This window comes from Mustelus asterias, chromosome 5 (assembly GCF_964213995.1).
Source record: "Mustelus asterias chromosome 5, sMusAst1.hap1.1, whole genome shotgun sequence".
In the NCBI taxonomy this organism is placed as follows: Eukaryota; Metazoa; Chordata; class Chondrichthyes; order Carcharhiniformes; family Triakidae; genus Mustelus; species Mustelus asterias.
In genome coordinates, this window is record NC_135805.1 from 5,135,808 (window position 1) to 5,279,986 (window position 144,179).

The 144,179-nt window shown below is 41.8% G+C and overlaps 1 protein-coding gene across 3 annotated transcripts; it reads right to left on the reverse strand.

Moving 5' to 3' along the window:
- Positions 1–11,522: 11,522 nt before the first annotated feature.
- On the reverse strand, positions 11,523–96,018 carry znf318 (zinc finger protein 318). 3 transcript variants are annotated; one of them, XM_078212143.1, is made up of 9 exons: positions 95,970–96,018; positions 80,376–81,096; positions 49,592–50,965; positions 22,590–22,689; positions 21,472–21,743; positions 20,789–20,980; positions 19,198–19,297; positions 18,307–18,425; positions 11,523–15,668 (listed from the first exon to the last, which is right to left on the reverse strand). In XM_078212143.1, the coding sequence occupies exons 2-9, from the start codon at positions 81,087–81,089 to the stop codon at positions 12,600–12,602; spliced, it is 5,940 nt and encodes a 1,979-aa protein (XP_078068269.1). In that variant the 5' UTR covers positions 81,090–81,096; positions 95,970–96,018; the 3' UTR covers positions 11,523–12,599. The 3 variants fall into 3 exon arrangements, with proteins under 3 accessions (XP_078068269.1, XP_078068270.1, XP_078068271.1); XM_078212144.1 differs by having other exon boundaries at positions 95,886–95,989; XM_078212145.1 differs by lacking the exon at positions 95,970–96,018 and adding an exon at positions 84,681–84,699.
- Positions 96,019–144,179: the final 48,161 nt, after the last annotated feature.

The window sequence follows — 144,179 nt, forward strand, 5'->3', positions numbered from 1 at the left end:
ATACCCACGCAGACATGGGAAGAACGTGCAGACTCCACACAGTGACCCATGCCAGGAATCGAACCCAGGTCCCTGGCTCTGTGAGACAGCAGTGCTAACCACTGTGCCACCGTAACGTAGAAGATAGGAGCAGGAGGAGGCCATTTGGCCCTTCGAGCCTGCTCCGCCATTCATTACAATCATGGCTGATCGTCCAACTCAATAGCCTAATCCTGCTTTTTCCCCATAACCTTTGATAACATTTGCCCCAAGTGCTATATCCAGCTGCCTCATGAATATATTCAATGTTTTGGCACCAACTACTCCCTGTGGTAATGAATTCCACAGGCTCACCACTCTTTGGGTGAAGAAATGTCTCCTCACCTCAGTCCTAAATAGTCTACCCAGAATCCTCAGATTGTGATCCCTGGTTCTGGACTCTCCCACCATCGGGAACACCCTCCCTGCATCTACTCTGTCTAGTCCTGTTAGAATTTTATAAGTCTCTTTGAAATCCCCCCTCATTCGTCTGAACTCCAGCAAAAACAATTAAGTAAATCTCTCCTCATACATCAGTCCCACCATCCCAAGAATCAGCCGGATAAACCTTCGCTGCACTCCCTCAAGAGCAAGAACATTCTTCCTCAGAAAAGGAGACCAAAACTGCACACAATATTCTAGATGTGGCCTCACCAAGGCCCTGTATAATTGCAACAACACATCCCTGCTCCTGTACTCGAAACCTCTCGCAATAAAGGCCAACAGGCCATTTGCCTTCTTTACCGCCTGCTGCACCTGCATGCTTACCTTCAGTGACTGGTGCACAAGGACACCCAGGTCCCGCTGCACACTCCCCTCTCCCAATTTTCAGCCATTCTGCCTTCTTGTTTCTGCTTCCAAAGTGAATAACCTCACATTTATCCAAATTATACTGCATCTGCCATTGATTTGCCCACTCACCCAACCTGTCCAGACTATTTTGAACTTTCTCTGCATCCTCGTCACAGTTCACCCTCCCACCCAACTTGGTATCATCTGCAAACTTTGAGATGTTTGTTCCCTCATCCAAATCATTAATATATATATTGTGAATAGCTGGGGTCCCAGCACAAATCCCTGTGGCACCCCACCAGTGACTGCCTGCCAATTTGAAAAGCACCCATTAATTCCTACTCTTTGTTTCCTCTCTGCCAACCAGTTTTCTATCCATCTCAATACACTTTCCCCAATCCCATGCACTTTAATTTTGCTCGATAATCTCTTGTGCGGGACTTTCAGAAAACGTTTGACAAAGTCCAAATATACCAAATTAACCGGCTCCCCCTTGTCAGCTCTACTGTTACATCTTCAAAGGATTCCAAAAGATTTGTCAAGCATGATTTCCCCTTCATAAATCCATGCTGACTCTGTCTGATCCTGCCACTGCTTTCTAAATGCTCTGCTATAAAGTCCTTGATAATGGATTCGAGAATTTTCCCCACTACCGACGTTAAGCTTACTGGTCTATAATTCCCTGTTTTCTCTCTACCTTCCTTTTTGAATATTAGAGTGACATTAACTACCCTCCAATCTGCAGGGACTGTTCCAGAGTCTATACAATCCTGGAAGATGACCACCAATGCATCCACTATTTCTAGAGCCATTTCCTTAAGTACTCTGGGATGTAGATTATTAGGCCATTAATCCTATCAATTTTCCCAGCACCATTTCTCTAATATTGATCTCCCTCAGTTCTTCCTTCTCACTAAATCTTGCATTCTCCAACTTTCCTGGCATCTGATTTGTGTCCACTTTTGTGGAGACAGAACCAATATATTCAGTTGCTCGGCCATTTCTTTGTCCCCTATTATACATTCCTCCGTTTGTCTGGAGGGGACCTACATTTGTCTTCACCAACCCTTTTTCTTCATGTATTTATAGAAATTCTTAGTGTCAGTCTTTATGTTCCCTGCAAACTGACTTTCACACTGTATTTTACCCTTCTTAATCAATCCCTTTGTCCTTCTTTGTTGAATTCTAAGCTGCTCTCAATTCTCAGACCTATTATTTTTCTTGGCCAATCTGTATGCTTCTTCCTTAGATCGGATACTCTCTTTAATTTCCTTTCTAAGCCATGGATTGACCCTCTTACCCATTTTGCTTTTAATACTATTCAGTTCTACAGTTTGCAGACGATTAGATTTGCAAGCAACTTTTGATCTCTTCAATTATGCATGTAATAAACTCTGCCTGTCTTTCAATGTTGCCAAACACAAATCAACCCACAACTGCAGACACTCTGGAATATGGTGAGCACTTCCCAAACCTTGGCAGTCACTTCTCTCTCTTTCAAAAGGCCACCATTCATGAGGACATGCAACACTGGATTATCTTCTACAAACCATTCAGCGAGTGTTTGACAACAAATATCTCCACAAGTCAACAAAAGTCAGTGTCAGAGCAATTGTCACCACATTCTGTACCACAGTGAGACTTGAACTGTGCATCGGTGACACTTAAAAATGGTAGAGAAAATCCCATCAACAATGTCTCTGCCACATCCCCCAAATCCAATGGGAGAAACATCGGACAAACACTAATACTTTTCTTGAAACCAGCTCGACAAGCATTCAGACAAAACTCCAGCAAAATCAACTTTGATGAACTGCATACTGTGCCTGGATAGCTCAAAACCATTTCCTCCATCTGCTCCTGTTCTCTCAGCTCTCAATTGGCCAAAGGGGAGGACAAAGAAAATGCTTCAAAGATGCATTGTAGCTTTCATTGAAGTGTGGCAGCAGTGACTAACGATTGGGAGAAGTTTGCTGCCACTCATTCAGAACAGCAACTTATCCATCGAGTTGCATCAGAGTCCCAACATCTTAATCATGAGGCAGAGTGGTTGCCTCCTTCTGAGGTCCCCAGCATCACAGATGTCAGTCTTAAGCCAATTTAATTCACTCCACCTGACATCAAAAAATGGCTAAAGGCACTGGATACAGCAAAGCCTGTGGGCCCTGACAACATTCCGGTAATATAATGGAAGATTTGTGCACGGAAGTTAGTTACACTCCCAACCAACTTGTTCAAGTACAGCATTAACATCTATCCTGGGAAATTTCCCAGGCATGTCCTGTCCATAAAGACACATCCAACCCAGCCAATTACCACTCCATCAGTCTACTCTTGATCAAAGTGATGGAAGGTGTGGTCAACAGTTCTTTCAACGGCATGTACTCTACTCACTGATGCTCAGTTTAGGTGCTGCCAGGGGCACTCAGCTCCTGACCTCATTACATTCCAAACATGGGGAAAAGAGCTGAATTCCAGAGGGGAGGTGAGAGTCACTACCCTCGACTACATGTGACATCAAGGAATTGAGCAAAACAAGAGTCAATGGGAGCAAAACTCTTCATTGTGTGAAGTCATACCTGGCACAAAGGAAGATGGCTGTGGTTGTTGAAGTCAATCACCTCAGTTCCAAGACATCACTGCAGGAGCCCTTAGGGTAGTGTCCTAGGCCCAACAACTTTCAGTTGTTCCATCAACGACCTTCTGTCCAACAGAAGGTCAGAAGTGAGGATGTTCGGTGATGGCTGCATAATCTTCAGCACCATTCACAACTCATTGTATATTGAAGCAGTCTGTGTCCATATGCAAGACCTGGACGCAGACTTAGGAAATGATCATCTCCAACAACAGAGAATCCAACCATCTCCCCTTGATATTCAATGGCATTACCACCATTGAAACTCTTGAACTTGGTGTGTGTGTGTGTGTGTGTGTGTGGGGGGGGGGGGGGTGGTTTCCATTGTCCAGAAAATTAATTGAACCAGCCTTCTAAATACAGTGGCTAGGAAATCAGATGCATGGGAGCACCACCACCTCAATTTTCTCTCCAAGCATCACACCATCCTGTCTTGGAACTGTACCATCATTCTCTATCACTGGACCAAAACTCTACAAACCCCAAACAGAACTGCAGTTGCACCTACACCATATGCACTGCAGCGGTTCAACGAGGCTCATTACCAGTTTCTCAAGGACATTGGGGATGGACAACAGATGCTGGCCAAGCCAGTTTTGCCACATCCTAGGAATAAATACAAGACGGAATGTCTTAATACTGATGTCAAAGATGGTCACTGTGTGGATTTCAATAGGATTGAAGAGAATTACAGAGAGACACATGACATTCACTACTGGCAGACATAAAACTAAATCACAAATGCAGTTGAGTGTTGTATGTAAAATAGCTAATTATTAAATCAATTACTAACAAACTAGACTTTCATTTATTAATAATTACATAAAAACAGAAAATGCTTAATACGCTCAGCAGGTCTGGCAGTATCTGTGGAGAGAGAAACTGAGTTAACATTTCGGGTCCATATGACTGAAACACACAGGCTTGAAACGTTAACTGTTTTTCTCTCCACAGATGCTGCTAAACCTGCCTCTATCTAGTATCTTTTTTATTTCTTATTTCCAGTATTCACAGTGTTTTGTTTTTATTTTAGTTTTGTTTAATTCTTCAGTTCAATAGTTTACATTGCTTTACTCTGAGACATAGCTACACCTAGCATAGGGATATTGAATGCTATTCATCTTGGCAAATCATCGCAGCAGCTTCTCAGGGTTGAGGGTATAGCCTGATCTGGAGGGTATTGGCTACGAGGAGAGGTTGGATGAACTCGATTTGTTCTCACTGGAAAAACGGAGGTTGGGGGTGACCTGATAGAGGTCTTTAAGATTATGAGTGGCATGGACAGAGTGGATAGTCAGATGTAGAAAAGTCAAGTACTAGGGGACATAGGTTTAAGGTGCGTGGGAAAGTTTAGAGATGTGTGAGGCAAGTTTTTTTTTTAAAAGAGGGTGGTGAATGTCTGGAACATGCTGCCCAGGGAGATAGAACAAAGAACAAAGAAAATTACAGCACAGGAACAGGCCCTTCGGCCCTCCAATCCTGCACCAACCATGCTGCCCGACTTAACTAAAACCCCCTACGCTTCCGGGGACCATATCCCTCTATTCCCATCCTATTCATGTACTTGTCAAGATGCCCCTTAAAAGTCACTACCGTATCCGCTTCCACTACCTCCCCCGGCAACGAGTTCCAGGCACCCACCACTCTCTGTGTAAAAAATCTGCCTCGTACATCTCCTTTAAACCTTGCCCCTCACACTTAAACCTATGTCCCCTAGTAATTGACTCTTCCACCCTGGGAAAAAGCTTCTGACTATCCACTCTGTCCATGCCTCTCATAATCTTGGAGACTTCTATCAGGTCTCCCCTCAACTTCCGTCGCTCCAGTGAGAACAAACCAAGTTTCTCCAACCTCTCCTCATAGCTAACGCCCTCCATACCAGGCAACATCCTGGTAAATCTTTTCTGTACCCTCTCCAAAGCCTCCACATCCTTCTGGTAACGTGGCGACCAGAATTGAACACTATATTCCAAGAGTGGCCTCACTAAAGTTCTATAAAGCTGCAACATGACTTGCCAATTTTTAAACTCAATACCCCAGCCGATGAAGACAAGCATGCCGTATGCCTTCTTGATTAACCTCTCCACCTGCATTGCCACATGCAGTGACCTGTGTACCTGTACACCCAGATCCCTTTGTCTATCAATACTCTTCAGGGTTCTGCCATTTACTGTATATTTCCTATCTGTATTAGACCTTCCAAAATGCATTACCTCACATTTGTCCGGATTAAACTCCATCTGCCATCTCTCCGCCCAAGTCTCCAACTGATCTATATCCTGCTGTATCCTCTGATGGTCCTCATCGCTATCCGCAAATCCACCAACCTTTGTGTCATCCGCAAACTTACTAATCAATCCAGTTACATTTTCCTCCAAATTATTTATATATATATTACAAACAGCAAAGGTCCCAGCACTGATCCCTGATGGTGGGAACAAGTACGATAGCAGCATTTAAGGGGCAACTAGACTAATACATGAATAGGATGGGAATGGAAGGATACAGATTCCCTAAGTGCATACAGTTTTAGTTTAGGCAGGCATCATGATTGACGCAGGTTTGGAGGGCTGAAGGGCCTGTTCCTGTGTGTACTGTTCTTTGTCTCTGAGGCCTAATCATTTTCAGCTGCTTCCCTCCATTAATAAGTCAGAAGTGGGATATGTGGAGTTTGCACAGTATTCCGTTCCATTCCTTCAATAATGAAGCAGTCCATGCTCACATACAGCACGACCTGGACAGCTGTATGGAAGCATCTTGCCAAAGTTTCTTCAAGCTCATCAGACCTGCCATTTATCAGGTGCATGGAAATGTCATCGCCTCCAAATCCCCAATATCCAGACTCGGAAATCTGCTTCTTCATGTGCAGAGTTAAAATCCAGGAACTCTTTATCTAACAGTGGTACCATAGATTAACTTCATCACAGGAACTGGTGAGGTTAGGAAGGCAATCGATATTGCCTTTGCCAGTGACACACACATCTCGTAAAAGAATGAAACCTCAAAGTCATATCTCAAATTTTTAATTGATGGAGTCACTGCAGTGGTGCATATGGACATGTACATTGATATACTGGTGCAGCTCCTTATCCTGAAGACATTTGAAATAGCATGCTATTTGAGTTCAGAGTCTTTCAAACAATGAGATAACTGCTAGTGCCTTTTCAGAACAATGGTGACCCTCATCTTTTGTGGAGCACTGTAGATGTTGCCGAATTGCAGTCACTTGGAAATTTCCTTGGAGTGATAAGGGTGCATATGGACCTCTATTATTAGGTTCCACATGATGTGGAGTTGCTGGCATTGGACTGGGGTGGGCACAGTAAGTAGTCTCACAACACCAGGTTAAAGTCACCTGATGAACAAGCGATGCTCCGAAAGCTCGTGCTACCAAATAAACCTGTTGGACTTTAACCTGGTGTTATAGAGTCATAGAGGTTTACAGCATGGAAACAGGCCCTTCGGCCCAACTTGTCCAAGCTGCCCTTTTTTTTGTAAAACCCCTAAGCTAATCCCAATTGCCCGCATTTGGTCGATATCCCTCTATACCCATCTGTTATGGTGAAATTAAAATGATGGACACAAAATGGTTACCTGGCACACAAAATGGACTCTGGGAAGGGACATTAAAAGGCACTGACTTTGGGCACAGACAGTTACAGAGTTAAAACCTGCAGTGTCTGAATTGCTGCAGGAAACTGGTCAGACCTGGGGCACTTTAAGACTTGAGATAAAGAGCAGACCCAGAACAATGAGTTTGATAACAAGGTCAGCCACTGATGGGGCAATAAATGCATAAATGTAACGAGATCAGCCACCGATGGGGACATAAATGTATATACCGAAACCAGTCATTGATAGAGGACATAACTGCATGAATGTATCCATTCTACGTACAATGATGTGTTAACTGTCCATGTCCGTGCCTGTCTGCTTGTAACGATGTGTTAACTGTCCATGTCCGTATCTGTCTACTCAACTTGTAACGATGTGTTAATGGCTAATGTCCTTACTGCCTATTGTCTTAAAAAGTATAAGAGATGCTCAACTACCATTGTGTAGTTGAGAAGGTAGCTGCCAAGTACTGCGGAGTACCAGTGGTTTCTCCCAATGCTTTGTCCGAAATAAAACTGTTTTGTTGAACCTCCAAGTCTGACTCCGAAGTGGTAGATTTCCCACAACACCATCGTACCCATGTAACTATCTAAATGCTTTTTAAAAGATAAAATTGTACCCGCCTCTACTACTACCTCTGGCAGCTTGTTTCAGACACTCACCACCCTTTGTGTGAAACAATTGCCCCTCTGGACACTTTTGTATCTCTCCCCTCTCACCGTAAACCTATCCCTTCTAGTTTTAGACTCCCCTACCTTTGGGAAAAGATATTGACTATCTACCATGTCTATGCCCCTCATTATTTTATCGACCTCTATAAGGTCACCCCTCAGCCTCCTACACTCCAGAGAAAAAAGTCCCAGTCTATTCAGCCTCTCCTTATAACTCAATCCATCAAGTCCTGGTAGCATCCTCCGGGTGCTCCGGTTTCCTCCCACAGTCCAAAGATGTGCGGGTTAGGTTGATTGGCCAGGTTAAAAATTGTCCCTTAGAGCCCTGAGATGAGATGTGTAGGTTAGCGGGATTAGCGGGTAAAATATGTGGGGGGTAGGGCCTGGGTGGGATTGTGGTCGGTGTAGACTCGATGGGCCGAATGGCCTCCTTCTGCACTGTAGGGTTTCTATGATTTCTATGAATAGGGTGACCAGAATTGCACACAGTATTCCAAGTGTGGCCTTACCAATGTCTTGTACAACTTCAACAAGACGTCCCAACTCCTGTATTCAATGTTCTGATCGATGAAACCAAGTATGTCAAATGCCTTCTTCACCACTCTGTCCACCTGTGACTCCACTTTCAAGGAGCTATGATCTCTTTGTTCTGTAACTCTCCCCAACACTCTACCATTAACTGAGCAAGTCCTGCCCTGGTTCAATCTACCAAAATGAGTGTTGAGCGACTACTTACTGTAGGTTCCACATGACCTGGCATTCACCCCAAATTCCAGGTGGTGTTTAGACACCATGTTCTAATATCAAAAGTTTTGCTGTGCATGGGGTGGCACCCCACTGTCGCAATGACACAAGACCAATAGATATAGGTCCACAGGATTAGCAAACTCACAATGGTCTAGCTTGTTACCCAAAAAGTATGAACAAACACACAAGACTGGATCGTGTGAAGCAGTGTGTCCATTTGTGCTCAGTTCCTTCAGCGCTTGCTCCCTTGAAAAGGGTATAATTTATGGACCAAATAGACAGTTCAATGGCTAACCCAGAGTATTTAAATTCTAACTGCTGAGTGACTGCCGTCACTTTTAATATCTCATATTTAAGTTTTATCAGTGGAGCCTGATTGAATAGCTGTATTCAAAATTTAGATGGCACTCACAAGGGGTATACTGATGGGAAGGAAGAGGCTTCAATTCACTTTACTCCAGTCTGGCATTTAATTACTAACTTGATCATGAGGCTTTTAATTGTTATACCCCTTTCACCAATTATAGATCACCCTTATACAAGCGTTTGTGTTCAGCAGCAATTTCCAGCTGGCTATATTACATCCACGTGGATGTTCCTTTTTTCTAAAAGTCCAGTGCTAAGACATCATCCGATGCTTCTCCTTCAAATGAATGGGGAATCAAAGAAAAATTGTAACTAAATTATGGCCAAGTGGGGGGATCTCACTGAAACTTACAGAATACTGAAAAGCCAGGATAGAGTGGACGTGGCGAAGGTGTTCCCATTAATAGGAACTAGGATCCGAGGACACAGCCCTTTAGAATAGGAGATGAGGAGAAATTTCTTCAGAGGGTGATGAATCTATGGAATTCATTGCCACAAAAGGCTGTGGAAGCCAGGTCATTGAGTAGATTTAAGGCAAAGATAGGTTCTTGATTGGTAAGGGAATCAAAGGTTACAGGGAAAAGGCGGGAGAATGGGTTTGAGAAATTCATCAGCTATGATTGAATGGTGAAGCTGACATGATGGCGGAATGACCATAATTCTACTCCTATATCTTATGGTCTAAGAGAGTGGCTGAGAAAATTTAAACAGCTTACAATGGAGAAAGGAACATTTTGCAACAAGTCAAAAATCATTTATGAATAATCTCAAATATCATATAAAATAAATGAAAAATCTTGGCCAATACACAAACCTGTCAAAATAATTTATAGCTTAGAGAGCTGGCTTACCTGAGGAAACTGGCGAGGAATTGAGAGTCCTCACTATTTTCATGGGCTCAACAGTTGCTTTATGTCATTGCCATAATGATGTGACATCTTAAAAGGACTCAGACATTCACATCCTGGGTTGCAGCCATTTACAATTAACAAATAAAAGAAATAACATTTTTAAAAGGAACATTATGATTAAAGTGATAGAAAGCATGAATCTTATGCACATTGTATTGGCAAGCCATAGTTTGAATCTTAGGCAAGGTGAGGGTACAACTTGCAGTCCAGCAGTCAATAATGCCTGTTGTCTAGTAATCTGATTTCATTCAATTGTCTGATTTCACCAAATTATTTTGCATTGTCTCGTGTCCCAGTCTATAATTACATCACATTGGACTACACAATTCAGGAACCCTCTTGGTACAAATGTAACCCTAATTTTACTTTAAAGATTTGTCAGCCGATTACACTGGGGAGACATACCAAGGATGACTTCAGAGACATTTCTGCAGCTTGCTGTGCAAAGAACTCTGAATGACTGTATTAATAATTTGGCTTGTATGTCCCACATTGATCCATGATCCATAGCCAGCCACAAATCCTTAAAGAGCAAGCTATGTCCCTCGTGTGAAATTAACAGTGGGGTATTTTTTCCCAAAGATATCTAATATTTTTCAATTTAGGTGTTTTTAACCTGCAGGATTTCCCCTGCTTCACCCAAGTACATATTTCCTACATGTCAATAAACCTTCCTCAGATGGCATGACCACTCCAAGGACCTTACAGACCTCTTATTCCACTTTGATCTTTACACGCTGACAACCAACAAGCCTTGGAATCACTTATCATTTATCTCTACTGAAGATTTTATGGTTTATTTTCTCCTCAATCAATGCACAATGGGCTTGGACCTTCAAACTGATTTCATAAAATAACTGATAGAAATCAAAATTTGGAGGAAGCAGTATTTTGATCTTTTGCATCCAAATGCTAAGAAAAAGCATTAAAAGTACATTAGATGACATAGCCAAAAGAGCATCTAAAGAAGACACTCTGACAAAACTAGATCTTGAAGAAAGGAAAGCCTTAGTTATTTCAAGATGATTTTAGGACTGGGTTCTAGCACATACATTACTCACGCTGTACCACAAAACCTTTGCACATTACCTTTTCTCAAAGCATTGTTAACAATTTTCCTTGAAAGATCTGATCTTTAAACACAAATCACATCACTATTCAATCAGATAAAATCAAATATTTAACCCTGAATAGCACAACCTCAGGATCAAAGCGGTTTTAATTGATATCTTGCTCTTCACAAAGGCAAGTTATATCTTAAATATCGCTTGCTGAGATTTAGACTGGCAAAGTACAGTAAGATGGTAAAAATAATGAGGATGGATTTACAGACATTCTATGAACAGAGCCAGACAAAACAATGCTGACTGACCCTGAAGAACCAAGAAATTAAAATGTATAAAGGAAGAGAACCAAAATATTAAAAATATAACTATGGTTATCTCTGCTTTTAATATTGGCGTCACACATGCACAGTGATCCAAGCTAATTTAATTTTCATTCTATCGCAAGTTTTCTGAATTCTAAACTTACAATTCTACTTCGACAATATTGTAATGCTCTGCACGGAAGGTGCAAGTAAGAACCCTTTCCTGATTTTTCAAAATTTTCTCCAAAACTCTCAACCTAGTTGCGTTGTCAATGGGAGCAATTAAAGTTGAAAATATTGGTGCTCTGTGGTTCTGAAACATGCCAAACTTCTATCTAGCCATTCCAGAACATTCTGTAGCTGTAAACTGATCAAAGACGAGGCAGATCCTTGTACAATTGAATGGAGTAGTTTTATTTATAACGTTTTAACATAGCAATTATGCAAATAAGTATCATTCAAGCAACTTTTGATTACAGTCCATCAAGTTCACAGGGTGGTTTTTTTTTAACATTACTGTTTCAAACAGAATTGTACAGAAATTGCCAATGCAATGATACTGTGATATTTTGTTCAGAGGGGAAATGAGTTCAGTATCTTCCTTTCTTGGTTTCCGTTTCATCAGTTCTGCATTGCTCTATTGACCGTAACAGAGGAAAGTTACTGCAAACTAGTAAAATTACAAAGCATAGCATTTACAAAAAAAGTGAAAATCGTAATTTGGGTCCATGCTCTTGTCCTGTCTTACCAGCTGACTTCGCACTCAGGATGCTAAGATACACTGGTGAAGTCAATTCATTAGTGGAAACAACATTGCAGAATTGTGAAACAAGAGAACAAAAGACAGACACACAGACTTGACTACACTGTTTAATGCACAATATTGGGAATCAAACAGAATGAACTATAAACTACTTAAAAAACATCTAATGTTTTATCGTAAGTGACAAGATGATTTCTTCTGGCCTGTACAATAACGGCAACCAATTACAGAAGAGCAGTTTGTTTAAAAAAATTGGAAACATATTCCTCCAAGCCAGTTTACAAATGTTGCAACACAAAGCCTTCTATCTTCTTAAGCAGCTTAAGTAGTAGTTTAGAAATGTCCCACACTTAATCAAACATCGATTTTTTTGAAGTGGAATGCTTGTGCCCTAGGTGCCCGTTGCAACATAATGCAGCACCATGCAAAAAGAAAAAAATTACAATGCTACAGAGCACTTAGAAAACGATTGGAAACCTTTGCTGGAACTTTTACAGCTTGCATACCTAAAAAAGAAAAATAACCCCCAACCTCCTCCGCTAAAAGAAAATCACAACCTCTTTAAAAATTAGGAAGGCAGAAAGGAGTAGAAATCAAAGCTCAGGCCCTAGTCTGCAGTTCAGAACAAAGATGGTTTTGTGTGCCTCATTATCTGTCAATGAATACAATATTTGCAGTTATTTTGCTGTTATGTCAGTGCTACTTTCCAATTTTACTTTGCTGACCGAAGGTTTCTTGCACTTCGGCGACGTGGCTGCTTGGCAGATTCATCTGATTCACGTTTTTCTGTTTTTTTACCAGGATTCTGAGAGCCCAAAGCACCCTTTCCAGTTTGTGCTGCTCGTCTGGAGCAGGTCCGTGAACTACCAGTGCTCTTGCATTCCTCTCTAGTACCTGCCTTGCTTCTACCACCAGCTTCTGTTGACTGTGAGCCACTTGGTTTACTTTCCTTCTGTGCCATTTCTGGTGTGCTCACATTAACATTTTGAAGCACTGCAGGTTGCTCTAAGGCCTTTTCTACACCATCTGCTGCCTGCACTTCAGGGTTGAGGGTGCTAATCTGACTATCATTATTATGCCTGGTTTGATCTGAAATACTAACTCTATTACACTCAGACAGATCTTCCGCTTCAGGAAAGCTGCTCCCACCATAATGTTGACCCTGCTCTGTGTCCGGGAAACTCACCTCACTATTATCATGCTGCTGAGCTGGTTGTGAACTGCTCATTTCCCTGCATTGTTCTGCAGGATTCGGAATACTCTGCTCAGCATCAGTACCTGGCTGCTCTGTAAAATGGGTAATCCCTTCACTACCACAAGATTTAATTTGCAAAGTGTCAGTCAGTTTAATTTCTTCCTCAGCTGGGATAGGTGCATTTATCACATGATTATCACACAGATCAGTCTGTAGTGAATTGCTCATTTCATTATCTCCAATTTGATCTACTTTATAGCCATCCATTTCTTCAGCCTTCACTGCATCAAATTGTTGATACTGCATGATGCCATCTAATATTGGGTTATTTACTTCTACATTTCCCATCTCATCCATTGGACTGATGCTGAACCCAACTTCATACTGCTGTTTTGCAATGTTATCAGATATGAAAGCATCCACTTTTATATCCTTAACCTCACCCACTGGTTCAAAGACATTTAATTCAGTATCACACTGTTCTGGCTGATCTACAGCGGCAGCAACATCCACTTCCACATCCTTAACCTCATCCACTGGTTCAGAAGTTAAGTCAGTATCGCACTGTTCTGGCTGATCTAAATTGTCATCTAAGGCAGAGGTATCTACTTCCACATCCTTAACCTCTTCCACTGGTTCAGAGGTTTTTAAGTCAGTATCGCACTGTTCTGGTTGATCTACAGTGCTATCTAAAACATGACCATCTTTTTCCACATCCACAGCTTCTTGTGTTGCAGTAGGAAAAATTAAAACAGCATCGCAATGTTCTAGATGGTGTTCTGCATTACTATTCAATGTATGAACTTCATCTCTAACCTGTTCATCTTGATTGGAGATGTTCAGGTCATCATCCACAGCACTATCTAGTGTGGGAGTATCAACATCTCCGACTTCCATTGCAGTGAGGATGCTTAAATTTGTGTCAACACATACAGGATCAACCCGTTCTACACCCTTAACCTGAAGTGCATTTGAACTACTTAAATCACACTGTTGATGTTCTGAATGTTTATCTGATACCACAGCATCAATTTCCATGTACTGAACTTGTTCAACTGTGTTGAAGATGTCATAATGTTGAGACTGTTCAACACGGTCGTCTAATTTGGAGGTATGCAATTCCACATCCTTAGCATCCTTGTCTGAACTGATGGTTAGATCATCACACTGCTGTGGTTGTCCTACAGTGGATTGTATGACAGAGGCATTCACCTCTTCATCTTCAACTTTTTCTGATGGATTGGTGAAACCTAAGTTGCCATGACCCTCTTCTGGTTGTTCTACAGTGTCAACCATCCATTTTCCAGCTGGGCTCCCTTGTTGAGCAGTTATTTCACTACTTTTATTTTGCAGTTTTGTTATAGAGATGCTTAAACGATCATCTTCACATGGCCCCATATCTTGAGCATTCAGTATATCCATGCTTTTAGACTGTTCACCTGTATCAGTTTCATTGCTCTGACCTGGGACTAGCTCTTCAGAAGATTTTCCATCCCCGCTTTTGACTTGCCCTGCTGCTGGTTTCAGTGTACCAGGCACCAATTTGGCACTTTGAGCATTGCTGCCAAGTCGATCAGCTGGACCCTTGCCTGAGCTACTGTAGTAAATACCATACAAATCTTTAGCATTAGCAGCAGCCAGGCAGCTTTTAGGTTTCTCGGTTTTCTTACTGGAGTCAGAGAGAGATACAAGTGGCGGTGGTGGGCGGACTGGAACAGCCAATATGGTTTGCTCACATGCAGAGACTCCAGGGGCTGGTTCTTCAGCCAAACGATCTGGCTCTCGATGTACATCCAGAACACTTCCCTTCAAAGTTACTTCCTCTCCACCAAAGGCCCTGGAGATCACATCAGGAGGCAACAACACTCCAGCCTTAACTACAGGTAGTGGTTTGTTGGAAGCCCCTGAAGACCGAATGGAGAGGAATGTGTCCAAAGGTGCTGGTTTATTGACAGATGACCCACTAGCCTTCCTCAGTGGCATGTTAGCCACGGGAAGATTGGGGCGGATTTTTGCCTGTGTGGTGGTGCTTACTGAAGTGAATGGTACCCATGGGGTGGTGTGAGCGATAAGAGTTTTTCCTGAGAGTTTAATTTCAATGGTCTTGGAGGCAGATTTTCCTCCCTGTCCCTTGCCATCATCTTTTTCCTTGCTGCCTTCACTATTTTCTTCCTTGACTCCAACTGTGCTGCTTTTCTCCTCCTCTTTGTCAGGTTTCTTCCAGCTAAATTTACCAAAGGATGAACCTTGTTCCTCATCTTTCTTGTCTTCAACCTCATCCTTTTTCAGCATCAGTTTTATGCCTGGCTTGTTATTGAGCTCTATTTTGTGGGAGGATGAACGGTCACTTCTTTCTTCTTCCAGCTCAGTGACACTCTCACGCTCTTCCATATCCAATCGCATTAGCTTTGCCTTCCTCTCATCGCTTTCTTCCAGCCTCTTCTGTTTCTGAACTGCTTTCTCATCATCTATTTTCCTTTTCAAGCTTGCCTGACGTCGACGCTCTGTCTCAGTAATCACTACTAAGCCAGCCTGGCGATCTAAGTTTCTTCGCTGTTCATAGACAGGATTCACATTTAAGTATTCCTATCAAAATAATACAGAAAGAAAAGCTGTAATTCTTGGAAAATATACACCATTTACAGTTTTAAAACAAAGAAAAGTTTACTTACGTCTCAAACAACCCATACTTAAAAACTCAACAAAACGTCAGTTGTTCTGTGCAATAATTCTTCTCCTTGATTAAAGGAAGTAAAATAGTTTATTTTTTGGGGAGTTTTTAACACCCCCCCCCCCCGACCCCAAACAATCTTCCAATATATTGTCTGTGTTTTCTAGAACATCTGAACAACCCTTTCACATTTCAAAACACAACAAATGCATGAGCAAAGATCACAGATCAGTAATATGAAGAGACAATGATGGTGATAGAATGAGTAATTAACTCATTAAAGGAACGCTCAAGAAGATGGTGGTGAGCAATCTTGGTCAAGTGCAGCTTCTGTGCTGTTGGTACTCTTCTAATGCTGTTAAAGGAGGCAGTTCCAGTATTTTGACCCAGCAATGAAGAAGTGATCTATTTCCCAAAGCAGTATGGTACATGATTTGAAAGGGAACTTAAGGTGTTGATTTCTCTCCATTTCCGTTCAAGTGGATTTGGGATGTACAGGCTCACCATGGGAACTGAAAGAACATAGGCAAAGCATGAAGCAATTTGTAAGGATACAGGCTCAGCATAGGTCATTTAAGAATCCAGGTATAGCATCAGGATGGTAAGTAAAAAAGGGGGAGGGAAAAAGAAGGATACATGAAGCAGGAAAGAAGATAGATGCTGAGCATGGGAAAAGCAGAAAGATACCAGGTAGCATTGGATAAGATAGGGTTAAAACTGGTCTTCAGTAAATCAACTTCAAAATCCCCTTTTCCCCTTCATCCCTTTCAAACTAGGACATGGTACGCAGAGACACCTTTTCCTTGGGGAAAAGATGTATTGTGATAGGACTCCATAGGCAACCAAAACCTCCCAGCAAAATACCACTCTTCACTTCAGAGTTGTCGTATGAATATCAGTGGGCCCTGTGAATGGGAACAAAGGGGTCAAAAAGAAAGATCACACCCAAGACAAATCCAGCCCATTTCAACTAAGATCTGAAATATGATAAATACAGCACCCCTTGGTCTGTACAGGTCAGTCTGACACCATAAAGCTTTCAATGATCAGGCCTATACTGAAACTTGAGAGCAGCTTTGTCTTTCTTCTAGAACTGACGAGACCTAGCAGTCATATTTGTGCTTAGTTGAGTGAAAGAAATGCAATTTGACATTAATATGCAAAGTTTCATGGAGCCAGTATCATGGTGCACACACATGTATACACATGTAAACACGCACGCACACACACCACACATACGTGCAGGGTGGATGGCTTTGGGTTACATGGGTAAAACACTTTACATGTTCTTTTTATGAAAAAATACAATTGCACAGTACATTGGACACCAAGCCTCAATGATATCCCATGCTGAAATTAAACATACAATCAAGGCAAACAAAGCACATCCAAAGCACTACACTCTGCTACAATAAGCAGCAACGTCAGGCCTTCTTGAACTTTTGCACATCCAGAAATATTATCTTCAGTAGCTGTATTACTCCATATGGTACCTGAGTCATTAAAAATTACACTAACTGACATGGTAGGAAAGAAACTTCTAACATGCTTATGAATAAAATCAAATTGAAGAATTCAAGTTCCCATCTTACACGATTGTTCTGCACAAAGGGCAGTGGTAGCTTCAGTTACTGCTGACATTACCCAAAGACCATGCTTCAATTATTTTGTCATTTCAGGTTTGCAGCATTGAGTAGGAAGACAGAAAAGTATCACTACTCAAATAGGGTTATGTTACACCATTTTATTTTGCAATTAATTACCATGGGTCATTAATTCATTTCTGGTCCTTTTAAAAACCTACTAAATGGGAACACCACTAAATTTTATTTTGATTTTATTTGTACTCATACTGCAGTAAAGTCAAGAAGAAACACAAAAAGCCCTGTTTAGACATGTGTGAGCTGCAGTTGAATTGTTTTTATATTAGTTGGTCCATAAAGTCAAGACTGGTCAAAAATAGCCATTTTTTCCTTCCATGGAGTTTTATTCCACATAAAAAGTATTATAACAATGATTGAAGAATACTTCACCACTTATTGTTGGATATTGAAACCTGTCCAACACCAAATCCATTTGCATCAGAAAACAGAACAGCTCTGATAGTTGGGAATGGCATCAAAGCTGTTCTCTCCAATCACTGTGTATTTTGAACACAGGTATTGGCATCCCCTGAAAGTTTCATAATTAATTTCCATCAAATGGAAAAGAGATGCTTCATAGAAAATGCAAGTGCCTGTCCTTCTTGCATCATATCTGCAAAAAGACATTTTGAAAAATAAACTCAATTAAAACAAACTTGCATTTTTATAGTACCTTTCACAATCTCAGGATGTCCCAAAGAACTTTAATGTTAATGTATTAGAAGTGTGGCCAGCGTTGTAATGCAGGAATTACAACATGGGAAGTATGAAACATTTGTGTGTGCCATACAGTGCATATATGCCTTAAAGAGTATGTGCTTTAGATAGATAGAACACATAACTAGTGGACTATGTCCCCACGTTGCTATCTCCATTCTGGAAATGCTTTATAATCTGTTTTCTTCCTAACCTTATACTTATCATTGTGACCACGTGATTTGACATGATCTTCAGCACAGATCTGATCTCCATAGAACTCTTCACAGAGCTGGCAGTAAAATCCCGTGACTGGCATCAGAAATTCTGAACCTGAGGCAAGGACAGGTATACAGTCAGAAGATTAGATGAAATACAGAAAATAATTCATATATTGTATGTCACAAGAACACAATCCCCAGATTTTTAATATATTTAGTTGGTGGTACTGTATTCCAAGCTATACATATCTACAAGATGCCACCCTGATTAGAGCCCTTCGGCTGGTTGACAATCCCCTTTTCCCAAATGGCAATGAATTGTTAGACCATGCATTATAGTCATTCATGGTTTGTTGACACCATGGCCAAGTTGAACACCAATGAAGAGGGTTAATTGATCTATTGGGCAACAAACCTAGTCTCATCCTCATTTGTATCTTCAGATGTGCATTATATAGAGATCAGGTCTTTTTCCACCTAGTCAATAGGGTGCTGAAGCCAATTGCAGCAATCTCTGCACGTGTACAGCGTCAATATTTGTAGATCAACTCTGATTATTACCCAAGCTAACCTGCCTTATGAGGTTTTCCCATCTACAGATGGGTCCCTTACATAGAACCATGCAACAACTGGAATTTTGAACAAGAACTGAGGAAGCGATTAAAGGGAAATACTGAAGAATTACATCAGGATCTCATCCCCCACTGGCCAAGCACAAGTACCTATCCTACTTCACTGTATGAAGAACATGCAAAGTAATTAGGCACAAATATGTAGCTGAATTACAAACTGAGTTCAATTCTCCAACTCCTCTTTCCATAAAACAGCTAACTATAGTAAAACAGTCAGGACAGTTGGCAAAAGGAAATAAAACACAAACTCACCTTTTGCTGGCAGTGTTATTTTATCAGTTCGTTTAACAGAAGCATTTTTGTCTTCACTTGACATCTTTGCTGTCCATGGTCGATCATAAGGATCCAGTGTCTAGTTGCACAGTGACAGAGGTACATGGTGGATTTGTACATTAATTTATACAGAGTACAACTGGTACATACCAGGAAATACAATTAGTTGTTACAGCACAACAATACATTACAGATGTGTATCAAATGCATTTTTCACATTGTAGTTTATCGATGCACTTGCTGTGGAAAATATAAAAAACAGATCAGAATGGAAAGGACCAAAGAAAAAATGAACTTTTTTTTGTAAACTGCTTTAAACAGAGAAAGCTGTATTACAGAATTCTATATATTGAATTCTGGGTTTCATACCACCTTCCATTTATTGCATTAGCTACTGGAAAAGGTTTGTAGCTGATATTGCGAGTTTGGAAACGAATTGCAAATTGGTTTGCAATTTTTGAAAATCAAAGAGACATGCCCACTGTTCTAAATACAGGACAAAAGGTTTCTGTGCAGAGACAGCAAATGTGCAGTTTGGCACAAGCTAATTTTGCATATTAAAGATTTTAAATTACACGTCTTAAAAACAGACAAAGGGACAGCAGAGGTACACAACATCTCTTCATAACCTCCAAACAGCAGTTTCAAGACTTAACATTTTTTGAAATTAAACAAATCAAGTTCTCTCTCTTCCCTTGAATACGAAATATAAATTTGATATTTATCTTTCTCCCCCTTCATTTCAATGTGAGAAAAGAAGAACTGAAATATAAAGCTTATTAAATTGGACACCAGTTTTCAAACTTATTGTATAAAATTCAAGTTTAAAAAGCCAGCATACTTGCAGAAATGTAGGTTGAGTTGTAATAAATTCCAGAAGTTATACAACATTTTCAGGATTTTTCATTTATTAAATTCTAATACAGGTTTCCCATTTGATTCTTTAGTTTTGGGAGTTTCATTCTCTGCAAAACTGAAGACTTCCCTTTGCTGATACTTATTCCTTGACATTTCATTCATGTTTTTTTTTGACCCATCCCTCATTACCAAACCAAGAAGTATCGCCTCACACATATTGTTATTTAAAAGCTAAGGCTTTCCTTGGTCTTCAACTTCTCTCATTACTTCAAATGCTATAACTGTAACCAAGTTGATCCCGGGTTTTAAACCATCACTGTCGTTCAAACTTTTTTTGCAGCATCATACCTACATTTTCACAAAGGTTGTATCTCTCTAAATAATCAATAATTTAAAAAGTATTTTGAGAGAAGTTTCTAGGATTGTAATCTTTTTGTTGATTTTTCAGTTTTGGTGGGAAAGTTTAATGATTTGGCATTTGGGATGGGCAGGTCAACTATTTTTACTTCCCAGAGTTTTCCTGATTTGACTCAAATAGAATAAACTCAAAACTTCTCTATTTTAAATTGCTTTACTTTTCCTTTTATTTAATTCAGTTTCCAACAAATTATAGCTTGGCCCATGATACATTTTCCACTGTGTTGCCTACATGAAGTGTGACTTTTCAAATTAAACTTTTGTGCAACTAACAGAAAACAGTGTATATACGCACCTGCCTATGTCGTTTGTTATGCATGTGAGTGAAAAAGTCAAACAGTGTCCCACAAATGGTGTTGCAATTTTTGCACCAGTGGTTCCCTGCATCATAGTATTCGTACACACCCCCAGATTCTGGAAGGTTGGCACGGAGCTTCTTTGTTTTAGCATCCAACTCCTCCAAAGATCCTTTTCTTGTTGAAATCTCCTGTATTAAGACCCACAGAGATAGTCATATTCCAAAGCACAAATCAAATTTCAAACAAGTCCAAATTCACATAGTAACTCCCTTAAAAAGGCCGTCATGATATAATAATAATAATGTGCCATGTGGCCTTCCATCTGAGCTGTTGGAATTGAAGTTGGGTGTTAAATATGTAACAGTTCTGGATCACATTCATGATCTGCAGACAGCTGCTTCAGGAATGGTTGGGTGGGGGAGAAAGAGGAAGCCAGGATGCTTTTTATATTTAGGGTCAAAAGACCTGGGAATTGATGTCCCATCTGAATAAACAGAAATGTTTGCTGCTGCAGGAGGAGATAAAGCCATAAACAAAATAAAAATGGAAACAGAAATGTAATTTTTCCAATTAAAGCAAAATATGGTCAAGATCATATTATGACGTCCTTTATCCGGGTCCAACTTGTTCAGCATATTTTGATGAGTACTTTTTGAATAAGTATTTCAAAAGTCACTACCTTTGAAGATGACAACTTTTCTTCTTTTAGCAGCACTTTTTCCAAGATATCATCTTTCCGTTTGTCAGACGATTTAAAACTTTTATCTTGAATCACCACCCCCAAGATTTGAGCCACTTTCTCCAGCTCAGATAGCTTTTTAACCGTCTCCTCAACCTGCTTGCGAACTAAAGACATCTGGCGCACAATGTCTTCCTGGAGCTTGCCATTTTCAACAAGAAGAGGATCCTTGTGTCCGTCTTTCTCACGACGTTTCTTTCTTAGCAATTCTCCTTTGCACATTTAAAGTGGAAGGGAGAGGTGAAGATTTAGTTTCAAAACTTATCACCTCATTTAATGCACATCCCTTGAGTATATCCCCAGTTTATAACAGTGGATTCACCAAGTTTTTCAGCTTATTCCATTCTCCATTGACCAAGGGGAGTGGAGGTCAATGAAGTTGCTGTACAGTTCAGAGACAATTGGTGTTCTGTGGATAGGTGGTTTGTGGGTTCAAGTTCCACCTGGAGGGGTGGGGCTGAAACACCGATTTGTTAACTACAGCAGAAATTATTACATTAAAGAGGCTCTGTCCTCAGCATTTGAAGAGGTTCCCTTCCACCTCTGTTGATTGGCAGTATAGACTCCACTTAGTCAATACCCCAGCCAGATGTCTTTCGGTTGTTGTTTTCTTCCCCCGTTTCCCCAGTGCTTCAACATAAAAATCTTGGCAGTAAACCAATGTTCGTAGTGATTCTTACCTTGTTACAATGGTGTGTTCATAGTACAGTACGCAACAGTTAGCTCACCTTCCTAAGTACAAAACCCAACACAGTAACCTGCAAAGTGGCTACTACTGGGATTTAAGTATACAAAAATGAAAAAAAGTTTTTTTTAAATACACTACAAAGTAAACAAATCAGTAAAGAAAAAATGATGGCCGAACATAGACAGCAAGGAATAGTACGACTAACCACAATTATTTTATGGAATAAGGATTTAAAGGACAAGGTAGCCTGTTTTAAAGCAGCTGGTCAATAAAAGGATGACAGAAATAAACATTTGTAGCAACTTCTGTATCAAACAAGCAGAACAGTTTAGCACAGAGTCGAAGGAGGCAGGCCCATGCCAATTTCTACCTTGTTGCTTTCGAAGCTTCTGTAGCTCATTTGCAAGATAATCCAGGCGTTTCTGCCGAGCTTCTTTCTCTTTCAGGAGCTTTCCTTTCTCTTCCAGAACCTGGAATTAAACCAATGTGACATTCACTTTACACTATAACCATAACCATATAGAGCATACCAACTAACTCACCAAGCACACGGTCACTAAACTGCAGGCTAAGTAACTATTTACTGAGAGACATGAACTGGGAGAACTCTCACTTTTGGGTCTAGCATTGAAAGCAAGACTAATTGTGCAATAAAGAAGACGAGAAAGAGAGAGCGTGAGAGAAAGAAAGAGGACAGAAAAGATACACACACAAACATTGTCTATGGCAGCACAACATACAAAGTATAGGCCTAATGGCTCAGTCTGTGTCACAAAGTTTATTTTTCAGTGCTGGTCTCACCTGATCCAGTGTGCTCAGAATCATGCTCTGGTCATCACTTTTCTGATATCAATGAGCAATTCACCAGGAAAGCAATCTTCACATTCCAACCACTGTCATCTCGTGTTTTCAACTCGTATGTATGACATATGTTTTCAATCAGTATGTATGAACATACAAGATCGGAGTAGAAGTAGATCATTCAGCCCCTCAAACCTGCTTTGCCATTCAATAAGATCATGGCTGATTGGTTCATGTTTTGAGTTTCACATTCTCCCCTTTCCATGATAACCTTTGATTCCCTTGCCTAACAAGAATCTACGTCCACCTTAAAAATATTGACCCCGTTTCCACCAGCTTCTGAGACAGAGTTCCAAAGTCGCACAACCCTCTGAAAAAAGAGTTCACATTTCTGTCCTATATTACGATCCTAGTTTGCAAGTTTGCATAATACACAGCATCAATGAGCTGATCAGAATATCTTTGATGAGCTTTATTTCGGCATCAAGCCAGCAATGTGAGCAAATAGCTGGGGTACCATTTATGAGATTGCTGATAAAGCTAAGCTTATAGCACATGGAGTTATTTGGCATCCCAAAGTTTATGTTGACAGAAAAAGATCGGTTTGTGGAAAACAGTGGTGGAGAATCCATTCATTGATTTCTTAAAGAAAGAGAGCATGTTAGACTGTTCCATCTCAAAAAATGCCAATCAGAATTATTTCTCTCCTGTAGTATAAATTGTTGTGATGGTTTGGAATTTGGCATTCTTGCATTTGTCTTGATGAGTGAAAGACAAAAAACTTCGACAACATGTCCTTCTATTCAACAATATTTAAGTTCTGTATTATCAAGTAACTGCTAAGTAACTATTTCAATGACAAGATGGTTTAAAAAATTCTGAAACTACAAATTGAAAAATTGAAATATTGGGGAAAATTTAGTTGCTGTAAATTACCAAACTTTCTCATTTCTGTTTGTATTTTCAGCAGGGTCTTCGAACTAAGTTACTTCCTTTTTTGCCAACTTACTGGTGTTCTTTTTTTTTACATTCTTCATATGTTGTGTAAATTTTTACACAAGGCATGCCTCCCTTACTTGAAACACGACCTTTAGAACCAGGTGTGAGCTTTGCTTCATTTATAGTACAATTTGGGCCAAACATTGTCATTTGGGGCACAGTCAATGAGTTAGGATCAGATTACATTGCCACAACAGTACATGTCAGCACAGAAGCAGTATTTATAACCAAGCCTTACCAATTCTGACAAGGGTCGGTTCATGTTTTACAAATGGTTCAGTGAACTGAAACGATATGACAGATTGGCAGAGTTAGTATTTCAGGTCTGCGATCTTTCATCACAGTTTCATCAATGTTTCTCTCTCTCCATAGATGCTGTCAGACCAAAGTGTTTCCAGAATTTTCACATTTCTAGCATCTGTAGGATTTTGCTCTTGTTTGACAGATTGGCAAGTGGTTGAGTAATAAACTAAAACATTTCAGGAAATCTATTAGTTTCAAAGTTTTACCTGAGAATTAGCTCATTTTACATGCAGGGTTTTTTTTAAAGAGGATTTTTAAAAAACTCTTTTATGGGATGTGCTGAACCCCCTCCCATCATTAAGGCTGGGGATGATTGAGGAGCTTCCTCCTGTTGTGAAAGAATACATCTAAAAAATTCTGGCTGGCCTGAAACTCAAGTTGATGGAGGGTAGAACCTGTCTAAAATTCTGGCTGTTTCCCAACTTTCAAGTCTCATTCATCCATCACCCCTCTGCTGACTGACTTACAATGCTGCTCTGTTCAGCCACATCATGATTTTAAAATTCTCAACCTTCTTTACAAATTCCTCCATAGTCTCATTCCAGCCTTCAGGAATCTGTGCTCCTTCAATTCTGGCCTCTTGCACATGTTGATTTTAATTACTTTGCCACTATTGGCTATACCTTCAGTTGCAGAAATTTCTTCTCTAAATCCTCCTCTCTACCATACTTTCCTCCTTTTGACATGCTCCTGAAAACATAAATCGCTGATCAAGTTTCTGGTCATTTGTCTGACTAAGTGATTGTGACTCAGTGTCAACTTTAAGTTAATAAAGGCTAATAAGTTAAGAGTAAAGTACCTTGGGACTTTTTAGTGTTACAGGTACAAAAATGTACTTGTGATAATGGTGGAAACTACACCCTGGGTCACAAATGGAAGAAATACAATTCTAAGTATGTGCTGCACATCACTAAACAGAGGGATAATAAAAGAGAAATTGGTACAATTAGAGAGATGCTCATGTTTATTTATTAGTCACAAGTAGCTTGCGTTAACACTGCAATGAAGTTACTGTGAAAATCCCCTAGTCATCACACTCTGCGCCTGTTCGGGTACACTGAGGGAGAATTTAGCACGGCCAATGCATCTAAACAGCACGTCTTTCGAACTGTGGGAGGAAACCCACGCAGAACATGCAGACTGCAAACTCCAGACAGTGACCCAAGCCGGGAATCCAACCTGGGTCCCTGGCGCTGTAAGGCAGCATTGCTAACCACTCATGACAGCTCAATAATATTGTACGATCTGAAATTTCCTGGAAGGATAAAATAAAGGCTATGCATGCAGTAATGACAACAATACTGTCTCACCAGACTGGTATAACAACCATTGTTTTTGTAAACAAATATAGATTGGCAGTTCTTAATATAATTTCATCTGAATAAAGTTTGTTACAAAAACTTATTGTTTATGATGAGGAGCCCAACATTTATTTCAGTTGCTTTCTTTCACTTAACCAATCCTCTAACAATGCTCATATATTTACCCCAACCCAGTCATCCCTATATCCACTGGTTTCCCTTTATCGACTCTGCTAATCTTATACTCAATAACCTCAAATAGATTCCTCAACCACAATTTTTGTTTCATAAAGACAAAAGACATGGTGACTCAGTCGAATGGATTCCAGCATTAGGGTGTGCAGCAGTTTAAGCAGCTCACCACCACTTTCTCATGGGCAATTAGGGATGGGCAATAAATGCTGCCCTAGCCACATCCCACAAATGAATTTTTAAAAAAGTTCCAGATAACTCCTGTCTTACTGGCCTGTGGTTCCCAGTTTTCTCTATCCCTTCTTTCTTGCAGTATAACATGGTTGTGGGGGAGGCGACGGCCTAGTGGTATTATCATAGACTATTAATCCAGAAACTCAGCTGATGTTCTGGGGACCCGGGTTCAAATCCCGCCACGGCAGATGCTGGAATTTGAATTCAATCAAGAAAAATTATTTGGAATTAAGAATCTACTGATGACCATGAAATTACAGTTGATTATGGTTCACTAATGTCCCTCAGGGAAGGAAATCCGTCATCCTTACCCTGTCTGGCCTACATGTGACTCCAAAGCAACAACAATGTGGTTGACTCTCAAATGCCCTCAGGCAACTAGGGATGCGCAATAAATGCTGATCAGGCAGTGATGCCATGTCCCATGAAAAAATAAAAATAAATGTGAAGTTATCCACTTCAGAAGGAGAAGCAGAACGGCAGAGAATTATTTAAATGGTGATAGATTGGAAAATGTTGACATACAAAGGGACCTGGGTGTCTTAGTACTCCAGTCAATGAAAGTATGCAGATACTGTACAGTAAGGCAAATAGTATGTTGGCCTTCATTGCAAGAGGATCTGAGTACAGGAGCAAAGATGTCTTTCTCCAACTGTGCAGGGCCTCAGCGAGACCACACCTGGAGTATTGTGTGTAGTTTTGGTCTTATCTAAGAAAGCATATACTTGTCATAGAGGGACTGCAGCAAAGATTCACCATACTGATTCTTGAGATGGCCAGTTGCATTTATGAGGAAAGATTGGGTCCACTGGGCCTGTATTCACTGGAATTTAAAAGAATGCAATGGGATCTCATTGAAATGTATAAAATTCTGGCAGGGTTGGACAGACTGGCTGCAGGGATGATGTTTCATCTGCCTGGGTGGTGGTGGGGGGGGGCTGTTCTAGAGAAAGGATCACAGTCTCAGGATATTGGGTAGGCCATTTACAACTGAGATGAGGAGAAATGCCTTCACTCAAAGGGGAGCGAACCTATGGAATTCTCTCCCACAAAAGGCCATGGAGGCCAAATCACTAAATATATTTAAGAAGGAAATAGATACATTTCTGGACTCTAAAGATGTCATAGGGTCAGGGGAGTGTGCTGGAATATGGGATGAGATAGAGGGTCAGCCATGATCATGTTCAATGGCAGAGCAGGCTCAAAAGGCCAAATCGCCTACGTCTGCTCCTATTTTCTATGTTTGTTACATTTGCTAACTTCCTAATTGCTGTAACGATCCCAGAATCTGATCATAAACCAATTCCATGCCTGAAAAAGGATATTAGTGAACCAGATGGGTTATTACAATAGCCAGTCATTTTCATGTTCACTACTACTGACACTTTTCATTACAGACTTAGAGTCCTAGAGGTTTACAGCATGAAAACAGGCCCTTCGGCCCAACTTGTCCATGCCACCTTTTTGTTTTGAAGACGGGAATGGGTTAATGAACTTCAATACTCAAAGTGTCAAAGTGACCTCTGTGATATGTAGGGATTGTGAGAGAAACACTGTAGAACTCATGTTCACGTTAGGGTGTTTTCATGCTCACGTAACAGTTTTAAACCCCTAAGCTAATCCCAATTGCCCGCATTTGGCCCATATCCCTCTATACCCATTGTATCCATGTAGCTACCTAAATGCTTTTTAAAAGACAAAATTGTACCCGCCGCTACTCCTACCTCTGGCAGCTTGTCCCAGACACTCACCACCCTCTGTGTGAAAAAATTGCCCCTTTGGACACTTTTGTATCTCTCCCCTCTCACCTTAAACCTACGCCCTCGAGTTTTAGACTCCCCTACTTTTGGGAAAAGATATTGACTATCTAGCTGATCTATGCCCCTCATTATTTTATAGACCTCTATAAGATCACCCCTAAGCCTTCTAAGCTCCAGAGAAAAAAGTCCCAGTCTATCCAGCCTCTCCTTACAACTCAAGCCATCAAGTCCCGGTAGCATCCTAGTAAATCTCTTCTGCACTCTTTCTAGTTTAATAATATATTTTCTATAATATGAAGACCAGAACTGTACACAGTATTCCAAATGTGGCCTTATCAATGTCTTGTACAACTTCAACAAGACATTCCACTCCTGTATTCAATGTTCTGACCGATGAAACCAAGCATGCTGAATGCCTTCTTCACCACTCTGTCCACCTGTGACTCCACTTTCAAGGAGCTACGAACCTTAGTGTCTGGAACAAGCTGCCAGAGGTAGTAGTAGAGGCGGGTACAATTTTGTCTTTTAAAAAGCATTTAGTTACATGGGTAAGATGGGTATAGAGGGTTATGGGCCAAATGCGGGCAATTGGGATTAGCTTAGGGGTTTAAAACAAAAGGGCGGCATGGACAAGTTGGGCCGAAGGGCCTGTTTCCATGCTGTAAACCTCTATGTCTCTATACAAAGGGTGGTGAGTGTCTGTACCCCTAGATCTCTTTGTTCTATAACTCTCCTCAACGCCCTACCATTAACTGAGTAAGTCCTGCCCTGGTTCAATCTATCAAAATGCATCACCTTGCATTTATCTAAATTAAACTCCATCTGCCATTCGTCAGCCCACTGGCCCAATTGATTAAGATCCCGTTGCAATCGGAGATAACCTTCTTCACTGTCCACTGTGCCACCAATCTTGGTGTTGTCTGCAAACTTACTAACCATGCCTACTAAATTCTCAGCCAAATCATTAGTATAAATGACAAATAACAGTGGACCCAGCACTGTGACCACATTGTGGGATTTGAACACATTTCTGGATCATTAATTGAGGCCTCTATGAATTACGAATCCAGTAATGTAACCACTGCCACTTCAGCTACAGATGGTTCATTTTTCAGTCAAGTTTTTCATTTCTCAATGGAATGTAGATTCAGTGAGAATGATGAACGTAGGAACAGTTTGGCTAGTCGAGCCTGCTTTGCCATCCAAAGAGATCATGACTGATCACATACCTCAACATCACTTTCCTGCACTATCTCCACATCCCTTTATGTCATTAGGCTCCAGAAACCTATCAATTTCTGTCTTGAACTTCAATGATTGAGTTACAACAGGTAGAGAATTCAAAGATTCACCACCCTATATGAGTAAAGAAATTCCTCCTTAAATGCCCTATCCCTTACGTCCCTTGGTTTTAGACTCACTGACCAGGGAAAACATCTCAACTATATCCAGCTTTCATACCCTATAAGAATTTTGTAAGTTTCAGTGAGGTTACCCCTCATTCTTGGGAATGCAGAACTAGTCTCCTCAATTGCTCCTTATAAGATCTCACCACCCCAGGGATTAATCTGGGGAACCACCGTTGCACTCACTCTAAGAACAAAAAACAAAGAAAATTACAGCACAGGAACAGGCCCTTCAGCCCTCCAAGCCTGCATCAACCATGCTGCCCGGCTGAACTAACACTCCCTACTCTTCCGGGGACCATATCCCTCCTTTCCCATCCTATTCATGTATTTGTCAAGACGCCCATTAAAAGTCATTACCGTATCCGCTTCCACTACCTGCCCCGGCAACGAGTTCCAGGCACCCACTACTCTGTGTAAAAAATCTGCCTCGTACATCTCCTTTAAACCTTGCCCCTCGCACCTTAAACCTGTGCCCCCTAGTAATTGACTCTTCCACCCTGGGAAAAAGCTTCTGACTATCCACTCTGTCCATGCCTCTCATAATCTTGTAAACTTCTATCAGGTCGCCCCTCAACCTCCGTCGTTCCAGTGAGAACAAACCAAGTTTCTCCAACCTCTCCTCATAGCTAATGCCCTCCATACCTGGCAACATCCTGGTAAATCTTTTCTGTAACCTCCCCAAAGTCTCCACATCCTTCTGGAAGTGTGGCGACCAGAATTGAACACTATATTCCAAGTGCGGCCTAACTAAGGTTCTATAAAGCTACAACATGACTTGCCAAATTTTAAACTCAATGCCCCGGCCGATGAAGGCAAGCATGCCGAATGCCTTCTTGACTACCTTCAGTGACCTGTGTACCTGTACACCCAGATCCCTTTGCCTATCTTAAGGGTTCTCTAAGGGTTCTGCCATTTACTGTATATTTCCCATCTGTATTTTACCTTCCAAAATGCATGACCTCACATTTGTCCGGATTAAACTCCAGCTGCCATCTTTCCACCCAAGTCTCCAACTGATCTATATCCTGCTGTATCCTCTGACAGTCCTCATCGCTATCCGCAAATCCACCAACCTTTGTGTCGTCCGCAAACTTACTGTAACCAAACCAGTTACATTTTCCTCCAAATCATTTCTATATATTACAAACAGCAAAGGTGCCAGCACTGATCCCTGAGGAATGCCACTTGTCACAGCCCTCCATTCAGAAACGCACCCTTCCACTTCTACCCTTTGTTTTCTATGACCGAGCCAGTTTTGTATCCACCTTGCCAGCTCACCTCTGATCCCATGTGACTTCACCTTCTGCACCAGTCTGCCATGAGGGACCTTGTCAAAGGCCTTACTGAAGTCAATGTAGACAACATCCACTGCCCTATCCTCAATCATCTTCGTCACTTCTTCGAAAAACTCGATCAAGTTCGTGAGACACGACCTCCCCTTCACAAAACCATGTTGCCTCTCACTAATACGTCCACTTATTTCCAAGTGGGAATAAATCCTGTCTCGAAGAATCCTCTCCAATAATTTCCCTATCACTGATGTAAGGCTCACCGGCCTGTAATTACCTGGATTATTCTTGCTACCCTTCTTAAACAAAGGAACAACATTGGCTATTCTCCAATCCTCTGGGACCTCCCCCATAGCCAGTGAGGACACAAAGATTTCTCTCAAGGCCCCAGCAATTTCCTCCCTTGCCTCTCTCAGTATTCTGGGGTATATCCCATCAGGCCCTGGGGACTTGCCTACCTTAATGTTTCTCAAGAACCCCAATTCCTCCTCCTTTTTGATCTCAACATGGCTCAAACTATCTACACATCGTTTCCCAGACTCATCATCCAGCAAGTCCTTCTCTTTGGTGAATACTGACGCAAAGTACTCATTTAATACCTCGCCCATTTCCTCTGGACAGTACAGCACAGGAACAGGCCCTTTGGCCCACCAAGCCTCCGCCAACACATGCACCTTTCCAAACTGAAGACCTTTTGCCTCTGCACAGTTCATATCCCTATATTCCTGCCTTTTCATGTATGTCAAGATGCTTCTTAAACATTGCTATTGCACATGCTTCTACTATCTTCTCTTGCAGCGTGCTCCAGTCACTTAGCACCCTCTGTAAAAAAAAACTCTCACATCTCCTTTAAGCTTTCCTCCTTTTACCTTAAACCTATGTCCCCTAGTATTTGACATTTCTGCCCTGGGAAGAAGACTCTGACTATCATTCTATCTGTGGCTCTCAATTTTGTAAACTTCTATTGCCTCTCAGCCTCTGATGTTCAAGTGAAAGCAAACCAAGTTTCTCCAACCTCTCCTCATAGCTAAGACCCTCCATACCAGGCAACATCCTGGTAAACCTTCTCTGTACTCTCTCCAAAGCCCCCACATCCTTCTGGAAGTGTGGCGACCAGAACTGTACACAACATTCTAACTAAAGTTCTACATAGCGGCAAATGACTTGCCAATTTTTGTGTTCTCAGCCCGACCAATGGAAGTAAGCATGCCATATGCCTTCTTGACTACTTTATCCACTTGGATTGCCACTTTCAGGGAAGTGTGAACCGGTACACCTCGATCCCTCTCCAAATTAATGCTGCTAAGGGTTCTGCCATTTACTTCATACTTCCCTCCTGCATTAGACTTTCCAAAATGCATTACCTCGCACTTGTCGGAATTAAATTCCATCTGCTATTTCTTTGCCCAATTCTCAGCCTATCCTGCTGTATCCTCTGACAATCCTCCTCCTGTCTGCAGCTCCCCCAATCTGTTTGTCTCCTTTTGTATCATGAATTATCCTATGACCTGTCTCCAACTCAAATGTAGTCTCCTTCAATTGAGAGCAGCAGGAGATGATCTCAGCACACTGATAGAGCAGCGGCTTTCGAAGCTGAAACACATAACTCTGATTAGGATGGAGTGCTGATCATGAGTAGAAGCGTGGCTGATTTGCCGCAAAGTGATCAGCTCGACACAGAGGAAAGCTGTAGGTCTCAGGAGTCGAGCCAAATGTGGCAACAGGAGAACAGAAAGATTGAAATGCTTCAGGGTTGACGGGAGAACGTAGGAGAACTTGGGAAGGGAGAAGTGGAAAGAGACAAAAGGTTTAGAGAGGGGGCTTAGGAAAACTGGAGAAAGAAGCTCCTCGCAGAAATACCTTCAGCAATGTTACTGAGTCTGAAAATCATCATCTATAGTCCCTATCACAATCCTCCATTTAATCCACAGGGCCAAACTTTTTTGAAAGGTTCCCCCATGCTCCAAGCTCTGAATTCATATCTTTCTCTTATCTCCCATCATTCTTTCAGGGCTCATCTCAGTCATGAGCCAACTCCTGGTTTTCTTGATCCTATATTCACCAAACTGCTGGCCATCCAATCTCTACTCCTGGTCCACATGTCAGCTGAAGCACAAACCTCTTCCCTTCAAACTTGCAATCTTCCTCAAAGAAGAATCCCCCTGTTGACTCTCTGTCCATGCAGACTATTACACCATCTGAACTAACTGTGCTGAGGCTTCCCGAATCAATGTCCACTTTCAACATTCCAACAGAATTTCCACCTCTGCCACTGAACCAAAATGGCCTCAAACAGAATATCTAAATAGTCCCTTTAACATAATGATACATCCCAAGAAGCATCATAAAACAGTCACTTTAGACGATAATAGAGCAGCTGGATTAAAGGTTGGTGAAAGGAGGTAGATTTTAAGGAGTATCTTACAGGAAGAGAGTGAGGCAGAGCTGGAGGGCGGCACGGTAGCACAGTGGGCAGAGGGCGGCACGGTAGCACAGGGGTTAGCACTGCTGCTTCACAGCTCCAGGGTCCCGGGTTCGATTCCCAGCTCAGGTCACTGTCTGTGTGGAGTTTGCACATTCTCCTCGTGTCTGCGTGGGTTTCCTCCGGGTGCTCCGGTTTCCTCCCACAGTCCAAAGATGTGCGGGTTAGGTTGATTGGCCAGGTTAAAAAAATTGCCCCTTAGAGTCCTGGGATGCGTAGGTTAGAGGGATAAGCGGGTAAAATATGTGGGGATAGGGCCTGGGTGGGATTGTGGTCGGTGCAGACTCGATGGGCCGAATGGCCTCCTTCTGCACTGTAGGGTTTCTATGATTTCTATGAACAGCCAGTGGATCAAAGAGGATACACCTCATCAAATATCTGGAGTGGCTCAGGAGCTCAGGGACCAGGCAGCTAAAGGCATGACTTTTAATAATGGAACAATCAATAGCTGGGGATGCTCAAGAGACTGCAATTCGATAAGCAGAGATATCTGAAGGTTATGGGCTTAGAGGAAATTACAGAAATAAGAGGACAAGGCCATGGTGGGATTTGAATACAAAGGATGAGAATTTTAAAATCAAGGCATTGAATGATGGGATAGAAACATAGAAACAGGGTAGGTTTAGTTCTTAGTTTTTCCTGTGTTATTTGAAGAAAAGGGGAATTATGAGTGTGAGGCCAGTTTCTTGTTCTCGGTGTCAGATGTGGGAGGTCCTGGAATCTCCTAGCCTCCCAGACGTCCATATCTGCGCCAGGTGCATCGAGCTGCAGCTCCGAAGGGACCGCGTTAGGCAACTGGAGCTGCAGCTCGATGACCTTCGTCTGGTCAGGGAGAATGAGGAGGTGATAGAGAGGAGTGACAGGCAGGTGGTCACACCAGGGCCACGGGAGGCAGATAAGTGGGTCACGGTTAGGAAGGGGAAAGATAGAAACATAGAAAAACTACAGCACAAACAGGCCCTTCGGCCCCACAAGTTGTGCCGAACATATCCCTACCTTTTAGGCCTACCTATAACCCTCCATCCTATTAAGTCCCATGTACTCATCCAGGAGTCTCTTAAAAGACCCAATTGAGTCTGCCTCCACCACCACTGACGGCAGCCGATTCCACTCGCCCACCACCCTCTGTGTGAAAAACTACCCCCTAACATTTCCCGTGTACCTGCCCCCCAGCACCTTAAACTTGTGTCCTCTCGTAGCAGCCATTTCCACCCTGCGAAAAAGCCTCTGAGAATCCACCCGATCTATGCCTCTCAACATCCTATATACCTCTATTAGGTCTCCTCTCATCCTACGTCTCTCCAAGGAGAAAGACCGAGCTCCCTCAGTCTATCCTCATAAGGCATGCCACTCAATCCAGGCAACATCCTTGTAAATCTCCTCTGCACCCTTTCAATCTTTTCCACATCCTTCCTGTAATGAGGTGACCAGAACTGAGCACAGTACTCCAAGTGGGGTCTGACGAGGGTCTTATATAGCTGCATCATTATCCCCGGACTCCGAAACTCAATCCCTCGATTGATAAAGGCCAGCACACCGTACGCCTTCTTAACCACCTCCTCTACCTGCGGGGCCGATTTTAGAGTCCAATGGGCCCGGACCCCAAGGTCCTTCTGATCCCCCACAGTACTAAGAGTCTTTCCCTTAATATTGTACTCCTTCATCCCATTTGACCTACCAAAATGGACCACTACGCATTTATCTGGGTTGAAGTCCATCTGCCACTTCTCCGCCCAGTCTTGCATCCTATCTATGTCCCTCTGTAACTTCTGACATCCCTCCAGACTATCCACAACCCCACCAACCTTCGTGTCGTCGGCAAACTTACCAACCCATCCCTCCACTTCCTCATCCAGGTCATTTATGAAAATGACAAACAGCTAGGGTCCGGATGGGATGTACCCCAGGTTACTGTCGGAGGTGAGGGAAGAGATTGCAGAGCCTCTGGCGATGATCTTTGCGTCGTCGATGGAGACAGGAGAGGTGCCGGAGGATTGCGGATGTGGTTCCTATTTTCAAGAAGGGGAATAGGGATAGCCCAGGAAATTACCGACCGGTGAGTCTAACCTCAGTGGTTGGTAAGCTGATGGAGAAGATCCTGAGGAACAAGATTTATGAGCATTTAAAGAGGTTTAGTATGATCAAGAATACTCAGCATGGCTTTGTCAAAGGCAGATCGTGCCTTACGAGCCTGGTGGAGTTCTTCGAAAATGTGACTAAACACATTGACGAAGGGAAAGCGGTAGATGTGGTTTATATGGATTTTAGCAAGGCGTTCGATAAGGTCCCCCATGCAAGGCTTCTCGAAAAAGTGAGAGGGCATGGGATCCAAGGGGCTGCTGCCCTGTGCACCCAGAACTGGCTTGCCCAAAGGAGGCAGAGAGTGTGTATAGATGGGTCTTTTTCTAATTGGAGGTCGGTCACCAGTGGTATGCCCCAGGGATCTGTTCTGGGACCCTTGCTGTTTGTCATTTTCATAAATGACCTGGATGAGGAAGTGGAGGGATGGGTTGGTAAGTTTGCCGACGACACGAAGGTTGGTGGTGTTGTGGATAGTCTGGAGGGATGTCAGAAGTTGCAGAGGGACATAGTTAGAATGCAAGGCTGAGCGGAGAAGTGGCAGATGGACTTCAACCCAGATAAATGCGTCGTGGTCCATTTTGGCAGGTCAAATGGGATGAAGGAGTACAATATAAAGGGAAAGACTCTTAGTACTGTAGAGGATCAGAAGGACCTTGGGGTCCGGGTCCAGAGGACTCTAAAATCGGCCCCGCAGGTGGAGGAGGTGGTTAAGAAGGCGTATGGTGTGCTGGCCTTTAACAATCGAGGGATTGAGTTTAGGAGTCCGGGGATAATGATGCAGCTATATAAGACCCTCGTCAGACCCCACTTGGAGTACTGAGCTCAGTTCTGGTCGCCTCATTACAGGAAGGATGTGGAAAAGATTGAAAGGGTGCAGAGGAGATTTACAAGGATGTTGCCTGGATTGAGTGGCATGCCTTATGAGGATAGGCTGAGGGAGCTCGGTCTTTTCTACTTGGAGAGACGTAAGATGAGAGGAGACCTAATAGAGGTATATAAGATGTTGAGAGGCATAGATCGGGTGGATTCTCAGAGGCTTTTTCCCAGGGTGGAAATGGCTGCTACGAGAGGACACAGGTTTAAGGTGCTGGGGGGTAGGTACAGGGAAAATATTTGGGGGTGGTTTTTCACACAGAGGGTGGTGGGCGAGTGGAATCGGCTGCCATCAGTGGTGGTGGAGGCAAACTCAAAAGGGTCTTTTAAGAGACTCCTGGATGAGTACATGGGACTTAATAGGATGGAGGGTTATAGGTAGGCCTAAAAGGTAGGGATACGTTCGGCACAACTTGTGGGGCCGAAGGGCCTGTTTTGTGCTTTAGTTTTCTATGTTTCTATGTAACAGATCCCTGGGGCACACCACTGGTGACCGACTTCCATTTAGAAAAAAACCCATCTATATACACTCTCTGCCTCCTTTGGGCAAGCCAGTTCTGGATGCACAGGGCAGCAGCCCCTTGGATCCCATGCCCCCTCACCTTTTCGAAAAGCCTTGCATGGGGGACCTTATCGAACGCCTTGCTAAAATCCATATAAACCACATCTACCGCTTTCCCTTCGTCAATGTGTTTAGTCACATTTTCGAAGAACTCCACCAGGCTCGTAAGGCACGATCTGCCTTTGACAAAGCCATGCTGGGTATTCTTGAGCATACTAAACCTCTCTAAATGCTCATAAATCTTGTCCCTCAGGATCTTCTCCATCAGCTTACCAACCACTGAGGGTAAGGGGAAAGGTCAGGTACTAGAGAGTACCCCAGTGGCTGTGCCCCTTAACAATAAGTACTCCTGTTTGAGTGCTGTTAGGGGGGACAGCCTACCTGGGGGAAGCAACAGTGGCCGTGCCTCCGGCACAGAGTCTGGCCCTGTAGCTCAGAAGGGTAGGGAAAGGAGGAGGAAGGCAGTAGTGATAGGGGACTCTATAGTGAGGGGGTCGGACAGGCGATTCTGCGGACGTGGTCAAGAAACTCAGATGGTAGTTTGCCTCCCTGGTGCCAGGATCCGGGATTTTTCTGATCGCGTCCAAGATATCCTGAAGTGGGAGGGAGAAGAGGCAGAGGTTGTGGTACGTATTGGTACCAATGACATAAGTAGGAAAAGGGAAGAGGTCTTGAAAGGAGAATATAGGGAGTTGGGAAGGGAGTTGAGAAGAAGGACCGCAAAGGTAGTAATCTCGGGATTGCTGCCTGTGCCACGCGACAGTGAGAGCAGGAATGGAATGAGGTGGAGGATAAATGCATGGCTGAGGGATTGGAGCAGGGGGCAGGGATTCAGGTTTCTGGATTATTGGGACCTCTTTTGGGGCAGGTGTGACCCGTACAATAAGGACGGGTTGCACTTGAATCCCAGGGGGACCAATATCCTGGCAGGGAAGGTTTGCTAAGACTACTGGGAAGAGTTTAAATTCTTATGGTTGGGGAGTGGGAATCAAATTGAAGTGACTGGGAGAGGAGGTTAGCTCACAAATAGAGAAAGCTTGTCGACAGTGTGAGAGGGAGGATAGGCAGGTGATAGAGAAGGGGAACACTCAGGCCAAAGGTTTGAGCTGTGTCTATTTTAACGCAAGGAGTGTTGTGAACAAAGTGGATGAGCTTAGAGCGTGGATCACTACTTGGAAATATGATGTGGTGGCCATTACAGAGACTTGGATGACTCAGGGACAGTACTGGTTACTTCAGAAAAGATGCAGAAAAGATGGACACCATGGAGGGATTGTCTACGGAGTCTCTGTGGGTGGAGGTTAGGAACAGGAAGGGGTCGTTACCTTTACTGGGTATTTTCTATAGGCCGCCCAATAGCAACAGGGATGTTGGGTAGCAGATAGGGAAACAGATCCTGGAAAGGTGTAATAATAAGAGTTGTCGTGATGGGAGATTTTAATTTCCCAAATATTGATTGGAATCTCCCTAGAGTAAGGGGTGTAGATGGGGAGGAGTTTGTTCGGTGTGTTCAGGAGGGTTTCTTGACACAGTATGTAGATAAGCCTACAAGAGGAGAGGCTGTACTTGATTTGGTATTGGGAAATGAACCTGGTCAGATGTCAGATCTCTCAGTGGGAGAGCATTTTGGAGATAGTGATCATAATTCTATCTCCTTTACAATAGCATTGGAGAGAGATAGGATCAGACAAGTTAGAAAAGTGTTTAATTGGAGTAAGGGGAATTATGAGGCTATCAGGCAGGAAATTGGAGGCTTAAATTGGAAAGAGGTTTTCTCAGGGAAATTTACGGAAGAAATGTGGCAAATTTTCAGGGAATATTTGTCTGGAGTTCTGCATAGCAACGTTCCAATGAGACAGGGAAGTTATGGTAGGTTACAGGAACCGTGGTGTACAAAGGCTGTAATGAATCTAGTCAAGAAGAAAAGAAAAGCTTACAAAAGCTTCAGGGAGCTCAGTAATGTTTGAGATCTAGAAGAGTATACGGCGAATAGGAAGGATCTTAAGAAGGAAATTAGGAGAGTCAGAACCGGTCATGAGAAGGCCTTGGCAGGCAGGATTAAGGAAAACCCCAAGGCATTCTACGAGTGAAGAGCAACAGGATAAGACGTGAAAGAATAGACCATAAGACCATAAGACATAGGAGCGGAAGTAAGGCCATTCGGCCCATCGAGTCCACTCCACCATTCAATCATGGTTGATTTCAACTCCATTTACCCGCTCTCTCCCCATAGCCCTTAATTCCTCGAGAAATCAAGAATTTATCAATTTCCTATCGAGTGTGACGGTGGGAAAGTTTGTATGGAACCGGAAGAAATAGCAACGGTACTTAATGAATACTTTACTTCAGTATTCACTATGGAAAACGATCTTGGTGGTTGTAGTGCAGACTTGCAGCGGACTGAAAAACTTGAGCATGTAGATATTAAGAAAGAGGATGTGTTGGAGCTTTTGAAAAGCATCAAGTTAGATAAGTCGCCGGGACCGGATGAGATGTATCCCAGGCTACTGTGGGAGGCGAGGGAGGAGATTGCTGAGCCTCTGGCGATGATCTTTGCATCATCAATGGAGATGGGAGAGGTTCCGGAGGATTGCGGATGTTGTTCCTTTATTCAAGGAAGGGAGTAGAGATAGCCCTGGAAATTATAGACCGGTGAGTCTAACCTCAGTGGTTGGTAAGTTGATGGAGAAGATCCTGAGAGGCAAGATTTATGAACATTTGGAGAGGCTTAATATGATTAATAGTCAGCATGGCTTTGTCAAAGGCAGATCATGCCTTCCAAGCCTGACTGAATTTTTTGAGGATGTGACTAAACACATTGATGAAGGAAGAGCAGTAGATGTAGTATATATGGACTTCAGCAAGGCATTTGACAAGGTGCCCCATGCAAGGCTTATTGAGAAAGTGAGGGGGCATGGGATCCAAGGGGACATTGCTTTGTGGATCGAGAACTGGCTTGCCCACAGAAGGCAAAGAGTGGTTATAGATGGGTCATATTCTGCATGGAGGTTGGTCACCAGTGGAGTGCCCCAGGGATCTGTTCTGGGACCCTTATTCTTTGTGATTTTTATAAATGACCTGGATGAGGAAGTGGAGGGATGGGTTGGTAAGTTTGCTGACAACACAAAGGTTGGTGGTGTTGTGGATAGTGTGGAGGGATATCAGAAGTTGCAGCGAGACATTGATAGGATGCAAGACTGGGTGGAGAAGTGGCAGATGGAGTTCAACCCAGATAGGTGTGAGGTGGTTCATTTTGGCAGGTCAAATAGGATGGCGGAATATAATATTAATGGTAGGACTCTTGGCAGTGTGGAAGATCAGAAAGATCTTGGGGTCCGAGTTCATAGGATGCTCAAAAGCAGCTGTGCAGGTTGAGGCTATGGTTAAGAAGGCGTATGGTGTACTGGCCTTCATCAATCAAGGGATTGAGTTTAGGAGTCGTGAGATAATGTTGCAGCTATGTAAGACCCTGGTCAGACCCCACTTGGAGTACTGTGCTCAGTTCTGGTCGCCTCATTACAGGAAGGATGTGGAAGCCATAGAAAGGGTGCAGAGGAGATTTACAAGGATGTTGCCTGGGTTGGGGAGCATGTCTTATGAGGATAGGTTGAGTGAGCTCAGCCTTTTCTCCTTGGAGAGACGAAGGATGAGGGGTGAGATGTATTGATCGAGTGGATAGTCAGAGGCTTTTTCCCAGGGCTGAAATGGTTGCCACAAGAGGACACAGGTTTAAGGTGCTGGGGAGTAGGTACAGAGGAGATGTCAGGGGTAAGTTTTTCACTCAGACGGTGGTGGGTGCGTGGAATGGGCTGCCAGCAACGGTGCTGGAGGCGGATTCGATAAGGTCTTTTAAGAGACTTTTAGATAAGTACATGGAACTTAGTAAGATAGAGGGTTATAGGTAAGCCTAGTAATCGCTAAGGTAGGGACATGTTTGGCACAACTTTGTGGGCTGAAGGGCCTGTATTGTGCTGTAGTTTTTCTATGTTTCTGTGACCTCTTGAGCCTGGCACCTGTTACACTAATTGTCGCTCATTTAGTAGATGAGCAGAAATTTCCTCCAATTTACTGGAAGACCAGAGTCATAATATAATGTTTGGTTGCTGCCACAAACCCAGTTCTCTAGATATGGACTCCACCCCTCTCGCTCACAACTATCCCAGACTGAGCATAACTGTTATTTTTGACTGAGATGGATTTCCGGCCATACATCTGCTTCATTACTGATATTAGGCCTCCATTCCATGCAGCTTCACCCACTGGAGCCTGCCTTAGCTCCTCTGCTGCTGAAATCTTAGCCATACCTTGGTTACCTTGAAACCTAACTATTCCAATGCTTTCCTACCCAGCCTCACTTACACATCAATAGAAGGTTGTCATTCAGCCTGATCGATTTGTGATGACACTTCATGTCCACATTTCTGCGCATTTCCTATTCTCAAGCACCTGTCAAAATCCCCTTCAACATTTTTACTCACTTGGGACCTCGAGGCACTCAGCAGATTATTTTTGTCCCTAATTATCTTTAAAAACCTCATTGTTTTCAAAACTTAACTTCTTTGTTTTAAGAAGAACAGTCCTATCTTTAACAACCTCTTCTCAAACTGAATTCTTAATTTCTTAAAAGTGAAACTTTTTTTTCAATCAACAGATCAAATGCAAGCATGCCAAATGTTAAACCATCAGAACTTAGACCATCGGCCAAAAAGGGTTGGCAATTCAACTCTGATTGGCTGAGGTGTTACCATGGAAAAAAGTAACAGGCTCTCCAAGGTCCCATATAAGGAAAGGTGCAAGGCTGAAATAGATTCTTTTGTGTTGTTGCAGAGAACGGGTCCCCGTATATGAATGAATGTCGCTTCCAGCAAGGTGAAGTGAGCCATGTTATGAGCTTGACTATAAAAGAACAAAGAAAATTACAGCACAGGAACAAGCCCTTCGGCCCTCCAAGCCTGCACCGACCATGCTGCCCGACTGAACTAAAACCCCCTCCCCTTCCGGGGATCATATCCCTCTATTCCCATCCTATTCATGTATTTGTCAAGACGCCCTGAACACTCACTATCGTACCTGCACCCACTTCCTCCCCCGGCAGCAAGTTCCAGACACTCACCACCCTGTGTAAAATACTTGCCTCGTACATCTCCTTTAAACCTTGCCCCTCACACCTTAAACCTATGTCCCCTAGTAGTTGACTCTTCCACCCTGGGAAAAAGCTTCTGACTATCCACGCCCCTCGTAATCTTGTAGACTTTTATCAGGTCATCCCTCAACCTCCGTCGTTCCAGTGAGAACAAACCAAGTTTCTCCAACCTCTCCTCATAGCTAATGCCCTCCATACCAGGCAACATCCTGGTAAATCTTTTCTGTACCCTCTCCAAAGCCTCCATGTCCTCCTGGTAGTGTGGCGACCAGAATTGAACACTATATTCCAAGTGCGGCCTAACTAAAGTTCTATAAATCTGCAACATGACTTGCCAATTTTTAAACTCAATACCCCGGCCAATGAAGGCAAGCATGCCATATGCCTTCTTGACTACCTTCTCCTCCTCCGTTGGCACTTTGTGACCTGCGTGCCTGTACACCCAGATCCCTCTGTCTATCAATACTCTTAAGGATTCTGCCATTTACTGTATATTTCCTCTCTGTATTAGACCTTCCAAAATGCATTACCTCACATTTGTCCGGATTAAACTCCATCTGCCATCTCTCCACCCAAGTCTCCAACTGATCTATATCCTGCTGTATCCTCTGATGGTCCTCATCGCAATCGGCAATCCACCAACCTTTGTGTCGTCTGCAAATTTACTAATCAAATCAGTTACATTTTCCTCCAAATAATTTATATATATTACAAACAGCAAAGGTCTCAGCACTGATCCCTGAGGAACACCATTTGTCACAGCCCTCCATTCGGAAATGCACCCTTCCACTGCTACCCTCTGTCTTCTATGACTGAGCCAGTTTTGTATCCACCTTGCCAGCTCACCTCTGATCCCATGCGACTTCACCTTCTGCACCAGTCTGCCATGAGAGACCTTGTCAAAAGCCTTACTGAAGTCCATGTAGACAACTTCCACTGCCCGACCCTCATTAATCATCTTCGTCACTTCCTCGAAAAACTCGATCAAGTTAGTGTGACACGACCTCCTCTTCACAAAACCATGTTGCCCCTCGCTAATACATCCACTTATTTCCAAGTGAGAGTAAATCCTGTCTCGAAGAATCCTCTCCAATAATTTCCCTACCACTGATGTAAGGCTCACCGGCCTGTAATTACCTGGATTATTCTTGCTACCCTTCTTAAAGGAACAATATTGGCTATTCTCCAATCCTCTGGGACCTCCCCTGTCACCAGTGAGGATACAAAGATTTCTCTCAAGGCCCCAGCAATTTCCTCCCTTGCCTCAGTATTCTGGGGTGTACCCCATCAGGCCCTGGGGACTTGTCTACCTTAATGTTTCTCAAGAACCCCAATACTACCTCCTTTTTGATCTCAACATGACTCAAACTATCTACACATCCTTTCCCAGACTCATCATCCACCAACTCCTTCTCTTTGGTGAATACTGATGAAAAGTACTCATTTAATACATCACCCATTTCCTCTGGCTCCACGCATAGATTCCCTCCCGTCCTTGAGTGGGCCAACCCTCTCCCTGGCTACCATCTTGCTCTTTATATATGTGTAACTGCCTTGGGATTTTTCTTAATCCTGCTGGCCAATGATTTTTTGTGACCCCCTTTAGCCCTCCTTACTCCTTGCTTAAGTTTCTTTCTACGTTTCTTGTATTCCACACTTGCTTCATGTGTTTTAGGGCGGCACGGTAGCACAGTGGTTAGCACTACTGCTTCACAGCTCCAGGGTCCTGGGTTCGATTCCCGGCTCGGGTCACTGTCTGTGTGGAGTTTGCACATTCTCCTCGTGTCTGCGTGGGTTTCCTCCGGGGTGCTCCGGTTTCCTCCCACAGTCCAAAGATGTGCGGGTTAGGTTGATTGGCCAGGTTAAAAATTGCCCCTTAGAGTCCTGAGATGTGTAGGTTAGAGGGATTAGTGGGTAAATATGTGGGGGTAGGGCCTGGGTGGGATTGTGGTCGGTGCAGACTCGATGGGCCGAATGGCCTCCTTCTGCACTGTAGGGTTTCTATGATTTCCCAGCCTCCTAGCTTTGACAAATGCTTCCTTTTTCTCTTTGACTAGGCTCACAATATCTCTCGCTATCCAAGGTTCCCAAAATTGCCACACTTATCCTTCATCCTTACAGGAATATGCCGATCCTGAATTCCAATCAACTTACATTTGAAAGCCTCCCACATGCCAGATGTTGATTTGCCCACAAACATCTGCCCCCAATTTACATTCTTCAGTTCCTGCTTAATATTTTTCTAATTAGCCTTCCCCCAATTTAGCACCTTAACTTGAGGGTTACACTTATCTTTATCCATCAGTACCGCAAAGCTTACTGAATTGTGGTCACTGTTCCCAAACTGCTCCCCTACTGAAACATTGACCACCTGTACTGCCTCTTTCCCCAATACCAGTACGGCCCCTTCCCTCGTTGGACTATCTACATACTGTTTCAAGAAGCCCTCCTGGATGCTCCTTACAAACTCTGCCCCACCAACGCCCCTAGCTCCAAGTGAGCCCCAGTCAATATAGGGGAAGTTAAAATCTCCCACCACAACAACCCTGTTACTTTTGCACCTTGCCAAAATCTGCCTACATATCTGTTCCTCTATCTCCCGCTGGGAGATGTAAATCGTATCCGCCGGCTCAAAGTTGAGAGGACCTCCAAGTTGACTCACCTGATGAAGGAGCAGCGCTCCAAAAGCTCGTGCTACCAAATAAACCTGGTGTTGTGAGGCTTCTTACTGCATCTTAAATTGGTTGTTAGTACAGCTATTAGTGCATGCAGGATTATTCAGCAAGTGCTCAATCGTGGAATCACATTTAACATTAGATGTTTTGTTTTGGACTTTAAGAGCATGGATTGGTTCAGTATGGGTTGTACTCTGCCGATCACAAATAGATGGAGTAATACATTATTTGATTCGATCAGCCAATCGCCAGAATATACAGCATACAAATCTGACATGTCTCTGGAGCAGAGTCCGGCCCTGTAACTCAGAGGGCTAAGGAAAGGAGGAAGGCAGTATTAATCGGGGACTCAACAGTAGGGGGTCGGACAGGCGTTTTTGCGGAGGCAGACGGGAGTCTCGGATGCTGGTCTGCCTCCCTGGTGCCGGGATCCGGGATCTTAGAAACCCTACAGCACAGAAAGAGGCCATTCGGCCCATCGAGTCTGCACCGACCACAATCCCACCCAGGCCCTATCCCCACATATTTTACCCGCTTATCCCTCTAACCTATGCATCCCAGGACTCTAAGGGGCAATTTTTTTAACCTGGTCAATCAACCTAACCCGCACATCTTTGGACTGTGGGAGGAAACCGGAGCACCCGGAGGAAACCCACGCAGACACGAGGAGAATGTGCAAACTCCACACAGACAGTGACCCAAGCCGGGAATCGAACCCAGGTCCCTGGAGCTGTGAAGCAGCAGTGCTAACCACTGTGCTACCGTGCCGCCCCCTAACCACTGTGCTACCGTGCCGCCCGGGATGTTTCTGATCGCGTCCCAGAAATCCTGAGGTGGGAGGGAGAGGAGCCAGAGGTCGTGATACATATTGGTACCGCTGACATAGGTAGGAAGAGGGAAGGAGTCATGAAAAGAGAATATGGGGAGTTGGGTAGACAGTTGGGAAGGAGGAACGCAAAGGATTGCTGCCTGTGCCACGGGAAAGTGAGAGCAGGAATGGAGTGAGGTGGAGGATGAATGCGTGGCTGAGGGACTGGAGCAGGGGGCAGGGATTCAGGTTCCTGGATCATTGGGACCTCTTTAGGGGAAGGTGTGACCTGTACAAAAAAGACGGGTGGCACTTGAATCCCAGGGGGACCAATATCCTGGCAGGAAGGTTGGCTAAGGCTACTGGGGAAACTTTAAACTAGAAAGGTTGGGGGGAGGGAATCGTGAGGAGGTGACTGAGAGCGAGGAGGTTAGCCCGCAAATAGAGAAGGATTGTAGACAGTGTAAGAGGGGGAATAGACAGGTGATGGAGAAGGGAATAGACAGGTGATGGAGAAGGGGAGAGCTCAGACCAAAGGTTTGAGATGTGTCTATTTTAACGCCAGGAGTGTAGTGAATAAAGTAGACGAGCTTAGAGTGTGGATTGATGCTTGGAAGCGTGATGTGGTGGCAATTACGGAGACATGGGGACAGGGACAGGACTGGATACTTCAGGTGCCGGGTTTCAGATGTTTCAGAAAGGGCAGAGAGGGGGGCAAAAGAGGGGGGGAGTGGCAGTGCTGATCAGGGATAGTGTCACAGCTGTAGAGAAGGTGGAAGCTGTGGAGGGATTGTCTACGGAGTCTCTGTGGGTGGAAGTCTGGAGCGGGAAGGGGTCGATAACTTTGCTGGGTGTTTTCTATAGGCCGCCCAATAGTAACAGGGATGTTGAGGAGCAGATAGGGAAACAGGTCCTGGAGAGATGTAGTAATAACAGGGTTGTCGTGATGGGAGACTTTAATTTCTCAAACATCGATTGGAATATCCCTAGGGTAAGGGGTTTGGATGGGGAGGAAATTGTTAGGTGTGTTCAGGAGGGTTTCCTGACACAGCATGTGGATAATCCTACAAGAGGAGAGGCTGTACTTGATCTGGTACTGGCTAATGAGCCTGGAAAGGTGTCGGATCTCTCAGTGGGGGAGCATCTTGGGGATAGTGATCATAACTCTATCTCCTTTACGCTAGCATTGGAAAGAGATAGGATCAGGCAAGCTAGGAAAGTGTTTATCTGGAGTAAGGGGAGATATGAAGCCATCAGGCGGGAGATTAGAGGCGTAAATTGGAAGGAGGCATTCTCGAGGAAAAGTACCGAAGGTGGCAGATTTTCAAGGAATGTTTGTCTGGAGTTCTGCATGACAACGTTCCGACGAGACAGGGAGGTTTTGGTAGGTTACGGGAACCGTGGTGCACGAAGGCTGCGCTGAACCTAGTCAAAAAGAAAAGGAAAGCGTACAAAAGGTTCAGAGAGCTAGGAGATGATAGGGATCTAGATGAGTATGCGGCTTGTAGGAAGGGACTTAAGAAAGAAATTAGGAGAGCCAGAAGGGATCATGAGAAGGCCTTGGCAGGTAAGATTAAGGAGAACCCTAAGGCGTTCTATAAATATGTGAAGAGTAAAAGGTTGAGATGTGAAGCAATAGGACCTATAAAATGTGATGGTGAGAAAGTCTGTACAGAACCGGAAGAAATAGCAGAGGTACTTAATGAATACTTTACCTCAGTATTCACGGTGGAAAAAGACCTGGGTGGTTGTACTACAGGATTGCGGCAGACTGAAAAGATTGAGTATGTAGACATTAAAGAAAGAGGATGTGTTGGAAATTTTGAATAGCATCAAGATAGATAAGTCGCCGGGACCGGATGGGATGTACCCCAGGTTACTGTGGGAGGCGAGGGAAAGAGATTGCAGAGCCTCTGGCGATGATCTTTGCATCATCGATGGAGACGGGAGAGGTTCAGGAGGACTGGAGGATTGCGGATGTGGTTCCTATATTCAAGAAAGGGCATAGGGATAGCCCAGGAAATTACTGACCGGTGAGTCTCACCTCAGTGGTTGGTAAGTTGATGGAGAAGATCCTGAGGGACAGGATTTATGAACATTTAGAGAAGTTTAGTATGCTCAAAAGTAGTCAGCACGGCTTTGTCAAAGGCAAATCGTGCCTTATGAGCCTGGTGGTGTTCTTTGAAAATGTGACTAAACACATTGACGAAGGAAAGGCGGTAGATGCGGTTTACATGAACCTCAGCAAGGCGTTCGATAAGGTCCCCCATGCAAGACTTCTCGAGAAAGTGAGAGGGCATGGGATCCAAGGGTCTGTTGCCTTGTGGATCCAGAGCTGGCTTGCCTGCCAAAGGCAGAGAGTGGTTGTAGATGGGTCTTTTTCTGAATGGAGGTCGGTCACCCGTAGAGCGCCCCAGGGATCTGGGACCCTTGATGTTTGTCATTTTCATAAATGACCTGGATGAGGAAGTGGAGGGATGGGTTGGTAAGTTTTCCGACGACACAAAGGTTGGTGGTGTTGTGGATAGTTTGGAGGGATGTCAGAAGCTGCAGCGTGACACAGATAGGATGCAAGACTGGGCGGAGAAGTGGCAGATGGACTTCAACCCGGATAAATGTGTAGTGGTCCATTTTGGCAGGTCAAATGGGATGAAGGAGTATAATATCAAGGGTAAGACTCTTAGCAGTGTAGAGGATCAGAAGGACCTTGGGGTCCAGATCCATAGGACTCTTAAATCGGCCTCGCAAGGTAGAGGAGGTGGTTAAGAAGGCATATGGTGTGCTGGCCTTCATCAATCGAGGGATTGAGTTTAGGAGTCGGGAGATAATGATGCAGCTATATAAGACCCTCGTCAGACTCCACTTGGAGTACTGTGCTCAGTTCTGGTCGCCTCATTACAGGAGGGATGTGGAAATTATTGAAAGGGTGCAGACAAGATTTACAAGGATGTTGCCTGGATTGGTTGGCATGCCTTATGAGGATAGGTTGAGGGAGCTCGGTCTTTTCTCCTTGGAGAGACAAAGGATGAGAGGTGACCTGATAGAGGTGTACAAGATGTTGAGAGGTATAGATCGGGTGGATTCTCGGAGGCTTTTTCCCAGGGCTGAAATGGCTGCTACGAGAGGACACAGGTTTAAGGTGCTGGGGAGCAGGTACAGAGGAGATGTCAGGGGTAATTATTTCACTCCGAGGGTGGTGGGTGAGTGGAATCGGCTGCCGTCAGTGGTGGTGGAGACAAACACGATAGGGTCTTTTAAGAGACTTCTGGATGAGTACATGGAACTTAATAGGATTGAGGGTTATAGGTCAGCCTATATATAGCCTAAGTAGGTAGTGACATGACCGGCGCAGCTTGTGGGCCGAAGGGCCTGTTTGTGCTGTATTTTTTCTATGTTCTATGACACCGGCACTGGCTGATTAATCCAATTTTTGTTTAAAATATCATTTACAATTAGAGGCCAAAATAACACTGCCACACCAAACCTTATCCAAGAGTAATATTGCCTGTTCTTGACATTCATTAGACTAGTGGGCTATAATCTCTGCTGTTCCACCATATTTAATTCAAAACGGGAGAAAACTTTTTAAAACTGTCCTGTACTCCACTTCACATGATTCCATTGAACCAGCTTTGACTGAAATCAATACTTCTACCTCATGTATGATGCATGGCTTCATCAAATCTGTGCATTTTCCCCCTTCAATTGATTTTCTGACAATCACTGCTGATCAAGAATGAATCTGATCATGAGTTTATTCTAAATGTTTCCCCTGTCCCCTTTGTATCTTCAATATGCTGCTGTCAGACATCTGAATGGACCTACCTAGCATTAAGTTGATCTTTCTCTACACCCTACCTATAACTGTAGCACTACATTCTGCACTCTGTTTCCTTCTCTATGAACGGTATGCTTTGTGCACCAGAATCAATGCTCCCTAAAATCTTCTATTCATCAATGGGTCCAAAACTGCATAGCTCGGGCTAAAAATTTACAAGTCTCTATGCTCTGCAGTACACCAGGATGATTGACTAATGCATACATTTGTGACTGTTATGTAACTCTTCTCCCAAAGGCACTTAGTTTTGCTGGATTATGATTCCACAGGTAAGAATCTCATGCCTCACCCAAAAGTAATTCATCTGAATCAAAATAACAAATGTAAGTAGGTTACTTGACAATGAAGATAGCACAGAGTGCAAAAATCTTATTTGCAAAGGACAAGAGGAATTGTTCAACATAATTTTTCCACACCAAAGTAAACAATGAGAAAAACATCAAATGAAAACAGATCCAAACTCTTGTTTCCCTCCACAGATGCTGCCAGACCTGCTGAGTTTCTCAAGCATTTCCTGTTTTTATTTCAAATTTCCAGCGTCCGCAGTACTTTACTTTATTTGAGAACAATATTAAACTTTCTTGCGAGCTACTTTAAAAAAAGCAAGTGACATTGACAAACCTTTTGTTTCTGTTCAGATTTCCTCTTCTCCTCCTCAGCAGACTTAGGCATCATCATCATTTGATTTGTGGGTGCTATCGGAATAAGGGGCAAGGTAGGTGTTGCCTGCACTTGCACCGGTACAGGATTCTCTCGTTTGTGGTTTGCAATGTCAACTTCGCTGACAGTTTCAATGACCCGCAGATTTGGTCGGGTGCCCTGTGGCTGCCGCATAACCATCACCAAAGGACGATTTGGTTGCTGAACATATGGTTCAGAAACTTGTGGGGGTTGGTACATTGGCCAGGCAGGTGTAGGTGTAGGTGCAGGGAATGATTGGTAAGGATCATACTGATTATAGTTGGGAGGTGGTGCACGCAGCGGATAATTTACTGGAGGTATTGGATATTGCCTATAAGGTTGCATGACATAGTTTGGCGAGGGAAGTGGCAATAAGCCAGGCGGAGGGTTTGTTGAAGTGATTACAGCAGGACATCGTGGTGCTGCCCTCTTAGGTTCTTTAGTTGCTCCAACTGTTTCTCGACTAAATAATTCCTTGCTCTCTTTCACCCCAGGACCAGGGATGTTTTCTTGTTTGTAAGATTTTGCTCGACTTTGTTTATGAGGTTCTGGTGATTTTTTCTCGTTTTGGCTCCTCTGTTTATCCCAGGAACCAGATTTATGGTGTTCCAAGGGACGGTCAGGTGATCGAGAAGCAGGTTTTTTCCCATGGAGCCTCTCCTGAGTACGGGCTGCCAGCTTGCTGATCTCTGTTACCCCTATATCCAGTCCAATGGTTTTCAGCAAGTCATGGATCTTTTCATACTCCTTATCAGGTTTCACACTTGCGAAGTTAGACCCACCCTCAGGCAGACTGGTTTGCCTTACAGGAAGGAGATTCCGGCCAGGAGGAGGAGCAACTCTAGGTTTTGCAGATGCTGCTTTCTCTTCCTCATCCTCTCCATACAGAAATTTTTCCTCGTCATCTATATCTGGCAAGTTGCGTTTCCTCCTCTCTGGTAAGTTGCTGTTCTCAGCTTCTTCCAAAAGGCTAAGTATACGAGAGAAACCACTTCCATCCTGACTGGCCCGTTCATGTGGAAGGAGGAAGTCTGTGGCCCGGTCCTTGATTTCAGAAGACCTTTCAGGTTCAGATTTTGTGCCATGCTTAGCTGAAATGTCCCGCTCAAAAAGGAAATTGGCATTTGCTAGCCCAGGGACACCACTCTGCTCCGTAATTCGATGTATTTCTCTGGTGTCTCGTATGAAAGAGAATTGTTCGGTCTCAGTGAAGCTCGAATCATGCAGTGGTAACCGCGTGAAGCTTTGCGGTGCAGCATAACTTTTCTGATGTTCAGGACTCTTCTTGACTGTGACACCATGATACTCGTTGAACTAAAGCAAAAGGAATAAAAGAGTCACACAAAGTCATTAAGAGGTCACATATTCCAGTCCACATTCTTTTTAACATTGCTTCTTAAAGAGCATACAAGCCAAATTTGAAGAACTGAATGAATGAACAAAGGTAGTGTCAATTGTGCATCTGCAGTCTATTTACTATTCCCACTCCTGTAATTGTTTCTGCTCTTGAACACCCACCAAAGTTTAAAATTAAAATTTAAAGTTTTTTAAAGTTTATTTATTAGTGTCACAAGTAGGCTTACGTTCACACTGCAATGAAGTTACTGTGAAAATCCCCTAGTCGCCACACTCCGATGCCTGTTTGGGTACACTGAGGGAGAATTTAACATTGCTAACCAGCTGGACTGTGGGAGAAAACGGAGCATCCAGAGGAAACCCACGCAGACATGGGGAGAACGTGCAGGCTCCACACAGACAGTGACCCAAACCGAGAATCTAACCCGGGTCCCTGGCGCTGTGAGGCAGCAGTGCTAACCACTGTGTCATCTAATGTTGCCTCTTAATTTTGTTAGGCAAGGGAATCCAAGGAAATCAAAGGTCATCTGGGACAGAGAAACTGGACATGAAACTCAAAAGAATAATAGATCAGGCATAGTCCTATTGATTTTGGAGTAGGTCCCATTTCATATGTAATGGCATGGGAGCAGGATGAAACACATTTGATGATGATGCTCTATGGCCGGAGAAGTGAAAGTGGGTGAAGGCAGGTCCAATGAACTGGAAAATGAAAGTGGTTGGAGTTATTCTGCATTTGGAAGCATTTTTATCAATCTACCATATAAAAGGTAGCTTTGGGAATGGAGCATTTTTAAGGACCAAGTTAAAATGAAGCTGAAGGATAATATAGCTGCAGCTATACAAAACCCTCGTCAGACTCCACTTGGAGTACTGTGCTCAGTTCTGGTCGCCTCATTACAGAAAGGATGTGGAAAAGATTGAAAGGGTGCAGAGGAGATTTACAAGAATGTTGCTTGGATTGAGTGGCATGCCTTATGAGGATAGGCTGAGGGAGCTCGGTCTTTTCTCCTTGGAGAGACGTAGGATGAGAGGAGGCCTAATAGAGGTATATAAGATGTTGAGAGGCATAGATCGGGTGGACTCAGAGAGGCTTTTTCCCAGGGTGGAAATGTCTGCTAGGAGAGGACACAGGTTTAAGGTGCTGGGGGGTAGATACAGGGGAAATGTTAGGGGGAAGTTTTTCACACAGAGGGTGGTGGGCGAGTGGAATCGGCTGCCGTCAGTGGTGGTGGAGGCAAACTCAATAGGGTCTTTTAAGAGACTCCTGGATGAGTACATGGGACTTAATAGGATGGAGGGTTATAGGTAGGCTCAAAAGGTAGGGATATGTTCGGCACAACTTGTGGGGCCGAAGGGCCTGTTTTTCTATGTTTCTATAAAAGGGTTGAAGAAGAGATTTATTTTGAAAAGGGGTGATGGTGACCGGTTCGAAAGGAGCAACAAGTTAATGGATCAAGGCAGCAGGAATTAGGTCTGAAGAACTGAAGGCATCAGGACAAGACAGAGCAAGGCTGGAGTGAGAAGGGAGGTAAGCAGACAAGGCAGCTGAACAACAGATCTCCATTTTACTGCCAAAAGAATTTAATCAACTTTCCAACATTACTGGAGATCAGTCTGGAGATGAGGTTAGAGGGCTATCAGACAACAATAGAAAAAGAAGCTTGGGGAGGAGTTACATAGAACAGTACAGCACAGAACAGGCCCTTCGGCCCACGATGTTGTGCTGAGCTTTATCCAAAACCAAGATCAAGCTATCCCACTCCCTATCATCCTGGTGTGCTCCATGTGCCTATCCAATAACCGCTTAAATGTTCCTAAAGTGTCTGACTCCACTATCACCTCAGGCAGTCCATTCCACACCCCAACCACTCTCTGCGTAAAGAACCTACCTCTGATATCCTTCCTATATCTCCCACCATGAACCCTATAGTTATGCCCCCTTGTAATAGCTCCATCCACCCGAGGAAATAGTCTTTGAACGTTCACTCTATCTATCCCCTTCATCATTTTATAAACCTCTATTAAGTCTCCCCTCAGCCTCCTCCGCTCCAGAGAGAACAGCCCCAGCTCCCTCAACCTTTCCTCATAAGACCTACCCTCCAAACCAGGCAGCATCCTGGTAAATCTCCTCTGCACTCTTTCCAGCGCTTCCACATCCTTCTTATAGTGAAGTGACCAGAACTGCACACAATATTCCAAATGTGGTCTCACCAAGGTCCTGTACAGTTGCAGCATAACCCCACGGCTCTTAAACTCCAACCCCCTGTTAATAAAAGCTAACACACTATAGGCCTTCTTCACAGCTCTATCCACTTGAGTGGCAACCTTTAGAGATCTGTGGATATGGACCCCAAGATCTCTCTGTTCCTTCACAGTCTTCAGAACCCTACCTTTGACCCTGTAATCCACACCTACCAAAATGAATCACCTCACATTTATCAGGGTTAAACTCCATTTGCCATTTTTGAGCCCAGCTTTGCATCCTATCTATGTCTCTTTGCAGCCTACAACAGCCCTCCACCTCATCCACTACTCCACCAATCTTGGTGTCATCAGCAAATTTACTGAGTTGGTGTCAATCTTTGCTTGCCAGGTTCCTGGAATAGTGGACCATTTTAGTGAATGGTGCAACCTGGCGATGGATAACTGAACTAGGGTTGAGATGGAGACTGAAATTGCCAAGGATGAGAACTCAGGAGTTATAACAGGATGATGTTGTACTTTACTAATATGGTCACTGTTATAGAGAGTGTTACAGTAAACATCTTCCTATTTGAATGTATGTACTGATGTCTTCAGTGGCCATGAACATCCACGAGTGACGGCATCAGTAGTGCGGGCTTTAGTTTTACCATGAGAAACCTGTGTACCTCGCTGCCGCCAGTTCAGAGTCCAGGCTGTACTATATTTTGATATATTTACAAATAAAGAAAATTGAATATCACAACATGTTCAGCTATCTTTTTGTGGCCAGGTTACCGCATCTTTTTGGCAATGAGGAGGAAACAGCAAAATAAAAGGAAAACAAAAATTTGAGGTTGAGCATCATGAAGCAAAGATTTACACAGTGAGTAGCTAGTTTGCAAGGTGAAATGCAGTCCAGGGCTCTGATCAGTGGGTTCATGAATTTACTGATGAAAATGGGTCAGCATCACCGTAACTATGTTCAGAAATATCAATGAGTTTGTAGAAGGGAACAGAGACTGGACTGAATATGTGGAAAGGTTAGAACATAGAACATAGAACATTACAGCGCAGAACAGGCCCTTCGGCCCACGATGTTGCACCGACCAGTTAAAAAAAAAAACTGTGACCCTCCAACCTAAACCAATTTCTTTTCGTCCATGAACCTATCTACGGATCTCTTAAACGCCCCCAAACTAGGCGCATTTACTACTGATGCTGGCAGGGCATTCCAATCCCTCACCACCCTCTGGGTAAAGAACCTACCCCTGACATCGGTTCTATAACTACCCCCCCTCAATTTAAAGCCATGCCCCCTCGTGCTGGATTTCTCCATCAGAGGAAAAAGGCTATCACTATCCACCCTATCTAAACCTCTCATCATCTTATATGTTTCAATAAGATCCCCTCTTAGCCGCCGCCTTTCCAGCGAAAACAATCCCAAATCCCTCAGCCTCTCCTCATAGGATCTCTCCTCCATACCAGGCAACATCCTGGTAAACCTCCTCTGCACCCTCTCCAAAGCCTCCACATCCTTCCTGTAATGTGGGGACCAGAACTGCACACAGTACTCCAAGTGCGGCCGCACCAGAGTTGTGTACAGTTGCAACATAACGCTACGACTCCTAAATTCAATCCCCCTACCAATAAACGCCAAGACACCATATGCCTTCTTAACAACCTTATCTACTTGATTCCCAACTTTCAGGGATCTATGCACACATACACCTAGATCCCTCTGCTCCTCCACACTATTCAAAGTCCTCCCGTTAGCCCTATACTCAACACATCTGTTATTCCTACCAAAGTGAATTACCTCACACTTCTCCGCATTAAACTCCATCCGCCACCTCTCGGCCCAACTTTGCAACCTGTCTAAGTCTTCCTGCAAACTACGACACCCTTCCTCACTGTCTACCACACCACCGACTTTGGTGTCATCAGCAAATTTGCTAATCCACCCAACTATACCCTCATCCAGATCATTAATAAATATTACAAACAGCAGTGGCCCCAAAACAGATCCTTGAGGTACACCACTTGTAACCGCACTCCATGATGAATATTTACTATCAACCACCACCCTCTGTTTCCTATCCGCTAGCCAATTCCTGATCCAATTTCCTAGATCACCCCCAATCCCATACATCTGCATTTTCTGCAGAAGCCTACCATGGTGAACCTTATCAAACGCCTTACTAAAATCCATATATACCACGTCCACTGCCTTGCCCCCATCCACCTCCTTGGTCACTTTCTCAAAAAACTCAATAAGGTTAGTAAGGCACGACCTACCTGCCACAAAACCATGCTGACTATCACCTATCAATTCATTACTCTCCAAATAACTATAAATCCTATCCCTTATAATTTTTTCCAACATCTTGCCGACAACAGAAGTGAGACTCACCGGTCTATAATTCCCGGGGAAGTCTCTGTTCCCCTTCTTAAACAATGGGACAACATTCGCTAACCTCCAATCTTCTGGTACTATACCAGAGGCCAACGACGACCTGAAGATCAGAGCCAGAGGCTCTGCAATCACTTCTCTTGCCTCCCAGAGAATCCTTGGATAAATCCCATCCGGACCAGGGGATTTATCTATTTTCAGACCCTCCAGAATATCCTGCACATCCTCCTTATCAACTGTAATACTGTCTATTCTACTCCCTTGCAACCCAGTGTCCTCCTCAGCTATATTCATGTCCCCTTGCGTGAACACCGAAGAGAAATATTGGTTCAATGCTTCACCAATCTCCTCCGGTTCCACACATAACTTCCCTCTGCCATCTATAACTGGCCCTAAACTTGCCCTAACCAACCTTCTGTTCTTGACATACCTATAGAACGCCTTAGGATTCTCTTTAACCCTATCCGCCAAAGTCTTCTCATGTCCCCTTTTAGCCCTTCTAAGCTCGCTCTTCAACTCCCTCTTAGCCAATCTAAAGCTTTCTAGTGCACTACCCGAGTGCTCACGTCTCATCCGAACATAAGCCTCCTTTTTCTTTTTAACCAACAAAGAAACTTTTTTGGTGCACCACGGTTCCCTAGCCCTACCAATTCCTCCTTGCCTGACAGGGACATACCTATCACAGACTCGCAGTAGCTGCTCCTTGAAAAAACTCCACGTCGGACGTTCCCAGTCCCTGTAATCTCCTAGTCCAACCTATGTTTCCTAATTCTCTCCTAATAGCCTCATAATTACCCTTCCCCCAGCTAAAACCACTGGCCCGAGGTTCATGCCTATCCCTTTCCATCACTAAGGTGAACGTAACCGAATTGTGGTCACTATCACCAAAATGCACACCAACTTCCAATGCTTTCCTTGGTAAATGGAACTGCAGACAAGGTGAAAAAGCACTCAGTTCTCCTGTGTGTGGGGTGAAGACTTACAAGCTAATGAGGAATTTAGCAACATTACAGAAACTGGAGATATTTCATACTGCAGATTTAGTTGCACTCATTCAGAATCACCACAATCTTAAGCTCTTAGTAATTGTTAAGCGGTTCAAGTTCCATAGTCGTTTTCAGAAGACGGGACAGTTTGTAGCTAACTATTGCTAAATTATGCTGCTCTCTTAATGTTTGAGAGTTTGGAGCAGTATTGGAGGACATGCTTCAGGACAGATTAGTCTGTGGCATTAATGAGGACAGCATTCAGCGTTGTTTGTTGGGAGAAGCCAAGACGACTTTCAAGGCGGCTCTAAAAATTTCTCAGGGCAAGGAAATGGCTGTGAGCAATGCAAGATATTGAAAAGGCCAATGGCAGAGCACAGGCAGGTGCAATGCATCAAGTAAAGAAATAGGCTGCAAGCAAGAAGGTGAAATCAGTGGAATATTTCAAGTGTGAAAGACACACTGTGTGAATCATTGCAAATTTATAGGTCCTATTTTTCACCGTTGCAACAAAAATGGTCATTTAGCTGAGAAATGCAGGGGTGCTAAAAGCAAGTTGAAGGCTGAGCAGGGAAATTCAAATTTTAAAAAGCCTCATTCAGCTATACTTTACGTGGAAAGCTCAGAAGAAAAAAAAAGGACTACTCTTACAATATGATTAATGTGAGTGAGGCGCTCACGGAGCCTATGTTACAGTGGAGGTCGATGCTTAACAAATCAAGATGGAGGCAAACGTGAGAATCTCTACATCTATAGTGAGTGGGGAGGCCTAAGGAAGGCTTGAGACTCTAAGCAGGCACCAGTCCTTATCTAGGCAGGGATCCAACTGCAGATGTACAAACGGAGAGACTATACAACTGCTTGAGGCATTGCATACAAGAGCCAAGAAGCAAGAGCACGGCTCCAGGTGGTAAACGGAACGGGCCCAGTCTACTAGGATGTGACTGGCTCAATAAAATTCCAATGAACTGGATATGAGGAAGCATACACAGGTGACAGAGAATGGCATTCAGAAATATCCTGAGGTTTTCAAAGATGGACTGGGTATATTGTGTAACACTACAGTTAATTTGTTTGTAGATCCTCCGGCTACTCCTCACATTTTTCACACCCAGAACAGTGCCCTATGCCAGTGGTTCCCAACCACTGTGCTGCATGCCACAGCCTGCCATGAGCTTTAAACAATGTGTGCCATAGGAAAGATCAAGATAAAAATCAGGACTTGGAGCTGGGAGTGTGGTGCTGAGGAGAGCAGACAGAGGGGGAACCAGGAGCATAACAGTGAGAAGAGCAGGGAAGGGAGAGAGTAGCAGGAGTGTGGCAGACCCAGAGCTCTAACTGCTGCTGTGAGCCCAGTGTAAATGCATTCTTCAGCAATCACTTGACAGACACAAAATCTCCGAGGGGCAGGAAGATTTGCCTGATGCTGCTGAAGCACTTACCTTCCAGAAACTTTTTCATTTTCTCAGCACATTCCTTGAAGGCTTCACTTGCAGGTAAGAAAGTTTTCCCTTGCTACTGCAAAAGTGCATTCCCATTTCCCTCATCACCCGCAGTGGGAAACCTCCTTTCAAATTGGCACTCGCATTTGCAAACATACCACAACTTAGTTTTAATTTCATTTCTCATTCATAAACAACGTGCTGCAGGGTATTGGCACAAATTTTAACCATAGTTACTTACTGGCCTGCCTGTTTCGAGTGTGCGGACAATCTGGGATCAGCCTGTGTTGCTACTGGGAGACATGTCTGCACAGTAAACAACCTGGGTCAAGTGTTGAGAAGATTTTCAGAGGCAGGGCTGCGCCTAAGATGTAGCAAGTGCATCTTCCAGACACAGTGTGTGGAATATTTGGGTCGCAAAATCACAGTGCATGGTCTGTCTCCAGTGGAAGACAAAGTCGATAAGTCCCCTGGGCCTGATGAAATGTATCCTAGGATTCTTTGGGAGGCGAGGGATGAGATTGCAGAGCCTTTGGCTTTGATCTTTGGGTCCTCGCTGTCCACGGGGATGGTGCCAGAGGACTGGAGAGTGGCAAATGTTGTTCCTCTGTTTAAGAAAGGGAATAGAAATGACCCTGGTAATTATAGACCGGTTAGTCTGACTTCGGTGGTTGGTAAATTGATGGAAAAGGTCCTTAGGGATGGGATTTACGACCATTTAGAAAGATGCGGATTAATCCGGGATAGTCAGCACGGATTTGTGAAGGGCAAATCGTGCCTCACAAATTTGATAGAATTTTTTGAGGAGGTAACTAAGTGTGTTGATGAAGGTAGGGCGGTTGATGTCATATACATGGATTTTAGTAAGGCGTTTGATAAGGTCCCCCATGGTCGGCTTATGATGAAAGTAAGGAGGGGTGGGATAGAGGGAAAGTTGGCCGATTGGATAGGTAACTGGCTATCTGATCGAAGACAGAGGGTGGTGGTGGATGGAAAATTTTCGGACTGGAGGCAGGTTGCTAGCGGAGTGCCGCAGGGATCGGTGCTTGGTCCTCTGCTCTTTGTGATTTTTATTAATGACTTAGAGGAGGGGGCTGAAGGGTGGATCAGTAAATTTGCTGATGACACCAAGATTGGTGGAGTAGTGGATGAGGTGGAGGGGTGTTGTAGGCTGCAAAGAGACATAGATAGGATGCAAAGCTGGGCTGAAAAATGGCAAATGGAGTTTAACCCTGATAAATGTGAGGTGATTCATTTTGGTAGGACTAATTTAAATGTGGATTACAGGGTCAAAGGTAGGGTTCTGAAGACTGTGGAGGAACAGAGAGATCTTGGGGTCCATATCCACAGATCTCTAAAGGTTGCCACTCAAGTGGATAGAGCTGTGAAGAAGGCATATAGTGTGTTAGCTTTTATTAACAGGGGGTTGGAGTTTAAGAGCCATGGGGTTATGCTGCAACTGTACAGGACCTTGGTGAGACCACATTTGGAATATTGCATGCAGTTCTGGTCACCTCACTATAAGAAGGATGTGGAAGCGCTGGAAAGAGTGCAGAGGAGATTTACCAGGATGCTGCCTGGTTTGGAGTGTCGGTCTTATGAGGAAAGGTTGAGGGAGCTGGGGCTGTTCTCTCTGGAGCGGAGGAGATTGAGGGGAGACTTAATAGAGGTTTATAAAATGATGAAGGGGATAGATCGAGTGAACGTTCAAAGACTATTTCCTCGGGTGGATGGAGCTATTACAAGGGGGCATAACTATAGGGTTCATGGTGGGAGATATAGGAAGGATATCAGACAGTATTACAGTTGATAAGGAGGATGTGCAGGATATTCTGGAGGGTCTGAAAAAAAAAAAAAAAAAATAGATAAATCCCCTGGTCCGGATGGGATTTATCCAAGGATTCTCTGGGAGGCAAGAGAAGTGATTGCAGAGCCTCTGGCTCTGATCTTCAGGTCGTCGTTGGCCTCTGGTATAGTACCAGAAGATTGGAGGTTAGCGAATGTTGTCCCATTGTTTAAGAAGGGGAACAGAGACTTCCCCGGGAATTATAGACCGGTGAGTCTCACTTCTGTTGTCGGCAAGATGTTGGAAAAAATTATAAGGGATAGGATTTATAGTTATTTGGAGAGTAATGAATTGATAGGTGATAGTCAGCATGGTTTTGTGGCAGGTAGGTCGTGCCTTACTAACCTTATTGAGTTTTTTGAGAAAGTGACCAAGGAGGTGGATGGGGGCAAGGCAGTGGACGTGGTATATATGGATTTTAGTAAGGCGTTTGATAAGGTTCACCATGGTAGGCTTCTGCAGAAAATGCAGATGTATGGGATTGGGGGTGATCTAGGAAATTGGATCAGGAATTGGCTAGCGGATAGGAAACAGAGGGTGGTGGTTGATAGTAAATATTCATCATGGAGTGCGGTTACAAGTGGTGTACCTCAGGGATCTGTTTTGGGGCCACTGCTGTTTGTAATATTTATTAATGATCTGGATGAGGGTATAGTTGGGTGGATTAGCAAATTTGCTGATGACACCAAAGTCGGTGGTGTGGTAGACAGTGAGGAAGGGTGTCGTAGTTTGCAGGAAGACTTAGACAGGTTGCAAAGTTGGGCCGAGAGGTGGCGGATGGAGTTTAATGCGGAGAAGTGTGAGGTAATTCACTTTGGTAGGAATAACAGATGTGTTGAGTATAGGGCTAACGGGAGGACTTTGAATAGTGTGGAGGAGCAGAGGGATCTAGGTGTATGTGTGCATAGATCCCTGAAAGTTGGGAATCAAGTAGATAAGGTTGTTAAGAAGGCATATGGTGTCTTGGCGTTTATTGGTAGGGGGATTGAATTTAGGAGTCGTAGCGTTATGTTGCAACTGTACACAACTCTGGTGCGGCCGCACTTGGAGTACTGTGTGCAGTTCTGGTCCCCACATTACAGGAAGGATGTGGAGGCTTTGGAGAGGGTGCAGAGGAGGTTTACCAGGATGTTGCCTGGTATGGAGGGGAGATCCTATGAGGAGAGGCTGAGGGATTTGGGATTGTTTTCGCTGGAAAGGCGGCGGCTAAGAGGGGATCTTATTGAAACATATAAGATGATTAGAGGTTTAGATAGGGTGGATAGTGATAGCCTTTTTCCTCTGATGGAGAAATCCAGCACGAGGGGGCATGGCTTTAAATTGAGGGGGGGTAGTTATAGAACCGATGTCAGGGGTAGGTTCTTTACCCAGAGGGTGGTGAGGGATTGGAATGCCCTGCCAGCATCAGTAGTAAATGCGCCTAGTTTGGGGGCGTTTAAGAGATCCGTAGATAGGTTCATGGACGAAAAGAAATTGGTTTAGGTTGGAGGGTCACAGTTTTTTTTTTTAACTGGTCGGTGCAACATCGTGGGCCGAAGGGCCTGTTCTGCGCTGTAATGTTCTATGTTCTATGGTAGGTTCTTCACGCAGAGAGTGGTTGGGGTGTGGAATGGACTGCCTGCAGTGATAGTGGAGTCAGACACTTTAGGAACATTTAAGCGGTTATTGGATAGGCACATGGAGCACACCAGGATGGTAGGGAGTGGGATAGCTTGATCTTGGTTTCAGATGAAGGTCGGCACAACATCGTGGGCCGAAGGGCCTGTTCTGTGCTGTACTGTTCTATGTTCTATGTCAGGGCTATCAAGGAAGCCCCTAACCTCAGAAGTGTGTCAGAGCTCAAGCCATTTTTGGGCATGGTAAATTACTCGGGAAGTTTCTGCCAGACCTTTCAACAACATTGGCACTTCTATATCTACTATTTGATAAAGAAACAGAATGGAAGTGGAGGCTAGCACAAAAGAAAGCTTACAAGCATGTGAAAACACTGCTACAATCAAATAATCTGCTGGTTCACTTTGATCAAAACAGAGAACTCATCCTTTCATGAGATGTCACGCCCTATGGTGCTGGTCAGTACTATCTCATCTGATGGAGGAAGGGTCAGAAAAACACAGTGGTTTTACATCACATATTCTAATAGCTGGTAAGGGCTATTCAAAGTGAGACAAGGAAGGTCTAGCCATCATTTTTGCAGCAAAATGGTTTCATCAATACCTTTATGGTCATCCACTCGCCATATGTATGAATCACAAGCCATTGATAAATCTTTTCAGTGAAGCCAAATTCATTCCACCTACCCCTCCCCGCCCCACTCCCCCCAATGGTCTCAGCGAGAATACATCACTGGACTCTCACATTGTCAGTTTACCAGCACAACAGCCTGCACAGGGCAGGGAAAGATTGCACAGGGCAGGGAAAGATAATGCATACGCAAGTGTTGAGTCATCTTACCAGACATGGCAACAAAGACATTATTTCCTCCAGAGACAACTTTCTTGCTCAAGAGACTTTCACATTCTCCAGGGAATGCTAAACAGATTAATCAATGAACAGACTAGGACTCTGTTCTATCCTAGGTGAAGAGATTGCTCATGCACAATGGCCTACAGTTATAGCGGATGAGGAATTGAAACCATATGCAAAGTGGAAAGATGAACTAAGTGTGAAGGATGGTTATGTTCCTTGAGTGGTTGTCCCATCCTCTGCTCGTTCACAAGTCTTGGATGAAGTTCATGAGGCTCACCCAGGTGCTTCCCGAATGAAATGCATGGTTGTACGTTTGGTGGATCAGGGCTTGGAGACCAAGGTGAAATCCTGCTCCGCATGTCAGATCAACCAGATCCAGTATTGTATCAGGCCACAAACAACAACAGGACTCTTAGCAGCTGAATTACTGATGGGCTGGAACACTACATCCACAGTAGTGGGAGTGGCCAGATCGTCCATGATATCGACTTCATGGGACTTTGCAGTGCCTTTTATGGGTAATATGTTTAGTCATTGTGGATGCGCATCCTAAGTGGTTAGAAGTACATATCAAGAGCAACATTACAGCTCCCATTACAATAGAGAAACTGCACCAAGTTTTTGCAACTCAGGGTTTACCGGATTCTCTTATTTCTGATAATGGTACAATGTCTATGAGTGATTTGTTCCAAGAGTTCATGCAAAGGAATGGAATACATCATATGCATACTGCGGCTTTTCATTCAGCTTCAAATGGTTTAGCGGAGTGAGCTGTTTAGACACTGAAAGGAGCACGGAGGACAATGGCAGGTGAAACTTTGGGAAGCAAGCACTCATGGTGGTTCCAGTATTATATCACGCCACAAACAACAACAAAACTCTCAGCAGCTGAATTACTGACAGGCAGGAAGCCAATGTCTCACCTGGATCTGCTACATCCAGATATCAAAGTGAGAGTGGGAAGGAGGCAGGAAAATCAGAAGGAGAGACATGACGTCCATGCGGAGGAGAGATATTTCAGCCCAATCGATTGTGTCAATGTAAGGAATTTTGGCAGCAACCAACGTTGGTTACCTGGAATTCTTCTCAACCAAAGTGGACATGTATCTTTGGTAGCGAAACTGGCCAATGGAAGAGTTGTTTGCAAACACTGGGATCACATTTCTATACCATGACCTGGAGACAGCAAAAGTTCCAGCATTTCCAGGAAATGCTGTTTTGGACATTTGACAGAAAGTGGTTCCTGATATACAGGATTTCCAGTGGACTCTACACAAGGTGAGGGATATTTATGCACATATACTCACCCTACTCCTGTATCCACAAGTTCAGCATCACTGAAACAAGCCTCAAGTGTCCATGAAGTCACCAGTCTCAGAACAGTGCCAAAGGAGGCCATTTGGCCCATCAAATTTGCACCAACTCTTCAACAGACCATCTGACCCAGGCCAACCCCATCCCCATAACCCTCCTTATTTACCCCACTAATCCCCCTAACCTACACAGCTTGGGACACTAAGGGGCAATTTATTATGGCCAATCCACCTAACCTGCACATCTTTGGACAGTGGGAGGAAAACTGGGTAACCGGTGGAAACACATGCTGACATGGAACTCCACACATACAATCATCCAAGGCCAGAATCAAATCTGGGTCTCTGGTGCTGTGAGTGAATAGTGCTAACCACTGTGACACCTTATCAGTACCAATGGTACTGCGCAATTCACAGCACAGTTACCAAACTCCTGTAAGACTGATCGACAATTGAGACGAGTTTCATTATGTTTCTTTCCTTAAGGGGCACTGAAATTAAGGGGGGGGGGGGGGGCGGGGGGGGGAGTGCTATAGGAAGCATCTTCCTATTTGAAGGTATATACACTGATGTCTTTAGTGGGTATGAGCATGCATGAGTGACATCATTAGTAGCACAGGCTTTTGTGGGTTTAGTCTTACCACAAGGGAGCTGTGTAACTAACTGCCTCCAGTTCTGTATTTCAATATTTTTATTAGAAGACTGAATGTCACAAAGCATTCGACTACCTTTTTGTAGCCAAGTTACCACAGCCACCAGGTTTTGTTTTTAAAAAAGGTTCTTCCATTGAAAATCAGGGATTGGAAGTCAGTAATATATCAAGTTCCAAGCAGCAGCCAAACCTATGGCACATCACCACGACAATAATGTAGCCCACAGTGGTTAAAAATGCTTCGAACAAAAATGTTCTGAGCGTTTAGTATAATAAAATACAAATCCTGATATAATATTTTGTAATACTGGCCTCTCCAAGTTTGCAGACAATACAAAGTTGGAGAGAGGGTGAGCTTACAGGAAGATGCAGAGATGGTTCAGCCTGATTTGGACAGGCTGAGTGAGTCGGCACATGCAAGGGAGGTGCAACAGAATGTGGAATTGGTGGCAATAATAGGAAAGCAGGTTATTATTTGAATGGGTGTAAATTGGGGGAAGTAGATACTCAGCAAGACCTTGGAACCCTCGTGCATCAGTCGCTGAAAGTAAGCACGCAGGTACAGCAGGCAGTAAAGAAGGCAAATGGCATGTTGGCCTTCAGACTACTAAAGGAAATGGTCCTGGAAATAGTAGATCCATTGGCGGTCATTTTACAAAATTCTTTGGACTCTGGACTGGTTCCTATTGATTGGAGGGTAACTAATGTAAGCCCACTATTCAAAAAGGGAGGTTGAGACAAAACAAGGAACTATAGACCAGTGAGCTTAACATCAGGACTGGGGAAGTTGCTAGAGTCCATTATGAAGGATTTCATAACTCAGAATTTGGAAAGAAGTGGTATAATCAGTCAAAGTCAGCATGGAATTACAAGAGAAATCATGCTTAACAAATCTATTGGAATTCTTTCAGGAAGTAACTAGTAGAGTTGGCCAGGAAGAGCCGTCGGATGTGGTTAATTTAGACTTTCGATGAAGTCGCACATAGCAGACTACTATGTAAAGTTAAAGCACATGGGATCACAGGTAGTGTCGTGAGATGGATAGAAAGCTGGTTAGCCATTAGGAAGCAAAGACTTAACATAATTGGGTCTTTTTCCAATTGGCAGGTAGTGACTAGTGGGGTTCCACAAAGATCTGTGCTAGGACCCCAACTGATTAGGATTCCAATGATTAGGAAGAGGGAACTAAATGTGTTATCTCCAAATGCGCAGACGATACAAAGTTGGGTGGGAGGGTGAGCTGTGAGGAGGATGCAGAGGTGATTAGGCATGATTTGGACATGCTGAGTGGTGGGCATATGCATGGCAGGTGCAATATGATGTGAACAAATGTGAGGTTATCCGCTTGGAACACAAAAATAGGAGGGTCGATCATTATTTAAATGGCTGTAAATTGAGGGAGGTGGATACTCAACGAAACCTTGGGTGTCTTCGTGTATCATATAGAACATAGAACATTACAGCGAAGTACAGGCCCTTTGGCACCCAATGTTGCGCCGACCAGTGGTACCAATCTAAAGCCCCTCTAATCTACAATATTCCAATAACATCCATATGTTTATCCAATAACCACTTGAACGCTCTCAACGTTGACGAGTCCACCACTGCTGCAGGCAGGGCATTCCACGCCCTTACTACTCTCCGAGTAAAGAACCTACCTCTAACATCTGTCCTATATCTCTCACCCCTCAATTTAAAGCTATGTCCCCTCGTGCTAGCCAACACCATCCGAGGAAAAAGGCTCTCACTATCCACCCTATCTAATCCTCTGATCATCTTGTATGCCTCTATTAAGTCACCTCTTAACCTTCTTCTCTAATGAAAACAACCTCAAGCCCCTCAGCTTTTCCTCATACGATTTTCCCACCATACCAGGCAACATCCTGGTAAAACTCCTCTGCACCCTTTCCAACACTTCCACATCTTTCCCATAATGCGGCGACCAGAACTGGACGCAATACTCCAAATGCGGCCGCACCAGAGTTTTGTACAGTTGCAGCATGACCTTCTGGCTCTGAAACTCAATCCCTCTACCAATAAAAGCTAACACACCGTACGCCTTCTTAACAACCCTGTCAACCTGGGTGCGAACTTTCAGGGATCTATGCACATGGACACCCAGATCCCTCTGTTCATCCACACTACCAAGTATCTTACCATTAGCCCAGTACTCTGTATTCCTGTTACTCCTCCCAAAGTGAATCACTTCACACTTTTCCGCATTAAACTCCATTTGCCACCTCTCAGCCCAGCTCTGCAGCTTATCTATGTCCCTCTGTAACCTGCCACTTCCCTCCGCACTGTCTACAACTCCACCGACTTTAGTGTCATCCGCAAATTTACTAATCCATCCTTCCATGCCCTCATCCAAGTCATGAATAAAAATGACAAACAGCAGTGGCCCCAAAACAGATCCTTGCGGTACACCACTAGTAACTGAACTCCAGGATGAATATTTCCCATCAACCACCACCCTTTGTTTTCTTACAGCTAGCCAATTCCTGATCCAAACCACTAAATCACCCTCAATCCCATGTGTCCGTATTTTCTGTAAAATCTTACCATGGGGAACCTTATCAAACGCTTTGCTGAAATCCATATACACCACATCAACCGCTTTACCCTCATCCACCTCTTTGGTCACCTTCTCAAAGAACTCAATAAGGTTTGTGAGGCACGACCTACCCTTCACAAAACCGTGCTGACTATCCCTAATCAAATTATTCCTTTCTAGGTGATTATAAATCCTATCTCTTATAATCCTTTCCAATACTTTGCCCACAACAGAAGTAAGGCTCACCGGTCTATAATTACCAGGGTTGCCCCTACTCCCCTTCTTGAACAAGGGGACAACATTTGCTATCCTCCAGTCTTCTGGCACTGTTCCTGTAGACAATGACGACACAAAGATCAAAGCCAAAGGCTCTGCAATCTCCTCTCTAGCCTCCCAGAGAATCCTAGGATAAATCCCATCCGGCCCAGGGGACGTATCTATTTTTACCCTTTCCAGAATTGCTAACACCTCCTCCTTATGAACATCAATCCCATCCAGTCCAACAGCCTGCATCTCAGTACTCCCCTCAACAACACTGTCCCTCTCCAGTGTGAATACCGACGAAAAATATTCATTTAGTGCCTCTCCTATCTCTTCAGACTCCACGCACAACTTCCCACTCCTGTCCTTGACTGGCCCTAATCTTACCCTAGTCATTCTTTTACTCCTGACATACCTATAGAAAGCTTTAGGGTTTTCCTTGATCCTACCTGCCAAAGACTTCTCATGTCCCCTCCTGGCTCTCCTTAACTCTTTCTTTAGGTCCTTCCTGGCTAACTTGTAACTCTCAAGCTCCCTAACTGAGCCTTCATGTCTCATCTTAACATAAGTCTCCTTCTTCCTCTTCACAAGAGATTCAACCTCCTTAGTAAACCACGGTTCCCTCACACGTCTGCTTCCTCCCTGCCTGACAGGTACATATTTATCAAGGACGCGTAGTAGCTGTTCCTTGAACAAGTTCCACATTACAATTGTGCCCATCCCCTGCAGTTTCCTTCCCCAACCTATGCCAGCTAAATCTCGCCTAATGGCATCATAATTTCCTTTCCCCCAGCTATAACTCTTGCCCTTTGGTATATACCTATCCTTTTCCATTGCTAAAGTAAACGTAATCGAATTGTGGTCACTGTCACCAAAGTGCTCACCTACCTCCAAATCTAACACCTGTCCTGGTTCATTACCCAGTACCAAATCCAATGTGGCCTCGCCTCTTGTTGGTCTATCTACATACTGCGTCAGGAAGCCTTCCTGCACACACTGGACAAAAACCGACCCCTCTAAAGTACTCGAACTATAGCTTTTCCAGTCAATATTTGTAAAGTTAAAGTCCCCCAGTACAACTACCCTGTTACTTTCGCTCCTATCCAGAATCATCTTTGCAATCTTTTCCTCTACATCTCTGGAACTTTTCGGAGGTCTATAAAAAACTCCCAACAGGGTGACCTCTCCTTTCCTGTTTCTCACCTCAGCCCAAACTACCTCAGTAGACGAGTCCTCATCAAATGTCCTTTCTGCCACCGTAATACTGTCCTTGACTAACAATGCCACACCTCCCCCTCTTTTACCACCTTCCCTGCACTTACTGAAACATCTAAACCCCGGAACTATCAGTCACTGAAAGAAAGCGCACAGGTATCACAGGCAGTAAAGGCAGCAAATGTTATGTTGATCTTCATAGCAAGAGGATTTGAGTATAGGAATAGGGATGTTTTACTGCAATTGTACAGGGCTTTGGTGAGGCCACACCTGGAGTAGTGTGTGCTGTTTTGGTGTCCTTATCTGAGGATGTCCTTGTTATAGAGGGAGTGCACAAGAGATGGGTGAGAGAGATCCTAAATGAAAATTTCTCATCAGTACTAATGGATGTGAGGGAACTTAGGGAAATAAATAGTGATGTCTTGAGTAGTGTACATTTTGCAGAGGTGGTGGTACTGGAAGTCTTAAAGCGCATCAAGGTAGATAAATCTCCAGGACCTGATGAAGTGTATCCCAGGATGTTGTGGGAGACTAGGGAGGAAATTGCAGATCCCTTGGCAGAGATACTTGAATCATCGACAGCCACAGGTGAGGTGCCTGAAGATCGAGGGTGGCAAATGTTGTGCCTTTGATTCAGAAGGGCTGCAGGGAAAAGCCTGGGAACCACAAGCCGGTGAGCCTCACATCTGTAGTGGGTAAGTTGTTAGAAGGTATTCTGAGAGACAGGATCTACAGGCATTTAGAGATGCAAGGACTGATTAGGGACAGTTAGCATGGCTTTGAGTGGAAAATCATGTCTCACAAATTTGATTTGAGTTTTTTGAAGGGGTAACCAAGAAGCTTAATGAGGGCAGTGCAGTTGATGTTGTCTACACGGACTTTAGCAAGGCCTTTGACAAGGTACGGCATGGTAGGTTGTTGCATAAGGTTAAATCTCCCGGGATCCAGGGTGAGGTAGCTAAATGGATACAAAATTGGCTTGATGACAGAAGACGAATGTAGAGAGTTGTTTTTCAAACTGGAGGCCTGTGACCAGCAGTGTGTCTCAGGGATCGGTGCTTTTATATTAACAATTTGGATGAGAATTTAGGAGGTGTGGTTAGTAAGTTTGCAGATGACACCAAGATTGGTGGCATAATGGACAATGAAGAGGGTTATCTAGGATTGCAACGGGATCTTGATCAATTGGGCCAGTGGGCTGATGAATGGCAGATGGAGTTTAATTTAGATAAATGCGAGGTGATGCATTTTGGTAGATTGAAACATGGCAGGACTTACAATAATGATAGGGTGTTGGGGAGAGTTATTGAAGAAAGATCTAGGGGTACAGATTCATAGCTCCTTGAAAGTGGAGTCATAGGTGGACAGGGTGGTGAAGAAGGCATTCAGCATTCTTGGTTTCATTGGTCAGAACATTGAATACAGGAGTTGGGACATCTTGTTGAAGTTGTACAAGACATTATTAAGGCCACACTTGGAATACTGTGTACAATTCTGGTCACCCGATTATAGAAAAGCTATTATTAAACTAGAAAGAGTGCAAAAAAATTTACTAGTATGCCACCGAGATTTGATGGTTTGAGTTATATGGAGAGGCTGGGACTTTTTTCTCTGAGCGTAGGAGGCTAAGGGGTGATCTTATAAAGGTCTATAAAATAATGAGGGGCATAGATCAGTTAGATAGTCAACATCGTTTCCCAAAGGTAGGGGAGTCTAAAACTAGAGGGCATAGGTTTATGGTGAGGGGGAGAGGCGCAATTTTTTCACACAGAGGGTGGTTGAGCGTCTGGAACAAGCCGACAGAAGTCATAGTAGAGGCGGGTACAATTTTGTCCTTTAAAAAGCATTTAGACAGTTACATGGTTAAGATGGGCATAGAGGGATATGGGCCAAATGCGGGCAATTGGGACTGGCTTAGTGGTTAAAACAAAAGGCGGCATGGACAAGTTGGGCCAAAGGGCCTGTTTCCATGCTGTAAACCTCTATGACTCTATGCTCTCTCTCATAAATGTTGAACCTAGACTTTCCCACTCCTCCTCAGCCTTTTAAATTTGAATCCCAAGTTGAAAAGTCCACAGGTCAAATTAATGAAAAAGTCACATCAGTAGGTTCTATATAGTTGAATGAACAAATACCATCTGACCATAGGATTCTACTTCAGCCGTTGAAACACAAGAATTTAGACGAAAGTTACAGCCAGAGCTAAGAATCTGCCAAAAACGTAGAGTAGTTATGAACAAAGAAAAGTACAGCACAGGAACAGGCCCTTCAGCCCTCCAAGCCTGTGCCAATCATGATGCCCTACCTAAACTAAAGAAAAACCTTCGGCCCTTATTTGGTCTGTATCCCTCTATTCCCTCCCTATTCATGAACCCATCCAGATGCCTCTTAAATGTTGCTAATGTGCCTCCTTCCACCACCTCCTCTGGCAGCGCGATCCAGGCACCCACCACTCTCCGCGTTAAAAACATGCCCCACACATCTCATAGAGTCATAGAGGTTTACAGCATGGAAACAGGCCCTTCAGCCCAACATGTCCATGCCGCCCTTTTTTTAAAAAACCCCGAAGCTAATCCCAATTGCCCGCATTTGGCCCATATCCCTCTATACCCATCATACCCATGTAACTATCTAAATGCTTTTTAAAAGATAAAATTGTACCCGCCTCTGCTACTACCTCTGGCAGCTTGTTCCAGACACTCACCACCCTCTGTGTGAAAAATCTGTCCCTCTGGACACTTTTGTATCTCTCCCCTCTCACCTTAACCTATGCCCTCTAGTTTTAGACTCCCCTACCTTTGGGAAAAGATATTGACTATCTAGCTGATCTGTGCCCCTCATTATTTTATAGACCTCTATAAGATCACCCCTCAGCCTCCTACGCTCCAGAGAAAAAAGTTCCAGTCTATTCAGCCTCTCCTTATAACTCAATCCATCAAGTCCTGGTAGCATCCTAGTAAATCTTTTCTGCACTCTTTCTAGTTTAATAATATCCTTTCTATAATAGGGTGACCAGAACCACACACAGTATTCCAAGTGTGGCCTTTAAAATTTCCTCCCTCCCCCTTGTAACTGACTCGTCCACCCTGGGAAAAAGCCTCTGACTATCCACCCTATCTATGCCTCTCAATTTTGTAGACCTCTATCAGGTCTTCCCTCAGCCTCTGTCTTTCCAATGAAAAGTTTATTCAACCTCTCCTCATAGCCAACATGCTCGACACCAGGCAGCATTCTGGTGAACCGCTTTGCACTCTCTCCAAAGTTTCCACGTCTTCTGGTAGTGTGGTGACCAGAACTGCACGCAATGCTCCAAATGCGGCCTAACCAAGATTTTATATCGCTGCAATATGATTTGCCAACTCTCGTACTCAATGCCCCAGCTGATGAAGGCAAGCTTGCCATATGCCTTCTTGGTCACCTTGGCCACCTGTGTTGCCACTTTTAGAGAACTATGGACCTGCACGTCCAGATCCCTCTGTATGTTAATGTTCCCATGGGTTCTGCCACCTGCAGTATAATTCACACCAAAATTTGATCCTCCAAAATGCATCACCTCGCATTTGTCCGGATTAAATGCCATCTATTATTTCTGTGCCCAAGTTTCCAATCTATCTATATCCTATTGCATCCTCTGGCAATCCCCAGCACTATCAGCAACTCCACCAATCTTCCTGTCATCCGCAAACTTACTGTGATCAGACCACCCACATTTTCCTCCAGATCAATTATATATACAACAGAGGTCCCAGCACTGATACCTGCGGAACACCACTAGCTACAGATCTCTATTCTGAAAAACATCCTTCCACCGCTACTCTCTGTCTTCTATGACCAAGCCAGTTCTGTATCCTTCTAGCCAGCCCACCCCAAATACCATGTGATTTTAGTTTTTGTACCAGTCTGCCATGTGGAACCTAGTGAGGTCCCCACTGCCTATTCAGATAGGACCACATGACCTTTTAAGACATTGGCTTTAAAATATTATCTGCTAAGTAAGAGATTCAGCACGACTGGAGTTCTGGAGAAAGTTTGCTTCAATGCAAGAAGTATAACAGGTGAGACAGATGAACTGAGAGCCTGGATTACTGCATGGAATTATGATGTTATTGCAATTATTGGTTAAAGGAGGGACAGATCTGGCAGCTTAACATCCGGGATATTGTAGTTTCAGACCAGATAGAAGGGGAAACAAAGGGGTTGGGGGAGTTGCATTGCTGATTAGGGAGCACATCATGGGAGGAGATATTGGAGAGATCTTGTAGTGAGGCATTATGGGTGGAGCTCAGGAATAGGAAGGGTGAAATCACAACGTTGGGAGTGCACTATAGACCTCCCAACAGCCTGCAGGAGACAGTGTGTTGACAATCCAACCAGGAAGGGAGCCATACTAGACTTGGTATTGGGGAATGAACCAGGCCAGGTGATTGATGTTTCAGTGGGGCAGCATTTTGGGCTTAGCGACCATAATTCCATAAGATTTTGGGTAATCATGGATAAGGACAAGATGGCCCTCGGGTGAGGGTGCTTAATTGGGTGAGAGCCAATTGCATCCAAATTAGACAGGGACTGGGGAATGTGGATTGGGAGCGGCTATTTGCGGGCAAAGCCACATTGGACATGTGGGAGGCTTTTAAAAGCCAGTTGATAAAAGTGCAGGACAGGCATATCCCTACAAAAATGAAGGATAGAAATGGCAGGATTCAGGAATCATGGATGACAAGAAATTGAAAGTTTAGTCAAAAGGAAATATACAGTAGGTCTAGGCATCTAAAAACTGACAAAGCCCTTGAGGAATATAGAGAAAGTAGAAAGAAATTTAAACGTAGAATTAGGGGGGGTTAAAAGTGGCCATGAAATGTCTTTAGCAAACAGGGTCAAGGAGAATCCCAAGGCTTTTTATGCATATATTAGGAGCAAGAGGGTAGCAAGAGAAAGAGTAGTCCCCCTCAAAGACATAGAGGGAGGTTATACATGGAGCCAAAGGAAGTGGGTGAGATCCTTAATGAGTAATTTGTATTTACCAAGGAGAAAGACATGATGGATGTTGAGGTCAGGAATAGATGCATGAACGCTATAGAGAACATCAATATATCGAAGGAGGAAGTGTTGGGTATCCTAAATTGCATTAAGATAGACAAGTCACCAGGGCCAGATGGGATCTATCCCAGGTTACTGTGGGAGGCAAGGGAAGAAATAGCTTGGGCCTCAACTGATATCTTCTCATCCTCTTTGACCACAGGCGAGGTTCCAGAGCACTGGAGAAGAGCCAATCTTGTTCCCTGCTTAAGAAAGCAAGCAGGAATAATCCAGGAAATTATAGGCCAGTGAGCCTGAAGTCAGTGGTTGGGAAGCTTTTGGAAAGGGACAGGATATGTACACATTTGGAAGAAAATTGACTAGTTAGTGACAGGCAGCATGGTTTTGTACAGGGAAGATCATGTCTCACAGGTCTATGGATGTAGTTAATATCACAGGCATCATGATGGGGCAGTGGGGCATCACAGTGGACAGTGGTTAGCACTGCTGCCTCACAGCGCCAGGGACCCGGGTTCAATTCTCGGCTTGGGTCACTGTCTGTGTGGAATTTGCACATTTTCCCCGTGTCTGCGTGGGTTTCCTCCAGGTGCTCCGGTTTCCTCCCACAGTCTGAAAGGCGTGCTGATTAGGTGCATTGACCCGAACAGGTGGCATAGTGTGGCGACTAAGGGAATTTAACAGTAACTTCATTGCAGTGTGACTTGTGACTAATAAATAAACTTTATTTTATGCATTTTAGTAAGGCATATGACATGGTCCAACATGGCAGACTGGTACAAAAATTAAAATCACATGAGATTCGGGGTGGACTGGCTAAATGGGTAGAACTGGCTTGGTCATAGAATACAGAGAGTAGCGGTGGAAGGGCATTTTTCAGAATGGAGATCTGTAGCTAGTGGTGTTCCGCAAGGATCAGTGCTGGGACTTCTGTTTGTCGTATATATAAATGATCTGGAGGAAAATGTGGGTGGTCTGATTAGTAAGTTTGCGGATGACATGAAGATTGGTGGAGTTGCTGAAAGTGCCAGGAATTGTCAGAGGACACAACAGGATAGATAGATTGGAGGCCTGGGCACAGAAATGGCAGATGGAGTTTAATCCGGATAAATGCAAAGTGACGCATTTTGGAGGATAAAATTTAGGTGTGAATTATACTGTAAATGGCAGAACCCTTAGGAACACTAATACAGAGGGATCTGGACGTACAGGTCCACAATTCCCTAAAAGTGGCAACACAGGTGGCCAAGATGATTAACAAAGCATATGGCATGCTTGCCTTCATCAGCCGTGGCATTGAGTACAAGAGTTCGCAAATCATGTTGCAGCTGTATAAAACCTGGGTTAGGCCGTAGTTGGAGCATCGCGTGCAGTTCTGGTCGCCACACTACCAGAAGGATGTGGATGCTTTGGACACAGTGCAAAGAAAGTTCACCAGGATGTTGCCTCGTTTCGAGAGTGTTGACTATGTGCAACGGTTGAATAAACCAGGATTGGTTTCACTGGAAAGACGGAGGCTGAGGGGAGACCTGACAGAGGTCTACAACATTATGAGAGGCATATACAGGGTGCATAGTCAGAAGCTTTTTCCCAGGGTGGAAGTGTCAGTTACAAGGTTGCACAGGTTCAAGGTGAGAGGGGGAATGTTTAAGGCAGATGTGCAGGGGACGTTTTTCAGGCAGAGAGTGGTGGGTGCTTGGAATGCGCTGCCAGAGGTGATGGTGGAAGCAGGCACATTAGCAACATTTAAGAGGCCCCTGGGTGGGTACATGAATAGGGAGGGAATAGAGGGATATGGATCGAGTAAGGGCAGAAGGTTTTTTTTTTAGTTTAGTTAGGGCATCATAATCGGCACAGGCTCAGAGGGTCGAAGGGCCTGTTCGAAGATATGTATATATTAAAAGATAAAATTGTACCCGCCTCTACTACTACCTTTGGCAGCTTGTTCCAGACACTCACCACCCTTTGTGTGAAATAATTGTCCCTCTGGACACTTTTGTATCTCTCCCCTCTCACCTTGAACCTATGCCCTCTAGTTTTAGACTCCTCTACCTTTGTGAAAAGATATTGACTATCTACCTTGTCTATGCCCCTCATTATTTTATAGACCTCTATAAAATTACCCCTCAGCCTCCTACGCTCCAGAGAAAAAAGTCCCAGTCTATCCAGCCTCTCCTTATAACTCAATCCATCAAGTCCCGGTAGCATCCTAGTAAATCTTTTCTGCACTCTTTGTAGTTTAATAATATCCTTTCTATAATAGGGTGACCAGAACTGTACACAGTATTCCAAGTGTGGCCTTACCAATGTCTTCTACAACTTCAACAAGACGTCCCAACTCCTGTATTCAATGTTCTGACCGATGAAACCAAGAATGCTGAATGCCTTCTTCACCACCCTGTCCACCTATGACTCCACTTTCAAGGAGCTATGAATCTGTACCCCTAGATCTTTCTTCAATAACTCTCCCCAACACCCTATCATTATTGTAAGTCCTGCCATGTTTCAATCTACCAAAATGCATCACCTCGCATTTATCTAAATTAAACTCCATCTGCCATTCATCAGCCCACTGGCCCAATTGATCAAGATCCCGTCTATGAACATGTACCCCTAGATCGCTTTGTTCTGTAACTCTCCCCAGCGCCCTACCATTAACTGAGTAAGTCCTGCCCTGGTTCAATCTACCAAAATGCATCACCTCACATTTTTCTAAATTAAAATCCATCTGCCATTCTTACTTACTTGGGGGCATATGCATTTTATATATATGTAAAGAGCAAGAGGGTAGCCAGGGAAAGGGTTGGTCCACTCAAGGATAGTGGAGGGAATCTATGCATGGAACCAGAGGAAATGGGCGAGACACTAAATGAATACTTTGCCTCAGTATTCACCAAGAGAGGGACTTGATGGATGAGGAGCCTAGCTTAGGGTGAGTAGATATTCTGGGTCATGTCAATATCAAAAAGGTGGTGGTGTTGGGTGTCTTGAAAAGCATTAAAGTGGATAAGTCCCCAGGGCCTGAGGGGATCTACCCCAGGATACTGAGGGGGGTAAGGGCGGAAATTACTGGGGCCTTGACAGAAATCTATGTATCCTCATTGGCTACAGATGAAGTTCCAGAGGACTGGAAAATAGCCAATGTTGTTCCATTGTTTAAAAAGGGCAGCAGGGATAATCCAGAAAATTATAGACCGGTGAGCTTTACATCAGTGAAAGGGAAATTATTGGAAAAGATTCTTAGGGACAGGATTTACTCACATTTGGAAACAAATGGACTTATTATGAACAAAGAAAATTACAGCACAGGAACAGGCCCTTCGGCCCTCCAAGCCTGCACCAACCATGCTACCTGACTTAACTAAAACCCCCTACCCTTCCGGGGACCATATCCCTGTACTCCCATCCTATTCATGTATTTGTCAAGACGCCCCTTAAAAGTCACTATCGTATCTGCCTCCATTACCGCCCCCGGCAGCGGGTTCCAGGCACCCACCACCCTCTGTGTAAACAACTTGCCTCGTACATCTCCTTTAAACCTTGCCCCTCGCACCTTAAACCTGTGCCCCCTAGTAATTGACTCTTCCAACCTGGGAAAAAAACTTCTGACTATCCACTCTGTCCATGCCCCTCATAATCTTGTAGACTCCTATCAGGTCACCCCTCAACCTCCGTCGCTCCAGTGAGAACAAACCAAGTTTCTCCAACCTCTCCTCATAGCTAGTGCCCTCCATACCAGGCAACATCCTGGTAAATCTTTTCTGTACCCTCTCCAAAGCCTCCACATCCTTCTGGTAAGGTGGCGACCAGAATTGAACACTGTATTCCAAGTGCGGCCTAACTAAAGTTTTATAAAGCTGCAACATGACTTGCCAATTTTTAAACTCAATGCCCCAGCCAATGAAGGCAAGCATGCCATATGCCTTCTTGACTACCTTCTCCACCTGCATTGCCACTTTCAGTGACCTGTGTATCTGTACACCCAGATCCCTCTGCCTATCAATACTCTGAAGGGTTCTGCCATTTACTGTATATTTCCTATCTGTATTAGACCTTCCGAAATGCATTGCCTCACATTTGTCCGGATTAAACTCCATCTGCCATCTCTCTGCCCAAGTCTCCAACCAATTTATATCCTGCTGTATCCTCTGATGGTCCTCATCACTATCCGCAAATCCACCAACCTTTGTGTCATCCGCAAACTTACTAATCAAACCAGTTACATTTTCCTCCAAATCATTTATACATATTACAAATAGCAAAGGTCCCAGGACTGATCCCTGAGAAACGCTACTTGTCACAGCCCTCCATTCAGAAACGCACCCTTCCACTGCTACCCTCTGTGATCAAATCAGTTCTGTATCCACCTTGCCAGCTCACCTCTGATCCCAAGCGGCTTCAGCTTCTCACCAGTCTGCCATTACTGATAGACAGCATATTTTTTGGGGGGGGGGTCGTGCCTCACTAACTTGATCGAGTGACGAAGATAATAGATGAGAGAAAAGCAGTGGATGTTGTCTACATGGACTTCAGTAAAGCCTTTGATGGAAATAGAACTGGCTTGGCCACAGAAGACAGAGGGTAGCAGTAGAGGGGTGCTTTTCTGAATGGAAGGCTGTGACTAGCGGTGTTCCACAGGGATCAGTTCTGGGATCTTTGTTGTTCGTAGTATTTCTAAATGATTTGGAGGAAAATGTAGCTGGTCTGATTAGTAAGTTCGCAGATGACACACAAATTGGTGGAGTTGTGGATAGTGAAGAGGATTGTCAGAGAATAAAGCAAGATATAGACCGGTTGGAGACTTGGGCAGAGAAATGGCAGAGGGAGTTTAATCCAGACAAGTGTGGGATAATGCATTTTGGAAGGTCCAATGCATGTCGAAATTATACCGTAAATAGTAGAACTCTTTGGCGCATTGACAGGCAGAGAGATCTGGGTGTACATGCCCACCTATCACTGAAAGTGGCAAGGCAGGTAGATAAGGTAGTCAAGAAGGCATACGGCATGCTTGCCTTCATCGGTCAGGGCATTGAGTATAGAAATTGACAGGTCATGCTGCAGCTGTACAGAACCTTAGTTAGGCCTCATTTAGAATATTGTGTACAATTCTGATCACCACACTAACAGAAGGATGTGGATGCTTTGGAGAGGGTATAGAAGAGGTTTACCAGGATGTTGCCTGGTCTGGAGGGTATTAGCTATGAGGAGAGGTTGGATAAACTCGGTTTGTTCTCATTGGAACGACGGAGGTTGAGGGATGACCTGATAGCGGTTACAATTATGAGTGGCATGGACAGAGTGGATAGTCAGATGCTCTTTCCTAGGGTAGAAAAGTCAAGTACTAGGGGACATTGCTTTAAGGTGTGTGGGGAAAAGTTTAGAGGAGATGTGCGAGGCAAGTTTTTTTTTTACACAGAGGGTGGTGAATGTCTGGAACGCACTGCCCGGGGAGGTGGTGGGAGCAGGTACGATAGCGGCATTTAAAGGGGCAACTAGACGAATGCACGAATAAGATGGGAATGGAAGTGTACGAACTCCGTAAGGGCATACTTTTTTGATTTGATTTATTGTCATATGTATTAGCATACAGAGAAAACTATTGTTTCTTGCGCGCTATACAAAGCATGCCGTCCATAGAGAAGGAATGAGAGAGTGCAGAATGTGCTGTAGTCATAGGTAGGGTGTACAGAAAGATCAACTTAATCCAAGGTAGGTCCATTCAAAAGTCTGATGGCAGCGGGGAAGAAGCTGAAATTGAGTCGGTTGGTACGTGACCTCAGACTTTTGTATCTTTTTCCCGATGGAAGTAGGTGGAAGAGAGAATGTCCGGGGTGCGTGGGGTCCTTAATTATGCTGCCTCCTTTGCCAAGGCAGCAGGAAGTGTAGACAGAGTCAATGGATGGGAGGCCAGTTTGCACGATGGATTGGGCTACATTCACGACCTTTTGTAGTTCCTTGCGGTCTTGGGCAGAGCAGAAGCCAAACCAAGCTGTGATACAACCAGAAAGAATGCTTTCTATGGTGTATCTGTAAAAGTTGGTGAGAGTCGTAGCTGACATGCCAAATTTCCTTAGTCTTCTGAGAAAGTAGAGGAGTTGGTGGGCTTTCTTAACTATAGTGTCTGCATGGGGGGACCAGGACAGGTCGTGGGTGATCTGGACACCTAAAAACCTGAAGCTCTCGAACCTTTCTACTACGGTTTTAGTTTAGGCAGGCATCATGATCGGCACAGGCTTGAAGGGCCGAAGGGCCTGTTCCTGTGCTGTACTTTTCTTTGTTCTTTGAAAGAGAGAGGGGGAAAGCTTAGAAAAGAGATGTAAGGGGTAAGTTTTTCACACAGAGGGTGGTGAATGCCTGGGACGTTCTGCCGGAGTTGGTGGTGGAAGCAGATTCTATAACAACGTTCAAGAGGCACCTGGATAGACACATGAATCGGCAGCGAATAGAGGGATATGGACCACATAGAGGCAAGAAAATATTAGATTGGAGAGACATCTGTGTCAGCACAGCCTTGGTGGGGCGAAGGTCCTGATCCTGTGCTGTACTGTTCTTTGTTCTAGATTCCATACATATGCCAGGCTGACATCAGCAGAGACTTGCCTTCGCCATCAATTACAGGAATCATAAACCCCCTCCAATGCCAATATATACTCCCTGATATGTGCTACCCGGTAGTGAACATAATATTCTGCATGCCATCTGATCAAAGTTCTGATCAACAGAAGGATTACTTTGTTCCCATTGCATTCCGGCCCTGCAATCAATTTCAGTTTTAACTGGTTGTTCTGTATGCAGTTGGCTGCAAGAGAGGAGGCTATGACTTGCAGCTCAGCCTCAAATACAGTTGTCATGCCAGAGGAACCTAATGTAAAATTTCACTACATCTGAAAATACCTGTGCAAAAATGTTTAACAAAAAATGTGAAACAATAATGTAAAAGTGTGGTACAGATTTAAGACGAACAAGCTGCAAACCATTTAAAAATAGAACAAATCAAACCTGCATTGGATTCGGGGGTTCCAATCCTGGCTCAGTGCGCTTCTTCAGGATAGATTTCTTGGGCATTTGTGGAGCCTCATCGGGTCTATGCAAAACATAGCCACTATCAGGAGACTGCTGAATGCCTAATACACCCTTGTCAAAATGCTCAGATAGACTGTATGTGGAGTTCGAGAGTTCCCGCTGAGAGAGAGGTAGCATTTCTGCGATGATCCTCTCTTCTTGCTCTTTCCTCCTGCGAGCAATTTCCAGCTCACGAAATTCATCATTTTTACTCTTACTGTAGGGAAAATGTTCTTGAGCATGGCTGTTGCTTGGATTTGGAGGTGGACTGAGACTCCTTCGCCGGTCAGGACTTCTGGCTCTGTAATTCCGTTGTCTTTCTGGACTGCGGCTACGGCGCTCTCTGCTATGACGATCTTTGCTGCGGCTACGATGTTCGAGCCGTGAACGCTTAGAATCCCTTCCTCGATCATCAGACCTCGAGTGGGGGTAAGAAATTTTCTTCAACTTGTCGCCAACACGTTCACTTGATCGTCGCCCTTCTTCTCTGTGAGACAAGCCCTGCAAACTATAATCAGGCCTCCGTTTAAATGAGTCACCAGAGGGCATCATGTCTAGATAGCCTTGTGGTTGGTCATTATGAATTGGATATTTCCCCTGCATGTGAGTGGATCGTGGCAAAGGACTTCTGTAAATGAGACCATCAGCCATTTCATTCCTGTTGGTCATAAAGAGCAAATTAGAGAAGAAAATGCAACATAAACATCTGTCCTAACTGATGCTTCCTACTTCTGTGTTTTAGGCAACACTGCAGACAAACCAAGCCTTGTTCATTACTGCCAGAAATGGTCTGTGGTTATTTGATAAAGATATAATTCATAGAATCCCTACACTTCAGGAGGCGGCCTACTCTTCGACAGACTATCTTTCGCAGTCTCCCCCCTACCCCCATAACCTCTCACATTTACCCCACGAATCCCCTTAACCTGGACATCTTTGGGCACTAAGGAGCAAGCAGCATGGCCAATCCACTGAACCTGCACATCTTTAGACTTTACACATTCTTTGTGTGTAAGGTTAAACATTACAATCATAACTACATCTTAGCTATACTGTACTTCAATCGTTTTAAAGCACTTTGGGAGGTCACGGAAGGCACTATATAAATGAATGTTCTTTAGCACCAGAAGGAAAGAGAAAACCGCTTATTGCTGAGATTCTTGCAATCTGACATTAAATATAGTTCAGAAAGTCTTTGAAATAGCATTGATAGTCAAGTCTAATTTAACACTAGAACAAGTCTGCCAAACATGCCAAAGGTTTGCTCACAATTGCTGGAAACAGTTGTGAGCTACACCTTCTGCAATACCTTGTGAAAATTCAGAACAACAAAAGTTTGAAGTTACTGAAGTATCAACTTGGATTTGTATGAACAATGTCATTTCAATAAGAAAGGATTCAATCAGGATTTGAGTCCATCAAGTAGACTGAAATTTCACAGCAGCACTGAGGGAGCATATCATTGAGAGGTGTTGGTGTTCTGGATCAGATATTAAAGAAAGGGCCTGTTCAGATCCAAGAGCTATATTTTTGAAGCAATGGAAGCTCTTACCAATGTCCTGATCAACATTTATACCTCAAAAACACATTAGAACAGGCAGCGCAGAGGAAGCCCATTCAGCCAATCACGTCTGTGCCAGCATATTGAAAGAGCTACTCAGTTCCCTGCTCATTCTCCTTGGTGATGCAAATTCCTCCGTTTTAAATACATGATAAACTCCCTTCTGAAAGTTACTACTGATTGTGCTTCTACCACCCTTTAAGGCAATTTATTCCAGATAACTCTGACGAAGCATCATTCAGACTCTAAACGCTGGCTCTATTCTCTCTCCACAGAGATGCTGTCAGACCTGCTGAGATTTTCCAGCATTTTCTGTTTTCATTCCAGATAACTTGTACAGTAAAATAAATTCTCATCTCTCCATGGTTCTATCGCCATTTTGCTTAAATCTGTGCCCTTTGGTCATCAACTCTGCCGTCAAAAGAAAGAGTTTCTGGTTTTTTTACTCTACCAAAACTCCTCAATTTTGAACACCTTTGTTAAATCTCTCCACAAACGGCCCAGAACAATCTTAGTTTGCTCATATAAATGAAATCCCCTTTTCCTGAACCATTCTAGTCAGCACTTGCATGCCCTCTTCAAGGTTTGGACTTAAAAGGCGATGCTCAGAATTGAACAATACTAAAGCTGAGGCCTAACCAGTGGTTTATAAAAGTTCAGCACAATTTCTTGGTTTTTGTATTCTGTGCCTCCATTTACAAAGTAAAGGATCATATATGCTTTATCAATCTTATCAACTTTCCTGCTATCTTCTAGGATTAGTGAAGCCCAGGTCTCCTGGAGCCATTTTAATATTGTACATTCAGTTTATATTGCTTCTCATTCTTCCCTCCAAAATTAATCATTTCTCTTTTTTAGTTATTGGATTGCATGCTATGGGTTTGTCCATGCCCTCTTAGGTCTGTTATAACCTTTTGCACGGTTTACTTCCTTTCTATATTTTTGTTATCAACAAATTTCAAAATTAAACCATCTCCATTATTTCAATGAAGAGCTCAAATTTGTCACATTTTAACAAATCCAGTTGGACTATATTAACTCATCCATGCTATTCAAGTGAAAAGTGCTATGTAAATGAACATTTTGTTACTCTTTCATGAGATGTGGACGTCACTGCCTAGTCCAGTCTTTATTGCCCATCCCTAATTGACATGGAGGTGGTGGTGAGCCATCTTCCTGGACCACTGCAGTCTCTGCAGTGAGGGTGCCCCCACAATGCTATCAGAGAGGGAATTCCAGGATTATGACTCAGTGACAATGAAGGAATAGCAATACAAAGAACAAAGAACAATACAGCACAGGAACAGGCCCTTCGGCCCTCCAAGCCCGCGCCGCTCCCCGGTCCAGGATTGAATCCTGAATCCAGGATCCCCGCCCAATTTTCCAGCCTATCTACATACCAATATCCTATCCACCGAGCTGTCCCTCACAGCTATGATGCTTTGTTCATTACAACCTATTAACTTACCCCCACCCCCCCATTCCAGACCATGTGATCTCCAGGGAGAGGCGAAAACCCAGAGTGAAAAACCCCAGGGCCAATATGGGGGAAAAAAAATCTGGGAAATTCCTCTCCGACCCCCTGAGGCGATCGAAACGAGTCCAGGAGATCACAATGGCCCCGATCGGAAAATGCTTCCCAACCCTAGTCATTTCCACTTCCACGAACACCATATGAATTCCCTGCCCCCGAGACAGGTTCCCAACTATCCGCAGTCTCACTCTGTACTGGCACCAGCAAGATGAACGTAGAATGAAGGCTTGAAACGAGAAACCAGGAACAATTAGCCCGCGCCGCTCCCTGGTCCAAACTAGACCACTCTTTTGTATCCCTCCATTCCCACTCCGTTCATATAGCTGTCTAGATAAGTCTTAAACGTTCCCAGTGTGTCCGCCTCCACCACCTTGCCCGGCAACACATTCCAGGCCCCCACGACCCTCTGTGTGAAATATGTCCTTCTGATATCTGTGTTAATCCTCCCCCCCTTCACCTTGAACCTATGACCCCTCGTGAACGTCACCACCGACCCGGGGAAAAGCTTCCCACCGTTCACCCTATCTATGCCTTTCATAATTTTATACACCTCTATTAAGTCTCCCCTCATCCTCCGTCTTTCCAAGGAGAACAACCCCAGTTTCCCCAATCTCTCCTCATAACCAAGCCCCTCCATACCAGGCAACATCCTGGTAAACCTCCTCTGTACTCTCTCCAAAGCCTCCACGTCCTTCTGGTAGTGTGGCGACCAGAACTGGACGCAGTATTCCAAATGCGGCCGAACCAACGTTCTATACATCTGCAATACATTTCCAGATCAGGATAGTGAGTGACTTGGAGGGGAGCTTGTAGGTGGTGTTCCCTGCAGCAGTTCTTGTCCTTCATGGTGGTAGAGGTTGTGGGTTTGGAAAGTGCAGTCTAAGGAGCTTTGGTGAGTTCCTGCATTGTATCTGTCTGAGGTCACGTTTCAACCAACTCAAAACAGCTTCTTCCCTGCTTTCCTCAGACTTTTGAATGGACCTACCTTATATTAAGTTGATCTTTCTCTACACCATAGCTATGACTGTAACACTACATTCTGTACCTTCACCTTTCCTTCTCTATGAATGATATGCTTGTCTGTATAGTGTGCAAGAAACAATATTTTTCACTGTATACTAATACATATGACAATAAATCAAATCACCTTGTAGATGGTACACACTATTGCCATTGCACATCAATGGTGGAGGGAGTGAATGCTTGTGGATGGTGTGCCAATCAAGCAGGCAGCTTTGTCCTGGATAGTATTAAACTTCGAGTGTTGGTGGAGTTGCCCTCATCCAGGCAAGTGAAAGATACTCTATTACACTCCTTGTTGATGGTGGACAGGCTTAGGAAGTCACCCTTTCTTCATCCTATTTTCCCCACCCTTAAACGGTAGAAAGAAGTGTTTTTCTACCACTGTAATTTTATTTTTTCTTCTGCAAATGATGCCAATCTGTTCATTTTTAGATTATAAGCATTAGCCCAGACTGTAACACCTTGTCTGAATTCTTTACTCATTGTGTGTTGGCAGACAACCTGCTCAGTCCTCTGCCCATTTGCAGCAGGGATTAACAGTCCAGGAAGCTTCACTGATAAACCAAGGCCAACTATATCTGGGTTTTTTCTCCATTCATGGGATGTGTTCATCACTGGCTAGTCCACCATTCATTGCCCATCCATAATCTATATGGCTTAGTCCCATACTCAGAAACCCAGAGTGTGTTTTTTTTTATTGAATTCAAATTCAATAAAAGTCACCAGGTTCGAATCCCGCCATGGCAGATGGTGGAATTTGAATTCAATAAAAAAAATCTACTGATGACCATGAAATCATTGCCGATTGTTGGAAAAACCCATCTGGTTCACTAATGTCCTTTAGGGAAGGAACTCTGCTGTCCTTACCTGGTCTGGCCTACATGTAACTCCAGAGCCTCAGCAATGTGGTTGACTCAACTGCCCTCCAAGGGCAACTAATGATGGGCAATAAATGCTGGCCCACCAGTGATGCCCATGTCCCACGAATGAATAAAATTGAGAGAAAGCCCTTTAATGGTGGATAGTTCAACTAAAATCCTACCCGATTACAGTCCATTCTAAAAATTAACCAAGACTCAGAGATTCAAACTTGAGATCATTAGGTTTGTCAACTCTGTTACAACTACTTGAGTTACCAAACTGTTTCACATTAACTTTTAGTATTTGTCACCAAATATCACAACCCAAATTTACTGATAATTTAAGAATCATCTAACATAATGAAAGTTAATTTTAATCACATAACGCCCCTTTTGTTTTCTGATACTCTACCTATAGTTCAGAAGAAAGCATTATGGTAAATTACAGACCACCTAGAAACCATGTAGATGATTAGATGCTGCCCAAAGCCAGTCAGATTTTTAATGTTCAGTTTGCATTCAAACAATTTGAACTGTTTTGAGGTTCTAGCATGGAACATATTGAATTCCAGAACCTTACACTGCAGCGATTGAAAAGAAATTTTCTCTCTATCCCCATCATTAATGGATACAAAAATTCAAAGTAAATACAACACCCGCCAAATTCACAGAATCGTTACTGCACAGGAGGCTGTTTGACCTTTCATTACTGTAGCAGCTCTCCACAGGAGCTATTTAGGTTGTACCATTTCCCAGCCTTCACCCCATAGCCGTGCACATTCCCTTTCAGATAACAATCCAATTAATGCCTTGATTGAAATGGGTGGCACACTGGTTAGCACTGCTGCCTCACAGTGCCAGAGACCCAGGTTTGATTCCCAGTTTGGGTCACTGTCTGTGTGGAGTTTGCATTCTCCCCGTGTCTGTGTGGGTTTCCTCCAGGTGCTCCAGTTTCCTCCCACAGTCCATAGATGTGCAGGTTAGATGGATTGGCCATACTAAATTGCCCCTTAATGTCAGGGGAACTAGCTAGTGTAAATGCATGGGGTAATGGGGTTAGGACCTTGGTGGGATTGTAGTCGATGCAGACTCGATGGGCTGAATGGCCTCCTTCTGCATTGTAGGATTCTATGATTCTAACCTGCCTCCACCACATTTGCAGTTAATTCTAGATCCTAACCACTCACTGCGCTTTTTCTCACATTGCCATTGCCTCTTTTGCCAATTCCTTAAATCTGTGACCTCTTTTTCTATCCTTCCACCAATTGGAACCGTTTGTTGTACGTCAAACTTGGGTCAACTGATGTTCCAGACAAAACTCTCAAATATCACATAACAATCTCCTTTTTGTACCTTATCAGGTTAACACAAAAGTATCAAAACTCCCACCACAAAAGGTATCAAAAGCTCTATTATACAAAGTATTCACACTCTTTTACAAAAGGTATCTAAACTTACAGCTTGCACCTGAATCATAGAAATCATAGAATCATAGAAACCCTACAGTGCAGAAGGAGGCCATTCGGCCCATCAAGTCTGCACCGACCACAATCCCACCCAGGCCCTACCCCCACATATTTACCCACTAATCCCTCTAACCTACGCATCTCAGGACTCGAAGGGGCAATTTTTAACCCGGCCAATCAACCTAACCCGCACATCTTTGGACTGTAGGAGGAAACCGGAGCACCTGGAGAAAACCCACGCAGACACGAGGAGAATGTGCAAACTCCACAGACAGTGACCCGAGCCGGGAATCGAACCCGGGACCCTGGAGCTGTGAAGCAGCAGTGCTAACCACTGTGCTACCGTGCCACCCGTTAAGAGACGAGGTAGTCAGTTTTTCTCTCTTGGTGGGTTCTGGTGTCCTGAGTCGCACACCCAGGGCACTGCTTCACAAAGGTGTTTCCTGCATACATAGTTGCTCTTGATGTTTTCCCAGAGGAAATCCACACAGTCACAGGGAGACGTGCAAACTCCACATAATCACTCAAGACCAGAATCAAACTAGAACCCTGGTGCTGTGAGGCTGTGTTAACCACTGTGCCTCTAAAAAGAGTTAACAAAAGTCATTGTAAGTCAAGATGTTAGGCTAACTGGGCTGTAGCTTGCTGCTTTCCACCTTTCTTTCTTGAATTTAGAAGTTATATTCGCTATTTTCCAATTTGACGAGATATTTTTGAAGAAATATTGGAAAATGATAACTAATGCAATTACTATTTTCAGCAGCTACCTTTATTAAGAACCGAGAATGAAGTCCATCAGGTCCTGGGGACTTGACAGTCTTTCAGTCTTATAGCTTTCTCAGTGCCCTTTCCCTGGTGTTTCCAAATGTTTCAAGTTCCTCCCTCTCTTTTCCGCCTTTTATAGTGGGACGTTATTTGCGTCTTCTACAGTGAAGGCAGACAACATAACTATTCAACGCTTTCACCATTTCATTTTCCATTAATAGTCAAGACAATCTCTCTGGAGAACCAATGTTCCCTTTAGTTACTATCTTTCTTTTTTAATACTGATGAAAAGATAGAAAGAGTTTCTACAGTTCTGGCTAGCCTACTCTCATTTTCTAATTTCTCCCATTTTGTTAAAAGTTATTCTTTGCTATTTTCAAATTCTGTCCAATCTTCCGACCTCCACCAAATCTTTGCAGAATCGTACACATTTTCTTTCAATTTAAATTATCTTTAACTTCCTTAATTAGTCACAGACGGTGCATTCTGCTCCCAAAATTTTTCTTTCTCACTGGAATGCATTTTGCTGAGGTTATGAAATATCTCCTCATATTTGCTACTGCATCTCCACCGACCTACCCCTTAACCTAACTGTCCACCTCACTTCAGCCAGCTCTGCCTTCATACACTTGTATTTTAAACTTAAAGGCAATTAATTACTAGTCTTAGGTCCACACTTCACACCCACAAATCGAATGCAAAATTTAATCATGTTATCACTGCTACCGTGAAGCTCATTTACTGCGATGTCATTAACTAATTTGATGTCATTGCACGATATCAGGTCTAGAATAGCTTGCTCTCTGGTTGGCTCTAGGAAATTGTCCATAAAACAATGAACTCATTTTCTAAGATACCTTTACAAATTTGATTTAGTTATAGGTATATTAAAAACACCTATGATTGTGGCACAGTGGTTAACAACAGCATCAAGAACAAAACTGGACACTAAGCAACACGGGGGATGTTCGGACAAATGACCAAAATTTTGGTCAAAGAGGTGGGTTTTACGGAACATTTTAAAATAAAGAAGTGAAGGGCTATAGGGGAGCTTTGAGAAAGAATTCATAGCTGCGAACATTGGCAGGTGCAGGCACAGTGAGCACTTATGATGGAGCAATTAAAACCAAGGATGTGCTTGGGGCCAGAATTAAAGGAACACAGATATCTTGGACAATTGGAGAGCTGAAGGAGATCAGCAAGATACGGATGGGCAAGATCATGGAGGGATTTGAAAATAGGGATGAGAATTTTAAAATCAAGTTGATACTTAACCATAGAATCCATCTAGGGTGGAGGCCATCTGATCCATCGAGCCTGCACCAACAAAATCCCACCCAGACCCGATCCCCATATCCCTATATATTTACCCTAATCTCCCAACACTAAGGGGCAATTTAACATGGACAATCCACATAACCTGCACATCTATGGACTGTGGGAGGAAACCGAAGCACCGAAGGAAACTAATGCAGAAGCAGCAGTGCTAATCATTGTGCTGCCCTAGGAGCCAATGTAGATCAACAAGCAAAATGTGATTTAGTGCAAGTTAAGACAGGGGGGAGCAGAATTTTGAAAGTTTACAGGGGCCAACCAGAAGCAGATTGGAAAAAATCAAATCTGGAGATAAAACGCTTTCAGCTGATGAGAATTTGAGTCATGCAAGGTCATTGAGATGGAAAAAAGTGGATATGACATCAAAAACACATCTTAAAGTCAAATATGACACCAAGATTGCAAACAATCTGGTTCAGTCTTGGGTGGTTGTTGAAAATCTTTTTCGGAGAACCGAGTAATTGAATTGGACTATCAAAAGAAAAGCACAATAGCAAACGTTGACACGGAGATAGTGTTTTTCTGTTATGATTGCATATAGATTTCCACAATAATTGGTGATGTAATTGCTGGAGTTTTGTACGAAATCTTTGTATCATCTTTAGCCACAGGATAGATCCCAGAGATCTTGGTTTCAGATAAAGCTCGGCACAACATCGTGGGCCAAAGGGCCTGTTCTGTGCTGTACTGTTCTATGACTGGAGAATAGCCAATGTTGTTCCTTTAAATGGTAAAAAATTGCAGCATGCCGCTGTGCAGAGGGACCTGGGATTCCTTGTGCAGGAATCACAAGGAGTTGTTTGCAGGTGCAGCAGGTAATTAAGAAGGCAAATGAAATTTTGTCCTTCATTGCTAGAGGGATGGAGTTTAAAAACAGCGAGGTTATGTTGTATAAGGTGCTGGTGAGGCCACACTTGGAGTACTGTGTAGTTTTGGTCTCCTTACTTGAGGAAGGATATACTGGCACTGGAGGGGGTGCAGAGAAGATTCACTAGGTTGATTCCAGAGTTGAGAGGGTTGGCTTATGAGGAGAGACTGAGTAGACTGGGGCTATACTCATTGGAATTCAGAATAAGGGAAGATCTTATAAAACATATAAGATTATGAAGGGAATAGATAAGATAGAAGCAGGGAAGTTGTTTCCACTGGCAGGTGAAACTAGAACTAGGGGGCATGGCCTCATAATAAGGGGAAGCAGATTTAGGACCGAGTTGAGGAGGAACTTCTTCACACAAAGGGTTGTGGATCTGTGGAATTCCCTGCCCAGTGAAGCAGTTGAGGCTACCTCATTGAATGTGTTGAAGGCAAGGATAGACAAATTTTTGAACAGTAAAGGAATTAAGGGTTATGGTGAGCGGGCGTGGGTAAGTGGAGCTGAGTCCACTCAGCCATGATCTTATTGAATGGCGGAGCAGGCTCGAGGGGCCGGATGGCCTACTCCTGCTCCTAGTTCTTATGTAATGTTCTTTGTTTAATAAGGGCAACAGGAATAATCCTGGAAATTTCAGGCTGGTGAGCCTTATGTCAGTGGTAGGGAAACTGGAGAAGATTCTTAGTGACAGGGTTTACTCACATTTGGTGAGAATTATCCACATAACTTCTGCAAAGCCTTTGACAATGTCCCTCATGGCAGGCTAATACAGAAGGTGAAGTAACATGGGATCCGCGGTGAGCTGGTAAAATGGATACGGAACTGGCTTGGTCATAGAAGACAGAGAGTTTGGAGAGTATTAGCTATGAGGGGAGGTTGGACAAACTTGGTTTGTTTTCACTTGAAGGGCAGAGGTTGAGGGGCAACCTGATAGAAGTTTACAAAATGATGAGAGGCATAGATAGAATGGACAGTCGGGAGTCTTTTTTCCAGGGAAGCATCTTGACAGATACGTGAACAGGCAGAGAATAGGGGGATATGGACCACTTGGAGGCAAAGGTCTTTAGAAATATGGGTGGCACAATGGTTAGCACTGCTGCCTCACAGCTCCAGGGACCTGGGTTCGATTCCCAGCTTGGGTCACTGGCTGTGTGGGGTTTGTACATTCTCCCCGTGTCTGCGTGGGTTTCCTCCGACAGTCCAAAAGGTGGTTAGGTGCATTGGTGATGCTAAATTCTCCCTCAGTGTACTCAAACAGGCACTGGAGTGTGGCGATGAGGGGATTTTCACAGTATCTTCATTGCAGTGTTAATATAAGCCTACTTGCGACAAATAAATAAATATAAGCTGGTCATTCAATAAGATCATGACTGATCTTTTGGTGTTGAGTTCCAGAATCCCATCTGCCCAACAAGAATCTATCCACCCCTCCCTTAAAAATATTCAGTGACCCTGCTTCCAGCACCACCATCATCTGAACCAGTTCAAAAATCTCACAACCCTTGCAAAAATATTCTCCTCACCCCTGTCCCATAAGAGCAGCCCCTAATTTTAAAACAGAGCCCCCAAGTATTGGGCCCGCCCACAAGAGGAAACATGTTCAACATCCACTTTGTCAATACCTTTAAGGATCTTGTGTACTTCAAGAGAGTCAAGTCACTCCTCACTCTTCTAAACTCCAGTGGACACAAGCCCAGCCTTTTCAACCTATCCAATCCACTCAATCCAGGTATCAATCTAGTTAACCGACAAAAATAGATACTGATGTGACCTAAAACTGAAAAGGGCACTTTCTGAATGGTAAGTTCAAAACAGTGAAGGTTCAGAGACATGGAGTCCAGAAACATTAGTTGGGAGGCACGGTGGCACAGTGGTTAACACTGCTGCCTCACAGTGCAGGGGACATTGGTTCAATTCCAGCTTGGCTCACTGCCTGTGTGGAGTTTGCAATTTCTCCCTGTGTATGCGTGGGTTTCCTCCGGGTTCTCCAGTTTCCTCCCACAGTCCGAAATGTGCAGGCGAGGTTGATTGGCCTTGCTAAAGTAACCCGAGGGTCAAGGGGAATAGCAGGATAAATATGAGAGGCCTCCTTCTGCACTGTGGGGATTCTATGATTCTATCACAAGGACAAGTTGCAAGAAGCAATGCTACAGTTATACGCATCATGATTCAATCACACCTAAAGAACAGAGGAGGAAGTCAGTTAGCCCCGCGGCTCCATCATTCAATAAGACCAGGGATGATCTGCTTCAGATCTATCGGGAGGGAGGTTCAGCGCAAATGCCTAAGGGGGGGGGGGGCTGGGCGGTTCACATTAAGGGGAAGAGTGGGCGTGAGGCGGGGTCACACGTTAGGCAGGGGGGGGTCGCGCGCGAGCCTGGGGGGGGGGGGGGCCGCGCGCGAGCCGGGGGGGTGGGTGTCGCGCGCGAGCCGGGGGGGGGAGGGTGTCGCGCGCGAGCCTGGGGGGGAGGGTGTCGCGCGCGAGCCTGGGGGGGGGGGGGAGGGTGTCGCGCGCGAGCCTGGGGGGGGGGGAGGGTGTCGCGCGCGAGCCTGGGAGGGGGAGGGTGTCGCGCGCGAGCCGGGGAGGGGGAGGGGGTCGCGCGCGAGCCTGGGAGGGGGAGGGGGTCGCGCGCGAGCCTGGGAGGGGGAGGGGGTCGCGCGCGAGGCCTGGGAGGGGGAGGGGGGTCGCGCGCGAGCCTGGGAGGGGGAGGGGGTCGCGCGCGAGCCTGGGAGGGGGAGGGGGTCGCGCGCGAGCCTGGGAGGGGGAGGGGGTCGCGCGCGAGCCTGGGAGGGGGAGGGGGTCGCGCGCGAGCCTGGGAGGGGGAGGGGGTCGCGCGCGAGCCTGGGAGGGGGAGGGGGTCGCGCGCGAGCCTGGGAGGGGGAGGGGGTCGCGGCGCGAGCCTGGGAGGGGGAGGGGGTCCGCGCGCGAGCCTGGGAGGGGGAGGGGGTCGCGCGCGAGCCTGGGAGGGGGAGGGGGTCGCGCGCGAGCCTGGAGGGGGAGGGGGTCGCGCGCGAGCCTGGGAGGGGAGGGGGTCGCGCGCGAGCCTGGGAGGGGGAGGGGGTCGCGCGCGAGCCTGGGAGGGGGAGGGGGTCGCGCGCGAGCCTGGGAGGGGGAGGGGGTCGCGCGCGAGCCTGGGAGGGGGAGGGGGTCGCGCGCGAGCCTGGGAGGGGGAGGGGGTCGCGCGCGAGCCTGGGAGGGGGAGGGGGGTCGCGCGCGAGCCTGGGAGGGGGAGGGGGTCGCGCGCGAGCCTGGGAGGGGGAGGGGGTCGCGCGCGAGCCTGGGAGGGGGAGGGGGTCGCGCGCGAGCCTGGGAGGGGGAGGGGGTCGCGCGCGAGCCTGGGAGGGGGTCGCGCGCGAGCCTGGGAGGGGGAGGGGGTCGCGCGCGAGCCTGGGAGGGGGAGGGGGTCGCGCGCGAGCCTGGGAGGGGGAGGGGGTCGCGCGCGAGCCTGGGAGGGGGGAGGGGGTCGCGCGCGAGCCTGGGAGGGGGAGGGGGTCGCGCGCGAGCCTGGGAGGGGGAGGGGGTCGCGCGCGAGCCTGGGAGGGGGAGGGGGTCGCGCGCGAGCCTGGGAGGGGGAGGGGGTCGCGCGCGAGCCTGGGAGGGGGAGGGGGAGGGGGTCGCGCGCGAGCCTGGGAGGGGGAGGGGGAGGGGGAGGGGGTCGCGCGCGAGCCTGGGAGGGGGAGGGGGTCGCGCGCGAGCCTGGCAGGGGGAGGGGGTCGCGCGCGAGCCTGGGAGGGGGAGGGGGTCGCGCGCGAGCCTGGGAGGGGGAGGGGGTCGCGCGCGAGCCTGGGAGGGGGAGGGGGTCGCGCGCGAGCCTGGGAGGGGGAGGGGGTCGCGCGCGAGCCTGGGAGGGGGAGGGGTCGCGCGCGAGCCTGGGAGGGGGAGGGGGTCGCGCGCGAGCCTGGGAGGGGGAGGGGGTCGCGCGCGAGCCTGGGAGGGGGAGGGGGGTCGCGCGCGAGCCTGGGAGGGGGAGGGGGTCGCGCGCGAGCCTGGGAGGGGGAGGGGGTCGCGCGCGAGCCTGGGAGGGGGAGGGGGTCGCGCGCGAGCCTGGGAGGGGGAGGGGGTCGCGCGCGAGCCTGGGAGGGGGAGGGGGTCGCGCGCGAGCCTGGGAGGGGAGGGGGCCGCGCGCGAGCCTGGGAGGGGGAGGGGGGTCGCGCGCGAGCCTGGGAGGGGAGGGGGTCGCGCGCGAGCCTGAGAGGGGGGGGTCGCGCGCGAGCCTGAGAGGGGGGGGGGTCGCGCGCGAGCCTGAGAGGAGGGGGGTCGCGCGCGAGCCTGAGAGGGGGGGGTCGCGCGCGAGCCTGAGAGGGGGGGGGTCGCGCGCGAGCCTGAGAGGGGGGGGGGGTCGCGCGCGAGCCTGAGAGGGGGGGGGTCGCGCGCGAGCCTGAGAGGGGGGGTCGCGCGCGAGCCTGAGAGGGGGGGGGGTCGCGCGCGAGCCTGAGAGGGGGGTGGTCGCGCGCGAGCCTGAGAGGGGGGGGGTCGCGCGCGAGCCTGAGAGGGGGGGGTCGCGCGCGAGCCTGAGAGGGGGGGGTCGCGCGCGAGCCTGAGAGGGGGGGGGTCGCGCGCGAGCCTGAGAGGGGGGGGGTCGCGCGCGAGCCTGAGAGGGGGGGGGTCGCGCGCGAGCCTGAGAGGGGGGGGGGTCGCGCGCGAGCCTGAGAGGGGGGGGGTCGCGCGCGAGCCTGAGAGGGGGGGGGTCGCGCGCGAGCCTGAGAGGGGGGGGGTCGCGCGCGAGGCCTGAGAGGGGGGGGGGTCGCGCGCGAGCCTGAGAGGGGGGGGGTCGCGCGCGAGCCTGAGAGGGGGGGGGTCGCGCGCGAGCCTGAGAGGGGGGGGGGTCGCGCGCGAGCCTGAGAGGGGGGGGGTCGCGCGCGAGCCTGAGAGGGGGGGGGTCGCGCGCGAGCCTGAGAGGGGGGGGTCGCGCGCGAGCCTGAGAGGGGGGGGGTCGCGCGCGAGCCTGAGAGGGGGGGGAGTCGCGCGCGAGCCTGAGAGGGGGGAGTCGCGCGCGAGCCTGAGAGGGGGGAGTCGCGCGCGAGCATGAGGAGGGGGGGTCGCGCGCGAGCATGAGGAGGGGGGGTCGCGCGCGAGCATGAGGAGGGGGGGTCGCGCGCGAGCATGAGGAGGGGGGGTCGCGCGCGAGCATGAGGAGGGGGGGTCGCGCGCGAGCATGAGGAGGGGGGGTCGCGCGCGAGCATGAGGAGGGGGGGTCGCGCGCGAGCATGAGGAGGGGGGTCGCGCGCGAGCATGAGGAGGGGGGTCGCGCGCGAGCATGAGGAGGGGGGTCGCGCGCGAGCATGAGGAGGGGGGTCGCGCGCGAGCATGAGGAGGGGGGGTCGCGCGCGAGCATGAGGAGGGGGGGTCGCGCGCGAGCATGAGGAGGGGGGGTCGCGCGCGAGCATGAGGAGGGGGGTCGCGCGCGAGCATGAGGAGGGGGGTCGCGCGCGAGCATGAGGAGGGGGGGTCGCGCGCGAGCATGAGGAGGGGGGGTCGCGCGCGAGCATGAGGAGGGGGGGTCGCGCGCGAGCATGAGGAGGGGGGGTCGCGCGCGAGCATGAGGAGGGGGGGTCGCGCGCGAGCATGAGGAGGGGGGGTCGCGCGCGAGCATGAGGAGGGGGGGTCGCGCGCGAGCATGAGGAGGGGGGGTCGCGCGCGAGCATGAGAGGTGGGGGGTCGCGCGCGAGCCTGGGAGGGGGTCGCGCGCTTGCCTGGGGGGGCGCGCGATGCGGGCGTGGGCATGCACGCGCGAGGCGGTGGGGTGCGCGCGCGAGGCGGGCGGGGGCGCGCGCGAGGCGGGCGGGGGCGCGCACGAGGCGGTCTGCGGGGCGCACAAGGCGCGAGGGGACGCGCGAGGCGGGAGTGGGCGCGCGCGTGGTCGGACCGGAGACAAACGGGGGCCTCGCGCTCTCGTGCAGAGTCTCCGCGGCTGCGCGTCACTGAGGCGCAGCGTCAGGCCGATCTTCCCGACGCGAAGCGGATGAGCAGCCGCAGCCAACCTGTGAGCCGCTCGGCAAACAGAGGACAGCGATACCAATGTTCATATTACCGGTAAACATTTATCAAAAAATCTTCTCGGTTTCAATCAACTAAAATTGCAAACAAGAGAAAAACGACGTCAAATGGCGGTTACCAAAATGGAGCCAGTCCTGCACAGACCTCAGGGGATGCCGTGATGGTGAGACCGCGCATGTGCAGCTCCATCACACTGGTTAATGGGGCCGGAGCAGCAGAGGGCGCCATCGGGGGAGGCCGACACACCGCAGCCTGAGGTAAAGCTGGTGTTCAACTGCTCAGTGTAATAAAAGAACACACAGCTAAATAACATCCCCAATAAAACAACACACAGCTAAATAACATCCCCAATAAAACAACACACAGCTAAACAGTGCAGTGTGTAAATAACACCCCCAATAAAACAACACACAGCTAAATAACATAAAGAACAGTACAGCACAGGAAACAGGCCCTTCGGCCCTCCAAGCCTGTGCCGCTCCTTGGTCCAACTAGACCAATCGTTTGTATCCCTCCATTCCCAGGCTGCTCATGTGACTATCCAGGTAAGTCTTAAACGATGTCAGCGTGCCTGCCTCCACCACCCTACTTGGCAGCGCATTCCAGGCCCCCACCACCCTCTGTGTAAAAAACGTCCCTCTGATATCTGAGTTATACTTCGCCCCTCTCAGCTTGAGCCCGTGACCCCTCGTGATCGTCACCTCCAACCTGGGAAAAAGCTTCCCACTGTTCATCCTTCATAATCTTGTATACCTCTATTAGATCTCCCCTCATTCTCCGTCTTTCCAAGGAGAACAACCCCAGTCTACCCAATCTCTCCTCATAGCTAAGACCCTCCATACCAGGCAACATCCTGGTAAACCTTCTCTGCACTCTCTCCAATGCCTCCACGTCCTTCTGGTAGTGCGGCGACCAGAACTGGACGCAGTACTCCAAATGCGGCCTAACCAGCGTTCTATACAGCTGCATCATCAGACTCCAGCTTTTATACTCTATACCCCGTCCTATAAAGGCAAGCATACCATATGCCTTCTTCACCACCTTCTCCACCTGTGTTGCCACCTTCAAGGATTTGTGGACTTGCACACCTAGGTCCCTCTGTGTTTCTATACTCCTGATGACTCTGCCATTTATTGTATAACTCCTCCCTACATTATTTCTTCCAAAATGCATCACTTCGCATTTATCTGGATTAAATTCCATCTGCCACCTCTCCGCCCAATTTTCCAGCCTATCTATATCCTGCTGTATTGCCCGACAATGCTCTTCGCTATCCGCAATTCCACCCATCTTTGTGTCATCCGCAAACTTGCTGATTACACCAGTTACACCTTCTTCCAAATCATTTATATATATCACAAATAGCAGAGGTCCCAGTACAGAGCCCTGCGGAACACCACTGGTCACAGACCTCCAGCCGGAAAAAGACCCTTCGACCACTACCCTCTGTCTCCTATGGCCAAGCCAGTTCTCCACCCATCGAGCCACTTCTCCTTGTATCCCATGAGCCTTAACCTTCTTAACCAACCTGCCATGTGGGACTTTGTCAAATGCCTTACTGAAATCCATATAGACGACATCCACGGCCCTTCCTTCATCAACCGTTTTTGTCACTTCCTCAAAAAACTCCACCAAATTTGTAAGGCACGACCTCCCTCTTACAAAACCATGCTGTCTGTCACTAATGAGATTGTTCCGTTCTAAATGCACATACATCCTGTCTCTAAGAATCCTCTCCAACAACTTCCCTACCACGGACGTCAAGCTCACCGGCCTATAATTTCCTGGGTTATCCCTGCTACCCTTCTTAAACAACGGGACCACATTCGCTATCCTCCAATCCTCAGGGACCTCACCCGTGTCCAAAGAAGCGACAAAGATTTCCGTCAGAGGCCCAGCAATTTCACCTCTCGTCTCCCTGAGCAGTCGAGGATAGATGCCATCAGGCCCTGGGGCTTTGTCAGTTTTAATGTTCCCTAAAAAACCTAACACTTCCTCTCTCGTAATGGAGATTTTCTCTAACGGGTCAACGCCTCCCTCCGAGACACTCCCGGTTAACACGCCCCTCTCCTTCGTGAATACCGATGCAAAGTATTCATTTAGGATCTCCCCTATTCCCTTGGGTTCTAAGCATAATTCCCCTCCTTTGTCCCTGAGAGGTCCGATTTTCTCCCTGACAACTCTTTTGTTCCTAACGTATGAATAGAATGCCTTAGGATTCTCCTTAATCCTGCCTGCCAAGAACATCTCGTGCCCTCTTTTTGCCCTTCTAACTCCCCGTTTGAGATCTTTCCTACTCTCTCTGTATTCCTCCAGAGCTCCATCTGTTTTCAGTTGCCTGGACTTAACGTACGCCTCCCTTTTCATTTTAATCAGATCCTCAATTTCCCTGGTTATCCACGGCTCTCGAATCCTACCTTTCCTATCTTTCCTTTTTACAGGCACATGCCTATCCTGCAGCCTTATCAATAGTTCCTTAAAAGACTCCCACATGCCAGACACGGACTTACCCTCGAACATCCTCTCCCAATCAACATCCACCAATTCCTGCCTAATCCGGCTATAGTCAGCCTTCCCCCAATTTAGCACCCTGCCCGTAGGACAGCACTCATCCTTGTCCATTACTATCCTAAAGTTAACAGAGTTGTGGTCACTATTTGCCACATGTTCCCCTACCGAAACTTTGACGACCTGACCGGGCTCATTTCCCAGAACTAGGTCCAGTATAGCCCCCTCTCTCGTCGGGCTATCTACATACTGTTCCAAAGAACCTTCCAGTACGCATTTTACAAATTCCTCCCCGTCCGGTCCCCCAGCTCTAAGCACTTTCCAGTCTGTGCCAGGGAAATTAAAGTCCCCCACTACAACAACCCTATTTTTTTTTCCTGCACCTATCCAGAATCTCCTGACATATCCTTTCCTCCACTTCCCGTGGGCTGTTGGGTGGTCTGTAGTACACCCCCAGCATAGTGACTGCACCCTTCCTGTTTCTGAGTTCCACCCACAGCGACTCAGTACATGACCCCTCTAAGTTGTCTACCCTCTGCACCGCGGTAATATGCTCCTTAACTAATATCGCTACTCCCCCACCTTTTTTAGCCCCTCCTCTGTCTCGCCTAAAACACTGATACCCCGGAATATTCAGCTGCCAGTCCTGTCCTTCTTTTAACCAAGTTTCCGTCACCGCAACCACATCCAAATTCCGCACAAGCATTAAGGCCCTAAGTTCGTCTGTTTTACCCGTTACACTCCTCGCATTGAAGCAGATGCACTCCAGACCTCCAGGCCCAGTCAGGTCCTCCTCCTCCAGAGTGCTCCTCTTCTTAGCTAGCCTTGCCCTGGCCCCCAGCTCGACCCCAGCCTCAGTATTTACTGACCTCCTGTTTTGTTCCCCACCCCCCTGCCACACTAGTTTAAATCCTGCCGAAACACTCGAGCAAAACTCCCAGCCAGGATATTTGCTCCCTTCCAGTTAAGGTGTAACCCATCCTTTCTGTACAGTTGCCATCCTGACTTGAAGATTTCCCAGTTATCTATGAATTTAAAACCCTCCCTCTTGCACCAGTCCTTTAGCCACGCGTTCAACTGTAGAATCTCCCTGTTCCGAGCCTCACTTGCACGAGGCAACGGAACATCCCCAATAAAACAACACACAGCTAAACAGTGCAGTGTGTAAATAACATCCCCAATAAAACAACACACAGCTAAACGGTACAGTGTGTAAATAACATCCCCAATAAAACAACACAGATATAAAAGGTGCAGTGTGTAAATAACATCCCCAATAAAAAAACACAGATATAAACGGTACAGTGTGTAAATAACATCCCCAATAAAACAACACAGCTAAACGGTACAGTGTGTAAATAACATCCCCAATAAAACAACACAGAGCTAAACGGTACAGTGTGTAAATAACATCCCCAATAAAACAACACAGAGCGAAACGGTACAGTGTGTAAATAACATCCCCAATAAAACAACACACAGCTAAACGGTGCAGTGTGTAAATAACATCCCCAATAAAACAACACAGATATAAAATGTGCAGTGTGTAAATAACATCCCCAATAAAACAACACAGAGCTAAACGGTGCAGTGTGTAAATAACATCCCCAATAAAACAACACAGATATAAAAGGTGCAGTGTGTAAATAACATCCCCAAGAAAACAACACAGATATAAAAGGTGCAGTGTATAAATAACATCCCCAATAAAACAACACAGATATAAAAGGTGCAGTGTGTAAATAACATCCCCAATAAAACAACACAGATATAAAAGGTGCAGTGTGTAAATAACATCACCAATAAAACAACACAGATATAAAAGGCGCAGTGTGTAAATAACATCACCAATAAAACAACACAGATATAAAAGGTGCAGTGTGTAAATAACATCACCAATAAAACAACACAGCTAAACGGTGCTGTGTGTAAATAACACCCCCAATAAAACAACACAGATATAAAAGGTGCAGTGTGGAAATAACATCCCCAATAAAACAACACGATATAAAAGGTGCAGTGTGTAAATAACATCCCCAATAAAACAACACAGATATAAAAGGTGCAGTGTGTAAATAACATCCCCAATAAAACAACACAGATATAAAAGGTGCAGTGTGTAAATAACATCCCCAATAAAACAACACAGATATAAAAGGTGCAGTGTGTAAATAACATCACCAATAAAACAACAGAGATAAAAGGTGCAGTGTGTAAATAACATCCCCAATAAAACAACACAGATATAAAAGGTACAGTGTGTAAATAACATCACCAATAAAACAACACAGATATAAAAGGTACAGTGTGTAAATAACATCCCCAATAAAACAACACAGATATAAAAGGTACAGTGTGTAAATAACATCCCCAATAAAACAACACAGATATAAAAGGTACAGTGTGTAAATAACATCACCAATAAAACAACACAGATATAAAAGGTGCAGTGTGTAAATAACATCCCCAATAAAACAACACAGATATAAAAGGTGCAGTGTGTAAATAACATCACCAATAAAACAACACAGATATAAAAGGTGCAGTGTGTAAATAACATCCCCAATAAATCAACACAGATATAAAAGGTGCAGTGTGTAAATAACATCCCCAATAAAACAACACAGGTATAAAAGGTGCAGTGTGTAAATAACATCCCCAATAAAACAACACAGATATAAAAGGTGCAGTGTGTAAATAACATCCCCAATAAAACAACACAGATAAAAACGGTGCAGTGTGTAAATAACATCACCAATAAAAAAACACAGATATAAACGGTGCAGTGTGTAAATAACAACCCCAATAAAACAACACAGATATAAACGGTGCAGTGTGTAAATAACATCCCCAATAAAACAACACAGATATAAAAGGTGCAGTGTGTAAATAACAACCCCAATAAAACAACACAGATATAAAAGGTGCAGTGTGTAAATAACATCCCCAATAAAACAACACAGATAAAAACGGTGCAGTGTGTAAATAACATCACCAATAAAAAAACACAGATATAAACGGTGCAGTGTGTAAATAACAACCCCAATAAAACAACACAGATATAAACGGTGCAGTGTGTAAATAACATCCCCAATAAAACAACACAGATATAAAAGGTGCAGTGTGTAAATAACAACCCCAATAAAACAACACAGATATAAAAGGTGCAGTGTGTAAATAACATCCCCAATAAAACAACACAGATATAAAAGGCGCAGTGTGTAAATAACATCCCCAATAAATCAACACAGATATAAAAGGCGCAGTGTGTAAATAACATCCCCAATAAAACAACACAGAGCTAAACGGTGCAGTGTGTAAATAACATCCCCAATAAAACAACACAGATATAAAAGGTGCAGTGTGTAAATAACATCACCAATAAAACAACACAGATATAAAAGGTGCAGTGTGTAAATAACATCCCCAATAAAACAACACAGATATAAACGGTGCAGTGTGTAAATAACATCCCCAATAAAACAACACAGATATAAACGGTGCAGTGTGTAAATAACATCCCCAATAAAACAACACAGATAAAAGGTGCAGTGTGTAAATAACAACCCCAATAAAACAACACAGATATAAAATGTGCAGTGTGTAAATAACAACCCCAATAAAACAACACAGATATAAAATGTGCAGTGTGTAAATAACATCCCCAATAAAACAACACAGATATAAAAGGTACAGTGTGTAAATAACATCCCCAATAAAACAACACAGATATAAACGGTGCAGTGTGTAAATAACATCCCCAATAAATCAACACAGATATAAGAGGTGCAGTGTGTAAATAACATCCCCAATAAAACAACACAGATAAAAGGTGCAGTGTGTAAATAACAACCCCAATAAAACAACACAGATATAAAATGTGCAGTGTGTAAATAACAACCCCAATAAAACAACACAGCTAAACGGTGCAGTGTGGAAATAACATCCCCAATAAAACAACACAGAGCTAAATGGTGCAGTGTGTAAATAACATCACCAATAAAACAACACAGATATAAAATGTGCAGTGTGTAAATAACAACCCCAATAAAACAACACAGCTAAACGGTGCAGTGTGTAAATAACATCCCCAATAAAACAACACAGAGCTAAACGGTGCAGTGTGTAAATAACACCCCCAATAAAACAACACAGATATAAAAGGTGCAGTGTGTAAATAACATCCCCAATAAAACAACACAGATATAAAAGGTACAGTGTGTAAATAACAACCCCAATAAAACAACACACAGCTAAACGGTGCAGTGTGTAAATAACATCACCAATAAAACAACACAGATATAAACGGTGCAGTGTGTAAATAACATCCCCAATAAAGCAACACAGATATAAAAGGTACAGTGTGTAAATAACATCACCAGTAAAACAACACAGATGTAAAAGGTGCAGTGTGTAAATAACATCCCCAATAAAACAACACAGATATAAAAGGTGCAGTGTGTAAATAACATCCCCAATAAAACAACACAGATATAAAATGTGCAGTGTGTAAATAACATCCCCAATAAAACAACACAGATATAAAAGGCGCAGTGTGTAAATAACATCACCAATAAAACAACACAGATATAAAAGGTGCAGTGTGTAAATAACATCCCCAATAAAACAACACAGATATAAAAGGTGCAGTGTGCAAATAACATCCCCAATAAAACAACACAGGTATAAAAGATGCAGTGTGTAAATAACATCCCCAATAAAACAACACAGATATAAAAGGTGCAGTGTGTAAATAACATCACCAAGAAAACAACACAGATATAAAAGGTGCAGTGTGTAAATAACAACCCCAATAAAACAACACAGATATAAAAGGTACAGTGTGGAAATAACATCCCCAATAAAACAACACAGGTATAAAAGATGCAGTGTGTAAATAACATCCCCAATAAAACAACACAGATATAAAAGGCGCAGTGTGTAAATAACATCCCCAATAAAACAACACAGATATAAAAGGTACAGTGTGTAAATAACATCACCAATAAAACAACACAGATATAAAAGGTACAGTGTGTAAATAACATCCCCAATAAAACAACACAGATATAAAAGGTGCAGTGTGCAAATAACATCCCCAATAAAACAACACAGAGCTAAACGGTGCAGTGTGTAAATAACATCCCCAATAAAACAACACCGATATAAAAGGTACAGTGTGTAAATAACATCCCCAGTAAAACAACACAGATATAAAATGTGCAGTGTGTAAATAACATCCCCAATAAAACAACACAGAGCTAAACGGTGCAGTGTGTAAATAACATCCCCAATAAAACAACACAGGTATAAACGGTGCACTGTGTAAATAACATCCCCAATAAAACAACACAGATATAAAAGGTGCAGTGTGTAAATAACATCCCCAATAAAACAACACAGATATAAAAGGTGCAGTGTGTAAATAACATCACCAATAAAACAACACAGATATAAACGGTGCAGTGTGTAAATAACATCACCAATAAAACAACACAGATATAAAAGGTGCAGTGTGTAAATAACATCCCCAATAAAACAACACAGATATAAAAGGTGCAGTGTGTAAATAACATCCCCAATAAAACAACACAGATATAAAAGGCGCAGTGTGTAAATAACATCACCAATAAAACAACACAGATATAAACGGTGCAGTGTGTAAATAACATCCCCAATAAAACAACAGATATAAAAGGTGCAGTGTGAAAATAACATCACCAATACAACGACACAGATATAAAAGGAGCAGTGTGTAAATAACATCCCCAATAAATCAACACAGAGCTAAACGGTGCAGTGTGTAAATAACATCCCCAATAAAACAACACAGATATAAAAGGCGCAGTGTGTAAATAACATCACCAATAAAACAACACAGATATAAAAGGCGCAGTGTGTAAATAACATCACCAATAAAACAACACAGGTATAAAAGGTACAGTGTGAAAATAACATCCCCAATAAAACAACACAGATATAAAAGGCGCAGTGTGTAAATAACATCCCCAATAAAACAACACAGATATAAAAGGTACAGTGTGTAAATAACATCCCCAATAAAACAACACAGATATAAAAGGTACAGTGTGTAAATAACATCCCCAATAAAACAACACAGATATAAAAGGTACAGTGTGTAAATAACATCCCCAATAAAACAACACAGATATAAAAGGTGCAGTGTGTAAATAACATCCCCAATAAAACAACACAGATATAAAAGGTGTAGTGTGTAAATAACATCCCCAATAAAACAACACAGATATAAACAGTGCAGTGTGTAAATAACACCCCCAATAAAACAACACAGATATAAAAGGTGCAGTGTGTAAATAACATCCCCAATAAAACAACACAGATATAAAAGGTGCAGTGTGTAAATAACATCCCCAATTTAACAACACAGATATAAACGGTGCAGTGTGTAAATAACACCCCCAATAAAACAACACAGATATAAAAGGTGCAGTGTGTAAATAACATCCCCAATAAAACAACACAGAGCTAAACGGTGCAGTGTGTAAATAACACCCCCAATAAAACAACACAGATATAAAAGGTACAGTGTGTAAATAACATCACCAATAAAACAACACAGATATAAAAGGTACAGTGTGTAAATAACATCCCCAATAAAACAACACAGATATAAAAGGTGCAGTGTGTAAATAACATCCCCAATAAAACAACAGATATAAAAGGTGCAGTGTGTAAATAACATCCCCAATAAAACAACACAGATATAAACGGTGCAGTGTGTAAATAACACCCCCAATAAAACAACACAGATATAAAAGGTGCAGTGTGTAAATAACATCACCAATAAAACAACACAGATATAAAAGATGCAGTGTGTAAATAACATCCCCAATAAAACAACACAGAGCTAAACGGTGCAGTGTGTAAATAACACCCCCAATAAAACAACACAGATATTAAAGGGGCAGTGTGTAAATAACATCCCCAATAAAACAACACAGATATAAAAGGTACAGTGTGTAAATAACAACCCCAATAAAACAACACACAGCTAAACAGTGCAGTGTGTAAATAACATCACCATTAAAACAACACAGATATAAACGGTGCAGTGTGTAAATAACATCCCCAATAAAGCAACACAGATATAAAAGGTACAGTGTGTAAATAACATCACCAATAAAACAACACAGATATAAAAGGTGCAGTGTGTAAATAACATCCCCAATAAAACAACACAGATATAAAAGGTGCAGTGTGTAAATAACATCCCCAATAAAACAACACAGATATAAAGGGTGCAGTGTGTAAATAACATCCCCAATAAAACAACACAGATATAAAAGATGCAGTGTGTCAATAACATCCCCAATAAAACAACACAGATATAAAAGGTGCAGTGTGTAAATAACATCCCCAATAAAACAACACAGATATAAAAGATGCAGTGTGTAAATAACATCCCCAATAAAACAACACAGATATAAAAGGTGCAGTGTGTAAATAACATCCCCAATAAAACAACACAGATATAAAAGGTACAGTGTGCAAATAACATCCCCAATAAAACAACACAGATATAAAAGGTGCAGTGTGTAAATAACATCCCCAATAAAACAACACAGATACAAAAGGTGCAGTGTGTAAATAACAACCCCAATAAAACAACACAGATATAAACGGTGCAGTGTGTAAATAACATCACCAATAAAACAACACAGATATAAACGGTGCAGTGTGTAAATAACATCACCAATAAAACAACACAGATATAAAAGGTGCAGTGTGTAAATAACATCCCCAATAAAACAACACAGATATAAAAGGTGCAGTGTGTAAAAAACATCCCCAATAAAACAACACAGAGCTAAACGGTGCAGTGTGTAAATAACATCCCCAATAAAACAACACCGATATAAAAGGTACAGTGTGTAAATAACATCCCCAGTAAAACAACACAGATATAAAATGTGCAGTGTGTAAATAACATCCCCAATAAAACAACACAGAGCTAAACGGTGCAGTGTGTAAATAACATCCCCAATAAAACAACACAGATATAAAAGGTGCAGTGTGTAAATGACATCCCCAATAAAACAACACAGATATAAAAGGTGCAGTGTGTAAATAACATCCCCAATAAAACAACACAGATATAAAATGTGCAGTGTGTAAATAACATCCCCAATAAAACAACACAGATATAAAAGGTGCAGTGTGTAAATAACATCCCCAATAAAACAACACAGATATAAAAGGTGCACTGTGTAAATAACATCCCCAGTAAAACAACACAGATATAAAATGTGCAGTGTGTAAATAACATCCCCAATAAAACAACACAGAGCTAAACGGTGCAGTGTGTAAATAACATCCCCAATAAAACAACACAGATATAAAAGGTGCACTGTGTAAATAACATCCCCAATAAAACAACACAGATATAAAAGGTGCAGTGTGTAAATAACATCCCCAATAAAACAACACAGATATAAAAGGTGCAGTGTGTAAATAACATCCCCAATAAAACAACACAGATATAAAAGGTGCAGTGTGTAAATAACATCACCAATAAAACAACACAGATATAAAAGGAGCAGTGTGTAAATAACATCCCCAATAAATCAACACAGAGCGAAACGGTGCAGTGTGTAAATAACGTCCCAAATAAAACAACAGAGAGCTAAACGGTGCAGTGTGTAAATAACATCCCCAATAAAACAACAGAGAGCTAAACGGTGCAGTGTGTAAATAACATCCCCAATAAAACAACACAGATATAAAAGGTACAGTGTGTAAATAACATCCCCAATAAAACAACACAGATATAAACGGTGCAGTGTGTAAATAACAACCCCAATAAAACAACACAGATATAAAATGTGCAGTGTGTAAATAACATCACCAATAAAACAACACAGAGCTAAATGGTGCAGTGTGTAAGTAACATCCCCAATAAAACAACACAGATATAAAAGGTGCAGTGTGTAAATAACATCCCCAATAAAACAACACAGATATAAAAGGTACAGTGTGTAAATAACATCCCCAATAAAACAACACAGATATAAAAGGTACAGTGTGTAAATAACATCACCAATAAAACAACACAGATATAAAAGGTCCAGTGTGTAAATAACATCACCAATAAAACAACACAGATATAAAAGGCGCAGTGTGTAAATAACATCCCCAATAAAACAACACAGATATAAAAGGCGCAGTGTGTAAATAACATCCCCAATAAAACAACACAGATATAAAAGGTGCAGTGTGTAAATAACATCCCCAATAAAACAACACAGATATAAAGGCGCAGTGTGTAAATAACATCCCCAATAAAACAACACAGATATAAAAGGCGCAGTGTGTAAATAACATCCCCAATAAAACAACACAGATATAAAAGACGCAGTGTGTAAATAACATCCCCAATAAAACAACACAGATATAAAAGGCGCAGTGTGTAAATAACATCCCCAATAAAACAACACAGATATAAAAGGTACAGTGTGTAAATAACATCACCAATAAAACAACACAGATATAAAAGGCGCAGTGTGTAAATAACATCACCAATAAAACAACACAGAGCTAAACGGTGCAGTGTGTAAATAACATCCCCAATAAAACAACACAGATATAAAAGGTGCAGTGTGTAAATAACATCCACAATAAAACAACACAGATATAAAAGGCGCAGTGTGTAAATAACAACCCCAATAAAACAAAACAGATATAAAAGGTGCAGTGTGTAAATAACAACCCCAATAAAACAACACAGATATAAAAGGCGCAGTGTGTAAATAACAACCCCAATAAAACAAAACAGATATAAACGGTGCAGTGTGTAAATAACATCCCCAATAAAACAACACAGATATAAAAGGCGCAGTGTGTAAATAACAACCCCAATAAAACAAAACAGATATAAAAGGTGCAGTGTGTAAATAACATCACCAATAAAACAACACAGATATAAAAGGTGCAGTGAGTAAATAACATCCCCAATAAAACAACACAGATATAAAAGGCGCAGTGTGTAAATAACAACCCCAATAAAACAAAACAGATATAAAAGGCGCAGTGTGTAAATAACAACCCCAATAAAACAAAACAGATATAAAAGGTGCAGTGTGTAAATAACAACCCCAATAAAACAACACAGATATAAAAGGCGCAGTGTGTAAATAACTACCCCAATAAAACAAAACAGATATAAACGGTGCAGTGTGTAAATAACATCCCCAATAAAACAACACAGATATAAAAGGCGCAGTGTGTAAATAACAACCCCAATAAAACAAAACAGATATAAAAGGTACAGTGTGTAAATAACAACCCCAATAAAACAACACACAGCTAAACGGTGCAGTGTGTAAATAACATCACCATTAAAACAACACAGATATAAACGGTGCAGTGTGTAAATAACATCCCCAATAAAGCAACACAGATATAAAAGGTACAGTGTGTAAATAACATCACCAATAAAACAACACAGATATAAAAGGTGCAGTGTGTAAATAACATCCCCAATAAAACAACACAGATATAAAAGGTGCAGTGTGTAAATAACATCCCCAATAAAACAACACAGATATAAAGGGTGCAGTGTGTAAATAACATCCCCAATAAAACAACACAGATATAAAAGATGCAGTGTGTAAATAACATCCCCAATAAAACAACACAGATATAAAAGGTGCAGTGTGTAAATAACATCCCCAATAAAACAACACAGATATAAAAGATGCAGTGTGTAAATAACATCCCCAATAAAACAACACAGATATAAAAGGTGCAGTGTGTAAATAACATCCCCAATAAAACAACACAGATATAAAAGGTACAGTGTGCAAATAACATCCCCAATAAAACAACACAGGTATAAAAGGTGCAGTGTGTAAATAACATCCCCAATAAAACAACACAGATATAAAAGGTGCAGTGTGTAAATAACATCCCCAATAAAACAACACAGATATAAAAGGTGCAGTGTGTAAAAAACATCCCCAATAAAACAACACAGAGCTAAACGGTGCAGTGTGTAAATAACATCCCCAATAAAACAACACCGATATAAAAGGTACAGTGTGTAAATAACATCCCCAGTAAAACAACACAGATATAAAATGTGCAGTGTGTAAATAACATCCCCAATAAAACAACACAGAACTAAACGGTGCAGTGTGTAAATAACATCCCCAATAAAACAACACAGATATAAAAGGTGCACTGTGTAAATAACATCCCCAATAAAACAACACAGATATAAAAGGTGCAGTGTGTAAATGACATCCCCAATAAAACAACACAGATATAAAAGGTGCAGTGTGTAAATAACATCCCCAATAAAACAACACAGATATAAAATGTGCAGTGTGTAAATAACATCCCCAATAAAACAACACAGATATAAAAGGTGCAGTGTGTAAATAACATCCCCAATAAAACAACACAGATATAAAAGGTGCACTGTGTAAATAACATCCCCAATAAATCAACACAGAGCGAAACGGTGCAGTGTGTAAATAACGTCCCAAATAAAACAACAGAGAGCTAAACGGTGCAGTGTGTAAATAACATCCCCAATAAAACAACAGAGAGCTAAACCGTGCAGTGTGTAAATAACATCCCCAATAAAACAACACAGATATAAAAGGTACAGTGTGTAAATAACATCCCCAATAAAACAACACAGATATAAACGGTGCAGTGTGTAAATAACAACCCCAATAAAACAACACAGATATAAAATGTGCAGTGTGTAAATAACATCACCAATAAAACAACACAGAGCTAAATGGTGCAGTGTGTAAGTAACATCCCCAATAAAACAACACAGATATAAAAGGTGCAGTGTGTAAATAACATCCCCAATAAAACAACACAGATATAAAAGGTACAGTGTGTAAATAACATCCCCAATAAAACAACACAGATATAAAAGGTACAGTGTGTAAATAACATCACCAATAAAACAACACAGATATAAAAGGTCCAGTGTGTAAATAACATCACCAATAAAACAACACAGATATAAAAGGCGCAGTGTGTAAATAACATCCCCAATAAAACAACACAGATATAAAAGGCGCAGTGTGTAAATAACATCCCCAATAAAACAACACACAGCTAAACGGTGCAGTGTGTAAATAACATCACCATTAAAACAACACAGATATAAACGGTGCAGTGTGTAAATAACATCCCCAATAAAGCAACACAGATATAAAAGGTACAGTGTGTAAATAACATCACCAATAAAACAACACAGATATAAAAGGTGCAGTGTGTAAATAACATCCCCAATAAAACAACACAGATATAAAAGGTGCAGTGTGTAAATAACATCCCCAATAAAACAACACAGATATAAAGGGTGCAGTGTGTAAATAACATCCCCAATAAAACAACACAGATATAAAAGATGCAGTGTGCAAATAACATCCCCAATAAAACAACACAGATATAAAAGGTGCAGTGTGTAAATAACATCCCCAATAAAACAACACAGATATAAAAGATGCAGTGTGTAAATAACATCCCCAATAAAACAACACAGATATAAAAGGTGCAGTGTGTAAATAACATCCCCAATAAAACAACACAGATATAAAAGGTACAGTGTGCAAATAACATCCCCAATAAAACAACACAGGTATAAAAGGTGCAGTGTGTAAATAACATCCCCAATAAAACAACACAGATATAAAAGGTGCAGTGTGTAAATAACATCCCCAATAAAACAACACAGATATAAAAGGTGCAGTGTGTAAAAAACATCCCCAATAAAACAACACAGAGCTAAACGGTGCAGTGTGTAAATAACATCCCCAATAAAACAACACCGATATAAAAGGTACAGTGTGTAAATAACATCCCCAGTAAAACAACACAGATATAAAATGTGCAGTGTGTAAATAACATCCCCAATAAAACAACACAGAGCTAAACGGTGCAGTGTGTAAATAACATCCCCAATAAAACAACACAGATATAAAAGGTGCACTGTGTAAATAACATCCCCAATAAAACAACACAGATATAAAAGGTGCAGTGTGTAAATGACATCCCCAATAAAACAACACAGATATAAAAGGTGCAGTGTGTAAATAACATCCCCAATAAAACAACACAGATATAAAATGTGCAGTGTGTAAATAACATCCCCAATAAAACAACACAGATATAAAAGGTGCAGTGTGTAAATAACATCCCCAATAAAACAACACAGATATAAAAGGTGCACTGTGTAAATAACATCCCCAGTAAAACAACACAGATATAAAATGTGCAGTGTGTAAATAACATCCCCAATAAAACAACACAGAGCTAAACGGTGCAGTGTGTAAATAACATCCCCAATAAAACAACACAGATATAAAAGGTGCACTGTGTAAATAACATCCCCAATAAAACAACACAGATATAAAAGGTGCAGTGTGTAAATAACATCCCCAATAAAACAACACAGATATAATAGGTGCAGTGTGTAAATAACATCCCCAATAAAACAACACAGATATAAAAGGTGCAGTGTGTAAATAACATCACCAATAAAACAACACAGATATAAAAGGAGCAGTGTGTAAATAACATCCCCAATAAATCAACACAGAGCGAAACGGTGCAGTGTGTAAATAACGTCCCAAATAAAACAACAGAGAGCTAAACGGTGCAGTGTGTAAATAACATCCCCAATAAAACAACAGAGAGCTAAACGGTGCAGTGTGTAAATAACATCCCCAATAAAACAACACAGATATAAAAGGTACAGTGTGTAAATAACATCCCCAATAAAACAACACAGATATAAACGGTGCAGTGTGTAAATAACAACCCCAATAAAACAACACAGATATAAAATGTGCAGTGTGTAAATAACATCACCAATAAAACAACACAGAGCTAAATGGTGCAGTGTGTAAGTAACATCCCCAATAAAACAACACAGATATAAAAGGTGCAGTGTGTAAATAACATCCCCAATAAAACAACACAGATATAAAAGGTACAGTGTGTAAATAACATCCCCAATAAAACAACACAGATATAAAAGGTACAGTGTGTAAATAACATCACCAATAAAACAACACAGATATAAAAGGTCCAGTGTGTAAATAACATCACCAATAAAACAACACAGATATAAAAGGCGCAGTGTGTAAATAACATCCCCAATAAAACAACACAGATATAAAAGGCGCAGTGTGTAAATAACATCCCCAATAAAACAACACAGATATAAAAGGTGCAGTGTGTAAATAACATCCCCAATAAAACAACACAGATATAAAGGCGCAGTGTGTAAATAACATCCCCAATAAAACAACACAGATATAAAAGGCGCAGTGTGTAAATAACATCCCCAATAAAACAACACAGATATAAAAGGCGCAGTGTGTAAATAACATCCCCAATAAAACAACACAGATATAAAAGGTACAGTGTGTAAATAACATCACCAATAAAACAACACAGATATAAAAGGCGCAGTGTGTAAATAACATCACCAATAAAACAACACAGAGCTAAACGGTGCAGTGTGTAAATAACATCCCCAATAAAACAACACAGATATAAAAGGTGCAGTGTGTAAATAACATCCCCAATAAAACAACACAGATATAAAAGGCGCAGTGTGTAAATAACAACCCCAATAAAACAAAACAGATATAAAAGGCGCAGTGTGTAAATAACAACCCCAATAAAACAAAACAGATATAAAAGGTGCAGTGTGTAAATAACAACCCCAATAAAACAACACAGATATAAAAGGCGCAGTGTGTAAATAACAACCCCAATAAAACAAAACAGATATAAACGGTGCAGTGTGTAAATAACATCCCCAATAAAACAACACAGATATAAAAGGCGCAGTGTGTAAATAACAACCCCAATAAAACAAAACAGATATAAAATGTGCAGTGTGTAAATAACATCACCAATAAAACAACACAGATATAAAAGGTGCAGTGAGTAAATAACATCCCCAATAAAACAACACAGATATAAAAGGCGCAGTGAGTAAATAACATCCCCAATAAAACAACACAGATATAAAAGGTGCAGGGTGTAAATAACATCACCAATAAAACAACACATATATAAAAGGTGCAGTGAGTAAATAACATCCCCAATAAAACAACACAGATATAAAAGGCGCAGTGTGTAAATAACAACCCCAATAAAACAAAACAGATATAAAAGGTGCAGGGTGTAAATAACATCACCAATAAAACAACACAGATATAAAAGGTGCAGTGAGTAAATAACATCCCCAATAAAACAACACAGATATAAAAGGCGCAGTGTGTAAATAACAACCCCAATAAAACAACACAGATATAAAAGGTACAGTGTATAAATAACATCCCCAATGAAACAACACAGATATAAAAGGTACAGTGTGTAAATAACATCACCAATTAAACAACACAGATATAAAAGGTGCAGTGTGTAAATAACATCCCCAATAAAACAACACAGATATAAAAGGTACAGTGCATAAATAACATCCCCAATGAAACAACACAGATATAAAAGATACAGTGCATAAATAACATCACCAATAAAACAACACAGATATAAAAGGCGCAGTGTGTAAATAACATCCCCAATAAAACAACACAGATATAAAAGGTGCAGTGTGTAAATAACATCCCCAATAAAACAACACAGATATAAAGGCGCAGTGTGTAAATAACATCCCCAATAAAACAACACAGATATAAAAGGCGCAGTGTGTAAATAACATCCCCAATAAAACAGCACAGATATAAAAGGCGCAGTGTGTAAATAACATCCCCAATAAAACAACACAGATATAAAAGGCGCAGTGTGTAAATAACATCCCCAATAAAACAACACAGATATAAAAGACGCAGTGTGTAAATAACATCCCCAATAAAACAACACAGATATAAAAGGCGCAGTGTGTCAATAACATCCCCAATAAAACAACACAGATATAAAAGGTACAGTGTGTAAATAACATCACCAATAAAACAACACAGATATAAAAGGTGCAGTGTGTAAATAACATCACCAATAAAACAACACAGATATAAAAGGCGCAGTGTGTAAATAACAACCCCAATAAAACAAAACAGATATAAAAGGTGCAGTGTGTAAATAACATCACCAATAAAACAACACAGATATAAAAGGTGCAGTGAGTAAATAACATCCCCAATAAAACAACACAGATATAAAAGGCGCAGTGTGTAAATAACAACCCCAATAAAACAAAACAGATATAAAAGGCACAGTGTGTAAATAACAACCCCAATAAAACAAAACAGATATAAAAGGTGCAGTGTGTAAATAACAACCCCAATAAAACAACACAGATATAAAAGGCGCAGTGTGTAAATAACTACCCCAATAAAACAAAACAGATATAAACGGTGCAGTGTGTAAATAACATCCCCAATAAAACAACACAGATATAAAAGGCGCAGTGTGTAAATAACAACCCCAATAAAACAAAACAGATATAAAAGGTACAGTGTGTAAATAACAACCCCAATAAAACAACACACAGCTAAACGGTGCAGTGTGTAAATAACATCACCATTAAAACAACACAGATATAAACGGTGCAGTGTGTAAATAACATCCCCAATAAAGCAACACAGATATAAAAGGTACAGTGTGTAAATAACATCACCAATAAAACAACACAGATATAAAAGGTGCAGTGTGTAAATAACATCCCCAATAAAACAACACAGATATAAAAGGTGCAGTGTGTAAATAACATCCCCAATAAAACAACACAGATATAAAGGGTGCAGTGTGTAAATAACATCCCCAATAAAACAACACAGATATAAAAGATGCAGTGTGTAAATAACATCCCCAATAAAACAACACAGATATAAAAGGTGCAGTGTGTAAATAACATCCCCAATAAAACAACACAGATATAAAAGATGCAGTGTGTAAATAACATCCCCAATAAAACAACACAGATATAAAAGGTGCAGTGTGTAAATAACATCCCCAATAAAACAACACAGATATAAAAGGTACAGTGTGCAAATAACATCCCCAATAAAACAACACAGGTATAAAAGGTGCAGTGTGTAAATAACATCCCCAATAAAACAACACAGATATAAAAGGTGCAGTGTGTAAATAACATCCCCAATAAAACAACACAGATATAAAAGGTGCAGTGTGTAAAAAACATCCCCAATAAAACAACACAGAGCTAAACGGTGCAGTGTGTAAATAACATCCCCAATAAAACAACACCGATATAAAAGGTACAGTGTGTAAATAACATCCCCAGTAAAACAACACAGATATAAAATGTGCAGTGTGTAAATAACATCCCCAATAAAACAACACAGAGCTAAACGGTGCAGTGTGTAAATAACATCCCCAATAAAACAACACAGATATAAAAGGTGCACTGTGTAAATAACATCCCCAATAAAACAACACAGATATAAAAGGTGCAGTGTGTAAATGACATCCCCAATAAAACAACACAGATATAAAAGGTGCAGTGTGTAAATAACATCCCCAATAAAACAACACAGATATAAAATGTGCAGTGTGTAAATAACATCCCCAATAAAACAACACAGATATAAAAGGTGCAGTGTGTAAATAACATCCCCAATAAAACAACACAGATATAAAAGGTGCACTGTGTAAATAACATCCCCAGTAAAACAACACAGATATAAAATGTGCAGTGTGTAAATAACATCCCCAATAAAACAACACAGAGCTAAACGGTGCAGTGTGTAAATAACATCCCCAATAAAACAACACAGATATAAAAGGTGCACTGTGTAAATAACATCCCCAATAAAACAACACAGATATAAAAGGTGCAGTGTGTCAATAACATCCCCAATAAAACAACACAGATATAAAAGGTGCAGTGTGTAAATAACATCCCCAATAAAACAACACAGATATAAAAGGTGCAGTGTGTAAATAACATCACCAATAAATCAACACAGAGCGAAACGGTGCAGTGTGTAAATAACGTCCCAAATAAAACAACAGAGAGCTAAACGGTGCAGTGTGTAAATAACATCCCCAATAAAACAACAGAGAGCTAAACGGTGCAGTGTGTAAATAACATCCCCAATAAAACAACACAGATATAAAAGGTACAGTGTGTAAATAACATCCCCAATAAAACAACACAGATATAAACGGTGCAGTGTGTAAATAACAACCCCAATAAAACAACACAGATATAAAATGTGCAGTGTGTAAATAACATCACCAATAAAACAACACAGAGCTAAATGGTGCAGTGTGTAAGTAACATCCCCAATAAAACAACACAGATATAAAAGGTGCAGTGTGTAAATAACATCCCCAATAAAACAACACAGATATAAAAGGTACAGTGTGTAAATAACATCCCCAATAAAACAACACAGATATAAAAGGTACAGTGTGTAAATAACATCACCAATAAAACAACACAGATATAAAAGGTCCAGTGTGTAAATAACATCACCAATAAAACAACACAGATATAAAAGGCGCAGTGTGTAAATAACATCCCCAATAAAACAACACAGATATAAAAGGCGCAGTGTGTAAATAACATCCCCAATAAAACAACACAGATATAAAAGGTGCAGTGTGTAAATAACATCCCCAATAAAACAACACAGATATAAAGGCGCAGTGTGTAAATAACATCCCCAATAAAACAACACAGATATAAAAGGCGCAGTGTGTAAATAACATCCCCAATAAAACAACACAGATATAAAAGACGCAGTGTGTAAATAACATCCCCAATAAAACAACACAGATATAAAAGGCGCAGTGTGTAAATAACATCCCCAATAAAACAACACAGATATAAAAGGTACAGTGTGTAAATAACATCACCAATAAAACAACACAGATATAAAAGGCGCAGTGTGTAAATAACATCACCAATAAAACAACACAGAGCTAAACGGTGCAGTGTGTAAATAACATCCCCAATAAAACAACACAGATATAAAAGGTGCAGTGTGTAAATAACATCCCCAATAAAACAACACAGATATAAAAGGCGCAGTGTGTAAATAACAACCCCAATAAAACAAAACAGATATAAAAGGCGCAGTGTGTAAATAACAACCCCAATAAAACAAAACAGATATAAAAGGTACAGTGTGTAAATAACAACCCCAATAAAACAACACAGATATAAAAGGCGCAGTGTGTAAATAACAACCCCAATAAAACAAAACAGATATAAACGGTGCAGTGTGTAAATAACATCCCCAATAAAACAACACAGATATAAAAGGCGCAGTGTGTAAATAACAACCCCAATAAAACAAAACAGATATAAAAGGTGCAGTGTGTAAATAACATCACCAATAAAACAACACAGATATAAAAGGTGCAGTGAGTAAATAACATCCCCAATAAAACAACACAGATATAAAAGGCGCAGTGAGTAAATAACATCCCCAATAAAACAACACAGATCTAAAAGGTGCAGGGTGTAAATAACATCACCAATAAAACAACACAGATATAAAAGGTGCAGTGAGTAAATAACATCCCCAATAAAACAACACAGATATAAAAGGCGCAGTGTGTAAATAACAACCCCAATAAAACAAAACAGATATTAAAGGTGCAGGGTGTAAATAACATCACCAATAAAACAACACAGATATAAAAGGTGCAGTGAGTAAATAACATCCCCAATAAAACAACACAGATATAAAAGGCGCAGTGTGTAAATAACAACCCCAATAAAACAACACAGATATAAAAGGTACAGTGTATAAATAACATCCCCAATGAAACAACACAGATATAAAAGGTACAGTGTGTAAATAACATCACCAATTAAACAACACAGATATAAAAGGTGCAGTGTGTAAATAACATCCCCAATAAAACAACACAGATATAAAACGTACAGTGCATAAATAACATCCCCAATGAAACAACACAGATATAAAAGATACAGTGCATAAATAACATCACCAATAAAACAACACAGATATAAAAGGCGCAGTGTGTAAATAACATGCCCAATAAAACAACACAGATATAAAAGGTGCAGTGTGTAAATAACATCCCCAATAAAACAACACAGATATAAAGGCGCAGTGTGTAAATAACATCCCCAATAAAACAACACAGATATAAAAGGCGCAGTGTGTAAATAACATCCCCAATAAAACAACACAGATATAAAAGGCGCAGTGTGTAAATAACATCCCCAATAAAACAACACAGATATAAAAGGCGCAGTGTGTAAATAACATCCCCAATAAAACAACACAGATATAAAAGACGCAGTGTGTAAATAACATCCCCAATAAAACAACACAGATATAAAAGGCGCAGTGTGTCAATAACATCCCCAATAAAACAACACAGATATAAAAGGTACAGTGTGTAAATAACATCACCAATAAAACAACACAGATATAAAAGGTGCAGTGTGTAAATAACATCACCAATAAAACAACACAGATAGAAAGGCGCAGAGTGTAAATAACATCACCAATAAAACAACACAGAGCTAAACGGTGCAGTGTGTAAATAACATCCCCAATAAAACAACACAGATATAAAAGGTGCAGTGTGTAAATAACATCCCCAATAAAAAAACACAGATATAAAAGGTGCAGTGTGTAAATAACATCCCCAATAAAACAACACAGATATAAAAGATGCAGTGTGTAAATAACATCCCCAATAAAACAACACAGATATAAAAGGTGCAGTGTGTAAATAACATCCCCAATAAAACAACACAGATATAAAAGGTACAGTGTGCAAATAACATCCCCAATAAAACAACACAGGTATTAAAGGTGCAGTGTGTAAATAACATCCCCAATAAAACAACACAGATACAAAAGGTGCAGTGTGTAAATAACAACCCCAATAAAACAACACAGATATAAACGGTGCAGTGTGTAAATAACATCACCAATAAAACAACACAGATATAAACGGTGCAGTGTGTAAATAACATCACCAATAAAACAACACAGAGCTAAACGGTGCAGTGTGTAAATAACATCCCCAATAAAACAACACCGATATAAAAGGTACAGTGTGTAAATAACATCCCCAGTAAAACAACACAGATATAAAATGTGCAGTGTGTAAATAACATCCCCAATAAAACAACACAGAGCTAAACGGTGCAGTGTGTAAATAACATCCCCAATAAAACAACACAGATATAAAAGGTGCACTGTGTAAATAACATCCCCAATAAAACAACACAGATATAAAAGGTGCAGTGTGTAAATAACATCCCCATTAAAACAACACAGATATAAAAGGTGCACTGTGTAAATAACATCCCCAGTAAAACAACACAGATATAAAATGTGCAGTGTGTAAATAACATCCCCAATAAAACAACACAGAGCTAAACGGTGCAGTGTGTAAATAACATCCCCAATAAAACAACACAGATATAAAAGGTGCACTGTGTAAATAACATCCCCAATAAAACAACACAGATATAAAAGGTGCAGTGTGTAAATAACATCCCCAATAAAACAACACAGATATAAAAGGTGCAGTGTGTAAAAAACATCCCCAATAAAACAACACAGAGCTAAACGGTGCAGTGTGTAAATAACATCCCCAATAAAACAACACCGATATAAAAGGTACAGTGTGTAAATAACATCCCCAGTAAAACAACACAGATATAAAATGTGCAGTGTGTAAATAACATCCCCAATAAAACAACACAGAGCTAAACGGTGCAGTGTGTAAATAACATCCCCAATAAAACAACACAGATATAAAAGGTGCACTGTGTAAATAACATCCCCAATAAAACAACACAGATATAAAAGGTGCAGTGTGTAAATGACATCCCCAATAAAACAACACAGATATAAAAGGTGCAGTGTGTAAATAACATCCCCAATAAAACAACACAGATATAAAATGTGCAGTGTGTAAATAACATCCCCAATAAAACAACACAGATATAAAAGGTGCAGTGTGTAAATAACATCCCCAATAAAACAACACAGATATAAAAGGTGCACTGTGTAAATAACATCCCCAGTAAAACAACACAGATATAAAATGTGCAGTGTGTAAATAACATCCCCAATAAAACAACACAGAGCTAAACGGTGCAGTGTGTAAATAACATCCCCAATAAAACAACACAGATATAAAAGGTGCACTGTGTAAATAACATCCCCAATAAAACAACACAGATATAAAAGGTGCAGTGTGTCAATAACATCCCCAATAAAACAACACAGATATAAAAGGTGCAGTGTGTAAATAACATCCCCAATAAAACAACACAGATATAAAAGGTGCAGTGTGTAAATAACATCACCAATAAATCAACACAGAGCGAAACGGTGCAGTGTGTAAATAACGTCCCAAATAAAACAACAGAGAGCTAAACGGTGCAGTGTGTAAATAACATCCCCAATAAAACAACAGAGAGCTAAACGGTGCAGTGTGTAAATAACATCCCCAATAAAACAACACAGATATAAAAGGTACAGTGTGTAAATAACATCCCCAATAAAACAACACAGATATAAACGGTGCAGTGTGTAAATAACAACCCCAATAAAACAACACAGATATAAAATGTGCAGTGTGTAAATAACATCACCAATAAAACAACACAGAGCTAAATGGTGCAGTGTGTAAGTAACATCCCCAATAAAACAACACAGATATAAAAGGTGCAGTGTGTAAATAACATCCCCAATAAAACAACACAGATATAAAAGGTACAGTGTGAAAATAACATCCCCAAGAAAACAACACAGATATAAAAGGTACAGTGTGTAAATAACATCACCAATAAAACAACACAGATATAAAAGGTCCAGTGTGTAAATAACATCACCAATAAAACAACACAGATATAAAAGGCGCAGTGTGTAAATAACATCCCCAATAAAACAACACAGATATAAAAGGCGCAGTGTGTAAATAACATCCCCAATAAAACAACACAGATATAAAAGGTGCAGTGTGTAAATAACATCCCCAATAAAACAACACAGATATAAAGGCGCAGTGTGTAAATAACATCCCCAATAAAACAACACAGATATAAAAGGCGCAGTGTGTAAATAACATCCCCAATAAAACAACACAGATATAAAAGACGCAGTGTGTAAATAACATCCCCAATAAAACAACACAGATATAAAAGGCGCAGTGTGTAAATAACATCCCCAATAAAACAACACAGATATAAAAGGTACAGTGTGTAAATAACATCACCAATAAAACAACACAGATATAAAAGGCGCAGTGTGTAAATAACATCACCAATAAAACAACACAGAGCTAAACGGTGCAGTGTGTAAATAACATCCCCAATAAAACAACACAGATATAAAAGGTGCAGTGTGTAAATAACATCCCCAATAAAACAACACAGATATAAAAGGCGCAGTGTGTAAATAACAACCCCAATAAAACAAAACAGATATAAAAGGCGCAGTGTGTAAATAACAACCCCAATAAAACAAAACAGATATAAAAGGTGCAGTGTGTAAATAACAACCCCAATAAAACAACACAGATATAAAAGGCGCAGTGTGTAAATAACAACCCCAATAAAACAAAACAGATATAAACGGTGCAGTGTGTAAATAACATCCCCAATAAAACAACACAGATATAAAAGGCGCAGTGTGTAAATAACAACCCCAATAAAACAAAACAGATATAAAAGGTGCAGTGTGTAAATAACATCACCAATAAAACAACACAGATATAAAAGGTGCAGTGAGTAAATAACATCCCCAATAAAACAACACAGATATAAAAGGCGCAGTGAGTAAATAACATCCCCAATAAAACAACACAGATCTAAAAGGTGCAGGGTGTAAATAACATCACCAATAAAACAACACAGATATAAAAGGTGCAGTGAGTAAATAACATCCCCAATAAAACAACACAGATATAAAAGGCGCAGTGTGTAAATAACAACCCCAATAAAACAAAACAGATATTAAAGGTGCAGGGTGTAAATAACATCACCAATAAAACAACACAGATATAAAAGGTGCAGTGAGTAAATAACATCCCCAATAAAACAACACAGATATAAAAGGCGCAGTGTGTAAATAACAACCCCAATAAAACAACACAGATATAAAAGGTACAGTGTATAAATAACATCCCCAATGAAACAACACAGATATAAAAGGTACAGTGTGTAAATAACATCACCAATTAAACAACACAGATATAAAAGGTGCAGTGTGTAAATAACATCCCCAATAAAACAACACAGATATAAAAGGTACAGTGCATAAATAACATCCCCAATGAAACAACACAGATATAAAAGATACAGTGCATAAATAACATCACCAATAAAACAACACAGATATAAAAGGCGCAGTGTGTAAATAACATGCCCAATAAAACAACACAGATATAAAAGGTGCAGTGTGTAAATAACATCCCCAATAAAACAACACAGATATAAAGGCGCAGTGTGTAAATAACATCCCCAATAAAACAACACAGATATAAAAGGCGCAGTGTGTAAATAACATCCCCAATAAAACAACACAGATATAAAAGGCGCAGTGTGTAAATAACATCCCCAATAAAACAACACAGATATAAAAGGCGCAGTGTGTAAATAACATCCCCAATAAAACAACACAGATATAAAAGACGCAGTGTGTAAATAACATCCCCAATAAAACAACACAGATATAAAAGGCGCAGTGTGTCAATAACATCCCCAATAAAACAACACAGATATAAAAGGTACAGTGTGTAAATAACATCACCAATAAAACAACACAGATATAAAAGGTGCAGTGTGTAAATAGCATCACCAATAAAACAACACAGATAGAAAGGCGCAGAGTGTAAATAACATCACCAATAAAACAACACAGAGCTAAACGGTGCAGTGTGTAAATAACATCCCCAATAAAACAACACAGATATAAAAGGTGCAGTGTGTAAATAACATCCCCAATAAAAAAACACAGATATAAAAGGTGCAGTGTGTAAATAACATCCCCAATAAAACAACACAGATATAAAAGATGCAGTGTGTAAATAACATCCCCAATAAAACAACACAGTTATAAAAGGTGCAGTGTGTAAATAACATCCCCAATAAAACAACACAGATATAAAAGGTACAGTGTGCAAATAACATCCCCAATAAAACAACACAGGTATTAAAGGTGCAGTGTGTAAATAACATCCCCAATAAAACAACACAGATACAAAAGGTGCAGTGTGTAAATAACAACCCCAATAAAACAACACAGATATAAACGGTGCAGTGTGTAAATAACATCACCAATAAAACAACACAGATATAAACGGTGCAGTGTGTAAATAACATCACCAATAAAACAACACAGAGCTAAACGGTGCAGTGTGTAAATAACATCCCCAATAAAACAACACCGATATAAAAGGTACAGTGTGTAAATAACATCCCCAGTAAAACAACACAGATATAAAATGTGCAGTGTGTAAATAACATCCCCAATAAAACAACACAGAGCTAAACGGTGCAGTGTGTAAATAACATCCCCAATAAAACAACACAGATATAAAAGGTGCACTGTGTAAATAACATCCCCAATAAAACAACACAGATATAAAAGGTGCAGTGTGTAAATAACATCCCCAATAAAACAACACAGATATAAAAGGTGCAGTGTGTAAATAACATCCCCAATAAAACAACACAGATATAAAATGTGCAGTGTGTAAATAACATCCCCAATAAAACAACACAGATATAAAAGGTGCAGTGTGTAAATAACATCCCCATTAAAACAACACAGATATAAAAGGTGCACTGTGTAAATAACATCCCCAGTAAAACAACACAGATATAAAATGTGCAGTGTGTAAATAACATCCCCAATAAAACAACACAGAGCTAAACGGTGCAGTGTGTAAATAACATCCCCAATAAAACAACACAGATATAAAAGGTGCAGTGTGTAAATAACATCCCCAATAAAACAACACAGATATAAAAGGTGCAGTGTGTAAATAACATCCCCAATAAAACAACACAGATATAAAAGGTGCACTGTGTAAATAACATCCCCAGTAAAACAACACAGATATAAAATGTGCAGTGTGTAAATAACATCCCCAATAAAACAACACAGATATAAAAGGTGCACTGTGTAAATAACATCCCCAATAAAACAACACAGATATAAAAGGTGCAGTGTGTAAATAACATCCCTAATAAAACAACACAGATATAAAAGGTGCAGTGTGTAAATAACATCCCCAATAAAACAACACAGATATAAAAGGTGCAGTGTGTAAATAACATCACCAATAAAACAACACAGATATAAAAGGAGCAGTGTGTAAATAACATCCCCAATAAATCAACACAGAGCGAAACGGTGCAGTGTGTAAATAACGTCCCAAATAAAACAACAGAGAGCTAAACGGTGCAGTGTGTAAATAACATCCCCAATAAAACAACAGAGAGCTAAACGGTGCAGTGTGTAAATAACATCCCCAATAAAACAACACAGATATAAAAGGTACAGTGTGTAAATAACATCCCCAATAAAACAACACAGATATAAACGGTGCAGTGTGTAAATAACAACCCCAATAAAACAACACAGATATAAAATGTGCAGTGTGTAAATAACATCACCAATAAAACAACACAGAGCTAAATGGTGCAGTGTGTAAGTAACATCCCCAATAAAACAACACAGATATAAAAGGTGCAGTGTGTAAATAACATCCCCAATAAAACAACACAGATATAAAAGGTACAGTGTGTAAATAACATCCCCAATAAAACAACACAGATATAAAAGGTACAGTGTGTAAATAACATCCCCAATAAAACAACACAGATATAAAAGGTGCAGTGTGTAAATAACATCCCCAATAAAACAACACAGATATAAAGGCGCAGTGTGTAAATAACATCCCCAATAAAACAACACAGATATAAAAGGCGCAGTGTGTAAATAACATCCCCAATAAAACAACACAGATATAAAAGACGCAGTGTGTAAATAACATCCCCAATAAAACAACACAGATATAAAAGGCGCAGTGTGTAAATAACATCCCCAATAAAACAACACAGATATAAAAGGTACAGTGTGTAAATAACATCACCAATAAAACAACACAGATATAAAAGGCGCAGTGTGTAAATAACATCACCAATAAAACAACACAGAGCTAAACGGTGCAGTGTGTAAATAACATCCCCAATAAAACAACACAGATATAAAAGGTGCAGTGTGTAAATAACATCCCCAATAAAAAAACACAGATATAAACGGTGCAGTGTGTAAATAACATCCCCAATAAAACAACACAGATATAAAAGGCGCAGTGTGTAAATAACAACCCCAATAAAACAAAACAGATATAAAAGGTGCAGTGTGTAAATAACAACCCCAATAAAACAACACAGATATAAAAGGCGCAGTGTGTAAATAACAACCCCAATAAAACAAAACAGATATAAACGGTGCAGTGTGTAAATAACATCCCCAATAAAACAACACAGATATAAAAGGCGCAGTGTGTAAATAACAACCCCAATAAAACAACACAGATATAAAAGGCGCAGTGTGTAAATAACAACCCCAATAAAACAAAACAGATATAAAAGGTGCAGTGTGTAAATAACATCACCAATAAAACAACACAGATATAAAAGGTGCAGTGAGTAAATAACATCCCCAATAAAACAACACAGATATAAAAGGTGCAGGGTGTAAATAACATCACCAATAAAACAACACAGATATAAAAGGTGCAGTGAGTAAATAACATCCCCAATAAAACAACACAGATATAAAAGGCGCAGTGTGTAAATAACAACCCCAATAAAACAAAACAGATATAAAAGGTGCAGGGTGTAAATAACATCACCAATAAAACAACACAGATATAAAAGGTGCAGTGAGTAAATAACATCCCCAATAAAACAACACAGATATAAAAGGCGCAGTGTGTAAATAACAACCCCAATAAAACAACACAGATATAAAAGGTACAGTGTATAAATAACATCCCCAATGAAACAACACAGATATAAAAGGTACAGTGTGTAAATAACATCACCAATTAAACAACACAGATATAAAAGGTGCAGTGTGTAAATAACATCCCCAATAAAACAACACAGATATAAAAGGTACAGTGTATAAATAACATCCCCAATGAAACAACACAGATATAAAAGGTACAGTGTGTAAATAACATCACCAATAAAACAACACAGATATAAAAGGTGCAGTGTGTAAATAACAACCCCAATAAAATAACACAGATATAAAAGGTACAGTGTATAAATAACATCACCAATAAAACAACACAGATATAAAAGGCGCAGTGTGTAAATAACATCCCCAATAAAACAACACAGATATAAAAGGTGCAGTGTGTAAATAACATCCCCAATAAAACAACACAGATATAAAGGCGCAGTGTGTAAATAACATCCCCAATAAAACAACACAGATATAAAAGGCGCAGTGTGTAAATAACATCCCCAATAAAACAACACAGATATAAAAGGCGCAGTGTGTAAATAACATCCCCAATAAAACAACACAGATATAAAAGGCGCAGTGTGTAAATAACATCCCCAATAAAACAACACAGATATAAAAGACGCAGTGTGTAAATAACATCCCCAATAAAACAACACAGATATAAAAGGCGCAGTGTGTAAATAACATCCCCAATAAAACAACACAGATATAAAAGGTACAGTGTGTAAATAACATCACCAATAAAACAACACAGATATAAAAGGTGCAGTGTGTAAATAACATCCCCAATAAAACAACACAGATATAAAAGGTGCAGTGTGTAAATAACATCACCAATAAAACAACACAGATATAAAAGGCGCAGAGTGTAAATAACATCACCAATAAAACAACACAGAGCTAAACGGTGCAGTGTGTAAATAACATCCCCAATAAAACAACACAGATATAAAAGGTGCAGTGTGTAAATAACATCCCCAATAAAAAAACACAGATATAAACGGTGCAGTGTGTAAATAACATCCCCAATAAAACAACACATATATAAAAGGCGCAGTGTGTAAATAACAACCCCAATAAAACAAAACGGATATAAAAGGTGCAGGGTGTAAATAACATCACCAATAAAATAACACAGAGCTAAACGGTGCAGTGTGTAAGTAACATCCCCAATAAAACAACACAGATAGAAAAGGCGCAGTGAGTAAATAACATCCCCAATAAAACAACACAGATATAAAAGGTGCAGTGTGGAAATAACATCCCCAATAAAACAACACAGATATAAAAGGTACAGTGTATAAATCACATCCCCAATGAAACAACACAGATATAAAAGGTACAGTGTGTAAATAACATCACCAATAAAACAAGACAGATAGAAAAGGTGCAGTGTGTAAATAACAACCCCAATAAAATAACACAGATATAAAAGGTGCAGTGTGTAAATAACATCACCAATAAAACAACACAGATATAAAAGGCGCAGTGTGTTAATAACATCCCCAATGAAACAACACAGATATAAAAGGTACAGTGTGTAAATAACATCCCCAATAAAACAACACAGATATAAAAGGTGCAGTGCGTAAATAACATCCCCAATAATACAACACAGATATAAAAGGTGCAGTGTGTAAATAACATCCCCAATAATACAACACTGATATAAAAGGTGCAGTGTGTAAATAACATCCCCAATAAAACAACACAGATATAAAAGACGCAGTGTGTAAATAACATCCCTAATAAAACAACACAGATATAAAAGGCGCAGTGTGTAAATAACATCCCCAATAAAAGAACACAGATATAAAAGGTGCAGTGTGTAAATAACATCCCCAATAAAAGAACATAGATATAAAAGGCGCAGTGTGTAAATAACAACCCCAATAAAACAACACAGATATAAAAGGCGCAGTGTGTAAATAACATCCCCAATAAAACAACACAGATATAAAAGGTACAGTGTGTAAATAACATCACCAATAAAACAACACAGATATAAAAGCTGCAGTGTGTAAATAACATCACCAATAAAACAACACAGATATAAATGGCGCAGTGTGTAAATAACATCACCAATAAAACAACACAAAGCTAAACGGTGCAGTGTGTAAATAACATCCCCAATAAAACAACACAGATATAAAAGGTACAGTGTGTAAATAACATCCCCAATAAAACAACACAGATATAAAAGGTGCAGTGTGTAAATAACAACCCCAATAAAACAACACAGATATAAAAGGTGCAGTGTGTAAATAACATCACCAATAAAACAACACAGATATAAAAGGTGCAGTGTGTAAATAACAACCCCAATAAAACAACACAGATATAAAAGGTGCAGTGTGTAAATAACATCACCAATAAAACAACACAGATATAAACGGTGCAGTGTGTAAATAACATCCCCAATAAAACAACACAGATATAAAAGGTGCAGTGTGTAAATAACAACCCCAATAAAACAACACAGATATAAAAGGTGCAGTGTGTAAATAACATCACCAATAAAACACCACAGATATAAAAGGTACAGTGTGTAAATAACATCACCAATAAAACAACACAGAGCTAAACGGTGCAGTGTGTAAATAACATCCCCAATAAAACAACACAGATATAAAAGGCGCAGTGTGTAAATAACATCCCCAATAAAACAACACAGATATAAAAGGTACAGTGTGTAAATAACATCCCCAATAAAACAACACAGATATAAAAGGTACAGTGTGTAAATAACATCACCAATAAAACAACACAGATATAAAAGGCGCAGTGTTTAAATAACATCCCCAATAAAACAACACAGATATAAAAGGCGCAGTGTGTAAATAACATCCCCAATAAAACAACACAGATATAAAAGGCACAGTGTGTAAATAACATCCCCAATAAAACAACACAGATATAAAAGGTACAGTGTGTAAATAACATCCCCAATAAAACAACACAGGTATAAAAGGTGCAGTGTGTAAATAACATCCCCAATAAAACAACACAGATATAAAAGGTACAGTGTGTAAATAACATCCCCAATAAAACAACACAGATATAAACGGTGCAGTGTGTAAATAACATCCCCAATAAAACAACACAGATATAAAAGGTACAGTGTGTAAATAACATCCCCAATAAAACAACACAGATATAAAAGGTGCAGTGTGTAAATAACATCACCAATAAAACAACACAGATATAAAAGGTGCAGTGTGTAAATAACATCACCAATAAAACAACACAGATATAAAAGGTGCAGTGAGTAAATAACATCCCCAATAAAACAACACAGATATAAAAGGTGCAGGGTGTAAATAACATCACCAATAAAACAACACAGATATAAAAGGTGCAGTGAGTAAATAACATCCCCAATAAAACAACACAGATATAAAAGGCGCAGTGTGTAAATAACAAACCCAATAAAACAAAACAGATATAAAAGGTGCAGGGTGTAAATAACATCACCAATAAAACAACACAGATATAAAAGATGCAGTGAGTAAATAACATCCCCAATAAAACAACACAGATATAAAAGGCGCAGTGTGTAAATAACCACCCCAATAAAACAGAACAGATATAAAAGGTGCAGGGTGTAAATAACATCACCAATAAAACAACACAGATATAAATGGTGCAGTGAGTAAATAACATCCCCAATAAAACAACACAGATATAAGAGGCGCAGTGTGTAAATAACAACCCCAATAAAACAACACAGATATAAAAGGTACAGTGTATAAATAACATCCCCAATGAAACAACACAGATATAAAAGGTACAGTGTGTAAATAACATCACCAATTAAACAACACAGATATAAAAGGTGCAGTGTGTAAATAACATCCCCAATAAAACAACACAGATATAAAAGGCGCAGTGTGTAAATAACATCCCCTATAAAACAACACAGATATAAAAGACGCAGTGTGTAAATAACATCCCCAATAAAACAACACAGATATAAAAGGCGCAGTGTGTAAATAACATCCCCAATAAAACAACACAGATATAAAAGGTACAGTGTGTAAATAACATCACCAATAAAACAACACAGATATAAAATGTGCAGTGTGTAAATAACATCACCAATAAAACAACACAGATATAAAAGGCGCAGAGTGTAAATAACATCACCAATAAAACAACACAGAGCTAAACGGTGCAGTGTGTAAATAACATCCCCAATAAAACAACACACATATAAAAGGTGCAGTGTGTAAATAACATCCCCAATAAAAAAACACAGATATAAACGGTGCACTGTGTAAATAACATCCCCAATAAAACAACACAGATATAAAAGGCGCAGTGTGTAAATAACAACCCCAATAAAACAAAACAGATATAAAAGGTGCAGGGTGTAAATAACATCACCAATAAAATAACACAGAGCTAAACGGTGCAGTGTGTAAGTAACATCCCCAATAAAACAACACAGATATAAAAGGCGCAGTGAGAAAATAACATCCCCAATAAAACAACACAGATATAAAAGGTGCAGTGTGTAAATAACATCCCCAATAAAACAACACAGATATAAAAGGTACAATGTATAAATCACATCCCCAATGAAACAACACAGATATAAAAGGTACAGTGTGTAAATAACATCACCAATAAAACAACACAGATATAAAAGGTGCAGTGTGTAAATAACAACCCCAATAAAATAACACAGATATAAAAGGTGCAGTGTGTAAATAACATCACCAATAAAACAACACAGATATAAAAGGCGCAGTGTGTTAATAACATCCCCAATGAAACAACACAGATATAAAAGGTACATTGTGTAAATAACATCCCCAATAAAACAACACAGATATGAAAGGCGCAGTGTGTAAATAACATCCCCAATAAAACAACACAGATATAAAAGGTACAGTGTGTAAATAACATCCCCAATAATACAACACAGATATAAAAGGTGCAGTGTGTAAATAACATCCCCAATCATACAACACAGATATAAAAGGTGCAGTGTGTAAATAACATCCCCAATAAAACAACACAGATATAAAAGGCGCAGTGTGTAAATAACATCCCTAATAAAACAACACAGATATAAAAGGCGCAGTGTGTAAATAACATCCCCAATAAAAGAACACAGATATAAAAGGTGCAGTGTGTAAATAACATCCCCAATAAAACAACATAGATATAAAAGGCGCAGTGTGTAAATAACAACCCCAATAAAACAACACAGATATAAAAGGCGCAGTGTGTAAATAACATCCCCAATAAAACAACACAGATATAAACGGTGCAGTGTGTAAATAACATCACCAATAAAACAACACAGATATAAAAGGTGCAGTGTGTAAATAACATCACCAATAAAACAACACAGATATAAAAGGCGCAGTGTGTAAATAACATCCCCAATAAAACAACACAGATATAAAAGGTACAGTGTGTAAATAACATCCCCAATAAAACAACACAGATATAAAAGGTACAGTGTGTAAATAACATCCCCAATAAAACAACACAGATATAAAAGGTACAGTGTGTAAATAACATCACCAATAAAACAACACAGATATAAAAGCTGCAGTGTGTAAAGAACATCACCAATAAAACAACACAGATATAAAAGGCGCAGTGTGTAAATAACATCACCAATAAAACAACACAGAGCTAAACGGTGCAGTGTGTAAATAACATCCCCAATAAAACAACACAGATATAAAAGGTACAGTGTGTAAATAACATCCCCAATAAAACAACACAGATATAAAAGGTGCAGTGTGTAAATAACAACCCCAATAAGACAACACAGATATAAAAGGTGCAGTGTGTAAATAACATCCCCAATAAAAAAACACAGATATCAAAGGTGCAGTGTGTAAATAACAACCCCAATAAAACAACACAGATATAAAAGGTGCAGTGTGTAAATAACATCACCAATAAAACAACACAGATATAAACGGTGCAGTGTGTAAATAACATCCCCAATAAAACAACACAGATATAAAAGGTGCAGTGTGTAAATAACAACCCCAATAAAACAACACAGATATAAAAGGTGCAGTGTGTAAATAACATCACCAATAAAACAACACAGATATAAAAGGTACAGTGTGTAAATAACATCACCAATAAAACAACACATATAAAAGGTGCAGTGTGTAAATAACATCACCAATAAAACAACACAGATATAAACGGTGCAGTGTGTAAATAACATCCCCAATAAAACAACACAGATATAAAAGGTGCAGTGTGTAAATAACAACCCCAATACAACAACACAGATATAAAAGGTGCAGTGTGTAAATAACATCCCCAATAAAACAACACAGATATAAAAGGTACAGTGTGTAAATAACATCCCCAATAAAACAACACAGATATAAAAGGTACAGTGTGTAAATAACATCACCAATAAAACAACACAGATATAAAAGGTGCAGTGTGTAAATAACATCACCAATAAAACAACACAGATATAAACGGTGCAGTGTGTAAATAACATCCCCAATAAAACAACACAGATATAAAAGGTGCAGTGTGTAAATAACATCCCCAATAAAACAACACAGGTATAAAAGGTGCAGTGTGTAAATAACATCCCCAATAAAACAACACAGATATAAAAGGTACAGTGTGTAAATAACATCCCCAATAAAACAACACAGATATAAACGGTGCAGTGTGTAAATAACATCCCCAATAAAACAACACAGATATAAAAGGTACAGTGTGTAAATAACATCCCCAATAAAACAACACAGATATAAAAGGTGCAGTGTGTAAATAACATCACCAATAAAACAACACAGATATAAAAGGTGCAGTGTGTAAATAACATCCCCAATAAAACAACACAGATATAAAAGGTGCAGTGTGTAAATAACATCACCAATAAAACAACACGATATAAAAGGTGCAGTGTGTAAATAACATCCCCAATGAAACAACACAGATATAAAAGGTGCAGTGTGTAAATAACATCCCCAATAAAACAACACAGGTATAAAAGGTGCAGTGTGTAAATAACATCCCCAATAAAACAACACAGATATAAAAGGTACAGTGTGTAAATAACATCCCCAATAAAACAACACAGATATAAAAGGTACAGTGTGTAAATAACATCCCCAATAAAACAACACAGATATAAAAGGTACAGTGTGTAAATAACATCCCCAATAAAACAACACAGATATAAAAGGTACAGTGTGTAAATAACATCCCCAATAAAACAACACAGATATAAAAGGTGCAGTGTGTAAATAACATCCCCAATAAAACAACACAGATATAAAAGGTACAGTGTGTAAATAACATCCCCAATAAAACAACACAGATATAAACGGTGCAGTGTGTAAATAACATCCCCAATAAAACAACACAGATATAAAAGGTACAGTGTGTAAATAACAACCCCAATAAAACAACACAGATATAAAAGGCGCAGTGTGTAAATAACAACCCCAATAAAACAAAACAGATATAAAAGGTGCAGTGTGTAAATAACATCACCAATAAAACAACACAGATATAAAAGGTGCAGTGAGTAAATAACATCCCCAATAAAACAACACAGATATAAAAGGTGCAGGGTGTAAATAACATCACCAATAAAACAACACAGATATAAAAGGTGCAGTGAGTAAATAACATCCCCAATAAAACAACACAGATATAAAAGGCGCAGTGTGTAAATAACAACCCCAATAAAACAAAACAGATATAAAAGGTGCAGGGTGTAAATAACATCACCAATAAAACAACACAGATATAAAAGGTGCAGTGAGTAAATAACATCCCCAATAAAACAACACAGATATAAAAGGCGCAGTGTGTAAATAACAACCCCAATAAAACAACACAGATATAAAAGGTACAGTGCATAAATAACATCCCCAATGAAACAACACAGATATAAAAGGTACAGTGTGTAAATAACATCACCAATTAAACAACACAGATATAAATGGTGCAGTGTGTAAATAACATCCCCAATAAAACAACACAGATATAAAAGGTGCAGTGTGTAAATAACATCACCAATAAAACAACACAGATATAAAAGGCGCAGTGTGTAAATAACATCCCCAATAAAACAACACAGATATAAAAGACGCAGTGTGTAAATAACATCCCCAATAAAACAACACAGATATAAAAGGTACAGTGTGTAAATAACATCACCAATAAAACAACACAGATATAAAATGTGCAGTGTGTAAATAACATCACCAATAAAACAACACAGATATAAAAGGCGCAGAGTGTAAATAACATCACCAATAAAACAACACAGAGCTAAACGGTGCAGTGTGTAAATAACATCCCCAATAAAACAACACAGATATAAAAGGTGCAGTGTGTAAATAACATCCCCAATAAAAAAACACAGATATAAACGGTGCAGTGTGTAAATAACATCCCCAATAAAACAACACAGATATAAAAGGCGCAGTGTGTAAATAACAACCCCAATAAAACAAAACAGATATAAAAGGTGCAGGGTGTAAATAACATCACCAATAAAATAACACAGAGCTAAACGGTGCAGTGTGTAAGTAACATCCCCAATAAAACAACACAGATATAAAAGGCGCAGTGAGTAAATAACATCCCCAATAAAACAACACAGATATAAAAGGTGCAGTGTGTAAATAACATTCCCAATAAAACAACACAGATATAAAAGGTACAGTGTATAAATCACATCCCCAATGAAACAACACAGATATAAAAGGTACAGTGTGTAAATAACATCACCAATAAAACAACACAGATATAAAAGGTGCAGTGTGTAAATAACAACCCCAATAAAATAACACAGATATAAAAGGTGCAGTGTGTAAATAACATCACCAATAAAACAACACAGATATAAAAGGCGCAGTGTGTTAATAACATCCCCAATGAACCAACACAGATATAAAAGGTACAGTGTGTAAATAACATCCCCAATAAAACAACACAGATATAAAAGGTACAGTGTGTAAATAACATCACCAATAAAACAACACAGATATAAAAGGTGCAGTGTGTAAATAACAACCCCAATAAAATAACACAGATATAAAAGGTACAGTGTGTAAATAACATCACCAATTAAACAACACAGATATAAAAGGCGCAGTGTGTAAATAACAACCCCAATAAAACAACACAGATATAAAAGGTACAGTGCATAAATAACATCCCCAATGAAACAACACAGATATAAAAGGTACAGTGTGTAAATAACATCACCAATTAAACAACACAGATATAAATGGTGCAGTGTGTAAATAACATCCCCAATAAAACAACACAGATATAAAAGGTACAGTGTGTAAATAACATCCCCAATGAAACAACACAGATATAAAAGGTACAGTGTGTAAATAACATCACCAATAAAACAACACAGATATAAAAGGTGCAGTGTGTAAATAACAACCCCAATAAAATAACACAGATATAAAAGGTACAGTGTATAAATAACATCACCAATAAAACAACACAGATATAAAAGGCGCAGTGTCTAAATAACATCCCCAATAAAACAACACAGATATAAAAGGCGCAGTGTGTAAATAACATCCCCAATAAAACAACACAGATATTAAAGACGCAGTGTGTAAATAACATCCCCAATAAAACAACACAGATATAAAAGGCGCAGTGTGTAAATAACATCCCCAATAAAACAACACAGATATAAAAGGTACAGTGTGTAAATAACATCACCAATAAAACAACACAGATATAAAAGGTGCAGTGTGTAAATAACATCACCAATAAAACAACACAGATATAAAAGGCGCAGAGTGTAAATAACATCACCAATAAAACAACACAGAGCAAAACGGTGCAGTGTGTAAATAACATCACCAATAAAATAACACAGAGCTAAACGGTGCAGTGTGTAAGTAACATCCCCAATAAAACAACACAGATATAAAAGGCGCAGTGAGTAAATAACATCCCCAATAAAACAACACAGATATAAAAGGTGCAGTGTGTAAATAACATCCCCAATAAAACAACACAGATATAAAAGGTACAGTGTGTAAATAACATCACCAATAAAACAACACAGATATAAAAGGTGCAGTGTGTAAATAACAACCCGAATAAAATAACACAGATATAAAAGGTGCAGTGTGTAAATAACATCACCAATAAAACAACACAGATATAAAAGGTGCAGGGTGTAAATAACATCACCAATAAAATAACACAGAGCTAAACGGTGCAGTGTGTAAGTAACATCCCCAATAAAACAACACAGATATAAAAGGCGCAGTGAGTAAATAACATCCCCAATAAAACAACACAGATATAAAAGGTGCAGTGTGTAAATAACATCCCCAATAAAACAACACAGATATAAAAGGTACAGTGTATAAATCACATCCCCAATGAAACAACACAGATATAAAAGGTACAGTGTGTAAATAACATCCCCAATAAAACAACACAGATATAAAAGGTGCAGTGTGTAAATAACATCACCAATAAAACAACACAGATATAAAAGGTGCAGTGTGTAAATAACAACTCCAATAAAATAACACAGATATAAAAGGTGCAGTGTGTAAATAACATCACCAATAAAACAACACAGATATAAAAGGTACAGTGTGTAAATAACATCCCCAATGAAACAACACAGATATAAAAGGTACAGTGTGTAAATAACATCCCCAATAAAACAACACAGATATAAAAGGTACAGTGTGTAAATAACATCCCCAATGAAACAACACAGATATAAAAGGTACAGTGTGTAAATAACATCCCCAATAAAACAACACAGATATAAAAGGTACAGTGTGTAAATAACATCCCCAATAAAACAACACAGATATGAAAGGTACAGTGTGTAAATAACATCCCCAATCAGACAACACAGATATAAAAGACGCAGTGTGTAAATAACATCCCCAATAAAACAACACAGATATAAAAGGCGCAGTGTGTAAATAACATCCCCAATAAAACAACACAGATATAAAAGATGCAGTGTGTAAATAACATCCCCAATAAAACAACACAGATATAAAAGACGCAGTGTGTAAATAACATCCCCAATAAAACAACACAGATATAAAAGGCGCAGTGTGTTAATAACATCCCCAATGAAACAACACAGATATAAAAGGTGCAGTGTGTAAATAACATCCCCAATAAAACAACACAGAAATAAAAGGCGCAGTGTGTAAATAACATCCCTAATAAAACAACACAGATATAAAAGGCGCAGTGTGTAAATAACATCCCCAATAAAAGAACACAGATATAAAAGGTGCAGTGTGTAAATAACATCCCCAATAAAACAACATAGATATAAAAGGCGCAGTGTGTAAATAACAACCCCAATAAAACAACACAGATATAAAAGACGCAGTGTGTAAATAACATCCCCAATAAAACAACACAGATATAAACGGTGCAGTGTGTAAATAACATCCCCAATGAAACAACACAGATATAAAAGGTGCAGTGTGTAAATAACATCCCCAATAAAACAACACAGAAATAAAAGGCGCAGTGTGTAAATAACATCCCTAATAAAACAACACAGATATAAAAGGCGCAGTGTGTAAATAACATCCCCAATAAAAGAACACAGATATAAAAGGTGCAGTGTGTAAATAACATCCCCAATAAAACAACATAGATATAAAAGGCGCAGTGTGTAAATAACAACCCCAATAAAACAACACAGATATAAAAGGCGCAGTGTGTAAATAACATCCCCAATAAAACAACACAGATATAAACGGTGCAGTGTGTAAATAACATCACCAATAAACCAACAGAGATATAAAAGGTGCAGTGTGTAAATAACATCACCAATAAAACAACACAGATATAAAAGGCGCAGTGTGTAAATAACATCCCCAATAAAACAACACAGATATAAAAGGTACAGTGTGTAAATAACATCCCCAATAAAACAACACAGATATAAAAGGCGCAGTGTGTAAATAACATCCCTAATAAAACAACACAGATATAAAAGGCGCAGTGTGTCAATAACATCCCCAATAAAAGAACACAGATATAAAAGGTGCAGTGTGTAAATAACATCCCCAATAAAACAACATAGATATAAAAGGCGCAGTGTGTAAATAACAACCCCAATAAAACAACACAGATATAAAAGGCGCAGTGTGTAAATAACATCCCCAATAAAACAACACAGATATAAACGGTGCAGTGTGTAAATAACATCACCAATATAACAACACAGATATAAAAGGTGCAGTGTGTAAATAACATCACCAATAAAACAACACAGATATAAAAGGCGCAGTGTGTAAATAACATCCCCAATAAAACAACACAGATATAAAAGGTACAGTGTGTAAATAACATCCCCAATAAAACAACACAGATATAAAAGGTACAGTGTGTAAATAACATCCCCAATAAAACAACACAGATATAAAAGGTACAGTGTGTAAATAACATCACCAATAAAACAACACAGATATAAAAGCTGCAGTGTGTAAATAACATCACCAATAAAACAACACAGATATAAAAGGCGCAGTGTGTAAATAACATCACCAATAAAACAACACAGAGCTAAACGGTGCAGTGTGTAAATAACATCCCCAATAAAACAACACAGATATAAAAGGTACAGTGTGTAAATAACATCCCCAATAAAACAACACAGATATAAAAGGTGCGCTGTGTAAATAACAACCCCAATAAAACAACACAGATATAAAAGGTGCAGTGTGTAAATAACATCCCCAATAAAAAAACACAGATATAAAAGGTGCAGTGTGTAAATAACAACCCCAATAAAACAACACAGATATAAAAGGTGCAGTGTGTAAATAACATCACCAATAAAACAACACAGATATAAACGGTGCAGTGTGTAAATAACATCCCCAATAAAACAACACAGATATAAAAGGTGCAGTGTGTAAATAACAACCCCAATAAAACAACACAGATATAAAAGGTGCAGTGTGTAAATAACATCACCAATAAATCAACACAGATATAAAAGGTACAGTGTGTAAATAACATCACCAATAAAACAACACAGATATAAAAGGTGCAGTGTGTAAATAACATCACCAATAAAACAACACAGATATAAACGGTGCAGTGTGTAAATAACATCCCCAATAAAACAACACAGATATAAAAGGTGCAGTGTGTAAATAACAACCCCAATACAACAACACAAATATAAAAGGTGCAGTGTGTAAATAACATCCCCAATAAAACAACACAGATATAAAAGGTACAGTGTGTAAATAACATCCCCAATAAAACAACACAGATATAAAAGGTACAGTGTGTAAATAACATCACCAATAAAACAACACAGATATAAAAGGTGCAGTGTGTAAATAACATCACCAATAAAACAACACAGATATAAACGGTGCAGTGTGTAAATAACATCCCCAATAAAACAACACAGATATAAAAGGTGCAGTGTGTAAATAACATCCCCAATGAAACAACACAGGTATAAAAGGTGCAGTGTGTAAATAACATCCCCAATAAAACAACACAGATATAAAAGGTACAGTGTGTAAATAACATCCCCAATAAAACAACACAGATATAAACGGTGCAGTGTGTAAATAACATCCCCAATAAAACAACACAGATATAAAAGGTACAGTGTGTAAATAACATCCCCAATAAAACAACACAGATATAAAAGGTGCAGTGTGTAAATAACATCACCAATAAAACAACACAGATATAAAAGGTGCAGTGTGTAAATAACATCCCCAATAAAACAACACAGATATAAAAGGTGCAGTGTGTAAATAACATCACCAATAAAACAACACGATATAAAAGGTGCAGTGTGTAAATAACATCCCCAATGAAACAACACAGATATAAAAGGTGCAGTGTGTAAATAACATCCCCAATAAAACAACACAGGTATAAAAGGTGCAGTGTGTAAATAACATCCCCAATAAAACAACACAGATATAAAAGGTACAGTGTGTAAATAACATCCCCAATAAAACAACACAGATATAAAAGGTACAGTGTGTAAATAACATCCCCAATAAAACAACACAGATATAAAAGGTACAGTGTGTAAATAACATCCCCAATAAAACAACAGAGATATAAAAGGTGCAGTGAGTAAATAACATCCCCAATAAAACAACACAGATATAAAAGGTGCAGGGTGTAAATAACATCACCAATAAAACAACACAGATATAAAAGGTGCAGTGAGTAAATAACATCCCCAATAAAACAACACAGATATAAAAGGCGCAGTGTGTAAATAACAACCCCAATAAAACAAAACAGATATAAAAGGTGCAGGGTGTAAATAACATCACCAATAAAACAACACAGATATAAAAGGTGCAGTGAGTAAATAACATCCCCAATTAAACAACACAGATATAAAAGGCGCAGTGTGTAAATAACAACCCCAATAAAACAACACAGATATAAAAGGTACAGTGCATAAATAACATCCCCAATGAAACAACACAGATATAAAAGGTACAGTGTGTAAATAACATCACCAATTAAACAACACAGATATAAATGGTGCAGTGTGTAAATAACATCCCCAATAAAACAACACAGATATAAAAGGTACAGTGTGTAAATAACATCCCCAATGAAACAACACAGATATAAAAGGTACAGTGTGTAAATAACATCACCAATAAAACAACACAGATATAAAAGGTGCAGTGTGTAAATAACAACCCCAATAAAATAACACAGATATAAAAGGTACAGTGTATAAATAACATCACCAATAAAACAACACAGATATAAAAGGCGCAGTGTGTAAATAACATCCCCAATAAAACAACACAGATATAAAAGGCGCAGTGTGTAAATAACATCCCCAATAAAACAACACAGATATAAAAGACGCAGTGTGTAAATAACATCCCCAATAAAACAACACAGATATAAAAGGCGCAGTGTGTAAATAACATCCCCAATAAAACAACACAGATATTAAAGGTACAGTGTGTAAATAACATCACCAATAAAACAACACAGATATAAAAGGTGCAGTGTGTAAATAACATCACCAATAAAACAACACAGATATAAAAGGCGCAGAGTGTAAATAACATCACCAATAAAACAACACAGAGCAAAACGGTGCAGTGTGTAAATAACATCCCCAATAAAACAACACAGATATAAAAGGTGCAGTGTGTAAATAACATCCCCAATAAAAAAACACAGATATAAACGGTGCAGTGTGTAAATAACATCCCCAATAAAACAACACAGATATAAAAGGCGCAGTGTGTAAATAACAACCCCAATAAAACAAAACAGATATAAAAGGTGCAGGGTGTAAATAACATCACCAATAAAATAACAGAGAGCTAAACGGTGCAGTGTGTAAGTAACATCCCCAATAAAACAACACAGATATAAAAGGCGCAGTGAGTAAATAACATCCCCAATAAAACAACACAGATATAAAAGGTGCAGTGTGTAAATAACATCCCCAATAAAACAACACAGATATAAAAGGTACAGTGTGTAAATAACATCACCAATAAAACAACACAGATGTAAAAGGTGCAGTGTGTAAATAACAACCCCAATAAAATAACACAGATATAAAAGGTGCAGTGTGTAAATAACATCACCAATAAAACAACACAGATATAAAAGGCGCAGTGTGTTAATAACATCCCCAATGAAACAACACAGATATAAAAGGTACAGTGTGTAAATAACATCCCCAATAAAACAACACAGATATAAAAGGTGCAGTGTGTAAATAACATCCCCAATAAAAGAACACAGATATAAAAGGTGCAGTGTGTAAATAACATCCCCAATAAAACAACATAGATATAAAAGGCGCAGTGTGTAAATAACAACCCCAATAAAACAACACAGATATAAAAGACGCAGTGTGTAAATAACATCCCCAATAAAACAACACAGATATAAACGGTGCAGTGTGTAAATAACATCACCAATAAAACAACACAGATATAAAAGGTGCAGTGTGTAAATAACATCACCAATAAAACAACACAGATATAAAAGGCGCAGTGTGTAAATAACATCCCCAATAAAACAACACAGATATAAAAGGTACAGTGTGTAAATAACATCCCCAATAAAACAACACAGATATAAAAGGTACAGTGTGTAAATAACATCCCCAATAAAACAACACAGATATAAAAGGTACAGTGTGTAAATAACATCACCAATAAAACAACACAGATATAAAAGCTGCAGTGTGTAAATAACATCACCAATACAACAACACAGATATAAAAGGCGCAGTGTGTAAATAACATCACCAATAAAACAACACAGAGCTAAACGGTGCAGTGTGTAAATAACATCCCCAATAAAACAACACAGATATAAAAGGTACAGTGTATAAATAACATCCCCAATAAAACAACACAGATATAAAAGGTGCAGTGTGTAAATAACAACCCCAATAAAAGAACACAGATATAAAAGGTGCAGTGTGTAAATAACATCCCCAATAAAACAACACAGATATAAAAGGTGCAGTGTGTAAATAACAACCCCAATAAAACAACACAGATATAAAAGGTGCAGTGTGTAAATAACATCACCAATAAAACAACACAGATATAAACGGTGCAGTGTGTAAATAACATCCCCAATAAAACAACACAGATATAAAAGGTGCAGTGTGTAAATAACAACCCCAATAAAACAACACAGATATAAAAGATGCAGTGTGTAAATAACATCACCAATAAAACAACACAGATATAAAAGGTACAGTGTGTAAATAACATCACCAATAAAACAACACAGAGCTAAACGGTGCAGTGTGTAAATAACATCCCCAATAAAACAACACAGATATAAAAGGCGCAGTGTGTAAATAACATCCCCAATAAAACAACACAGATATAAAAGGTACAGTGTGTAAATAACATCCCCAATAAAACAACACAGATATAAAAGGTACAGTGTGTAAATAACATCACCAATAAAACAACACAGATATAAAAGGTACAGTGTGTAAATAACATCACCAATAAAACAACACAGATATAAAAGGCGCAGTGTTTAAATAACATCCCCAATAAAACAACACAGATATAAAAGGCGCAGTGTGTAAATAACATCCCCAATAAAACAACACAGATATAAAAGGCACAGTGTGTAAATATCATCCCCAATAAAACAACACAGATATAAAAGGTACAGTGTGTAAATAACATCCCCAATAAAACAACACAGATATAAATGGCACAGTGTGTAAATAACATCCCCAATAAAACAACACAGGTATAAAAGGTGCAGTGTGTAAATAACATCCCCAATAAAACAACACAGATATAAAAGGTACAGTGTGTAAATAACATCCCCAATAAAACAACACAGATATAAACGGTGCAGTGTGTAAATAACATCCCCAATAAAACAACACAGATATAAAAGGTACAGTGTGTAAATAACATCCCCAATAAAACAACACAGATATAAAAGGTGCAGTGTGTAAATAACATCACCAATAAAACAACACAGATATAAAAGGTGCAGTGTGTAAATAACATCCCCAATAAAACAACACAGATATAAAAGGTGCAGTGTGTAAATAACATCACCAATAAAACAACACGATATAAAAGGTGCAGTGTGTAAATAACATCCCCAATGAAACAACACAGATATAAAAGGTGCAGTGTGTAAATAACATCCCCAATAAAACAACACAGGTATAAAAGGTGCAGTGTGTAAATAACATCCCCAGTAAAACAACACAGATATAAAAGGTACAGTGTGTAAATAACACCCCAATAAAACAACACAGATATAAAAGGTACAGTGTGTAA

Bases quoted from the DNA above. Each gene is read 5' to 3' on its own strand.
- znf318 (XM_078212143.1), bottom strand. From the start codon at position 81,089: ATGGCTGATGGTCTCATTTACAGAAGTCCTTTGCCACGATCCACTCAC. The intron at 20,981-21,471 runs GTAGTGACTTTT...GTCTTAATACAG, and splicing joins AAAAGTTGTCATCTTCAAAG to GAGATTTCAACAAGAAAAGG. The intron at 19,298-20,788 runs GTGCGTATATAC...CTGTGCAACTAG, and splicing joins ATAACAAACGACATAGGCAG to ACACTGGATCCTTATGATCG.